Here is a 144,179-nt window from a genome sequence, read left to right as displayed (position 1 = left end):
TCATTTCGAAAACAAATGTTGAACACGTTATGTTTTCTGCGGTTTTTACTACGAATTACCACATCTCGCTTTTTCTCGTGTAATTTGGCTGCCAGAGTTCGGTTCATGCAAAATCTTAAGGTCCTAGGTCAACTACAAGGCAGCAAAAGCAGCCGAAAACTGAATTTTCAAAAACTAAAACTTGAATTTCTCTGCCTCTTTCTTGGTGACTGCAACAACTTAGAAGCTTCTACTTCGTACAGAGTGGTGCGACCGCAAACGTCATCACGCGGCATTAGTTGCCAGACAATAAATGTAAACTTTTCTGAGAGTAATGCGTCCAATGTGAAGATTTTCAGTTTCGTCGATACGAAAACAATGTAGAAACCGTTATGTTTTCTGCGGTTTTTACTACGAATTACCACTTCTCGCTTTTTCTCGTGTAATGTGGCTGCCAGAGTTCGGTTCATGCAAAATCTTAAGGTCCTAGGTCAACTACAAGGCAGCAAAAGCAGCCAAAAACTGAATTATCGAAAACTAAAACTTGAATTTCTGTGCCTCTTTCTTGGTGACTGCAACAACTTAGAAGCTTCTACTTCGTACAGAGTGGTGCGACCGCAAACGTCATCACGCGGCATTAGTTGCCAGACGATAAATGTAAACGTTTCTGAGAGTAATGCGTCCAATGTGAAGATTTTCAGTTACGTCATTTCGAAAACAAATGTTAAAAACGTTATGTTTTCTGCGGTTTTTATTACGAATTACCACTTCTCGCTTTTTCTCGTGTAATGTGGCTGCCAGAGTTCGGTTCATGCAAAATCTTAAGGTCCTAGGTCAACTACAAGGCAGCAAAAGCAGCCAAAAACTGAATTTTCAAAAACAAAAACTTGAATTTCTGTGCCTCTTTCTTGGTGACTGCAACAACTTAGAAGCTTCTACTTCGTACAGAGTGGTGCGACCGCAAACGTCATCACGCGGCATTAGTTGCCAGACGATAAATGTAAACGTTTCTGAGAGTAATGCGTCCAAAGTGAAGATTTTCAGTTACGTCATTTCGAAAACAAGTGATGAAAACGTTATGTTTTCTGCGGTTTTTACTACGAATTACCACTTCTCGCTTTTTCTCGTGTAATGTGGCTGCCAGAGTTCGGTTCATGCAAAATCTTAAGGTCCTAGGTCAACTACAAGGCAGCAAAAGCAGCCAAAAACTGAATTTTCAAAAACTAAAACTTGAATTTCTGTGCCTCTTTCTTGGTGACTGCAACAACTTAGAAGCTTCTACTTCGTACAGAGTGGTGCGACCGCAAACGTCATCACGCGGCATTAGTTGCCAGACGATAAATGTAAACGTTTCTGAGAGTAATGCGTCCAATGTGAAGATTTTCAGTTACGTCGATACGAAAACAATGTAGAAAACGTTATGTTTTCTGCGGTTTTTACTACAAATTACCACTTCTCGCTTTTTCTCGTGTAATGTGGCTGCCAGAGTTTGGTTCATGCAAAATCTTAAGGTCCTAGGTCAACTACAAGGCAGCAAAAGCAGCCAAAAACTGAATTTTCAAAAACTAAAACTTGAATTTCTGTGCCTCTTTCTTGGTGACTGCAACAACTTAGAAGCTTCTACTTCGTACAGAGTGGTGCGACCGCAAACGTCATCACGCGGCATTAGTTGCCAGACGATAAATGTAAACGTTTCTGAGAGTAATGCGTCCAATGTGAAGTTTTTCAGTTACGTCGATACGAAAACAATGTAGAAAACGTTATGTTTTCTGCGGTTTTTACTACGAATTACCACTTCTCGCTTTTTCTCGTGTAATGTGGCTGCCAGAGTTCGGTTCATGCAAAATCTTAAGGTCCTAGGTCAACTACAAGGCAGCAAAAGCAGCCAAAAACTGAATTTTCAAAAACAAAAACTTGAATTTCTGTGCCTCTTTCTTGGTGACTGCAACGACTTAGAAGCTTCTACTTCGTACAGAGTGGTGCGACCGCAAACGTCATCACGCGGCATTAGTTGCCAGACGATAAATGTAAACGTTTCTGAGAGTAATGCGTCCAATGTGAAGATTTTCAGTTACGTCGATACGAAAACAATGTAGAAAACGTTATGTTTTCTGCGGTTTTTACTACTAATTACCACTTCTCGCTTTTTCTCGTGTAATGTGGCTGCCAGAGTTCGGTTCATGCAAAATCTTAAGGTCCTAGGTCAACTACAAGGCAGCAAAAGCAGCCAAAACCTGAATTTTCAAAAACAAAAACTTGGATTTCTGTGCCTCTTTCTTGGTGACTGCAACAACTTAGAAGCTTCTACTTCGTACAGAGTGGTGCGACCGTAAATGTCATCACGCGGCATTAGTTGCCAGACGATACATGTAAACGTTTCTGAGAGTAATGCGTCCAATGTGAATGTTTTCAGTTACGTCGATACGAAAACAATGTAGAGAACGTTATGTTTTCTGCGGTTTTTACTACGAATTACCACTTCTTGCTTTTTCTAGTGTAATGTGGCTGCCAGAGTTCGGTTCATGCAAAATCTTAAGGTCCTAGGTCAACTACAAGGCAGCAAAAGCAGCCGAAAACTGAATTTTCAAAAACTAAAACTTGAATTTCTGTGCCTCTTTCTTGGTGACTGCAACAACTTAGAAGCTTCTACTTCGTACAGAGTGGTGCGACCGCAAACGTCATCACGCGGCATTAGTTGCCAGACGATAAATGTAAACGTTTCTGAGAGTAATGCGTCCAATGTGAAGATTTTCAGTTACGTCGATACGAAAACAATGTAGAAAACGTTATGGTTTCTGCGGTTTTTACTACGAATTACCACTTCTCGCTTTTTCTCGTGTAATGTGGCTGCCAGAGTTCGGTTCATGCAAAATCTTAAGGTCCTAGGTCAACTACAAGGCAGCAAAAGCAGCCAAAAACTGAATTTTCAAAAACAAAAACTTGAATTTCTGTGCCTCTTTCTTGGTGACTGCAACAGCTTAGAAGCTTCTACTTCGTACAGAGTGGTGCGACCGCAAACGTCATCACGCGGCATTAGTTGCCAGACGATAAATGTAAACGTTTCTGAGAGTAATGCGTCCAATGTGAAGATTTTCAGTTACGTCATTTCGAAAACAAATGATGAAAACGTTATGTTTTCTGCGGTTTTTACTACGAATTACCACTTCTCGCTTTTTCTCGTGTAATGTGGCTGCCAGAGTTCGGTTCATGCAAAATCTTAATGTCCTAGGTCAACTACAAGGCAGCAAAAGCAGCCAAAAACTGAATTTTCAAAAACAAAAACTTGAATTTCTGTGCCTCTTTCTTGGTGACTGCAACAACTTAGAAGCTTCTACTTCGTACAGAGTGGTGCGACCGCAAACGTCATCACGCGGCATTAGTTGCCAGACGATAAATGTAAACGTTTCTGAGAGTAATGCGTCCAATGTGAAGATTTTCAGTTACGTCGATACGAAAACAATGTAGAAAACGATATGTTTTCTGCGGTGTTTACTACGAATTACCACTTCTCGCTTTTTCTCGTGTAATGTGGCTGCCAGAGTTCGGTTCATGCAAAATCTTAAGGTCCTAGGTCAACTACAAGGCAGCAAAAGCAGCCAAAAACTGAATTTTCAAAAACAAAAACTTGAATTTCTGTGCCTCTTTCTTGGTGACTGCAACAACTTAGAAGCTTCTACTTCGTACAGAGTGGTGCGACCGCAAACGTCATCACGCGGCATTAGTTGCCAGACGATAAATGTAAACGTTTCTGAGAGTAATGCGTCCAATGTGAAGATTTTCAGTTACGTCATTTCGAAAACAAATGATGAAAACGTTATGTTTTCTGCGGTTTTTACTACGAATTACCACTTCTCGCTTTTTCTCGTGTAATGTGGCTGCCAGAGTTCGGTTCATGCAAAATCTTAAGGTCCTAGGTCAACTACAAGGCAGCAAAAGCAGCCAAAAACTGAATTTTCAAAAACTAAAACTTGAATGTCTGTGCCTCTTTCTTGGTGACTGCAACAACTTAGCAGCTTCTACTTCGTACAGAGTGGTGCGACCGCAAACGTCATCACGCGGCATTAGTTGCCAGACGATAAATGTAAACGTTCCTGAGAGTAATGCGTCCAATGTGAAGATTTTCACTTACGTCATTTCGAAAACAAATGTTGAAAACGTTATGTTTTCTGCGGTTTTTACTACGAATTACCACTTCTCGCTTTTTCTCGTGTAATGTGGCTGCCAGAGTTCGGTTCATGCAAAATCTTAAGGTCCTAGGTAAACTACAAGGCAGCAAAAGCAGCCAAAAACTGAATTTTCAAAAACTAAAACTTGAATTTCTGTGCCTCTTTCTTGGTGACTGCAACAACTTAGAAGCTTCTACTTCGTACAGAGTGGTGCGACCGCAAACGTCATTACGCGGCATTAGTTGAGAAACGATAAATGTAAACTTTTCTGAGAGTAATGCGTCCAATGTGAAGATTTTCAGTTACGTCATTTCGAAAACAAATGTTGAAAACGTTATGTTTTCTGCGGTTTTTACTACGAATTACCACTTCTCGCTTTTTCTCGTGTAATGTGGCTGCCAGAGTTCGGTTCATGCAAAATCTTAAGGTCCTAGGTCAACTACAAGGCAGCAAAATCAGCCAAAAACTGAATTTTCAAAAACAAAAACTTGAATTTCTGTGCCTCTTTCTTGGTGACTGCAACAACTTAGAAGCTTCTACTTCGTACAGAGTGGTGTGACCGCAAACGTCATCACGCGGCATTAGTTGCCAGACGATAAATGTAAGCTTTTCTGAGAGTAATGCGTCCAATGTGAAGATTTTCAGTTACGTCGATACGAAAACAATGTAGAAAACGTTATGTTTTCTGCGGTTTTTACTACGAATTACCACTTCTCGCTTTTTCTCGTGTAATGTGGCTGCCAGAGTTCGGTTCATGCAAAATCTTAAGGTCCTAGGTCAACTACAAGGCAGCAAAAGCAGCCAAAAACTGAATTTTCAAAAACAAAAACTTGAATTTCTGTGCCTCTTTCTTGGTGACTGCAACGACTTAGAAGCTTCTACTTCGTACAGAGTGGTGCGACCGCAAACGTCATCACGCGGCATTAGTTGCCAGACGATAAATGTAAACGTTTCTGAGAGTAATGCGTCCAATGTGAAGATTTTCAGTTACGTCGATACGAAAACAATGTAGAAAACGTTATGTTTTCTGCGGTTTTTACTACTAATTACCACTTCTCGCTTTTTCTCGTGTAATGTGGCTGCCAGAGTTCGGTTCATGCAAAATCTTAAGGTCCTAGGTCAACTACAAGGCAGCAAAAGCAGCCAAAACCTGAATTTTCAAAAACAAAAACTTGGATTTCTGTGCCTCTTTCTTGGTGACTGCAACAACTTAGAAGCTTCTACTTCGTACAGAGTGGTGCGACCGTAAATGTCATCACGCGGCATTAGTTGCCAGACGATACATGTAAACGTTTCTGAGAGTAATGCGTCCAATGTGAATGTTTTCAGTTACGTCGATACGAAAACAATGTAGAGAACGTTATGTTTTCTGCGGTTTTTACTACGAATTACCACTTCTTGCTTTTTCTAGTGTAATGTGGCTGCCAGAGTTCGGTTCATGCAAAATCTTAAGGTCCTAGGTCAACTACAAGGCAGCAAAAGCAGCCAAAAACTGAATTTTCAAAAACTAAAACTTGAATTTCTGTGCCTCTTTCTTGGTGACTGCAACAACTTAGAAGCTTCTACTTCGTACAGAGTGGTGCGACCGCAAACGTCATCACGCGGCATTAGTTGCCAGACGATAAATGTAAACGTTTCTGAGAGTAATGCGTCCAATGTGAAGATTTTCAGTTACGTCGATACGAAAACAATGTAGAAAACGTTATGGTTTCTGCGGTTTTTACTACGAATTACCACTTCTCGCTTTTTCTCGTGTAATGTGGCTGCCAGAGTTCGGTTCATGCAAAATCTTAAGGTCCTAGGTCAACTACAAGGCAGCAAAAGCAGCCAAAAACTGAATTTTCAAAAACAAAAACTTGAATTTCTGTGCCTCTTTCTTGGTGACTGCAACAGCTTAGAAGCTTCTACTTCGTACAGAGTGGTGCGACCGCAAACGTCATCACGCGGCATTAGTTGCCAGACGATAAATGTAAACGTTTCTGAGAGTAATGCGTCCAATGTGAAGATTTTCAGTTACGTCATTTCGAAAACAAATGATGAAAACGTTATGTTTTCTGCGGTTTTTACTACGAATTACCACTTCTCGCTTTTTCTCGTGTAATGTGGCTGCCAGAGTTCGGTTCATGCAAAATCTTAATGTCCTAGGTCAACTACAAGGCAGCAAAAGCAGCCAAAAACTGAATTTTCAAAAACAAAAACTTGAATTTCTGTGCCTCTTTCTTGGTGACTGCAACAACTTAGAAGCTTCTACTTCGTACAGAGTGGTGCGACCGCAAACGTCATCACGCGGCATTAGTTGCCAGACGATAAATGTAAACGTTTCTGAGAGTAATGCGTCCAATGTGAAGATTTTCAGTTACGTCGATACGAAAACAATGTAGAAAACGTTATGTTTTCTGCGGTGTTTACTACGAATTACCACTTCTCGCTTTTTCTCGTGTAATGTGGCTGCCAGAGTTCGGTTCATGCAAAATCTTAAGGTCCTAGGTCAACTACAAGGCAGCAAAAGCAGCCAAAAACTGAATTTTCAAAAACAAAAACTTGAATTTCTGTGCCTCTTTCTTGGTGACTGCAACAACTTAGAAGCTTCTACTTCGTACAGAGTGGTGCGACCGCAAACGTCATCACGCGGCATTAGTTGCCAGACGATAAATGTAAACGTTTCTGAGAGTAATGCGTCCAATGTGAAGATTTTCAGTTACGTCATTTCGAAAACAAATGATGAAAACGTTATGTTTTCTGCGGTTTTTACTACGAATTACCACTTCTCGCTTTTTCTCGTGTAATGTGGCTGCCAGAGTTCGGTTCATGCAAAATCTTAAGGTCCTAGGTCAACTACAAGGCAGCAAAAGCAGCCAAAAACTGAATTTTCAAAAACTAAAACTTGAATGTCTGTGCCTCTTTCTTGGTGACTGCAACAACTTAGCAGCTTCTACTTCGTACAGAGTGGTGCGACCGCAAACGTCATCACGCGGCATTAGTTGCCAGACGATAAATGTAAACGTTCCTGAGAGTAATGCGTCCAATGTGAAGATTTTCACTTACGTCATTTCGAAAACAAATGTTGAAAACGTTATGTTTTCTGCGGTTTTTACTACGAATTACCACTTCTCGCTTTTTCTCGTGTAATGTGGCTGCCAGAGTTCGGTTCATGCAAAATCTTAAGGTCCTAGGTAAACTACAAGGCAGCAAAAGCAGCCAAAAACTGAATTTTCAAAAACTAAAACTTGAATTTCTGTGCCTCTTTCTTGGTGACTGCAACAACTTAGAAGCTTCTACTTCGTACAGAGTGGTGCGACCGCAAACGTCATTACGCGGCATTAGTTGAGAAACGATAAATGTAAACTTTTCTGAGAGTAATGCGTCCAATGTGAAGATTTTCAGTTACGTCATTTCGAAAACAAATGTTGAAAACGTTATGTTTTCTGCGGTTTTTACTACGAATTACCACTTCTCGCTTTTTCTCGTGTAATGTGGCTGCCAGAGTTCGGTTCATGCAAAATCTTAAGGTCCTAGGTCAACTACAAGGCAGCAAAATCAGCCAAAAACTGAATTTTCAAAAACAAAAACTTGAATTTCTGTGCCTCTTTCTTGGTGACTGCAACAACTTAGAAGCTTCTACTTCGTACAGAGTGGTGTGACCGCAAACGTCATCACGCGGCATTAGTTGCCAGACGATAAATGTAAGCTTTTCTGAGAGTAATGCGTCCAATGTGAAGATTTTCAGTTACGTCGATACGAAAACAATGTAGAAAACGTTATGTTTTCTGCGGTTTTTACTACGAATTACCACTTCTCGCTTTTTCTCGTGTAATGTGGCTGCCAGAGTTCGGTTCATGCAAAATCTTAAGGTCCTAGGTCAACTACAAGGCAGCAAAAGCAGCCAAAAACTGAATTTTCAAAAACTAAAACTTGAATTTCTGTGCCTCTTTCTTAGTGACTGCAGCAACTTAGAAGCTTCTACTTCGTACAGAGTGGTGCGACCGCAAACGTCATCACGCGGCGTTAGTTGCCAGACGATAAATGTAAACGTTTCTGAGAGTAATGAGTCCAATGTGAAGATTTTCAGTTACGTCGATACGAAAACAATGTAGAAAACGTTATGTTTTCTGCGGTTTTTACTACGAATTACCACTTCTCGCTTTTTCTCGTGTAATGTGGCTGCCAGAGTTCGGTTCATGCAAAATCTTAAGGTCCTAAGTCAACTACAAGGCAGCAAAAGCAGCCAAAAACTGAATTTTCAAAAACAAAAACTTGAATTTCTGTGCCTCTTTCTTGGTGACTGCAACAACTTAGAAGCTTCTACTTCGTACAGAGTGGTGCGACCGCAAACGTCATTACGCGGCATTAGTTGAGAGACGATAAATGTAAACTTTTCTTAGAGTAATGCGTCCAATGTGAAGATTTGCAGTTACGTCATTTCGAAAACAAATGTTGAAAACGTTATGTTTTCTGCGGTTTTTACTACGAATTACCACTTCTCGCTTTTTCTCGTGTAATGTGGCTGCCAGAGTTCGGCTCATGCAAAATCTTAAGGTCCTAGGTCAACTACAAGGCAGCAAAAGCAGCCAAAAACTGAATTTTCAAAAACAAAAACTTGAATTTCTGTGCCTCTTTCTTGGTGACTGCAACAACTTAGAAGCTTCTACTTCGTACAGAGTGGTGCGACCGCAAACGTCGTCACGCTGCATTAGTTGCCAGACGATAAATGTAAACGTTTCTGAGAGTAATGCGTCCAATGTGAAGATTTTCAGTTACGTCGATACGAAAACAATGTAGAAAACGTTATGTTTTCTGCGGTTTTTACTACGAATTACCACTTCTCGCTTTTTCTCGTGTAATGTGGCTGCCAGAGTTCGGTTCATGCAAAATCTTAGGGTCCTAGGTAAACTACAAGGCAGCAAAAGCAGCCAAAAACTGAATTTTCAAAAACAAAAACTTGAATTTCTGTGCCTCTTTCTTGGTGACTGCAACAACTTATAAGCTTCTACTTCGTACAGAGTGGTGCGACCGTAAATGTCATCATGCGGCATTAGTTGCCAGACGATAAATGTAAACGTTTCTGAGAGTAATGCGTCCAATGTGAAGGTTTTCAGTTACGTCGATACGAAAACAATGTAGAGAACGTTATGTTTTCTGCGGTTTTTACTACGAATTACCACTTCTTGCTTTTTCTCGTGTAATGTGGCTGCCAGAGTTCGGTTCATGCAAAATCTTAAGGTCCTAGGTCAACTACAAGCCAGCAAAAGCAGCCAAAAACTGAATTTTCAAAAACTAAAACTTGAATTTCTGTGCCTCTTTCTTGGTGACTGCAACAACTTAGAAGCTTCTACTTCGTACAGAGTGGTGCGACCGCAAACGTCATCACGCGGCATTAGTTGCCAGACGATAAATGTAAACGTTTCTGAGAGTAATGAGTCCAATGTGAAGATTTTCAGTTACGTCGATACGAAAACAAATGATGAAAACGTTATGTTTTCTGCGGTTTTTACTACGAATTACCACTTCTCGCTTTTTCTCGTGTAATGTGGCTGCCAGAGTTCGGTTCATGCAAAATCTTAAGGTCCTAGGTAAACTACAAGGCAGCAAAAGCAGCCAAAAACTGAATTTTCAAAAACTAAAACTTGAATTTCTGTGCCTCTTTCTTGGTGACTGCAACAACTTAGAAGCTTCTACTTCGTACAGAGTGGTGCGACCGCAAACGTCATTACGCGGCATTAATTGAGAGACGATAAATGTAAACGTTTCTGAGAGTAATGCGTCCAATGTGAAGATTTTCAGTTACGTCATTTCGAAAACAAATGTTGAAAACGATATGTTTTCTGCGGTTTTTACTACGAATTACCACTTCTCGCTTTTTCTCGTGTAATGTGGCTGCCAGAGTTCGGTTCATGCAAAATCTTAAGGTCCTAGGTAAACTACAAGGCAGCAAAAGCAGCCAAAAACTGAATTTTCAAAAACTAAAACTTGAATTTCTGTGCCTCTTTCTTGGTGACTGCAACAACTTAGAAGCTTCTACTTCGTACAGAGTGGTGCGACCGCAAACGTCATCACGCGGCATTAGTTGCCAGACGATAAATGTAAACGTTTCTGAGAGTAATGCGTCCAATGTGAAGATTTTCAGTTACGTCATTTCGAAAACAAATGATGAAAACGTTATGTTTTCTGCGGTTTTTACTACGAATTACCACTTCTTGCTTTTTCTAGTGTAATGTGGCTGCCAGAGTTCGGTTCATGCAAAATCTTAAGGTCCTAGGTCAACTACAAGGCAGCAAAAGCAGCCAAAAACTGAATTTTCAAAAACTAAAACTTGAATTTCTGTGCCTCTTTCTTGGTGACTGCAACAACTTAGAAGCTTCTACTTCGTACAGAGTGGTGCGACCGCAAACGTCATCACGCGGCATTAGTTGCCAGACGATAAATGTAAACGTTTCTGAGAGTAATGCGTCCAATGTGAAGATTTTCAGTTACGTCGATACGAAAACAATGTAGAAAACGTTATGGTTTCTGCGGTTTTTACTACGAATTACCACTTCTCGCTTTTTCTCGTGTAATGTGGCTGCCAGAGTTCGGTTCATGCAAAATCTTAAGGTCCTAGGTCAACTACAAGGCAGCAAAAGCAGCCAAAAACTGAATTTTCAAAAACAAAAACTTGAATTTCTGTGCCTCTTTCTTGGTGACTGCAACAGCTTAGAAGCTTCTACTTCGTACAGAGTGGTGCGACCGCAAACGTCATCGCGCGGCATTAGTTGCCAGACGATAAATGTAAACGTTTCTGAGAGTAATGCGTCCAATGTGAAGATTTTCAGTTACGTCATTTCGAAAACAAATGATGAAAACGTTATGTTTTCTGCGGTTTTTACTACGAATTACCACTTCTCGCTTTTTCTCGTGTAATGTGGCTGCCAGAGTTCGGTTCATGCAAAATCTTAAGGTCCCTAGGTCAACTACAAGGCAGCAAAAGCAGCCAAAAACTGAATTTTCAAAAACAAAAACTTGAATTTCTGTGCCTCTTTCTTGGTGACTGCAACAACTTAGAAGCTTCTACTTCGTACAGAGTGGTGCGCCCGCAAACGTCATCACGCGGCATTAGTTGCCAGACGATAAATGTAAACGTTTCTGAGAGTAATGCGTCCAATGTGAAGATTTTCAGTTACGTCGATACGAAAACAATGTAGAAAACGTTATGTTTTCTGCGGTGTTTACTACGAATTACCACTTCTCGCTTTTTCTCGTGTAATGTGGCTGCCAGAGTTCGGTTCATGCAAAATCTTAAGGTCCTAGGTCAACTACAAGGCAGCAAAAGCAGCCAAAAACTGAATTTTCAAAAACAAAAACTTGAATTTCTGTGCCTCTTTCTTGGTGACTGCAACAACTTAGAAGCTTCTACTTCGTACAGAGTGGTGCGACCGCAAACGTCATCACGCGGCATTAGTTGCCAGACGATAAATGTAAACGTTTCTGAGAGTAATGCGTCCAATGTGAAGATTTTCAGTTACGTCATTTCGAAAACAAATGATGAAAACGTTATGTTTTCTGCGGTTTTTACTACGAATTACCACTTCTCGCTTTTTCTCGTGTAATGTGGCTGCCAGAGTTCGGTTCATGCAAAATCTTAAGGTCCTAGGTCAACTACAAGGCAGCAAAAGCAGCCAAAAACTGAATTTTCAAAAACTAAAACTTGAATGTCTGTGCCTCTTTCTTGGTGACTGCAACAACTTAGCAGCTTCTACTTCGTACAGAGTGGTGCGACCGCAAACGTCATCACGCGGCATTAGTTGCCAGACGATAAATGTAAACGTTCCTGAGAGTAATGCGTCCAATGTGAAGATTTTCACTTACGTCATTTCGAAAACAAATGTTGAAAACGTTATGTTTTCTGCGGTTTTTACTACGAATTACCACTTCTCGCTTTTTCTCGTGTAATGTGGCTGCCAGAGTTCGGTTCATGCAAAATCTTAAGGTCCTAGGTAAACTACAAGGCAGCAAAAGCAGCCAAAAACTGAATTTTCAAAAAATAAAACTTGAATTTCTGTGCCTCTTTCTTGGTGACTGCAACAACTTAGAAGCTTCTACTTCGTACAGAGTGGTGCGACCGCAAACGTCATTACGCGGCATTAGTTGAGAAACGATAAATGTAAACTTTTCTGAGAGTAATGCGTCCAATGTGAAGATTTTCAGTTACGTCATTTCGAAAACAAATGTTGAAAACGTTATGTTTTCTGCGGTTTTTACTACGAATTACCACTTCTCGCTTTTTCTCGTGTAATGTGGCTGCCAGAGTTCGGTTCATGCAAAATCTTAAGGTCCTAGGTCAACTACAAGGCAGCAAAAGCAGCCAAAAACTGAATTTTCAAAAACAAAAACTTGAATTTCTGTGCCTCTTTCTTGGTGACTGCAACAACTTAGAAGCTTCTACTTCGTACAGAGTGGTGTGACCGAAAACGTCATCACGCGGCATTAGTTGCCAGACGATAAATGTAAACGTTTCTGAGAGTAATGCGTCCAATGTGAAGATTTTCAGTTACGTCGATACGAAAACAATGTAGAAAACGTTATGTTTTCTGCGGTTTTTACTACGAATTACCACTTCTCGCTTTTTCTCGTGTAATGTGGCTGCCAGAGTTCGGTTCATGCAAAATCTTAAGGTCCTAGGTCAACTACAAGGCAGCAAAAGCAGCCAAAAACTGAATTTTCAAAAACTAAAACTTGAATTTCTGTGCCTCTTTCTTAGTGACTGCAGCAACTTAGAAGCTTCTACTTCGTACAGAGTGGTGCGACCGCAAACGTCATCACGCGGCGTTAGTTGCCAGACGATAAATGTAAACGTTTCTGAGAGTAATGAGTCCAATGTGAAGATTTTCAGTTACGTCGATACGAAAACAATGTAGAAAACGTTATGTTTTCTGCGGTTTTTACTACGAATTACCACTTCTCGCTTTTTCTCGTGTAATGTGGCTGCCAGAGTTCGGTTCATGCAAAATCTTAAGGTCCTAAGTCAACTACAAGGCAGCAAAAGCAGCCAAAAACTGAATTTTCAAAAACAAAAACTTGAATTTCTGTGCCTCTTTCTTGGTGACTGCAACAACTTAGAAGCTTCTACTTCGTACAGAGTGGTGCGACCGCAAACGTCATTACGCGGCATTAGTTGAGAGACGATAAATGTAAACTTTTCTTAGAGTAATGCGTCCAATGTGAAGATTTGCAGTTACGTCATTTCGAAAACAAATGTTGAAAACGTTATGTTTTCTGCGGTTTTTACTACGAATTACCACTTCTCGCTTTTTCTCGTGTAATGTGGCTGCCAGAGTTCGGCTCATGCAAAATCTTAAGGTCCTAGGTCAACTACAAGGCAGCAAAAGCAGCCAAAAACTGAATTTTCAAAAACAAAAACTTGAATTTCTGTGCCTCTTTCTTGGTGACTGCAACAACTTAGAAGCTTCTACTTCGTACAGAGTGGTGCGACCGCAAACGTCATCACGCTGCATTAGTTGCCAGACGATAAATGTAAACGTTTCTGAGAGTAATGCGTCCAATGTGAAGATTTTCAGTTACGTCGATACGAAAACAATGTAGAAAACGTTATGTTTTCTGCGGTTTTTACTACGAATTACCACTTCTCGCTTTTTCTCGTGTAATGTGGCTGCCAGAGTTCGGTTCATGCAAAATCTTAGGGTCCTAGGTAAACTACAAGGCAGCAAAAGCAGCCAAAAACTGAATTTTCAAAAACAAAAACTTGAATTTCTGTGCCTCTTTCTTGGTGACTGCAACAACTTATAAGCTTCTACTTCGTACAGAGTGGTGCGACCGTAAATGTCATCATGCGGCATTAGTTGCCAGACGATAAATGTAAACGTTTCTGAGAGTAATGCGTCCAATGTGAAGGTTTTCAGTTACGTCGATACGAAAACAATGTAGAGAACGTTATGTTTTCTGCGGTTTTTACTACGAATTACCACTTCTTGCTTTTTCTCGTGTAATGTGGCTGCCAGAGTTCGGTTCATGCAAAATCTTAAGGTCCTAGGTCAACTACAAGCCAGCAAAAGCAGCCAAAAACTGAATTTTCAAAAACTAAAACTTGAATTTCTGTGCCTCTTTCTTGGTGACTGCAACAACTTAGAAGCTTCTACTTCGTACAGAGTGGTGCGACCGCAAACGTCATCACGCGGCATTAGTTGCCAGACGATAAATGTAAACGTTTCTGAGAGTAATGAGTCCAATGTGAAGATTTTCAGTTACGTCGATACGAAAACAAATGATGAAAACGTTATGTTTTCTGCGGTTTTTACTACGAATTACCACTTCTCGCTTTTTCTCGTGTAATGTGGCTGCCAGAGTTCGGTTCATGCAAAATCTTAAGGTCCTAGGTCAACTACAAGGCAGCAAAAGCAGCCAAAAACTGAATTTTCAAAAACTAAAACCTGAATGTCTGTGCCTCTTTCTTGGTGACTGCAACAACTTAGCAGCTTCTACTTCGTACAGAGTGGTGCGACCGCAAACGTCATCACGCGGCATTAGTTGCCAGACGATAAATGTAAACGTTTCTGAGAGTAATGCGTCCAATGTGAAGATTTTCAGTTACGTCATTTCGAAAACAAATGTTGAAAACGTTATGTTTTCTGCGGTTTTTACTACGAATTACCACTTCTCGCTTTTTCACGTGTAATGTGGCTGCCAGAGTTCGGTTCATGCAAAATCTTAAGGTCCTAGGTAAACTACAAGGCAGCAAAAGCAGCCAAAAACTGAATTTTCAAAAACAAAAACTTGAATTTCTGTGCCTCTTTCTTGGTGACTGCAACAACTTAGAGGCTTCTACTTCGTACAGAGTGGTGCGACCGCAAACGTCATTACGCGGCATTAGTTGAGAGACGATAAATGTAAACGTTTCTGAGAGTAATGCGTCCAATGTGAAGATTTTCAGTTACGTCATTTCGAAAACAAATGTTGAAAACGATATGTTTTCTGCGGTTTTTACTACGAATTACCACTTCTCGCTTTTTCTCGTGTAATGTGGCTGCCAGAGTTCGGTTCATGCAAAATCTTAAGGTCCTAGGTAAACTACAAGGCAGCAAAAGCAGCCAAAAACTGAATTTTCAAAAACTAAAACTTGAATTTCTGTGCCTCTTTCTTGGTGACTGCAACAACTTAGAAGCTTCTACTTCGTACAGAGTGGTGCGACCGCAAACGTCATCACGCGGCATTAGTTGCCAGACGATAAATGTAAACGTTTCTGAGAGTAATGCGTCCAATGTGAAGATTTTCAGTTACGTCATTTCGAAAACAAATGATGAAAACGTTATGTTTACTGCGGTTTTTACTACGAATTACCACTTCTCGCTTTTTCTCGTGTAATGTGGCTGCCAGAGTTCGGTTCATGCAAAATCTTACGGTATTAGGTCAACTACAAGGCAGCAAAAGCAGCCAAAAACTGAATTTTCAAAAACAAAAACTTGAATGTCTGTGCCTCTTTCTTGGTGACTGCAACAACTTAGCAGCTTCTACTTCGTACAGAGTGGTGCGACCGCAAACGTCATCACGCGGCATTAGTTGCCAGACGACAAATGTAAACGTTTCTGAGAGTAATGCGTCCAATGTGAAGATTTTCAGTTACGTCATTTCGAAAACAAATGTTGAAAACGTTATGTTTTCTGCGGTTTTTACTACGAATTACCACTTCTCGCTTTTTCACGTGTAATGTGGCTGCCAGAGTTCGGTTCATGCAAAATCTTAAGGTCCTAGGTAAACTACAAGGCAGCAAAAGCAGCCAAAAACTGAATTTTCAAAAACAAAAACTTGAATTTCTGTGCCTCTTTCTTGGTGACTGCAACAACTTAGAAGCTTCTACTTCGTACAGAGTGGTGCGACCGTAAATGTCATCACGCGGCATTAGTTGCCAGACGATAAATGTAAACGTTTCTGAGAGTAATGCGTCCAATGTGAAGGTTTTCAGTTACGTCGATACGAAAACAATGTAGAAAACGTTATGTTTTCTGCGGTTTTTACTACGAATTACCACTTCTTGCTTTTTCTCGTGTAATGTGGCTGCCAGAGTTCGGTTCATGCAAAATCTTAAGGTCCTAGGTCAACTACAAGGCAGCAAAAGCAGCCAAAAACTGAATTTTCAAAAACTAAAACTTGAATTTCTGTGCCTCTTTCTTGGTGACTGCAGCAACTTAGAAGCTTCTACTTCGTACAGAGTGGTGCGACCGCAAACGTCATCACGCGGCATTAGTTGCCAGACGATAAATGTAAACGTTTCTGGGAGTAATGAGTCCAATGTGAAGATTTTCAGTTACGTCGATACGAAAACAATGTAGAAAACGTTATGTTTTCTGCGGTTTTTACTACGAATTACCACTTCTCGCTTTTTCTCGTGTAATGTGGCTGCCAGAGTTCGGTTCATGCAAAATCTTAAGGTCCTAGGTCAACTACAAGGCAGCAAAAGCAGCCAAAAACTGAATTTTCAAAAACAAAAACTTGAATTTCTGTGCCTCTTTCTTGGTGACTGCAACAACTTAGAAGCTTCTACTTCGTACAGAGTGGTGCGACCGCAAACGTCATCACGCGGCATTAGTTGCCAGACGATAAATGTAAACGTTTCTGAGAGTAATGCGTCCAATGTGAAGATTTTCAGTTACGTCATTTCGAAAACAAATGTTGAAAACGTTATGTTTTCTGCGGTTTTTACTACGAATTACCACTTCTCGCTTTTTCACGTGTAATGTGGCTGCCAGAGTTCGGTTCATGCAAAATCTTAAGGTCCTAGGTAAACTACAAGGCAGCAAAAGCAGCCAAAAACTGAATTTTCAAAAACTAAAACTTGAATTTCTGTGCCTCTTTCTTGGTGACTGCAACAACTTAGTAGCTTCTACTTCGTACAGAGTGGTGCGACCGCAAACGTCATTACGCGGCATTAGTTGAGAGACGATAAATGTAAACGTTTCTGAGAGTAATGCGTCCAATGTGAAGATTTTCAGTTACGTCATTTCGAAAACAAATGTTGAAAACGATATGTTTTCTGCGGTTTTTACTACGAATTACCACTTCTCGCTTTTTCTCGTGTAATGTGGCTGCCAGAGTTCGGTTCATGCAAAATCTTAAGGTCCTAGGTCAACTACAAGGCAGCAAAAGCAGCCAAAAACCGAATTTTCAAAAACAAAAACTTGAATTTCTGTGCCTCTTTCTTGGTGACTGCAACAACTTAGAAGCTTCTACTTCGTACAGAGTGGTGCGACCGCAAACGTCATCATGCGGCATTAGTTGCCAGACGATAAATGTAAACGTTTCTGAGAGTAATGCGTCCAATGTGAAGATTTTCAGTTACGTCATTTTGAAAACAAATGATGAAAACGTTATGTTTACTGCGGTTTTTACTACGAATTACCACTTCTCGCTTTTTCTCGTGTAATGTGGCTGCCAGAGTTCGGTTCATGCAAAATCTTAAGGTCCTAGGTCAACTACAAGGCAGCAAAAGCAGCCAAAAACTGAATTTTCAAAAACAAAAACTTGAATGTCTGTGCCTCTTTCTTGGTGACTGCAACAACTTAGCAGCTTCTACTTCGTACAGAGTGGTGCGACCGCAAACGTCATCACGCGGCATTAGTTGCCAGACGATAAATGTAAACGTTTCTGAGAGTAATGCGTCCAATGTGAAGATTTTCAGTTACGTCATTTCGAAAACAAATGTTGAAAACGTTATGTTTTCTTCGGTTTTTACTACGAATTACCACTTCTCGCTTTTTCACGTGTAATGTGGCTGCCAGAGTTCGGTTCATGCAAAATCTTAAGGTCCTAGGTCAACTACAAGGCAGCAAAAGCAGCCAAAAACTGAGTTTTCAAAAACTAAAACTTGAATTTCTGTGCCTCTTTCTTGGTGACTGCAGCAACTTAGAAGCTTCTACTTCGTACAGAGTGGTGCGACCGCAAACGTCATCACGCGGCATTAGTTGCCACACGATAAATGTAAACGTTTCTGGGAGTAATGAGTCCAATGTGAAGATTTTCAGTTACGTCGATACGAAAACAATGTAGAAAACGTTATGTTTTCTGCGGTTTTTACTACGAATTACCACTTCTCGCTTTTTTTCGTGTAATGTGGCTGCCAGAGTTCGGTTCATGCAAAATCTTAAGGTCCTAGGTCAACTACAAGCCAGCAAAAGCAGCCAAAAACTGAATTTTCAAAAACAAAAACTTGAATTTCTGTGCCTCTTTCTTGGTGACTGCAACAACTTAGAAGCTTCTACTTCGTACAGAGTGGTGCGACCGCAAACGTCATCACGCGGCATTAGTTGCCAGACGATAAATGTAAACGTTTCTGAGAGTAATGCGTCCAATGTGAAGATTTTCAGTTACGTCATTTCGAAAACAAATGATGAAAACGTTATGTTTTCTGCGGTTTTTACTACGAATTACCACTTCTCGCTTTTTCTCGTGTAATGTGGCTGCCAGAGTTCGGTTCATGCAAAATCTTAAGGTCCTAGGTCAACTACAAGGCAGCAAAAGCAGCCAAAAACTGAATTTTCAAAAACTAAAACTTGAATGTCTGTGCCTCTTTCTTGGTGACTGCAACAACTTAGCAGCTTCTACTTCGTACAGAGTGGTGCGACCGCAAACGTCATCACGCGGCATTAGTTGCCAGACGATAAATGTAAACGTTTCTGAGAGTAATGCGTCCAATGTGAAGATTTTCAGTTACGTCATTTCGAAAACAAATGTTGAAAACGTTATGTTTTCTGCGGTTTTTACTACGAATTACCACTTCTCGCTTTTTCACGTGTAATGTGGCTGCCAGAGTTCGGTTCATGCAAAATCTTAAGGTCCTAGGTAAACTACAAGGCAGCAAAAGCAGCCAAAAACTGAATTTTCAAAAACTAAAACTTGAATTTCTGTGCCTTTTTCTTGGTGACTGCAACAACTTAGAAGCTTCTACTTCGTACAGAGTGGTGCGACCGCAAACGTCATTACGCGGCATTAGTTGAGAGACGATAAATGTAAACTTTTCTGAGAGTAATGCGTCCAATGCGAAGATTTTCAGTTACGTCATTTCGAAAGCAAATGTTGAAAACGTTATGTTTTCTGCGGTTTTTACTACGAATTACCACTTCTCGCTTTTTCTCGTGTAATGTGGCTGCCAGAGTTCGGTTCATGCAAAATCTTAAGGTCCTAGGTCAACTACAAGGCAGCAAAAGCAGCCAAAAACTGAATTTTCAAAAACAAAAACTTGAATTTCTGTGCCTCTTTCTTGGTGACAGCAACAACTTAGAAGCTTCTACATCGTACAGAGTGGTGCGACCGCAAACGTCATCACGCGGCATTAGTTGCCAGACGATAAATGTAAACGTTTCTGAGAGTAATGCGTCCAATGTGAAGATTTTCAGTTACGTCGATACGAAAACAATGTAGAAAACGTTATGTTTTCTGCGGTTTTTACTACGAATTACCACTTCTCGCTCTTTCTCGTGTAATGTGGCTGCCAGAGTTCGGTTCATGCAAAATCTTAAGGTCCTAGGTCAACTACAAGGCAGCAAAAGCAGCCAAAAACTGAATTTTCAAAAATAAAAACTTGAATTTTTGTGCCTCTTTCTTGGTGACTGCAACAACTTAGAAGCTTCTACTTCGTACAGAGTGGTGCGACCGTAAATGTCATCACGCGGCATTAGTTGCCAGACGATAAATGTAAACGTTTCTGAGAGTAATGCGTCCAATGTGAAGGTTTTCAGTTACGTCGATACGAAAACAATGTAGAGAACGTTATGTTTTCTGCGGTTTTTACTACGAATTACCACTTCTTGCTTTTTCTCGTGTAATGTGGCTGCCAGAGTTCGGTTCATGCAAAATCTTAAGGTCCTAGGTCAACTACAAGGCAGCAAAAGCAGCCAAAAACTGAATTTTCAAAAACTAAAACTTGAATTTCTGTGCCTCTTTCTTGGTGACTGCAACAACTTAGAAGCTTCTACTTCGTACAGAGTGGTGCGACCGCAAACGTCATCACGCTGCATTAGTTGCCAGACGATAAATGTAAACGTTTCTGAGAGTAATGCGTCCAATGTGAAGATTTTCAGTTACGTCGATACGAAAACAATGTAGAAAACGTTATGTTTTCTGCGGTTTTTACTACGAATTACCACTTCTCGCTTTTTCTCGTGTAATGTGGCTGCCAGAGTTCGGTTCATGCAAAATCTAAAGGTCGTAGGTCAACTACAAGGCAGCAAAAGCAGCCAAAAACTGAATTTTCAAAAACAAAAAAATGAATTTCTGTGCCTCTTTCTTGGTGACTGCAACAACTTAGAAGCTTCTACTTCGTACAGAGTGGTGCGACCGCAAACGTCATCACGCGGCATTAGTTGCCAGACGATAAATGTAAACGTTTCTGAGAGTAATGCGTCCAATGTGAAGATTTTCAGTTACGTCATTTCGAAAACAAATGATGAAAACGGTATGTTTTCTGCGGTTTTTACTACGAATTACCACTTCTCGCTTTTTCTCGTGTAATGTGGCTGCCAGAGTTCGGTTCATGCAAAATCTTAAGGTCCTAGGTCAACTAAAAGGCAGCAAAAGCAGCCAAAAACTGAATTTTCAAAAACTAAAACTTGAATGTCTGTGCCTCTTTCTTGGTGACTGCAACAACTTAGCAGCTTCTACTTCGTACAGAGTGGTGCGACCGCAAACGTCATCACGCTGCATTAGTTGCCAGACGATAAATGTAAACGTTTCTGGGAGTAATGCGTCCAATGTGAAGATTTTCAGTTACGTCGATACGAAAACAATGTAGAAAACGTTATGTTTTCTGCGGCTTTTAGTACGAATTACCACTTCTCGCTTTTTCTCGTGTAATGTGGCTGCCAGAGTTCGGTTCATGCAAAATCTTAAGGTCCTAGGTCAACTACAAGGCAGCAAAAGCAGCCAAAAACTGAATTTTCAAAAACTAAAACTTGACTTTCTGTGCCCCTTTCTTGGTGACTGCAACAACTTAGAAGCATCTACTTCGTACAGAGTGGTGCGACCGCAAACGTCATCACGCGGCATTAGTTGTCAGACGATAAATGTAAACGTTTCTGAGAGTAATGCGTCCAATGTGAAGATTTTCAGTTACGTCGATACGAAAACAATGTAGAAAACGTAATGTTTTCTGCGGTTTTTACTACGAATTACCACTTCTCGCTTTTTCTCGTGTAATGTGGCTGCCAGAGTTCGGTTCATGCAAAATCTTAAGGTCCTAGGTCAACTACAAGGCAGCAAAAGCAGCCAAAAACTGAATTTTCAAAAAAAAAAGAACTTGAATTTCTGTGCCTCTTTCTTGGTGAGTGCAACAACTTAGAAGCTTCTACTTCGTACAGAGTGGTGCGACCGCAAACGTCATCACGCGGCATTAGTTGCCAGACGATAAATGTAAACGTTTCTGAGAGTAATGCGCCCAATGTGAAGATTATCAGTTGCGTCATTTCGAAAACAAATGTTGAAAACGTTATGTTTTCTGCGGTTTTTACTACGAATTACCACTTCTCGCTTTTTCTCGTGTAATGTGGCTGCCAGAGTTCGGTTCATGCAAAATCTTAAGGTCCTAGGTCAACTACAAGGCAGCAAAAGCAGCCAAAAACTGAATTTTCAAAAACTAAAACTTGAATTTCTGTGCCTCTTTCTTGGTGACTGCAACAACTTAGAAGCTTCTACTTCGTACAGAGTGGTGCGACCGCAAATGTCATCACGCGGCATTAGTTGCCAGACGATAAATGTAAACGTTTCTGAGAGTAATGCGTCCAATGTGAAGATTTTCAGTTACGTCGATACGAAAACAATGTAGAAAACGTTATGTTTTCTGCGGTTTTTACTACGAATTACCACTTCTCGCTTTTTCTCGTGTAATGTGGCTGCCAGAGTTCGGTTCATGCAAAATCTTAAGGTTCTAGGTCAACTACAAGGCAGCAAAAGCAGCCAAAAACTGAATTTTCAAAAACTAAAACTTGAATTTCTGTGTCTCTTTCTTGGTGACTGCAACAACTTAGAAGCTTCTACTTCGTACAGAGTGGTGCGACCGCAAACGTCATCACGCGGCATTAGTTGCCAGACGATAAATGTAAACGTTTCTGAGAGTAATGCGTCCAATGTGAAGATTTTCAGTTACGTCATTTCGAAAACAAATGTTGAAAACGTTATGTTTTCTGCGGTTTTTACTACGAATTACCACTTCTCGCTTTTTCTCGTGTAATGTGGCTGCCAGAGTTCGGTTCATGCAAAATCTTAAGGTCCTAGGTCAACTACAAGGCAGCAAAAGCAGCCAAAAACTGAATTTTCAAAAACTAAAACTTGAATTTCCGTGCCTCTTTCTTGGTGACTGCAACAACTTAGAAGCTTCTACTTCGTACAGAGTGGTGCGACCGCAAACGTCATCACGCGGCATTAGTTGTCAGACGATAAATGTAAACGTTTCTGAGAGTAATGCGTCCAATGTGAAGATTTTCAGTTACGTCATTTCGAAAACAAATGATAAAAACGTTATGTTTTCTGCGGTTTTTACTACGAATTACCACTTCTCGCTTTTTCTCGTGTAATGTGGCTGCCAGAGTTCGGTTCATGCAAAATCTTAAGGTCCTAGGTCAACCACAAGGCAGCAAAAGCAGCCAAAAACTGAATTTTCAAAAACTAAAACTTGAATTTCTGTGCCCCTTTCTTGGTGACTGCAACAACTTAGAAGCTTCTACTTCGTACAGAGTGGTGCGACCGCAAACGTCATCACGCGGCATTAGTTGTCAGACGATAAATGTAAACGTTTCTGAGAGTAATGCGTCCAATGTAAAGATTTTCAGTTACGTCATTTCGAAAACAAATGATGAAAACGTTATGTTTTCTGCGGTTTTTACTACGAATTACCACGTCTCGCTTTTTCTCGTGTAATGTGGCTGCCAGAGTTCGGTTCATGCAAAATCTTAAGGTCCTAGGTCAACTACAAGGCAGCAAAAGCAGCCAAAAACTGAATTTTCAAAAACTAAAACTTGAATTTCTGTGCCTCTTTCTTGGTGACTGCAACAACTTAGAAGCTTCTACTTCGTACAGAGTGGTGCGACCGCAAACGTCATCACGCGGCATTAGTTGCCAGACGATAAATGTAAACGTTTCTGAGAGTAATGCGTCCAATGTGAAGATTTTCAGTTACGTCGATACGAAAACAATGTAGAAAACGTTATGTTTTCTGCGGTTTTTACTACGAATTACCACTTCTCGCTTTTTCTCGTGTAATGTGGCTGCCAGAGTTCGGTTCATGCAAAATCTTAAGGTCCTAGGTCAACTACAAGGCAGCAAAAGTAGCCAAAAACTGAATTTTCAAAAACTAAAACTTGAATTTCTGTGCCTCTTTCTTGGTGACTGCAACAACTTAGAAGCTTCTACTTCGTACAGAGTGGTGCGACCGCAAACGTCATCACGCGGCATTAGTTGCCAGACGATAAATGTAAACGTTTCTGAGAGTAATGCGTCCAATGTGAAGATTTTCAGTTGCGTCGATACAAAAACAATGTAGAAAACGTTATGTTTTCTGCGGTTTTTACTACGAATTACCACTTCTCGCTTTTTCTCGTGTAATATGGCTGCCAGAGTTCGGTTCATGCAAAATCTTAAGGTCCTAGGTCAACTACAAGGCAGCAAAAGCAGCCAAAAACTGAATTTTCAAAAACTAAAACTTGAATTTCTGTGCCTCTTTCTTGGTGACTGCAACAACTTAGAAGCTTCTACTTCGTACAGAGTGGTGCGACCGCAAACGTCATCACGCGGCATTAGTTGCCAGACGATAAATGTAAACTTTTCTGAGAGTAATGCGTCCAATGTGAAGATTTTCAGTTACGTCGATACGAAAACAATGTAGAAAACGTTATGTTTTCTGCGGTTTTTACTACGAATTACCACTTCTCGCTTTTTCTCGTGTAATGTGGCTGCCAGAGTTCGGTTCATGCAAAATCTTAAGGTCCTAGGTCAACTACAAGGCAGCAAAAGCAGCCAAAAACTGAAATTTCAAAAACTAAAACTTGAATTTCTGTGCCTCTTTCTTGGTGACTGCAACAACATAGAAGCTTCTACTTCGTACAGAGTGGTGCGACCGCAAACGTCATCACGCGGCATTAGTTGCCAGACGATAAATGTAAACGTTTCTGAGAGTAATGCGTCCAATGTGAAGATTTTCAGTTACGTCGATACGAAAACAAATGTTGAAAACGTTATGTTTTCTGCGGTTTTTACTACGAATTACCATTTCTCGCTTTTTCTCGAGTAATGTGGCTGCCAGAGTTCGGTTCATGCAAAATCTTAAGGTCCTAGGTCAACTACAAGGCAGCAAAAGCAGCCAAAAACTGAATTTTCAAAAACTAAAACTAGAATGTCTGTGCCTCTTTCTTGGTGACTGCAACAACTTAGAAGCTTCTACTTCGTACAGAGTGGTGCGACCGCAAACGTCATCACGCGGCATTAGTTGCCAGACGATAAATGTAAACGTTTCTGAGAGTAATGCGTCCAATGTGAAGATTTTCAGTTACGTCGATACGAAAACAATGTAGAAAACGTTATGTTTTCTGCGGTTTTTACTACGAATTACCACTTCTCGCTTTTTCTCGTGTAATGTGGCTGCCAGAGTTCGGTTCATGCAAAATCTTAAGGTCCTAGGTCAACTACAAGGCAGCAAAAGTAGCCAAAAACTGAATTTTCAAAAACTAAAACTTGAATTTCTGTGCCTCTTTCTTGGTGACTGCAACAACTTAGAAGCTTCTACTTCGTACAGAGTGGTGCGACCGCAAACGTCATCACGCGGCATTAGTTGCCAGACGATAAATGTAAACGTTTCTGAGAGTAATGCGTCCAATGTGAAGATTTTCAGTTGCGTCGATACAAAAACAATGTAGAAAACGTTATGTTTTCTGCGGTTTTTACTACGAATTACCACTTCTCGCTTTTTCTCGTGTAATGTGGCTGCCAGAGTTCGGTTCATGCAAAATCTTAAGGTCCTAGGTCAACTACAAGGCAGCAAAAGCAGCCAAAAACTGAATTTTCAAAAACTAAAACATGAATTTCTGTGCCTCTTTCTTGGTGACTGCAACAACTTAGAAGCTTCTACTTCGTACAGAGTGGTGTGACCGCAAACGTCATCACGCGGCATTAGTTGCCAGACGATAAATGTAAACGTTTCTGAGAGTAATGCGTCCAATGTGAAGATTTTCGGTTACGTCGATACGAAAACAATGTAGAAAACGTTATGTTTTCTGCGGTTTTTACTACGAATTACCACTTCTCGCTTTTTCTCGTGTAATGTGGCTGCCAGAGTTCGGTTCATGCAAAATCTTAAGGTCCTAGGTCAACTACAAGGCAGCAAAAGCAGCCAAAAACTGAATTTTCAAAAACTAAAACTTGAATTTCTGTGCCTCTTTCTTGGTGACTGCAACAACATAGAAGCTTCTACTTCGTACAGAGTGGTGCGACCGCAAACGTCATCACGCGGCATTAGTTGCCAGACGATAAATGTAAACGTTTCTGAGAGTAATGCGTCCAATGTGAAGATTTTCAGTTACGTCGATACGAAAACAAATGTTGAAAACGTTATGTTTTCTGCGGTTTTTACTACGAATTACCACTTCTCGCTTTTTCTCGAGTAATGTGGCTGCCAGAGTTCGGTTCATGCAAAATCTTAAGGTCCTAGGTCAACTACAAGGCAGCAAGAGCAGCCAAAAACTGAATTTTCAAAAACTAAAACTAGAATGTCTGTGCCTCTTTCTTGGTGACTGCAACAACTTAGAAGCTTCTACTTCGTACAGAGTGGTGCGACCGCAAACGTCATCACGCGGCATTAGTTGCCAGACGATAAATGTAAACGTTTCTGAGAGTAATGCGTCCAATGTGAAGATTTTCAGTTACGTCGATACGAAAACAATGTAGAAAACGTTATGTTTTCTGCGGTTTCTACTACGAATTACCACTTCTCGCTTTTTCTCGTGTAATGTGGCTGCCAGAGTTCGGTTCATGCAAAATCTTAAGGTCCTAGGTCAACTACAAGGCAGCAAAAGCAGCCAAAAACTGAATTTTCAAAAACTAAAACTTGAATTTCTGTGCCTCTTTCTTGGTGACTGCAACAACTTAGAAGCTTCTACTTCGTACAGAGTGGTGCGACCGCAAACGTCATCACGCGGCATTAGTTGCCAGACGATAAATGTAAACGTTTCTGAGAGTAATGCGTCCAATGTGAAGATTTTCAGTTACGTCATTTCCAAAACAAATGATGAGAACGTTATGTTTTCTGCGGTTTTTACTACGAATTACCACTTCTCGCTTTTTCTCGTGTAATGTGGCTGCCAGAGTTCGGTTCATGCAAAATCTTAAGGTCCTAGGTCAACTACAAGGCAGCAAAAGCAGCCAAAAACTGAATTTTCAAAAACTAAAACTTGAATTTCTGTGCCTCTTTCTTGGTGACTGCAACAACTTAGAAGCTTCTACTTCGTACAGAGTGGTGCGACCGCAAACGTCATCACGCGGCATTAGTTGCCAGACGATAAATGTAAACGTTTCTGAGAGTAATGCGTCCAATCTGAAGATTTTCAGTTACGTCGATACGAAAACAATGTAGAAAACGTTATGTTTTCTGCGGTTTTTACTACGAATTACCACTTCTCGCTTTTTCTCGTGTAATGTGGCTGCCAGAGTTCGGTTCATGCAAAATCTTAAGGTCCTAGGTCAACTACAAGGCAGCAAAAGCAGCCAAAAACTGAATTTTCAAAAACTAAAACTTGAATTTCTGTGCCTCTTTCTTGGTGACTGCAACAACTTAGAAGCTTCTACTTCGTACAGAGTGGTGCGACCGCAAACGTCATCACGCGGCATTAGTTGCCAGACGATAAATGTAAACGTTTCTGAGACTAATGCGTCCAATATGAAGATTTTCAGTTACGTCATTTCGAAAACAATTGTTGAAAACGTTATGTTTTCTGCGGTTTTTACTACGAATTACCACTTCTCGCTTTTTCTCGTGTAATGTGGCTGCCAGAGTTCGGTTCATGCAAAATCTTAAGGTCCTAGGTCAACTACAAGGCAGCAAAAGCAGCCAAAAACTGAATTTTCAAAAACTAAAACTTGAATTTCTGTGCCTCTTTCTTGGTGACTGCAACAACTTAGAAGCTTCTACTTCGTACAGAGTGGTGCGACCGCAAACGTCATCACGCGGCATTACTTGCCAGACGATAAATGTAAACGTTTCTGAGAGTAATGCGTCCAATGTGAAGATTTTCGGTTACGTCGATACGAAAACAATGTAGAAAACGTTATGTTTTCTGCGGTTTTTACTACGAATTACCACTTCTCGCTTTTTCTCGTGTAATGTGGCTGCCAAAGTTCGGTTCATGCAAAATCTTAAGGTCCTAGGTCAACTACAAGGCAGCAAATGCAGCCAAAAGCTGAATTTTCAAAAACTAAAACTTGAATTTCTGTGCCTCTTTCTTGGTGACTGCAACAACTTAGAAGCTTCTACTTCGTACAGAGTGGTGCGACCGCAAACGTCATCACGCGGCATTAGTTGCCAGACGATAAATGTAAACGTTTCTGAGAGTAATGCGTCCAATGTGAAGATTTACAGTTACGTCATTTCGAAAACAAATGTTAAAAACGTTATGTTTTCTGCGGTTTTTACTACGAATTACCACTTCTCGCTTTTTCTCGTGTAATGTGGCTGCCAGAGTTCGGTTCATGCAAAATCTTAAGGTCCTAGGTCAACTAGAAGGAAGCAAAAGCAGCCAAAAACTGAATTTTCAAAAACTAAAACTTGAATTTCTGTGCCTCTTTCTTGGTGACTGCAACAACTTAGAAGCTTCTACTTCGTACAGAGTGGTGCGACCGCAAACGTCATCACGCGGCATTAGTTGCCAGACGATAAATGTAAACGTTTCTGAGAGTAATGCGTCCAATGTGAAGATTTTCAGTTACGTTGATACGAAAACAATGTAGAAAACGTTATGTTTTCTGCGGTTTTTACTACGAATTACCACTTCTCGCTTTTTCTCGTGTAATGTGGCTGCCAGAGTTCGGTTCATGCAAAATATTAAGGTCCTAGGTCAACTACAAGGCAGCAAAAGCAGCCAAAAACTGAATTTTCAAAAACAAAAACTTGAATTTCTGTGCCTCTTTCTTGGTGACTGCAACAACTTAGAAGCTTCTACTTCGTACAGAGTGGTGCGACCGCAAACGTCATCACGCGGCATTAGTTGCCAGACGATAAATGTAAATGTTTCTGAGAGTAATGCGTCCAATGTGAAGATTTTCAGTTACGTCGATACGAAAACAATGTAGAAAACGTAATGTTCTCGGCGGTTTTTACTACGAATTACCACTTCTCGCTTTTTCTCGTGTAATGTGGCTGCCAGAGTTCGGTTCATGCTAAATCTTAAGGTCCTAGGTCAACTACAAGGCAGCAAAAGCAGCCAAAAACTGAATTTTCAAAAACTAAAACTTGAATTTCTGTGCCTCTTTCTTGGTGACTGCAACAACTTAGAAGCTTCTACTTCGTACAGAGTGGTGCGACCGCAAACGTCATCACGCGGCATTAGTTGCCAGACGATAAATGTAAACGTTTCTGAGAGTAATGCGTCCAATGTGAAGATTTTCAGTTACGTCGGTACGAAAACAATGTAGAAAACGTTATGTTTTCTGCGGTTTTTACTACGAATTACCACTTCTCGCTTTTTCTCGTGTAATGTGGCTGCCAGAGTTCGGTTCATGCAAAATCTTAAGGTCCTAGGTCAACTACAAGGCAGCAAAAGCAGCCAAAAACTGAATTTTCAAAAACAAACCTTGAATTTCTGTGCCTCTTTCTTGGTGACTGCAACAACTTAGAAGCTTCTACTTCGTACAGAGTGGTGCGACCGCAAACGTCATCACGCGGCATTAGTTGCCAGACGATAAATGTAAACGTTTCTGAGAGTAATGCGTCCAATGTGAAGATTTTCAGTTACGTCATTTCGAAAACAAATGTTGAAAACGTTATGTTTTCTGCGGTTTTTACTTCGAATTACCACTTCTCGCTTTTTCTCGTGTAATATGGCTGCCAGAGTTCGGTTCATGCAAAATCTTAAGGTTCTAGGTCAACTACAAGGCAGCAAAAGCAGCCAAAAACTGAATTTTCAAAAACTAAAACTTGAATTTCTGTGCCTCTTTCTTGGTGACTGCAACAACTTAGAAGCTTCTACTTCGTACAGAGTGGTGCGACCGCAAACGTCATCACGCGGCATTAGTTGCCAGACGATAAATGTAAACGTTTCTGAGAGTAATGCGTCCAATGTGAAGATTTTCAGTTACGTCGATACGAAAACAATGTAGAAAAGTTATGTTTTCTGCGGTTTTTACTACGAATTACCACTTCTCGCTTTTTCTCGTGTAATGTGGCTGCCAGAGTTCGGTTCATGCAAAATCTTAAGGTCCTAGGTCAACTACAAGGCAGCAAAAGCAGCCAAAAACTGAATTTTCAAAAACTAAAACTTGAATTTCTGTGCCTCTTTCTTGGTGACTGCAACAACTTAGAAGCTTCTACTTCGTACAGAGTGGTGCGACCGCAAACGTCATCACGCGGCATTAGTTGCCAGACGATAAATGTAAACGTTTCTGAGAGTAATGCGTCCAATGTGAAGATTTTCAGTTACGTCGATACGAAAACAATGTAGAAAACGTTATGTTTTCTGCGGTTTTTACTACGAATTACCACTTCTCGCTTTTTCTCGTGTAATGTGGCTGCCAGAGTTCGGTTCATGCAAAATCTTAAGGTCCTAGGTCAACTACAAGGCAGCAAAAGCAGGCAAAAACTGAATTTTCAAAAACTAAAACTTGAATTTTCTGTGCCTCTTTCTTGGTGACTGCAACAACTTAGAAGCTTCTACTTCGTACAGAGTGGTGCGACCGGAAACGTAATCACGCGGCATTAGTTGCCAGACGATAAATGTAAACGTTTCTGAAAGTAATGCGTCCAATGTGAAGATTTTCAGTTACGTCGATACGAAAACAATGTAGAAAACGTTATGTTTTCTGCGGTTTTTACTACGAATTACCACTTCTCGCTTTTTCTCGTGTAATGTGGCTGCCAGAGTTCGGTTCATGCAAAATCTTAAGGTCCTAGGTCAACTACAAGGCAGCAAAAGCACCCAAAAACTGAATTTTCAAAAACTAAACCTTGAATTTCTGTGCCTCTTTCTTGGTGACTGCAACAACTTAGAAGCTTCTACTTCGTACAGAGTGGTGCGACCGCAAACGTCATCACGCAGCATTAGTTGCCAGACGATAAATGTAAACGTTTCTGAGAGTAATGCGTCCAATGTGAAGATTTTCAGTTACGTCATTTCGAAAACAAATGTTGAAAACGTTATGTTTTCTGCGGTTTTTACTACGAATTACCACTTCTCGCTTTTTCTCGTGTAATGTGGCTGCCAGAGTTCGGTTCATGCAAAATCTTAAGGTCTTAGGTCAACTACAAGGCAGCAAAAGCAGCCAAAAACTGAATTTTCAAAAACTAAAACTTGAATTTCTGTGCCTCTTTCTTGGTGACTGCAACAACTTAGAAGCTTCTACTTCGTACAGAGTGGTGCGACCGCAAACGTCATCACGCGGCATTAGTTGCCAGACGATAAATGTAAACGTTTCTGAGAGTAATGCGTCCAATGTGAAGATTTTCAGTTACGTTGATACGAAAACAATGTAGAAAACGTTATGTTTTCTGCGGTTTTTACTACGAATTACCACTTCTCGCTTTTTCTCGTGTAATGTGGCTGCCAGAGTTCGGTTCATGCAAAATATTAAGGTCCTAGGTCAACTACAAGGCAGCAAAAGCAGCCAAAAACTGAATTTTCAAAAACAAAAACTTGAATTTCTGTGCCTCTTTCTTGGTGACTGCAACAACTTAGAAGCTTCTACTTCGTACAGAGTGGTGCGACCGCAAACGTCATCACGCGGCATTAGTTGCCAGACGATAAATGTAAATGTTTCTGAGAGTAATGCGTCCAATGTGAAGATTTTCAGTTACGTCGATACGAAAACAATGTAGAAAACGTAATGTTCTCGGCGGTTTTTACTACGAATTACCACTTCTCGCTTTTTCTCGTGTAATGTGGCTGCCAGAGTTCGGTTCATGCTAAATCTTAAGGTCCTAGGTCAACTACAAGGCAGCAAAAGCAGCCAAAAACTGAATTTTCAAAAACTAAAACTTGAATTTCTGTGCCTCTTTCTTGGTGACTGCAACAACTTAGAAGCTTCTACTTCGTACAGAGTGGTGCGACCGCAAACGTCATCACGCGGCATTAGTTGCCAGACGATAAATGTAAACGTTTCTGAGAGTAATGCGTCCAATGTGAAGATTTTCAGTTACGTCGGTACGAAAACAATGTAGAAAACGTTATGTTTTCTGCGGTTTTTACTACGAATTACCACTTCTCGCTTTTTCTCGTGTAATGTGGCTGCCAGAGTTCGGTTCATGCAAAATCTTAAGGTCCTAGGTCAACTACAAGGCAGCAAAAGCAGCCAAAAACTGAATTTTCAAAAACAAACCTTGAATTTCTGTGCCTCTTTCTTGGTGACTGCAACAACTTAGAAGCTTCTACTTCGTACAGAGTGGTGCGACCGCAAACGTCATCACGCGGCATTAGTTGCCAGACGATAAATGTAAACGTTTCTGAGAGTAATGCGTCCAATGTGAAGATTTTCAGTTACGTCATTTCGAAAACAAATGTTGAAAACGTTATGTTTTCTGCGGTTTTTACTTCGAATTACCACTTCTCGCTTTTTCTCGTGTAATATGGCTGCCAGAGTTCGGTTCATGCAAAATCTTAAGGTTCTAGGTCAACTACAAGGCAGCAAAAGCAGCCAAAAACTGAATTTTCAAAAACTAAAACTTGAATTTCTGTGCCTCTTTCTTGGTGACTGCAACAACTTAGAAGCTTCTACTTCGTACAGAGTGGTGCGACCGCAAACGTCATCACGCGGCATTAGTTGCCAGACGATAAATGTAAACGTTTCTGAGAGTAATGCGTCCAATGTGAAGATTTTCAGTTACGTCGATACGAAAACAATGTAGAAAAGTTATGTTTTCTGCGGTTTTTACTACGAATTACCACTTCTCGCTTTTTCTCGTGTAATGTGGCTGCCAGAGTTCGGTTCATGCAAAATCTTAAGGTCCTAGGTCAACTACAAGGCAGCAAAAGCAGCCAAAAACTGAATTTTCAAAAACTAAAACTTGAATTTCTGTGCCTCTTTCTTGGTGACTGCAACAACTTAGAAGCTTCTACTTCGTACAGAGTGGTGCGACCGCAAACGTCATCACGCGGCATTAGTTGCCAGACGATAAATGTAAACGTTTCTGAGAGTAATGCGTCCAATGTGAAGATTTTCAGTTACGTCGATACGAAAACAATGTAGAAAACGTTATGTTTTCTGCGGTTTTTACTACGAATTACCACTTCTCGCTTTTTCTCGTGTAATGTGGCTGCCAGAGTTCGGTTCATGCAAAATCTTAAGGTCCTAGGTCAACTACAAGGCAGCAAAAGCAGGCAAAAACTGAATTTTCAAAAACTAAAACTTGAATTTTCTGTGCCTCTTTCTTGGTGACTGCAACAACTTAGAAGCTTCTACTTCGTACAGAGTGGTGCGACCGGAAACGTAATCACGCGGCATTAGTTGCCAGACGATAAATGTAAACGTTTCTGAAAGTAATGCGTCCAATGTGAAGATTTTCAGTTACGTCGATACGAAAACAATGTAGAAAACGTTATGTTTTCTGCGGTTTTTACTACGAATTACCACTTCTCGCTTTTTCTCGTGTAATGTGGCTGCCAGAGTTCGGTTCATGCAAAATCTTAAGGTCCTAGGTCAACTACAAGGCAGCAAAAGCACCCAAAAACTGAATTTTCAAAAACTAAACCTTGAATTTCTGTGCCTCTTTCTTGGTGACTGCAACAACTTAGAAGCTTCTACTTCGTACAGAGTGGTGCGACCGCAAACGTCATCACGCAGCATTAGTTGCCAGACGATAAATGTAAACGTTTCTGAGAGTAATGCGTCCAATGTGAAGATTTTCAGTTACGTCATTTCGAAAACAAATGTTGAAAACGTTATGTTTTCTGCGGTTTTTACTACGAATTACCACTTCTCGCTTTTTCTCGTGTAATGTGGCTGCCAGAGTTCGGTTCATGCAAAATCTTAAGGTCCTGGGTCAACTACAAGGCAGCAAAAGCAGCCAAAAACTGAATTTTCAAAAACTAAAACTTGAATTTCTGTGCCTCTTTCTTGGTGACTGCAACAACTTAGAAGCTTCTACTTCGTACAGAGTGGTGCGACCGCAAACGTCATCACGCGGCATTAGTTGCCAGACGATAAATGTAAACGTTTCTGAGAGTAATGCGTCCAATGTGAAGATTTTCAGTTACGTCGATACGAAAACAATGTAGAAAACGTTATGTTTTCTGCGGTTTTTACTACGAATTACCACTTCTCGCTTTTTCTCGTGTAATGTGGCTGCCAGAGTTCGATTCATGCAAAATCTTAAGGTTCTAGGTCAACTACAAGGCAGCAAAAGCAGCCAAAAACTGAATTTTCAAAAACTAAAACTTGAATTTCTGTGCCTCTTTCTTGGTGACTGCAACAACTTAGAAGCTTCTACTTCGTACAGAGTGGTGCGACCGCAAACGTCATCACGCGGCATTAGTTGCCAGACGATAAATGTAAACGTTTCTGAGAGTAATGCGTCCAATGTGAAGATTTTCAGTTACGTCATTTCGAAAACAAATGTTGAAAACGTTATGTTTTCTGCGGTTTTTACTACGAATTACCACTTCTCGCTTTTTCTCGTGTAATGTGGCTGCCAGAGTTCGGTTCATGCAAAATCTTAAGGTCCTAGGTCAACTACAAGGCAGCAAAAGCAGCAAAAAACTGAATTTTCAAAAACTAAAACTTGAATTTCTGTGGCTCTTTCTTGGTGACTGCAACAACTTAGAAGCTTCTACTTCGTACAGAGTGGTGCGACCATAAATGTCATCACGCGGCATTAGTTGCCAGACGATAAATGTAAACGTTTCTGAGAGTAATGCGTCCAATGTGAAGATTTTCAGTTACGTCATTTCGAAAACAAATGTTGAAAACGTTATGTTTTCTGCGGTTTTTACTACGAATTACCACTTCTCGCTGTTTCTCGTGTAATGTGGCTGCCAGAGTTCGGTTCATGCAAAATCTTAAGGTCCTAGGTCAACTACATGGCAGCAAAAGCAGCCAAAAACTGAATTTTCAAAAACAAAAACTTGAATTTCTGTGCCTCTTTCTTGGTGACTGCAACAACTTAGAAGCTTCTACTTCGTACAGAGTGGTGCGACCGCAAACGTCATCACGCGGCATTAGTTGCCAGACGTTAAATGTAAACGTTTCTGAGAGTAATGCGTCCAATGTGAAGATTTTCAGTTACGTCATTTCGAAAACAAATGTTGAAAACGTTATGTTTTCTGCGGTTTTTACTACGAATTACCACTTCTCGCTTTTTCTCGTGTAATGTGGCTGCCAGAGTTCGGTTCATGCAAAATATTAAGGTCCTAGGTCAACTACAAGGCAGCAAAAGCAGCCAAAAACTGAATTTTCAAAAACAAAAACTTGAATTTCTGTGCCTCTTTCTTGGTGACTGCAACAACTTAGAAGCTTCTACTTCGTACAGAGTGGTGCGACCGCAAACGTCATCGCGCGGCATTAGTTGCCAGACGATAAATGTAAACGTTTCTGAGAGTAATGCGTCCAATGTGAAGATTTTCAGTTACGTCATTTCGAAAACGAATGTTGAAAACGTTATGTTTTCTGCGGTTTTTACTACGAATTACCAATTCTCGCTTTTTCTCGTGTAATGTGGCTGCCAGAGTTCGGTTCATGCAAAATCTTAAGGTCCTAGGTCAACTACAAGGCAGCAAAAGCAGCCAAAAACTGAATTTTCAAAAAACTGAATTTCTGTTCTTCTTTCTTGGTGACTGCAACAACTTAGAAGCTTCTACTTCGTACAGAGTGGTGCGACCGCAAACGTCATCACGTGGCATTAGTTGCCAGACGATAAATGTAAACGTTTCTGAGAGTAATGCGTCCAATGTGAAGATTTTCAGTTACGTCGATACGAAAACGATGTAGAAAGCGTTATGTTTTCTGCGGTTTTTACTACGAATTACCACTTCTCGCTTTCTCTCGTGTAATGTGGCTGCCAGAGTTCGGTTCATGCAAAATCTTAAGGTCCTAGGTCAACTACAAGGCAGCAAAAGCAGCCAAAAACTGAATTTTCAAAAACTAAAACTTGAATTTCTGTGCCCTTTTCTTGGTGACTGCAACAACTTAGAAGCTTCTACTTCGTACAGAGTGGTGCGACCGAAAACGTCATCACGCGGCATTAGTTGCCAGACGATAAATGTAAACGTTTCTGAGAGTAATGCGTCCAATGTGAAGATTTTCAGTTACGTCGATACGAAAACAATGTAGAAAACGTTATGTTTTCTGCGGTTTTTACTACGAATTACCACTTCTCGCTTTTTCTCGTGTAATGTGGCTGCCAGAGTTCGGTTCATGCAAAATCTTAAGGTCCTAGGTCAACTACAAGGCAGCAAAAGCAGCCAAAAACTGAATTTTCAAAAACTAAAACTTGAATTTCTGTGCCTCTTTCTTGGTGACTGCAACAACTTAGAAGCTTCTACTTCGTACAGAGCGGTGCGACCGCAAACGTCATCACGCGGCATTAGTTGCCAGACGATAAATGTAAACGTTTCTGAGAGTAATGCGTCCAATGTGAAGATTTTCAGTTACGTCGATACGAAAACAATGTAGAAAAGTTATGTTTTCTGCGGTTTTTACTACGAATTACCACTTCTCGCTTTTTCTCGTGTAATGTGGCTGCCAGAGTTCGGTTCATGCTAAATCTTAAGGTCCTAGGTCAAATACAAGGCAGCAAAAGCAGCCAAAAACTGAATTTTCAAAAACTAAAACTTGAATTTCTGTGCCTCTTTCTTGGTGACTGCAACAACTTAGAAGCTTCTACTTCGTACAGAGTGGTGCGACCGCAAACGTCATCACGCGGCATTAGTTGCCAGACGATAAATGTAAACGTTTCTGAGAGTAATGCGTCCAATGTGAAGATTTTCAGTTACGTCGGTACGAAAACAATGTAGAAAACGTTATGTTTTCTGCGGTTTTTACTACGAATTACCACTTCTCGCTTTTTCTCGTGTAATGTGGCTGCCAGAGTTCGGTTCATGCAAAATCTTAAGGTCCTAGGTCAACTACAAGGCAGCAAAAGCAGCCAAAAACTGAATTTTCAAAAACAAACCTTGAATTTCTGTGCCTCTTTCTTGGTGACTGCAACAACTTAGAAGCTTCTACTTCGTACAGAGTGGTGCGACCGCAAACGTCATCACGCGGCATTAGTTGCCAGACGATAAATGTAAACGTTTCTGAGAGTAATGCGTCCAATGTGAAGATTTTCAGTTACGTCATTTCGAAAACAAATGTTGAAAACGTTATGTTTTCTGCGGTTTTTACTTCGAATTACCACTTCTCGCTTTTTCTCGTGTAATATGGCTGCCAGAGTTCGGTTCATGCAAAATCTTAAGGTTCTAGGTCAACTACAAGGCAGCAAAAGCAGCCAAAAACTGAATTTTCAAAAACTAAAACTTGAATTTCTGTGGCTCTTTCTTGGTGACTGCAACAACTTAGAAGCTTCTACTTCGTACAGAGTGGTGCGACCGCAAACGTCATCACGCGGCATTAGTTGCCAGACGATAAATGTAAACGTTTCTGAGAGTAATGCGTCCAATGTGAAGATTTTCAGTTACGTCGATACGAAAACAATGTAGAAAACGTTATGTTTTCTGCGGTTTTTACTACGAATTACCACTTCTCGCTTTTTCTCGTGTAATGTGGCTGCCAGAGTTCGGTTCATGCAAAATCTTAAGGTCCTAGGTCAACTACAAGGCAGCAAAAGCAGCGAAAAACTGAATTTTCAAAAACTAAAACTTGAATTTCTGTGCCTCTTTCTTGGTGACTGCAACAACTTAGAAGCTTCTACTTCGTACAGAGTGGTGCGACCGCAAACGTCATCACGCGGCATTAGTTGCCAGACGATAAATGTAAACGTTTCTGAGAGTAATGCGTCCAATGTGAAGATTTTCAGTTACGTCGATACGAAAACAATGTAGAAAACGTTATGTTTTCTGCGGTTTTTACTACGAATTACCACTTCTCGCTTTTTCTCGTGTAATGTGGCTGCCAGAGTTCGGTTCATGCAAAATCTTAAGGTCCTAGGTCAACTACAAGGCAGCAAAAGCAGGCAAAAACTGAATTTTCAAAAACTAAAACTTGAATTTTCTGTGCCTCTTTCTTGGTGACTGCAACAACTTAGAAGCTTCTACTTCGTACAGAGTGGTGCGACCGGAAACGTAATCACGCGGCATTAGTTGCCAGACGATAAATGTAAACGTTTCTGAAAGTAATGCGTCCAATGTGAAGATTTTCAGTTACGTCCATACGAAAACAATGTAGAAAACGTTATGTTTTCTGCGGTTTTTACTACGAATTACCACTTCTCGCTTTTTCTCGTGTAATGTGGCTGCCAGAGTTCGGTTCATGCAAAATCTTAAGGTCCTAGGTCAACTACAAGGCAGCAAAAGCACCCAAAAACTGAATTTTCAAAAACTAAACCTTGAATTTCTGTGCCTCTTTCTTGGTGACTGCAACAACTTAGAAGCTTCTACTTCGTACAGAGTGGTGCGACCGCAAACGTCATCACGCAGTATTAGTTGCCAGACGATAAATGTAAACGTTTCTGAGAGTAATGCGTCCAATGTGAAGATTTTCAGTTACGTCATTTCAAAAACAAATGTTGAAAACGTTATGTTTTCTGCGGTTTTTACTACGAATTACCACTTCTCGCTTTTTCTCGTGTAATGTGGCTGCCAGAGTTCGGTTCATGCAAAATCTTAAGGTCCTAGGTCAACTACAAGGCAGCAAAAGCAGCCAAAAACTGAATTTTCAAAAACTAAAACTTGAATTTCTGTGGCTCTTTCTTGGTGACTGCAACAACTTAGAAGCTTCTACTTCGTACAGAGTGGTGCGACCATAAATGTCATCACGCGGCATTAGTTGCCAGACGATAAATGTAAACGTTTCTGAGAGTAATGCGTCCAATGTGAAGATTTTCAGTTACGTCATTTCGAAAACAAATGTTGAAAACGTTATGTTTTCTGCGGTTTTTACTACGAATTACCACTTCTCGCTGTTTCTCGTGTAATGTGGCTGCCAGAGTTCGGTTCATGCAAAATCTTAAGGTCCTAGGTCAACTACATGGCAGCAAAAGCAGCCAAAAACTGAATTTTCAAAAACAAAAACTTGAATTTCTGTGCCTCTTTCTTGGTGACTGCAACAACTTAGAAGCTTCTACTTCGTACAGAGTGGTGCGACCGCAAACGTCATCACGCGGCATTAGTTGCCAGACGTTAAATGTAAACGTTTCTGAGAGTAATGCGTCCAATGTGAAGATTTTCAGTTACGTCATTTCGAAAACAAATGTTGAAAACGTTATGTTTTCTGCGGTTTTTACTACGAATTACCACTTCTCGCTTTTTCTCGTGTAATGTGGCTGCCAGAGTTCGGTTCATGCAAAATATTAAGGTCCTAGGTCAACTACAAGGCAGCAAAAGCAGCCAAAAACTGAATTTTCAAAAACAAAAACTTGAATTTCTGTGCCTCTTTCTTGGTGACTGCAACAACTTAGAAGCTTCTACTTCGTACAGAGTTGTGCGACCGCAAACGTCATCGCGCGGCATTAGTTGCCAGACGATAAATGTAAACGTTTCTGAGAGTAATGCGTCCAATGTGAAGATTTTCAGTTACGTCATTTCGAAAACGAATGTTGAAAACGTTATGTTTTCTGCGGTTTTTACTACGAATTACCAATTCTCGCTTTTTCTCGTGTAATGTGGCTGCCAGAGTTCGGTTCATGCAAAATCTTAAGGTCCTAGGTCAACTACAAGGCAGCAAAAGCAGCCAAAAACTGAATTTTCAAAAAACTGAATTTCTGTTCTTCTTTCTTGGTGACTGCAACAACTTAGAAGCTTCTACTTCGTACAGAGTGGTGCGACCGCAAACGTCATCACGTGGCATTAGTTGCCAGACGATAAATGTAAACGTTTCTGAGAGTAATGCGTCCAATGTGAAGATTTTCAGTTACGTCGATACGAAAACGATGTAGAAAGCGTTATGTTTTCTGCGGTTTTTACTACGAATTACCACTTCTCGCTTTCTCTCGTGTAATGTGGCTGCCAGAGTTCGGTTCATGCAAAATCTTAAGGTCCTAGGTCAACTACAAGGCAGCAAAAGCAGCCAAAAACTGAATTTTCAAAAACTAAAACTTGAATTTCTGTGCCTTTTTCTTGGTGACTGCAACAACTTAGAAGCTTCTACTTCGTACAGAGTGGTGCGACCGAAAACGTCATCACGCGGCATTAGTTGCCAGACGATAAATGTAAACGTTTCTGAGAGTAATGCGTCCAATGTGAAGATTTTCAGTTACGTCGATACGAAAACAATGTAGAAAACGTTATGTTTTCTGCGGTTTTTACTACGAATTACCACTTCTCGCTTTTTCTCGTGTAATGTGGCTGCCAGAGTTCGGTTCATGCAAAATCTTAAGGTCCTAGGTCAACTACAAGGCAGCAAAAGCAGCCAAAAACTGAATTTTCAAAAACTAAAACTTGAATTTCTGTGCCTCTTTCTTGGTGACTGCAACAACTTAGAAGCTTCTACTTCGTACAGAGCGGTGCGACCGCAAACGTCATCACGCGGCATTAGTTGCCAGACGATAAATGTAAACGTTTCTGAGAGTAATGCGTCCAATGTGAAGATTTTCAGTTACGTCATTTCGAAAACAAATGTTGAAAACGCTATGTTTTCTGCGGTTTTTACTACGAATTACCACTTCTCGCTTTTTCTCGTGTAATGTGGCTGCCAGAGTTTGGTTCATGCAAAATCTTAAGGTCCTAGGTCAACTACAAGGCAGCAAAAGCAGCCAAAAACTGAATTTTCAAAAACTAAAACTTGAATTTCTGTGCCTCTTTCTTGGTGACTGCAACAACATAGAAGCTTCTACTTCGTACAGAGTGGTGCGACCGCAAAAGTCATCACGCGGCATTAGTTGCCAGACGATAAATGTAAACGTTTCTGAGAGTAATGCGTCCAATGTGAAGATTTTCAGTTACGTCGATACGAAAATAATGTAGAAAACGTTATGTTTTCTGCGGTTTTTACTACGAATTACCACTTCTCGCTTTTTCTCGTGTAATGTGGCTGCCAGAGTTCGGTTTATGCAAAATCTTAAGGTCCTAGGTCAACTACAAGGCAGCAAAAGCAGCCAAAAACTGAATTTTCAAAAACTAAAACTTGAATTTCTGTGCCTCTTTCTTGGTGACTGCAACAACTTAGAAGCTTCTACTTCGTACAGAGTGGTGCGACCGCAAACGTCATCACGCTGCATTAGTTGCCAGACGATAAATGTAAACGTTTTTGAGAGTAATGCGTCCAATGTGAAGATTTTCAGTTACGTCATTTCGAAAACAAATGTTGAAAACGTTATGTTTTCTGCGGTTTTTACTACGAATTACCACTTCTCGCTTTTCTCGTGTAATGTGGCCGCCAGAGTTCGGTTCATGCAAAATCTTAAGGTCCTAGAGCAACTACAAGGCAGCAAAAGCAACCAAAAACTGAATTTTCAAAAACTAAAACTTGAAATTCTGTGCCTCTTTCTTGGTGACTGCAACAACTTAGAAGCTTCTACTTCGTACAGAGTGGTGCGACCGCAAACGTCATCACGCTGCATTAGTTGCCAGACGATAAATGTAAACGTTTCTGAGAGTAATGCGTCCAATGTGAAGATTTTCAGTTACGTCATTTCGAAAACATATGTTGAAAACGTTATGTTTTCTGCGGTTTTTACTACGAATTACCACTTCTCGCTTTTTCTCGTGTAATGTGGCTGCCAGAGTTCGGTTCATGCAAAATCTTAAGGTCCTAGGTCAACTACAAGGCAGCAAAAGCAGCCACAAACTGAATTTTCAAAAACAAAAACTTGAATTTCTGTGCCTCTTTCTTGGTGACTGCAACAACTTAGAAGCTTCTACTTCGTACAGAGTGGTGCGACCGCAAACGTCATCACGCGGCATTAGTTGCCAGACGATAAATGTAGACGTTTCTGAGAGTAATGCGTATAATGTGAAGATTTTCAGTTACGTCGATACGAAAACAATGTAGAAAACGTTATTTTTCCTGCGGTTTTTACTACGAATTACCACTTCTCGCTTTTTCTCGTGTAATGTGGCTGCCAGAGTTCGGTTCATGCAATATCTTAAGGTCCTAGGTCAACTACAAGGCAGCAAAAGCAGCCAAAAACTGAATTTTCAAAAACTAAAACTTGAATTTCTGTGCCTCTTTCTTGGTGACTGCAACAACTTAGAAGCTTCTACTTCGTACAGAGTGGTGCGACCGCAAACGTCATCACGCGGCATTAGTTGCCAGACGATAAATGTAAACGTTTCTGAGAGTAATGCGTCCAATGTGAAGATTTTCAGTTACGTCATTTCGAAAACAATTGTTGAAAACGTTATGTTTTCTGCGGTTTTTACTACGAATTACCACTTCTCGCTTTTTCTCGTGTAATGTGGCTGCCAGAGTTCGGTTCATGCAAAATCTTAAGGTCCTAGGTCAACTACAAGGCAGCAAAAGCAGCCAAAAACTGAATTTTCAAAAACTAAAACTTGAATTTCTGTGCCTCTTTCTTGGTGACTGCAACAACTTAGAAGCTTCTACTTCGTACAGAGTGGTGCGACCGCTAACGTCATCACGCGGCATTAGTTGCCAGACGATAAATGTAAACGTTTCTGAGAGTAATGCGTCCAATGTGAAGATTTTCGGTTACGTCGATACGAAAACAATGTAGAAAACGTTATGTTTTCTGCGGTTTTTACTACGAATTACCACTTCTTGCTTTTTCTCGTGTAATGTGGCTGCCAAAGTTCGGTTCATGCAAAATCTTAAGGTCCTAGGTCAACTACAAGGCAGCAAATGCAGCCAAAAACTGAATTTTCAAAAACTAAAACTTGAATTTCTGTGCCTCTTTCTTGGTGACTGCAACAACTTAGAAGCTTCTACTTCGTACAGAGTGGTGCGACCGCAAACGTCATCACGCGGCATTAGTTGCCAGACGATAAATGTAATCGTTTCTGAGAGTAATGCGTCCAATGTGAAGATTTTCAGTTACGTCATTTCGAAAACAAATGTTGAAAACGTTATGTTTTCTGCGGTTTTTGCTACGAATTACCACTTCTCGCTTTTTCTCGTGTAATGTGGCTGCCAGAGTTCGGTTCATGCAAAATCTTAAGGTCCTAGGTCAACTACAAGGCAGCAAAAGCAGCCAAAAACTGAATTTTCAAAAACTAAAACTTGAATTTCTGTGCCTCTTTCTTGGTGACTGCAACAACTTAGAAGCTTCTACTTCGTACAGAGTGGTGCGACCGCAAACGTCATCACGCGGCATTAGTTGCCAGACGATAAATGTAAACGTTTCTGAGAGTAATGCGTCCAATGTGAAGATTTTCAGTTACGTCATTTCAAAAACAAATGTTGAAAACGTTATGTTTTCTGCAGTTTTTACTACGAATTACCAATTCTCGCTTTTTCTCGTGTAATGTGGCTGCCAGAGTTCGGTTCATGCAAAATCTTAAGGTCCTAGGTCAACTAGAAGGCAGCAAAAGCAGCCAAAAACTGAATTTTCAAAAACTAAAACTTGAATTTCTTTCCCTTTTTCTGGCTGACTGCAACAACTTAGAAGCTTCTACTTCGTACAGAGTGGTGCGACCGCAAACGTCATCACGCTGCATTAGTTGACAGACGAAAATGTAAACGTTTCTGAGAGTAATGCGTCCAATGTGAAGATTTTCAGTTACGTCATTTCGAAAACAAATGTTGAAAACGTTATGTTTTCTGCGGTTTTTACAACGAATTACCACTTCTCGCTTTTTCTCGTGTAATGTGGCTGCCAGAGTTCGGTTCATGCAAAATCTTAAGGTCCTAGGTCAACTACAAGGCAGCAAAAGCAGCCAAAAACTGAATTTTCAAAAACTAAAACTTGAATTTCTGTGCCTCTTTCTTGGTGACTGCAACAACTTAGAAGCTTCTACTTCATACAGAGTGGTGCGACCGCAAACGTCATCACGCGGCATTAGTTGCCAGACGATAAATGTAAACGTTTCTGAGAGTAATGCGTCCAATGTGAAGATTTTCAGTTACATCGATACGAAAACAATGTAGAAAACGTTATGTTTTCTGCGTTTTTTACTAGGAATTACCACGTTTCGCTTTTTCTCGTGTAATGTGGCTGCCAGAGTTCGGTTCATGCAAAATCTTAAGGTCCTAGGTCAACTACAAGGCAGCAAAAGCAGCCAAAAACTGAATTTACAAAAACTAAAACTTGAATTTCTGTGCCTCTTTCTTGGTGACTGCAACAACTTAGAAGCTTTTACTTCGTACAGAGTGGTGCGACCGCAAAAGTCATCACGCGGCATTAGTTGCCAGACGATAAATGTAAACGTTTCTGAGAGTAATGCGTCCAATGTGAAGATTTTCAGTTACGTCGATACGAAAATAATGTAGAAAACGTTATGTTTTCTGCGGTTTTTACTACGAATTACCACTTCTCGCTTTTTCTCGTGTAATGTGGCTGCCAGAGTTCGGTTTATGCAAAATCTTAAGGTCCTAGGTCAACTACAAGGCAGCAAAAGCAGCCAAAAACTGAATTTTCAAAAACTAAAACTTGAATTTCTGTGCCTCTTTCTTGGTGACTGCAACAACTTAGAAGCTTCTACTTCGTACAGAGTGGTGCGACCGCAAACGTCATCACGCTGCATTAGTTGCCAGACGATAAATGTAAACGTTTTTGAGAGTAATGCGTCCAATGTGAAGATTTTCAGTTACGTCATTTCGAAAACAAATGTTGAAAACGTTATGTTTTCTGCGGTTTTTACTACGAATTACCACTTCTCGCTTTTCTCGTGTAATGTGGCCGCCAGAGTTCGGTTCATGCAAAATCTTAAGGTCCTTGAGCAACTACAAGGCAGCAAAAGCAACCAAAAACTGAATTTTCAAAAACTAAAACTTGAAATTCTGTGCCTCTTTCTTGGTGACTGCAACAACTTAGAAGCTTCTACTTCGTACAGAGTGGTGCGACCGCAAACGTCATCACGCTGCATTAGTTGCCAGACGATAAATGTAAACGTTTCTGAGAGTAATGCGTCCAATGTGAAGATTTTCAGTTACGTCATTTCGAAAACAAATGTTGAAAACGTTATGTTTTCTGCGGTTTTTACTACGAATTACCACTTCTCGCTTTTTCTCGTGTAATGTGGCTGCCAGAGTTCGGTTCATGCAAAATCTTAAGGTCCTAGGTCAACTACAAGGCAGCAAAAGCAGCCACAAACTGAATTTTCAAAAACAAAAACTTGAATTTCTGTGCCTCTTTCTTGGTGACTGCAACAACTTAGAAGCTTCTACTTCGTACAGAGTGGTGCGACCGCAAACGTCATCACGCGGCATTAGTTGCCAGACGATAAATGTAGACGTTTCTGAGAGTAATGCGTATAATGTGAAGATTTTCAGTTACGTCGATACGAAAACAATGTAGAAAACGTTATTTTTCCTGCGGTTTTTACTACGAATTACCACTTCTCGCTTTTTCTCGTGTAATGTGGCTGCCAGAGTTCGGTTCATGCAATATCTTAAGGTCCTGGGTCAACTAGAAGGCAGCAAAAGCAGCCAAAAACTGAATTTTCAAAAACTAAAACTTGAATTTCTGTGCCTCTTTCTTGGTGACTGCAACAACTTAGAAGCTTCTACTTCGTACAGAGTGGTGCGACCGCAAACGTCATCACGCGGCATTAGTTGCCAGACGATAAATGTAAACGTTTCTGAGAGTAATGCGTCCAATGTGAAGATTTTCAGTTACGTCATTTCGAAAACAATTGTTGAAAACGTTATGTTTTCTGCGGTTTTTACTACGAATTACCACTTCTCGCTTTTTCTCGTGTAATGTGGCTGCCAGAGTTCGGTTCATGCAAAATCTTAAGGTCCTAGGTCAACTACAAGGCAGCAAAAGCAGCCAAAAACTGAATTTTCAAAAACTAAAACTTGAATTTCTGTGCCTCTTTCTTGGTGACTGCAACAACTTAGAAGCTTCTACTTCGTACAGAGTGGTGCGACCGCTAACGTCATCACGCGGCATTAGTTGCCAGACGATAAATGTAAACGTTTCTGAGAGTAATGCGTCCAATGTGAAGATTTTCGGTTACGTCGATACGAAAACAATGTAGAAAACGTTATGTTTTCTGCGGTTTTTACTACGAATTACCACTTCTTGCTTTTTCTCGTGTAATGTGGCTGCCAAAGTCCGGTTCATGCAAAATCTTAAGGTCCTAGGTCAACTACAAGGCAGCAAATGCAGCCAAAAACTGAATTTTCAAAAACTAAAACTTGAATTTCTGTGCCTCTTTCTTGGTGACTGCAACAACTTAGAAGCTTCTACTTCGTACAGAGTGGTGCGACCGCAAACGTCATCACGCGGCATTAGTTGCCAGACGATAAATGTAATCGTTTCTGAGAGTAATGCGTCCAATGTGAAGATTTTCAGTTACGTCATTTCGAAAACAAATGTTGAAAACGTTATGTTTTCTGCGGTTTTTGCTACGAATTACCACTTCTCGCTTTTTCTCGTGTAATGTGGCTGCCAGAGTTCGGTTCATGCAAAATCTTAAGGTCCTAGGTCAACTACAAGGCAGCAAAAGCAACCAAAAACTGAATTTTCAAAAACTAAACCTTGAATTTCTGTGCCTCTCTCTTGGTGACTGCAACAACTTAGAAGCTTCTACTTCGTACAGAGTGGTGCGACCGCAAACGTCATCACGCGGCATTAGTTGCCAGACGATAAACGTAAACGTTTCTAAGAGTAATGCGTCCAATGTGAAGATTTTCAGTTCCGTCGATACGAAAACAATGTAGAAAACGTTATGTTTTCTGCGGTTTTTACTACGAATTACCACTTCTCGCTTTTTCTCGTGTAATGTGGCTGCCAGAGTTCGGTTCATGCAAAATCGTAAGGTCCTAGGTCAACTACAAGGCAGCAAAAGCAGCCAAAAACTGAATTTTCAAAAACTAAAACTTGAATTTCTGTGCCTCTTTCTTGGTGACTGCAACAGCTTAGAAGCTTCTACTTCGTACAGAGTGGTGCGACCGCAAACGTCATCACGCGGCATTAGTTGCCAGACGATAAATGTAAACGTTTCTGAGAGTAATGCGTCCAATGTGAAGATTTTCAGTTACGTCATTTCGAAAACAAATGTTGAAAACGTTATGTTTTCTGCGGTTTTTACTACGAATTACCACTTCTCGCTTTTTCTCGTGTAATGTGGCTGCCAGAGTTCGGTTCATGCAAAACCTTAAGGTCCTAGGTCAACTACAAGGCAGCAAGAGCAGCCAAAAACTGAACTGTCAAAAACTAAAACTTGAATTTCTGTGCCTCTTTCTTGGTGACTGCAACAACTTAGAAGCTTCTACTTCGTACAGAGTGGTGCGACCGCAAACGTCATCATGCTGCATTAGTTGCCAGACGATAAATGTAAACGTTTCTGAGAGTAATGCGTCGAATGTGAAGATTTTCAGTTACGTCATTTCGAAAACAAATGTTGAAAACGTTATGTTTTCTGCGGTTTTTACTACGAATTACCACTTCTCGCTTTTTCTCGTGTAATGTGGCTGCCAGAGTTCGGTTCATGCAAAATCTTAAGGTCCTAGGTCAACTACAAGGCAGCAAAAGCAGCCAAAAACTGAATTTTCAAAAACTAAAACATGAATTTCTGTGCCTCTTTCTTGGTGACTGCAACAACTTAGAAGCTTCTACTTCGTTTAGAGTGGTGCGACCGCAAACGTCATCACGCGGCATTAGTTGCCAGACGATAAATGTAAACGTTTCTGAGAGTAATGCGTCTAATGTGAAGATTTTCAGTTACGTCATTTCGAAAACAAATGTTGAAAACGTTATGTTTTCTGCAGTTTTTACTACGAATTACCAATTCTCGCTTTTTCTCGTGTAATGTGGCTGCCAGAGTTCGGTTCATGCAAAATCTTAAGGTCCTAGGTCAACTAGAAGGCAGCAAAAGCAGCCAAAAACTGAATTTTCAAAAACTAAAACTTGAATTTCTTTCCCTTTTTCTGGCTGACTGCTACAACTTAGAAGCTTCTACTTCGTACAGAGTGGTGCTACCGCAAACGTCATCACGCTGCATTAGTTGACAGACGAAAATGTAAACGTTTCTGAGAGTAATGCGTCCAATGTGAAGATTTTCAGTTACGTCATTTCGAAAACAAATGTTGGAAACGTTATGTTTTCTGCGGTTTTTACAACGAATTACCACTTCTCGCTTTTTCTCGTGTAATGTGGCTGCCAGAGTTCGGTTCATGCAAAATCTTAAGGTCCTAGGTCAACTACAAGGCAGCAAAAGCAGCCAAAAACTGAATTTTCAAAAACTAAAACTTGAATTTCTGTGCCTCTTTCTTGGTGACTGCAACAACTTAGAAGCTTCTACTTCATACAGAGTGGTGCGACCGCAAACGTCATCACGCGGCATTAGTTGCCAGACGATAAATGTAAACGTTTCTGAGAGTAATGCGTCCAATGTGAATATTTTCAGTTACATCGATACGAAAACAATGTAGAAAACGTTATGTTTTCTGCGTTTTTTACTAGGAATTACCACGTTTCGCTTTTTCTCGTGTAATGTGGCTGCCAGAGTTCGGTTCATGCAAAATCTTAAGGTCCTAGGTCAACTACAAGGCAGCAAAAGCAGCCAAAAACTGAATTTACAAAAACTAAAACTTGAATTTCTTTGCCTCTTTCTTGGTGACTGCAACAACTTAGAAGCTTCTACTTCGTACAGAGTGGTGCGACCGCAAACGTCAGCACGCGGCATTAGTTGCCAGACGATAAATGTAAACGTTTCTGAGAGTAATGCGTCCAATGTGAAGATTTTCAGTTACGTCGATACGAAAACAATGTAGAAAACGTTATGTTTTCTGCGGTTTTTACTACGAATTACCACTTCTCGCTTTTTCTCGTGTAATGTGGCTGCCAGAGTTCGGTTTATGCAAAATCTTAAGGTCCTAGGTGAACTACAAGGCAGCAAAAGCAGCCAAAAACTGAATTTTCAAAAACTAAAGCTTGAATTTCTGTGCCTCTTTCTTGGTGACTGCAACAACTTAGAAGCTTCTACTTAGTACAGAGTGGTGCGACCGCAAACGTCATCACGCTGCATTAGTTGCCAGACGATAAATGTAAACGTTTCTGAGAGTAATGCGTCCAATGTGAAGATTTTCTCTTACGTCATTTCGAAAACAAATGTTGAAAACGTTATGTTTTCTGCGGTTTTTACTACGAATTACCACTTCTCGCTTTTTCTCGTGTAATGTGGCCGCCAGAGTTCGGTTCATGCAAAATCTTAAGGTCATAGAGCAACTACAAAGCAGCAAAAGCAACCAAAAACTGAATTTTCAAAAACTAAAACTTGAAATTCTGTGCCTCTTTCTTGGTGACTGCAACAACTTAGAAGCTTCTACTTCGTACAGAGTGGTGCGACCGCAAACGTCATCACGCTGCATTAGTTGCCAGACGATAAATGTAAACGTTTCTGAGAGTAATGCGTCCAATGTGAAGATTTTCAGTTACGTCATTTCGAAAACAAATGTTGAAAACGTTATGTTTTCTGCGGTTTTTACTACGAATTACCACTTCTCGCTTTTTCTCGTGTAATGTGGCTGCCAGAGTTCGGTTCATGCAAAATCTTAAGGTCCTAGGTCAACTACAAGGCAGCAAAAGCAGCCAAAAACTGAATTGTCAAAAACTAAAACTTGAAGTCCTGTGCCTCTTTCTTGGTGACTGCAACAACTTAGAAGCTTCTACTTCGTACAGAGTGGTGCGACCGCAAACGTCATCACGCTGCATTAGCTGCCAGACGATAAATGTAAACGTTTCTGAGAGATATGCGTCCAATGTGAAGATTTTCAGTTACGTCATTTCGAAAACAAATGTTGAAAACGTTATGTTTTCTGCGGTTTTTACTACGAATTACCACTTCTCGCTTTTCTCGTGTAATGTGGCTGCGAGAGTTCGGTTCATGCAAAATCTTAAGGTCCTAGGTCAACTACAAGGCAGCAAAAGCAGCCAAAAACTGAATTTTCAAAAACTAAAACTTGAATTTCTGTGCATCTTTCTTGGTGACTGCAACAACTTAGAAGCTTCTACTTCGTACAGAGTGGTGCGACCGCAAACGTCATCACGCGGCATTAGTTGCCAGACGATAAATGTAAACGTTTCTGAGAGTAATGCGTCCAATGTGAAGATTTTCAGTTACGTCATTTCGAAAACAATTGTTGAAAACGTTATGTTTTCTGCGGTTTTTACTACGAATTACCTCTTCTCGCTTTTTCTCGTGTAATGTGGCTGCCAGAGTTCGGTTCATGCAAAATCTTAAGGTCCTAGGTCAACTAGAAGGCAGCAAAAGCAGCCAAAAACTGAATTTTCAAAAACTAAAACTTGAATTTCTGTGCCTCTTTCTTGGTGACTGCAACAACTTAGAAGCTTCTACTTCGTACAGAGTGGTGCGACCGCAAACGTCATCACGCGGCATTAGTTGCCAGACGATAAATGTAAACGTTTCTGAGAGTAATGCGTCCAATGTGAAGATTTTCGGTTACGTCGATACGTAAACAATGTAGAAAACGTTATGTTTTCTGCGGTTTTTACTACGAATTACCACTTCTCGCTTTTTCTCGTGTAATGTGGCTGCCAAAGTTCGGTTCATGCAAAATCTTAAGGTCCTAGGTCAACTACAAGGCAGCAAATGCAGCCATAAACTGAATTTTCAAAAACTAAAACTTGAATTTCTGTGCCTCTTTCTTGGTGACTGCAACAACTTAGAAGCTTCTACTTCGTACATCGTGGTGCGACCGCAAACGTCATCACGCGGCATTAGTTGCCAGACGATAAATGTAAACGTTTCTGAGAGTAATGCGTCCAATGTGAAGATTTTCAGTTACGTCGATACGAAAACAATGTAGAAAACGTTATGTTTTCTGCGGTTTTTACTACGAATTACCACTTCTCGCTTTTTCTCGTGTAATGTGGCTGCCAGAGTTCGGTTCATGCAAAATCTTAAGGTCCTAGGTCAACTACAAGGCAGCAAAAGCAGCCAAAAACTGAATTTTCAAAAACTAAAACTTGAATTTCTGTGCCTCTTTCTTGGTGACTGCAACAACTTAGAAGCTTCTACTTCGTACAGAGTGGTGCGACCGCAAACGTCATCACGCGGCATTAGTTGCCAGACGATAAATGTAAACGTTTCTGAGAGTAATGCGTCCAATGTGAAGATTTTCAGTTACGTCGATACGAAAACAATGTAGAAAACGTTATGTTTTCTGCGGTTTTTACTACGAATTACCACTTCTCGCTTTTTCTCGTGTAATGTGGCTGCCAAAGTTCGGTTCATGCAAAATCTTAAGGTCCTAGGTCAACTACAAGGCAGCAAATGCAGCCAAAAACTGAATTTTTAAAACTAAAACTTGAATTTCTGTGCCTCTTTCTTGGTGACTGCAACAACTTAGAAGCTTCTACTTCGTACATAGTGGTGCGACCGCAAACGTCATCACGCGGCATTAGTTGCCAGACGATAAATGTAAACGTTTCTGAGAGTAATGCGTCCAATGTGAAGATTTTCAGTTACGTCGATACGAAAACAATGTAGAAAACGTTATGTTTTCTGCGGTTTTTACTACGAATTACCACTTCTCGCTTTTTCTCGTGTAATGTGGCTGCCAGAGTTCGGTTCATGCAAAATCTTAAGGTCCTAGGTCAACTACAAGGCAGCAAAAGCAGCCAAAAACTGAATTTTCAAAAACTAAAACTTGAATTTCTGTGCCTCTTTCTTGGTGACTGCAACAACTTAGAAGCTTCTACTTCGTACAGAGTGGTGCGACCGCAAACGTCATCTCGCGGCATTAGTTGCCAGACGATAAATGTAAACGTTTCTGAGAGTAATGCGTCCAATGTGAAGATTTTCAGTTACGTCGATACGAAAACAATGTAGAAAACGTTATGTTTTCTGCGGTTTTTACTACGAATTAGCACTTCTCGCTTTTTCTCGTGTAATGTGGCTGCCAGAGTTCGGTTCATGCAAAATCTTAAGGTCCTAGGTCAACTACAAGGCAGCAAAAGCAGCCAAAAACTGAATTTTCAAAAACTAAAACTTGAATTTCTGTGCCTCTTTCTCGGTGACTGCAACAACTTAGAAGCTTCTACTTCGTGCAGAGTGGTGCGACCGAAAACGTCATCACGCGGCATTAGTTGCCAGACGATAAATGTAAACGTTTCTGAGAGTAATGCGTCCAATGTGAAGATTTTCAGTTACGTCGATACGAAAACGATGTAGAAAACGTTATGTTTTCTGCGGTTTTTACTACGAATTACCACTTCTCGCTTTTTCTCGTGTAATGTGGCTGTCAGAGTTCGGTTCATGCAAAATCTTAAGGTCCTAGGTCAACTACAGGCAGCAAAAGCAGCTAAAAACTGAATTTTCAAAAACAAAAACTTGAATTTCTGTGCCTCTTTCTTGGTGACTGCAACAACTTAGAAGCTTCTACTTCGTACAGAGTGGTGCGACCGCAAACGTCATCACGCGGCATTAGTTGCCAGACGATAAATGTAAACGTTTCTGAGAGTAATGCGTCCAATGTGAAGATTTTCAGTTACGTCATTTCGAAAACAAATGTTGAAAACGCTACGTTTTCTGCGGTTTTTACTACGAATTACCACTTCTCGCTTTTTCTCGTGTAATGTGGCTGCCAGAGGTCGGTTCATGCAAAATCTTAAGGTCCTAGGTAAACTACAAGGCAGCAAAAGCAGCCAAAAGCTAAATTTTCAAAAACTAAAACTTGAATTTCTGTGCCTCTTTCTTGGTGACTGCAACAACTTAGAAGCTTCTACTTCGTACAGAGTGGTGCGACCGCAAACGTCATCACGCGGCATTAGTTGCCAGACGATAAATGTAAACGTTTCTGAGAGTAATGCGTATAATGTGAAGATTTTCAGTTACGTCGATACGAAAACAATGTAGAAAACGTTATGTTTTCTGCGGTTTTTACTACGAATTACCACTTCTCGCTTTTTCTCGTGTAATGTGGCTGCCAGAGTTCGGTTCATGCAAAATCTTAAGGTCCTAGGTCAACTACAAGGCAGCAAAAGCAGCCAAAAACTGAATTTTCAAAAACTAAAACTTGAATTTCTGTGCCTCTTTCTTGGTGACTGCAACAACTTAGAAGCTTCTACTTCGTACAGAGTGGTGCGACCGCAAACGTCATCACGCGGCATTAGTTGCCAGACGATAAATGTAAACGTTTCTGAGAGTAATGCGTCCAATGTGAAGATTTTCAGTTACGTCGATACGAAAACAATGTAGAAAACGTTATGTTTTCTGCGGTTTTTACTACGAATTTCCGCTTCTCCCTTTTTCACGTGTAATGTGGCTGCCAGAGTTCGGTTCATGCAAAATCTTAAGGTCCTAGGTCAACTACAAGGCAGCAAAAGCAGCCAAAAACTGAATTTTCAAAAACTAAAACTTGAATTTCTGTGCCTCTTTCTTGGTGACTGCAACAACTTAGAAGCTTCTACTTCGTACAGAGTGGTGCGACCGCAAACGTCGTCACGCGGCATTAGTTGCCAGACGATAAATGTAAACGTTTCTGAGAGTAATGCGTCCAATGTGAAGATTTTCAGTTACGTCATTTCGAAAACAAATGAAGAAAACGTTATGTTTTCTGCGGTTTTTACTACGAATTACCACTTCTCGCTTTTTCTCGTGTAATGTGGCTGCCAGAGTTCGGTTCATGCAAAATCTTAAGGTCCTAGGTCAACTACAAGGCAGCAAAAGCAGCCAAAAACTGAATTTTCAAAAACTACAACTTGAATTACTGTGCCTCTTTCTTGGTGACTGCAACAACTTAGAAGCTTCTACTTCGTACAGAGTGGTGCGACCGCAAACGTCATCACGCGGCATTAGTTGCCAGACGATAAATGTAAACGTTTCTGAGAGTACTGCGTCCAATGTGAAGATTTTCAGTTACGTCATTTCGAAAACAAATGTTGAAAACGTTATGTTTTCTGCGGTTTTTACTACGAATTACCACTTCTCGCTTTTTCTCGTGTAATGTGGCTGCCAGAGTTCGGTTCATGCTTAATCTTAAGGTCCTAGGTCAACTACAAGGCAGCAAAAGCAGCCAAAAACTGAATTTTCAAAAACTAAAACTTGAATTTCTGTGCCTCTTTCTTGGTGACTGCAACAACTTAGAAGCTTCTACTTCGTACAGAGTGGTGCGACCGCAAACGTCATCACGCTGCATAAGTTGCCAGACGATAAATGTAAACGTTTCTGAGAGTAATGCGTCCAATGTGAAGATTTTCAGTTACGTCATTTCGAAAACAAATGTTGAAAACGTTATGTTTTCTGCGGTTTTTACTACGAAATACCACTTCTCGCTTTTTCTCGTGTAATGTGGCTGCCAGAGTTCGGTTCATGCAAAATCTTAAGGTCCTAGATCAACTACAAGGCAGCAAAAGCAGCCAAAAACTAAATTATCAAAATAAAACTTGAAATTCTGTGCCTCTTTCTTGGTGACTGCAACAACTTAGAAGCTTCTACTTCGTACAGAGTGGTGCGACCGCAAACGTCATCACGCGGCATTAGTTGCCAGACGATAAATGTAATCGTTTCTGAGAGTAATGCGTCCAATGTGAAGATTGTCAGTTACGTCATTTCGAAAACAAATGTAGAAAACGTTATGTCTTCTGCGGTTTTTAGTACGAATTACCACTTCTCGCTTTTGCGCGTGTAATGTGGCTGCCGGAGTTCGGTTCATGCAAAATCTTAAGGTCCTAGGTCAACTACAAGGCAGCAAAAGCAGCCACAAACTGAATTTTCAAAAACAAAAACTTGAATTTCTGTGCCTCTTTCTTGGTGACTGCAACAACTTAGAAGCTTCTACTTCGTACAGAGTGGTGCGACCGCAAACGTCATCACGCGGCATTAGTTGCCAGACGAAAAATGTAGACGTTTCTGAGAGTAATGCGTATAATGTGAAGATTTTCAGTTACGTCGATACGAAAACAATGTAGAAAACGTTATTTTTCCTGCGGTTTTTACTACGAATTACCACTTCTCGCTTTTTCTCGTGTAATGTGGCTGCCAGAGTTCGGTTCATGCAAAATCTTAAGGTCCTAGGTCAACTACAAGGCAGCAAAAGCAGCCAAAAACTGAATTTTCAAAAACTAAAACTTGAATTTCTGTGCCTCTTTCTTGGTGACTGCAACAACTTAGAAGCTTCTACTTCGTACAGAGTGGTGCGACCGCAAACGTCATCACGCGGCATTAGTTGCCAGACGATAAATGTAAACGTTTCTGAGAGTAACGCGTCCAATGTGAAGATTTTCAGTTACGTCGATACGAAAACAATGTAGAGAACGTTATGTTTTCTGCGGTTTTTACTACGAATTACCACTTCTCGCTTTTTCTCGTGTAATGTGGCAGCCAGAGTTCGGTTCATGCAAAATCTTAAGGTCCTAGGTCAACTACAAGGCAGCAAAAGCAGCCAAAAACTGAATTTTTAAAAACAAAAACTTGAATTTCTGTGCCTCTTTCTTGGTGACTGCAACAACTTAGAAGCTTCTACTTCGTACAGAGTGGTGCGACCGCAAACGTCATCACGCGGCATTAGTTGCCAGACGATAAATGTAAACGTTTCTGAGAGTAATGCGTATAATGTGAAGATTTTCAGTTACGTCGATACGAAAACAATGTAGAAAACGTTATTTTTCCTGCGGTTTTTACTACGAATTACCACTTCTCGCTTTTTCTCGTGTAATGTGGCTGCCAGAGTTCGGTTCATGCAAAATCTTAAGGTCCTAGGTCAACTACAAGGCAGCAAAAGCAGCCAAAAACTGAATTTTAAAAAACTAAAACTTGAATTTCTGTGCCTCTTTTTTGGTGACAGCAACAACTTAGAAGCTTCTACTTCGTACAGAGTGGTGCGACCGCAAACGTCATCACGCGGCATTAGTTGCCAGACGATAAATGTAAACGTTTCTGAGAGTAATGCGTCCAATGTGAAGATTTTCAGTTACGTCATTTTGAAAACAAAAGTTGAAAACGTTATGTTTTCTGCGGTTTTTACTACGAATTACCACTTCTCGCTTTTTCTCGTGTTATGTGGCTGCCAGAGTTCGGTTCATGCAAAATCTTAAGGTCCTAGGTCAATTACAAGGCAGCAAAAGCAGCCAAAAACTTAATTTTCAAAAACAAAAACTTGAATTTCTGTGCCTCTTTCTTGGTGACTGCAACAACTTAGAGGAATCTACTTGGTACAGAGTGGTGCGACCGCAAACGTCATCACGCGGCATTAGTTGCCAGACAATAAATGTAAACGTTTCCGAGAGAAATGCATCCATTGTGAAGATTTTCAGTTACGTCGATACGACAACAATGTAGAAAACGTTATGTTTTCTGCGGTTTTACTACGAATTACCACTTCTCGCTTTTTCTCGTGTAATGTGGCTGCCAGAGTTCGGTTCATGCAAAATCTTAAGTTCCTAGGTCAACTACAAGGCAGCAAAAGCAGCCAAAAACTGAATTTTCAAAAATTAAAACTTGAATTTCTGTGCCTCTTTCTTGGTGACTGCAACAACTTAGAAGCTTGTACTTCGTACAGAGTGGTGCGACCGCTAACGTCATCACGCGGCATTAGTTGCCAGACGATAAATGTAAACGTTTCTGAGAGTAATGCGTCCAATGTGAAGATTGTCAGTTACGTCATTTCGAAAACAAATGTAGAAAACGTTATGTTTTCTGCGGTTTTTAGTACGAATTACCACTTCTCGCTTTTGCGCGTGTAATGTGGCTGCCAGAGTTCGGTTCATGCAAAATCTTAAGGTCCTAGGTCAACTACAAGGCAGCAAAAGCAGCCACAAACTGAATTTTCAAAAACAAAAACTTGAATTTCTGTGCCTCTTTCTTGGTGACTGCAACAACTTAGAAGCTTCTACTTCGTACAGAGTGGTGCGACCGCAAACGTCATCACGCGGCATTAGTTGCCAGACGATAAATGTAGACGTTTCTGAGAGTAATGCGTATAATGTGAAGATTTTCAGTTACGTCGATACGAAAACAATGTAGAAAACGTTATTTTTCCTGCGGTTTTTACTACGAATTACCACTTCTCGCTTTTTCTCGTGTAATGTGGCTGCCAGAGTTCGGTTCATGCAAAATCTTAAGGTCCTAGGTCAACTACAAGGCAGCAAAAGCAGCCAAAAACTGAATTTTCAAAAACTAAAACTTGAATTTCTGTGCCTCTTTCTTGGTGACTGCAACAACTTAGAAGCTTCTACTTCGTACAGAGTGGTGCGACCGCAAACGTCATCACGCGGCATTAGTTGCCAGACGATAAATGTAAAAGTTTCTGAGAGTAACGCGTCCAATGTGAAGATTTTCAGTTACGTCGATACGAAAACAATGTAGAAAACGTTATGTTTTCTGCGGTTTTTACTACGAATTACCACTTCTCGCTTTTTCTCGTGTAATGTGGCAGCCAGAGTTCGGTTCATGCAAAATCTTAAGGTCCTAGGTCAACTACAAGGCAGCAAAAGCAGCCAAAAACTGAATTTTTAAAAACAAAAACTTGAATTTCTGTGCCTCTTTCTTGGTGACTGCAACAACTTAGAAGCTTCTACTTCGTACAGAGTGGTGCGACCGCAAACGTCATCACGCGGCATTAGTTGCCAGACGATAAATGTAAACGTTTCTGAGAGTAATGCGTCCAATGTGAAGATTTTCAGTTACGTCATTTCGAAAACAAATGTTGAAAACGTTATGTTTTCTGCGGTTTTTAATACGCATTATCACTTCTCGCTTTTTCTCGTGTAATGTGGCTGCCAGAGTTCGGATCATGCAAAATCTTAAGGTCAGAGGTCAACTACAGCGCTGCAAAAGCAGCCAAAAGCTGAATTTTCAAAAACAAAAACTTGAATTTCTGTGCCTCTTTCTTGGTGACTGCAACAACTTAGAAGCTTCTACTTCGTACAGAGTGGTGCGACCGCAAACGTCATCACGCGGCATTAGTTGCCAGACGATAAATCTAAACGTTTCTGAGAGTAATGCGTCCAATGTGAAGATTTTCAGTTACGTCATTTCGAAAACAATTGTTGAAAACGTTATGTTTTCTGCGGTTTTTACTACGAATTATCACTTCTCGCTTTTTCTCGTGTAATGTGGCTGCCAGAGTTCGGTTCATGCAAAATCTTAAGGTCCTAGGTCAACTGCAAGGCAGCAAAAGCAGCCAAAAACTGAATTTTCAAAAACTAAAACTTGAATTTCTGTACCCCTTTCTTGGTGACTGCAACAACTTAGAAGCTTCTACTTCGTACAGAGTGGTGCGACCGCAAACGTCATCACGCGGCGTTAGTTACCAGACGATAAATGTAAACGTTTCTGAGAGTAATGCGCCCAATGTGAAGATTTTCAGTTACGTCGATACGAAAACAATGTAGAAAACGTTATGTTTTCTGCGGTTTTTACTACGAATTACCACTTCTCGTTTTTTCTCGTGTAACGTGGCTGCCAGAGTTCGGTTCATGCAAAATCTTAAGGTCCTAGGTCAACTACAAGGCAGCAAAAGCAGCCAAAAACTGAATTTTCAAAAACTAAAACTTGAATTTCTGTGCCTCTTTCTTGGTGACTGCAACAACTTAGAAGCTTCTACTTCGTACTGAGTGGTGCGACCGCAAACGTCATCACGCGGCATTAGTTGCCAGACGATAAATGTAAACGTTTCTGAGAGTAATGCGTCCAATGTGAAGTTTTCAGTTACGTCGATACGAAAACAATGTAGAAAACGTTATGTTTTCTGCGGTTTTTACTACGAATTACCACTTCTCGCTTTTTCTCGTGTAATGTGGCTGCCAGAGTTCGGTTCATGCAAAATCTTAAGGTCCTAGGTCAACTACAAGGCAGCAAAAGCAGCCAAAAACTGAATTTTCAAAAACTAAAACTTGAATTTCTGTGCCTCTTTCTTGGTGACTGCAACAACTTAGAAGCTTCTACTTCGTACAGAGTGGTGCGACCGCAAACGTCATCACGCGGCATTAGTTGCCAGACGATAAATGTAAACGTTTCTGAGAGTAATGCGTCCAATGTGAAGATTTTCAGTTACGTCATTTCGAAAACAAATGTTGAAAACGTTATGTTTTCTGCGGTTTTTACTACGAATTACCACTTCTCGCTTTTTCTCGTGTAATGTGGCTGCCAGAGTTCGGTTCATGCAAAATCTTAAGGTCCTAGGACAACTACAAGGCAGCAAAAGCAGCCAAAAACTGAATTTTCAAAAACTAAAACTTGAATTTCTGTGCCTCTTTCTTGGTGACTGCAACAACTTAGAAGCTTCTACTTCGTACAGAGTGGTGCGACCGCAAACGTCATCACGCGGCATTAGTTGCCAGACGATAAATGTAAACGTTTCTGAGAGTAATGCGTATAATGTGAAGATTTTCAGTTACGTCGATACGAAAACAATGTAGAAAACGTTATGTTTTCTGCGGTTTTTACTACGAATTACCACTTCTCGCTTTTTCTCGTGTAATGTGGCTGCAGGAGTTCGGTTCATGCAAAATCTTAAGGTCCTAGGTCAACTACAAGGCAGCAAAAGCAGCCAAAAACTGAATTTTCAAAAACTAAAACTTGAATTTCTGTGCCTCTTTCTTGGTGACTGCAACAACTTAGAAGCTTCTACTTCGTACAGAGTGGTGCGACCGCAAAGGTCATCACGCGGCATTAGTTGCCAGACGATAAATGTAAACGTTTCCGAGAGTAACGCGTCCAATGTGAAGATTTTCAGTTACGTCGATACGAAAACAATGTAGATAACGTTATGTTTTCTGCGGTTTTTACTACGAATTACCACTTCTCGCTTTTTCTCGTGTAATGTGGCTGCCAGAGTTCGGTTCATGCAAAATCTTAAAGCCCTAGGTCAACTACAAGGCAGCAAAAGCAGCCAAAAACTGAATTTTTAAAAACAAAAACTTTAATTTCTGTGCCTCTTTCTTGGTGACTGCAACAACTTAGAAGCTTCTACTTCGTACAGAGTGGTGCGACCGCAAACGTCATCACGCGGCATTAGTTGCCAGACAATAAATGTAAACGTTTCTGAGAGTAATGCGTCCAGTGTGAAGATTTACAGTTACGTCATTTCGAAAACAAATGTTGAAAACGTTATGTTTTCTGCGGTTTTTAATACGAATTACCACTTCTCGCTTATTCTCGTGTAATGTGGCTGCCAGAGTTCGGTTCATGCAAAATCTTAAGGTCCTAGGTCAACTACAAGGCAGCAAAAGCAGCCAAAAACTGAATTTTCAAAGACTAAAACTTGAATTTCTGTGCCTCTTTCTTGGTGACTGCAACAACTTAGAAGCTTCTACTTCGTACAGAGTGGTGCGACCGCAAACGTCATCACGCGGCATTAGTTGCCAGACAGTAAATGTAAACGTTTCCGAGAGAAATGCATCCATTGTGAAGATTTTCATTTACGTCGATACGAAAACGATGTAGAAAACGTTATGTTTTCTGCGTTTTTTACTACGAATTACCACTTTTCGCTTTTTCTCGTGTAATGTGGCTGCCAGAGTTCGGTTCATGCAAAATCTTAAGGTCCTAGGTCAACCACAAGGCAGCAAAAGCAGCCAAAAACTGAATTTTCAAAAACAAAAACTTGAATTTCTGTGCCTCTTTCTTGGTGACTGCAACAGCTTAGAAGCTTCTACTTCGTACAGAGTGGTGCGACCGCAAACGTCATCACGCGGCATTAGTTGCCAGACGATAAATGTAAACGTTTCTGAGAGTAATGCGTCCAATGTGAAGATTTTCAGTTACGTCATTTCGAAAACAAATGATGAAAACGTTATGTTTTCTGCGGTTTTTACTACGAATTACCACTTCTCGCTTTTTCTCGTGTAATGTGGCTGCCAGAGTTCGGTTCATGCAAAATCTTAAGGTCCTAAGTCAACTACAAGGCAGCAAAAGCAGCCAAAAACTGAATTTTCAAAAACTAAAACTTGAATTTCTGTGCCTCTTTCTTGATGACTGCAACAACTTAGAAGCTTCTACTTCGTACAGAGTGGTGCGACCGCAAACGTCATCACGCGGCATTAGTTGCCAGACGATAAATGTAAACGTTTCTGAGAGTAATGCGTATAATGTGAAGATTTTCAGTTACGTCGATACGAAAACAATGTAGAAAACGTTATGTTTTCTGCGGTTTTTACTACGAATTACCACTTCTCGCTTTTTCTCGTGTAATGTGGCTGCCAGAGTTCGGTTCATGCAAAATCTTAAGGTCCTAGGTCAACTACAAGGCAGCAAAAGCAGCCAAAAACTGAATTTTCAAAAACTAAAACTTGAATTTCTGTGCCTCTTTCTTGGTGACTGCAACAACTTAGAAGCTTCTACTTCGTACAGAGTGGTGCGACCGCAAACGTCATCACGCGGCATTAGTTGCCAGACGATAAATGTAAACGTTTCTGAGAGTAACGCGTCCAATGTGAAGATTTTCAGTTACGTCGATACGAAAACAATGTAGATAACGTTATGTTTTCTGCGGTTTTTACTACGAATTACCACTTCTCGCTTTTTCTCGTGTAATGTGGCTGCCAGAGTTCGGTTCATGCAAAATCTTAAGGTCCTAGGTCAACTACAAGGCAGCAAAAGCAGCCAAAAACTGAATTTTCAAAGACTAAAACTTGAATTTCTGTGCCTCTTTCTTGGTGACTGCAACAACTTAGAAGCTTCTACTTCGTACAGAGTGGTGCGACCGCAAACGTCATCACGCGGCATTAGTTGCCAGACGATAAATGTAAACGTTTCTGAGAGTAATGCGTCCAATGTGAAGATTTTCAGTTACGTCATTTCGAAAACAAATGTTGAAAACGTTATGTTTTCTGCGGTTTTTAATACGCATTACCACTTCTCGCTTTTTCTCGTGTAATGTGGCTGCCAGAGTTCGGTTCATGCAAAATCTTAAGGTCAGAGGTCAACTACAGGGCTGCAAAAGCAACCAAAAACTGAATTTTCAAAAACAAAAACTTGAATTTCTGTGGCTCTTTCTTGGTGACTGCAACAACTTAGAAGCTTCTACTTCGTACAGAGTGGTGCGACCGCAAACGTAATCACGCGGCATTAGTTGCCAGACGATAAATGTAAACCTTTCTGAGAGTAATGCGTCCAATGTGAAGATTTTCAGTTACGTCATTTCGAAAACAAATGTTGAAAATGTTATGTTTTCTGCGGTTTTTACTACGAATTACCACTTCTCGCTTTTTCTCGTGTAATGTGGCTGCCAGAGTTCGGTTCATGCAAAATCTTAAGGTCCTAGGTCAACTACAAGGCAGCAAATGCAGCCAAAAACTGAATTTTCAAAAACTAAAACTCGAATTTCTGTGCCCCTTTCTTGGTGACTGCAACAACTTCGTAGCTTCTAGTTCGTACAGAGTGGTGCGACCGCAAACGTCATCACGCGGCATTAGTTGCCAGACGATAAATGTAAACGTTTCTGAGAGTAATGCGTCCAATGTGAAGAACTTCGGTTACGTCGATACGAAAACAATGTAGAAAACGTTATGCTTTCTGCGGTTTTTACTACGAATAACCACTTCTCGCTTTTTCTCGTGTAATGTGGCTGCCAGAGTTCGGTTCATGCAAAATCTTAAGGTCCTAGGTCAACTACAAGGCAGCAAAAGCAGCCAAAAACTGAATTTTCAAAAACTAAAACTTGAATTTCTGTTCCTCTTTCTTGGTGACTGTAACAACTTAGAAGCTTCTACTTCGTACAGAGTGGTGCGACCGCAAACGTCATCACGCGGAATTAGTTGCCAGACGATAAATGTAAACGTTTCAGAGAGTAATGCGTCCAATGTGAAGATTTTCAGTTACGTCATTTCGAAAACAAATGTTGAAAACGTTATGTTTTCTGCGGTTTTTACTACGAATTACCTCTCCTCGCTTTTTCTCGTGTAATGTGGCTGCCAGAGTTCGGTTCATGCAAAATCTTAAGGTCCTAGGTCAACTACGAGGCAGCAAAAGCAGCCAAAAACTGAATTTTCAAAAACTAAAACTTGAATTTCTGTGCCTCTTCCTTGACGACTGCAACAACTTAGAAGCTTCTACTTCGTACAGAGGGGTGCGACCGCAAACGTCATCACGCGGCATTAGTTGCCAGACGATAAATGTAAACGTTTCTGAGTGTAATGCGTCCAATGTGAAGATTTTCAGTTACGTCGATACGAAAACAATGTAGAAAACGTTATGTTTTCTGGGGTTTTTATTACGAATTACCACTTCTCGCTTTTTCTTGTGTAATGTGGCTGCCAGAGTTCGGTTCATGCCCAATCTTAAGGTCCTAGGTCAACTACAAGGCAGCAAAAGCAGCCAAAAACTGAATTTTCAAAAACTAAAACTTGAATTTCTGTGCCTCTTTCTTGGTGACTGCAACAACTTAGAAGCTTCTACTTCGTACAGAGTGGTGCGACCGCAAACGTCATCACGCGGCATTAGTTGCCAGACGATAAATGTAAACGTTTCTGAGAGTAATGCGTCCAATGTGAAGATTTTCAGTTACGTCATTTCGAAAACAAATGAAGAAAACGTTATGTTTTCTGCAGTTTTTACTACGAATTACCACTTCTCGCTTTTTCTCGTGTAATGTGGCTGCCAGAGTTCGGTTCATGCAAAATCTTAAGGTCCTAGGTCAACTACAAGGCAGCAAAAGCAGCCAAAAACTGAATTTTCAAAAACTAAAACTTGAATTTCTGTGCCTCTTTCCTGGTGACTGCAACAACTTAGAAGCTTCTACTTCGTACAGAGTGGTGCGACCGAAAACGTCATCACGCGGCATTAGTTGCCAGACGATAAATGTAAACGTTTCTGAGAGTAATGCGTCCAATGTGAAGATTTTCAGTTACGTCATTTCGAAAACAAATGTTGAAAACTTTATGTTTTCTGCGGTTTTTACTACGAATTACCTCTCCTCGCTTTTTCTCGTGTAATGTGGCTGCCAGAGTTCGGTTCATGCAAAATCTTAAGGTCCTAGGTCAACTACGAGGCAGCAAAAGCAGCCAAAAACTGAATTTTCAAAAACTAAAACTTGAATTTCTGTGCCTCTTCCTTGGTGACTGCAACAACTTAGAAGCTTCTACTTCGTACAGAGGGGTGCGACCGCAAACGTCATCACGCGGCATTAGTTGCCAGACGATAAATGTAAACGTTTCTGAGTGTAATGCGTCCAATGTGAAGATTTTCAGATACGTCGATACGAAAACAATGTAGAAAACGTTATGTTTCCTGGGGTTTTTACTACGAATTACCACTTCTCGCTTTTTCTTGTGTAATGTGGCTGCCAGAGTTCGGTTCATGCCCAATCTTAAGGTCCTAGGTCAACTACAAGGCAGCAAAAGCAGCCAAAAACTGAATTTTCAAAAACTAAAACTTGAATTTCTGTGCCTCTTTCTTGGTGACTGCAACAACTTAGAAGCTTCTACTTCGTACAGAGTGGTGCGACCGCAAACGTCATCACGCGGAATTAGTTGCCAGACGATAAATGTAAACGTTTCTGAGAGTAATGCGTCCAATGTGAAGATTTTCAGTTACGTCATTTCGAAAACAAATGAAGAAAACGTTATGTTTTCTGCGGTTTTTACTACGAATTACCACTTCTCGCTTTTTCTCGTGTAATGTGGCTGCCAGAGTTCGGTTCATGCAAAATCTTAAGGTCCTAGGTCAACTACAAGGCAGCAAAAGCAGCCAAAAACTGAATTTTCAAAAACTAAAACTTGAATTTCTGTGCCTCTTTCTTGGTGACTGCAACAACTTAGAAGCTTCTACTTCGTACAGAGTGCTGCGACCGCAAACGTCATCACGCGGCATTAGTTGCCAGACGATAAATGTAAACGTTTCTGAGAGTAATGCGTCCAATGTGAAGATTTTCAGTTACGTCATTTCGAAAACAAATGTTGAAAACGTTATGTTTTCTGCGGTTTTTAATACGCATTACAACTTCTCGCTTTTTCTCGTGTAATGTGGCTGCCAGAGTTCGGTTCATGCAAAATCTTAAGGTCAGAGGTCAACTACAGGGCTGCAAAAGCAGCCAAAAGCTGAATTTTCAAAAACAAAAACTTGAATTTCTGTGCCTCTTTCTTGGTGAATGCTACAACTTAGAAGCTTCTACTTCGTACAGAGTGGTGCGACCGCAAACGTCATCACGCGGCATTAGTTGCCAGACGATAAATGTAAACGTTTCTGAGAGTAATGCGTCCAATGTGAAGATTTTCAGTTACGTCATTTCGAAAACAAATGTTGAAAACGTTATGTTTTCTGCGGTTTTTACTACGAATTACCACTTCTCGCTTTTTCTCGTGTAATGTGGCTGCCAGAGTTCGGTTCATGCAAAATCTTAAGGTCCTAGGTCAACTACAAGGCAGCAAAAGCAGCCAAAAACTGAATTTTCAAAAACTAAAACTTGAATTTCTGTGCCCCTTTCTTGGTGACCTGAACAACTTCGAAGCTTCTACTTCGTACAGAGTGGTGCGACCGCAAACGTCATCACGCGGCAGTAGTTGCCAGACGATAAATGTAAACGTTTCTGAGAGTCATGCGTCCAATGTGAAGATTTTCAGTTACGTCGATACGAAAACAATGTAGAAAACGTTATCTTTTCTGCGGTTTTTACTACGAATTACCACTTCTCGCTTTTTCTCGTGTAATGTGGCTGCCAGAGTTCGGTTCATGCAAAATCTTAAGGTCCTAGGTCAACTAAAAGGCAGCAAAAGCAGCCAAAAACTGAATTTTCAAAAACTAAAACTTGAATTTCTGTGCCTCTTCCTTGGTGACTGCAACAACTTAGAAGCTTCTACTTCGTACAGAGTGGTGCGACCGCAAACGTCATCACGCTGCATTAGTTGCCAGACGATAAATGTAAACGTTACTGAGAGTAATGCGTCCAATGTGAAGATTTTCAGTTACGTCATTTCGAAAACAAATGTTGAAAACGTTATGTTTTCTTCGGTTTTTACTACGAATTACCACTTCTCGCTTTTTCTCGTGTAATGTGGCTGCCATAGTTCGGTTCATGCAAAATCTTAATGTCCTAGGTCAACAACAAGGCAGCAAAAGCAGCCAAAAACTGAATTTTCAAAAACTAAAACTTGAATTTCTGTGCCTCTTTCTTGGTGACTGCAACAACTTAGAAGCTTCTACTTCGTACAGAGTGGTGCGACCGCACACGTCATCACGCTGCATTAGTTGCCAGACGATAAATATAAACGTTTCTCAGAGTAATGCGTCCAATGTGAAGATTTTCAGTTACGTCGATACGAAAACAATGTAGAAAACGTTATGTTTTCTGCGGTTTTTACTACGAATTACCACTTCTCGCTTTTTCTCGTGTAATGTGGCTGCCAGAGATCGGTTCATGCAAAATCTTAAGGTCCTAGGTCAACTACAAGGCATCAAAAGCAGCCAAAAACTGAATTTTCAAAAACTAAAACTTGAATTTCTGTGCCTCTTTCTTGGTGACTGCAACAACTTAGAAGCTTCTACTTCGTACAAAGTGGTGCGACCGCAAACGTCATCACGCTGCATTAGTTGCCAGACGATAAATGTAAACGTTTATGAGAGTAATGCGACCAATGTGAAGATTTTCAGTTACGTCATTTCGAAAACAAATGTTGAAAACGTTATGTTTTCTGCGGTTTTTACTACGAATTACCACTTCTCGCTTTTTCTCGTGTAATGTGGCTGCCAGAGTTCGGTTCATGCAAAATCTTAAGGTCCTATGTCAACTACAAGGCAGCAAAAGCAGCCAAAAACTGAATTTTCAAAAACTAAAACTTGAATTTCTGTGCCTCTTTCTTGGTGACTGCAACAACTTAGAAACTTCTACTTCGTACAGAGTGGTGCGACCGCAAACGTCATCACGCTGCATTAAATGCCAGACGATAAATGTAAACGTTTCTGAGAGTAATGCGTCCAATGTGAAGATTTTCAGTTACGTCATTTCGAAAACAAATGTTGAAAACGTTATGTTTTCTGCGGTTTTTACTACGAATTACCACTTCTCGCTTTTTCTCGTGTAATGTGGCTGCCAGAGCTCGGTTCATGCAAAATCTTAAGGTCCTAGGTCAACTACAAGGCAGCAAAAGCAGCCAAAAACTGAATTTTCAAAAACAAAAACTTGAATTTCTGTGCCTCTTTCTTGGTGACTGCAACAACTTAGAAGCTTCTACTTCGTACAGAGTGGTGCGACCTCAAACGTCATGACGCTGCATTAGTTGCCAGACGATAAATATAAACGTTTCTGAGAGTAATGCGTCCAATGTGAAGATTTTCAGTTACGTCATTTCGAAAACAAATGTTGAAAACGTTATGTTTTCTGCGGTTTTTACTACGAATTACCACTTCTCGCTTTTGCTCGTGTAATGTGGCATCCAGAGTTCGGTTCATTCAAAATCTTAAGGTCCTAGGTCAACTACAAGGCAGCAAAAGCAGCCAAAAACCGAATTTTCAAAAACTAAAACTTGAATTTCTGTGCCTCTTTCTTGGTGACTGCAACAACTTAGAAGCTTCTACTGCGTACAGAGTGGTGCGACCTCAAACGTCATCACGCTGCATTAGTTGCCAGACGATAAATGTAAACGTTTCTGAGAGTAATGCGTCCAATGTGAAGAATTTCAGTTACGTCATTTCGAAAACAAATGTTGAAAACGTTATGTTTTCTGCGGTTTTTACTACGAATTACCACTTCTCGCTTTTTCTCGTGTAATGTGGCTGCCAGAGTTCGGTTCATGCAAAATCTTAAGGTCCTAGGTCAACTACAAGGCAGCAAAAGCAGCCAAAGACTGAATTTTCAAAAATTAAAACTTGAATTTCTGTGCCTCTTTCTTGGTGACTGCAACAACTTAGAAGCTTCTACTTCGTACAGAGTGGTGCGACCGCAAACGTCATCACGCTGCATTAGTTGCCAGACGATAAATGTAAACGTTTCTGAGAGTAATGCGTCCAATGTGAAGATTTTCAGTTACGTCATTTCGAAAACAAATGTTGAAAACGTTATGTTTTCTGCGGTTTTTACTACGAATTACTACTTCTCGCTTTTTCTCGTGTAATGTGGCTGCCAGAGTTCGGTTCATGCAAAATCTTAAGGTCCTAGGTCAACTACAAGGCAGCAAAAGCAGCCAAAAACTGAATTTTCAAAAACTAAAACTTGAATTTCTGTGCCTCTTTCTTGGTGACTGCAACAACTTAGAAGCTTCTACTTCGTACAGAGTGGTGCGACCTCAAACGTCATCACGCTGCATTAGTTGCCAGACGATAAATATAAACGTTTCTGAGAGTAATGCGTCCAATGTGAAGATTTTCAGTTACGTCATTTCGAAAACAAATGTTGAAAACGTTATGTTTTCTGCGGTTTTTACTACGAATTACCACTTCTCGCTTTTGCTCGTGTAATGTGGCTGCCAGAGTTCGGTTCATTCAAAATCTTAAGGTCCTAGGTCAACTACAAGGCAGCAAAAGCAGCCAAAAGCTGAATTTTCAAAAACTAAAACTTGAATTTCTGTGCCTCTTTCTTGGTGACTGCAACAACTTAGAAGCTTCTACTGCGTACAGAGTGGTGCGACCTCAAACGTCATCACGCTGCATTAGTTGCCAGACGATAAATGTAAACGTTTCTGAGAGTAATGCGTCCAATGTGAAGATTTTCAGTTACGTCATTTCGAAAACAAATGTTGAAAACGTTATGTTTTCTGCGGTTTTTACTACGAATTACCACTTCTCGCTTTTTCTCGTGTAATGTGGCTGCCAGAGTTCGGTTCATGCAAAATCTTAAGGTCCTAGGTCAACTACAAGGCAGCAAAAGCAGCCAAAAACTGAATTTTCAAATACTAAAACTTGAATTTCTGTGCCTCTTTCTTGGTGACTGCAACAACTTAGAAGCTTCTACTTCGTACAGAGTGGTGCGACCGCAAACGTCATCACGCTGCATTAGTTGCCAGACGATAAATGTAAACGTTTCTGAGAGTAATGCGTCCAATGTGAAGATTTTCAGTTACGTCATTTCGAAAACAAATGTTGAAAAAGTTATGTTTTCTGCGGTTTTTACTACGAATTACCACTTCTCGCTTTTTCTCGTGTAATGTGGCTGCCAGAGTTCGGTTCATGCAAAATCTTAAGGTCCTAGGTCAACTACAAGGCAGCAAAAGCAGCCAAAAACTGAATTTTCAAAAACTAAAACTTGAATTTCTGTGCCTCTTTCTTGGTGACTGCAACAACTTAGAAGCTTCTACTTCGTACAGAGTGGTGCGACCGCAAACGTCATCACGCTGCATTAGTTGCCAGACGATAAATGTAAACGTTTCTGAGAGTAATGCGTCCAATGTGAAGATTTTCAGTTACGTCATTTCGAAAACAAATGTTGAAAACGTTATGTTTTCTGCGGTTTTTACTACTAATTACCACTTCTCGCTTTTTCTCGTGTAATGTGGCTGCCAGAGTTCGGTTCATGCAAAATCTTAAGGTCCTAGGTCAACTACAAGGCAGCAAAAGCAGCCAAAAACTGAATTTTCAAAAACTAAAACTTGAATTTCTGTGCCTCTTTCTTGGTGACTGCAACAACTTAGAAGCTTCTACTTCGTACAGAGTGGTGCGACCGCAAACGTCATCACGCTGCATTAGTTGCCAGACGATAAATGTAAACGTTTCTGAGAGTAATGCGTCCAATGTGAAGATTTTCAGTTACGTCATTTCGAAAACAAATGTTGAAAACGTTATGTTTTCTGCGGTTTTTACTACGAATTACCACTTCTCGCTTTTTCTCGTGTAATGTGGCTGCCAGAGTTCGGTTCATGCAAAATCTTAAGGTCCGAGATCAACTACAAGGCAGCAAAAGCAGCCAAAAACTGAATTTTCAAAAACTAAAACTTGAATTTCTGTGCCTCTTTCTTGGTGACTGCAACAACTTAGAAGCTTATACTTCGTACAGAGTGGTGCGACCGCAAACGTCATCACGCTGCATTAGTTGCCAGACGATAAATGTAAACGTTTCTGAGAGTAATGCGTCCAATGTGAAGATTTTCAGTTACGTCATTTCGAAAACAAATGTTGAAAACGTTATGTTTTCTGCGGTTTTTACTACTAATTACCACTTCTCGCTTTTTCTCGTGTAATGTGGCTGCCAGAGTTCGGTTCATGCAAAATCTTAAGGTCCTAGGTCAACTACAAGGCAGCAAAAGCAGCCAAAAACTGAATTTTCAAAAACTAAAACTTGAATTTCTGTGCCTCTTTCTTGGTGACTGCAACAACTTAGAAGCTTCTACTTCGTACAGAGTGGTGCGACCTCAAACGTCATCACGCTGCATTAGTTGCCAGACGATAAATATAAACGTTTCTGAGAGTAATGCGTCCAATGTGAAGATTTTCAGTTACGTCATTTCGAAAACAAATGTTGAAAACGTTATGTTTTCTGCGGTTTTTACTACGAATTACCACTTCTCGCTTTTGCTCATGTAATGTGGCTGCCAGAGTTCGGTTCATTCAAAATCTTAAGGTCCTAGGTCAACTACAAGGCAGCAAAAGCAGCCAAAAGCTGAATTTTCAAAAACTAAAACTTGAATTTCTGTGCCTCTTTCTTGGTGACTGCAACAACTTAGAAGCTTCTACTGCGTACAGAGTGGTGCGACCTCAAACGTCATCACGCTGCATTAGTTGCCAGACGATAAATGTAAACGTTTCTGAGAGTAATGCGTCCAATGTGAAGATTTTCAGTTACGTCATTTCGAAAACAAATGTTGAAAATGTTATGTTTTCTGCGGTTTTTACTACGAATTACCACTTCTCGCTTTTTCTCGTGTAATGTGGCTGCCAGAGTTCGGTTCATGCAAAATCTTAAGGTCCTAGGTCAACTACAAGGCAGCAAAAGCAGCCAAAAACTGAATTTTCAAAAACTAAATCTTGAATTTCTGTGCCTCTTTCTTGGTGACTGCAACAACTTAGAAGCTTCTACTTGGTACAGAGTGGTGCGACCGCAAACGTCATCACGCGGCATTCGTTGCCAGACAATAAATGTAAACGTTTCTGTGAGTAATGCGTCCAATGTGAAGATTTTCAGTTACGTCGATACGAAAACAAATGAAGAAAACGTTATGTTTTCTGCGGTTTTTACTACGAATTACCACTTCTCGCTTTTTCTCGTGTAATGTGGCTGCCAGAGTTCGGTTCATGCAAAATCTTAAGGTCCTGGGTCAACTACAAGGCAGCAAAAGCAGCCAAAAACTGAATTTTCAAAAACTAAAACTTGAATTTCTGTGCCTCTTTCTTGGTGACTGCAACAACTTAGAAGCTTCTACTTCGTACAGAGTGGTGCGACCGCAAACGTCATCACGCGGCATTAGTTGCCAGACGATAAATGTAAAGGTTTCTGAGAGTAACGCGTCCAATGTGAAGATTTTCAGTTACGTCGATACGAAAACAATGTAGAAAACGTTATGTTTTCTGCGGTTTTTACTACGAATTACCACTTCTCGCTTTTTCTCGTGTAATGTGGCTGCCAGAGTTCGGTTCATGCAAAATCTTAAGGTCCTAGGTCAACTACAAGGCAGCAAAAGCAGCCAAAAACTGAATTTTCAAAAACTAAAACTTGAATTTCTGTGCCTCTTTCTTGGTGACTGCAACAACTTAGAAGCTTCTACTTCGTACAGGGTGGTGCGACCGCAAACGTCATCACGCTGCATTAGTTGCCAGACGATAAATGTAAACGTTTCTGAGAGTAATGCGTCCAACGTGAAGATTTTCAGTTACGTCATTTCGAAAACAAATGTTGAAAACGTTATGTTTTCTGCGGTTTTTACTACGAATTACCATTTCTCGCTTTTTCTCGTGTAATGTGGCTGCCAGAGTTCGGTTCATGCAAAATCTTAAGGTCCTAGGTCAACTACAAGGCAGCAAAAGCAACCAAAAACTGAATTTTCAAAAACTAAAACTTGAACTTCTGTGCCTCTTTCTTGGTGACTAGAACAACTTAGAAGCTTCTACTTCGTACAGAGTGGTGCGACCGCAAGCGTCATCACGCTGCATTAGTTGCCAGACGATAAATGAAAACGTTTCTGAGAGTAATGCGTCCAATGTGAAGATTTTCAGTTACGTCGATACGAAAACAATGTAGAAAATGTTATGTTTTCTGCGGTTTTTACTACGAATTACCACTTCTCGCTTTTTCTCGTGTAATGTGGCTGCCAGAGTTCGGTTCATGCAAAATCTTAAGGTCCTAGGTCAACTACAAGGCAGCAAATGCAGCCAAAAACTGAATTTTCAAAAACTAAAACTTGAATTTCTGTGCCTCTTTCTTGGTGACTGCAACAACTTAGAAGCTTCTACTTCGTACAAAGCGGTGCGACCGCAAACGTCATCACGCGGCATTAGTTGCCAGACGATAAATGTAAACGTTTCTGAGAGTAATGCGTCCAATGTGAAGATTTTCAGTTACGTCGATACGAAAACAATGTAGAAAACGTTATGTTTTCTGCGGTTTTTACTACGAATTACCACTTCTCGCTTTTTCTCGTGTAATGTGGCTGCCAGAGTTCGGTTCATGCAAAATCTTAAGGTCCTAGGTCAACTACAAGGGAGCAAAAGCAGCCAAAAACTGAATTTTTCAAAAACAAAAACTTGAATTTCTGTGCCTCTTTCTTGGTGACTGCAACAACTTAGAAGCTTCTACTTCGTACAGAGTGGTGCGACCTCAAACGTCATCACGCTGCATTAGTTGCCAGACGATAAATATAAACGTTTCTGAGAGTAATGCGTCCAATGTGAAGATTATCAGTTACGTCATTTCGAAAACAAATGTTGAAAACGTTATGTTTTCTGCGGTTTTTACTACGAATTACCACTTCTCGCTTTTGCTCGTGTAATGTGGCTGCCAGAGTTCGGTTCATGCAAAATCTTAAGGTCCTAGGTCAACTACAAGGCAGCAAAAGCAGCCAAAAACTGAATTTTCAAAAACTAAAGCTTGAATTTATGTGCCCCTTTCTTGGTGACTGCAACAACTTAGAAGCTTATACTTCGTACAGAGTGGTGCGACCGCAAACGTCATCACGCTGCATTAGTTGCCAGACGATAAATGTAAACGTTTCTGAGAGTAATGCGTCCAATGTGAAGATTTTCAGTTACGTCATTTCGAAAACAAATGTTGAAAACGTTATGTTTTCTGCGGTTTTTACTACTATTTACCACTTCTCGCTTTTTCTCGTGTAATGTGGCTGCCAGAGTTCGGTTCATGCAAAATCTTAAGGTCCTAGGTCAACTACAAGGCAGCAAAAGCAGCCAAAAACTGAATTTTCAAAAACTAAAACTTGAATTTCTGTGCCTCTTTCTTGGTGACTGCAACAACTTAGAAGCTTCTACTTCGTACAGAGTGGTGCGACCTCAAACGTCATCACGCTGCATTAGTTGCCAGACGATAAATATAAACGTTTCTGAGAGTAATGCGTCCTATGTGAAGATTTTCAGTTACGTCATTTCGAAAACAAATGTTGAAAACGTTATGTTTTCTGCGGTTTTTACTACGAATTACCACTTCTCGCTTTTTCTCGTGTAATGTGGCTGCCAGAGTTCGGTTCATTCAAAATCTTAAGGTCCTAGGTCAACTACAAGGCAGCAAAAGCAGCCAAAAGCTGAATTTTCAAAAACTAAAACTTGAATTTCTGTGCCTCTTTCTTGGTGACTGCAACAACTTAGAAGCTTCTACTGCGTACAGAGTGGTGCGACCTCAAACGTCATCACGCTGCATTAGTTGCCAGACGATAAATGTAAACGTTTCTGAGAGTAATGCGTCCAATGTGAAGATTTTCAGTTACGTCATTTCGAAAACAAATGTTGAAAACGTTATGTTTTCTGCGGTTTTTACTACGAATTACCACTTCTCGCTTTTTCTCGTGTAATGTGGCTGCCAGAGTTCGGTTCATGCAAAATCTTAAGGTCCTAGGTCAACTACAAGGCAGCAAAAGCAGCCAAAAACTGAATTTTCAAAAACTAAAACTTGAATTTCTGTGCCTCTTTCTTGGTGACTGCAACAACTTAGAAGCTTCTACTTCGTACAGAGTGGTGCGACCGCAAACGTCATCACGCGGCATTAGTTGCCAGACAATAAATGTAAACGTTTCTGTGAGTAATGCGTCCAATGTGAAGATTTTCAGTTACGTCGATACGAAAACAGATGAAGAAAACGTTATGTTTTCTGCGGTTTTTACTACGAATTACCACTTCTCGCTTTTTCTCGTGTAATGTGGCTGCCAGAGTTCGGTTCATGCAAAATCTTAAGGTCCTGGGTCAACTACAAGGCAGCAAAAGCAGCCAAAAACTGAATTTTCAAAAACTAAAACTTGAATTTCTGTGCCTCTTTCTTGGTGACTGCAACAACTTAGAAGCTTCTACTTCGTACAGAGTGGTGCGACCGCAAACGTCATCACGCGGCATTAGTTGCCAGACGATAAATGTAAACGTTTCTGAGACTAACGCGTCCAATGTGAAGATTTTCAGTTACGTCGATACGAAAACAATGTAGAAAACGTTATGTTTTCTGCGGTTTTTACTACGAATTACCACTTCTCGCTTTTTCTCGTGTAATGTGGCTGCCAGAGTTCGGTTCATGCAAAATCTTAAGGTCCTAGGTCAACTACAAGGCAGCAAAAGCAGCCAAAAACTGAATTTTCAAAAACTAAAACTTGAATTTCTGTGCCTCTTTCTTGGTGACTGCAACAACTTAGAAGCTTCTACTTCGTACAGGGTGGTGCGACCGCAAACGTCATCACGCTGCATTAGTTGTCAGACGATAAATGTAAACGTTTCTGAGAGTAATGCGTCCAATGTGAAGATTTTCAGTTACGTCGATACGAAAACAATGTGGAAAACGTTATGTTTTCTGCGGTTTTTACTACGAATTACCACTTCTCGATTTTTCTCGTGTAATGTGGCTGCCAGAGTTCGGTTCATGCAAAATCTTAAGGTCCTAGGTCAACTACGAGGCAGCAAAAGCAGCCTAAAACTGAATTTTCAAAAACTAAAACTTGAATTTCTGTGCCTCTTTCTTGGTGACAGCAACAACTTAGAAGCTTCTACTTCGTACAGAGTGGTGCGACCGCAAACGTCATCACGCTGCATTAGTTGCCAGACGATAAATGTAAACGTTTCTGAGAGTAATGCGTCCAATGTGAAGATTTTCAGTTACGTCATTTCGAAAACAAATGTTGAAAACGTTATGTTTTCTGCGGTTTTTACTACGAATTACCACTTCTCGCTTTTTCTCGTTTAATGTGGCTGCCAGAGTTCGGTTCATGCAAAATCTTAAGGTCCTAGGTCAACTACAAGGCAGCAAAAGCAGCCAAAAACTGAAGTTTCAAATACTAAAACTTAAATTTCTGTGCCTCTTTCTTGGTGACTGCAACAACTTACAAGTTTCTACTTCGTACAGAGTGGTGCGACCGCAAACGTCATCACGCGGCATTAGTTGCCAGACGATAAATGTAAACGTTTCTGAGAGTAATGCGTCCAATGTGAAGATTTTCAGTTACGTCGATACGAAAACAATGTAGAAAACGTTATGTTTTCTGCGGTTTTTACTACGAATTACCACTTCTCGCTTTTTCTCGTGTAATGTGGCTGCCAGAGTTCGGTTCATGCAAAATCTTAAGGTCCTAGGTCAACTACAAGGCAGCAAAAGCAGCCAAAAACTGAATTTTCAAAAACTAAAACTTGAATTTCTGTGCCTCTTTCTTGGTGACTGCAACAACTTAGAAGCTTCTACTTCGTACAGGGTGGTGCGACCGCAAACGTCATCACGCTGCATTAGTTGTCAGACGATAAATGTAAACGTTTCTGAGAGTAATGCGTCCAATGTGAAGATTTTCAGTTACGTCGATACGAAAACAATGTGGAAAACGTTATGTTTTCTGCGGTTTTTACTACGAATTACCACTTCTCGATTTTTCTCGTGTAATGTGGCTGCCAGAGTTCGGTTCATGCAAAATCTTAAGGTCCTAGGTCAACTACGAGGCAGCAAAAGCAGCCTAAAACTGAATTTTCAAAAACTAAAACTTGAATTTCTGTGCCTCTTTCTTGGTGACAGCAACAACTTAGAAGCTTCTACTTCGTACAGAGTGGTGCGACCGCAAACGTCATCACGCGGCATTAGTTGCCAGACGATAAATGTAAACGTTTCTGAGAGTAATGCGTCCAATGTGAAGATTTTCAGTTACGTCATTTCGAAAACAAATGTTGAAAACGTTATGTTTTCTGCGGTTTTTACTACGAATTACCACTTCTCGCTTTTTCTCGTTTAATGTGGCTGCCAGAGTTCGGTTCATGCAAAATCTTAAGGTCCTAGGTCAACTACAAGGCAGCAAAAGCAGCCAAAAACTGAATTTTCAAATACTAAAACTTAAATTTCTGTGCCTCTTTCTTGGTGACTGCAACAACTTACAAGTTTCTACTTCGTACAGAGTGGTGCGACCGCAAACGTCATCACGCGGCATTAGTTGCCAGACGATAAATGTAAACGTTTCTGAGAGTAATGCGTCCAATGTGAAGATTTTCAGTTACGTCGATACGAAAACAATGTAGAAAACGTTATGTTTTCTGCGGTTTTTACTACGAATTACCACTTCTCGCTTTTTCTCGTGTAATGTGGCTGCCAGAGTACGGTTCATGCAAAATCTTAAGGTCCTAGGTCAACTACAAGGCAGCAAAAGCAGCCAAAAACTGAATTTTCAAAAACTAAAACTTGAATTTCTGTGCCTCTTTCTTGGTGACTGCAACAACTTAGAAGCTTCTACTTCGTACAGAGTGGTGCGACCGGAAACGTCATCACGCTGCATTAGTTGCCAGACGATAAATGTAAACGTTTCTGAGAGTAATGCGTCCAATGTGAAGATTTTCAGTTACGTCATTTCGAAAACAAATGTTGAAAACGTTATGTTTTCTTCGGTTTTTACTACGAATTACCACTTCTCGCTTTTTCTCGTGTAATGTGGCTGCCAGAGTTCGGTTCATGCAAAATCTTAATGTCCTAGGTCAACAACAAGGCAGCAAAAGCAGCCAAAAACTGAATTTTCAAAAACTAAAACTTGAATTTCTGTGCCTCTTTCTTGGTGACTGCAACAACTTAGAAACTTCTACTTCGTACAGAGCGGTGCGACCGCAAACGTCATCACGCTGCATTAGTTGCCAAACGATAAATGTAAACGTTTCTGAAAGTAATGCGTCCAATGTGAAGATTTTCAGTTACGTCATTTCGAAAACAAATGTTGAAAACGTTATGTTTTCTGCGGTTTTTACTACGAATTACCATTTCTCGCTTTTTCTTGTGTAATGTGGCTGCCAGAGTTCGGTTCATGCAAAATCTTAAGGTCCTAGGTCAACTACAAGGCAGCAAAAGCAACCAAAAACTGAATTTTCAAAAACTAAAACTTGAACTTCTGTGCCTCTTTCTTGGTGACTGCAACAACTTAGAAGCTTCTACTTCGTACAGAGTGGTGCGACCGCAAACGTCAATACGCTGCATTAGTTTCCAGACGATAAATGTAAACGTTTCTGAGAGTAATGCGTCCAATGTGAAGATTTTCAGTTACGTCATTTCGAAAACAAATGTTGAAAACGTTATGTTTTCTGCGGTTTTTACTACGAATTACCACTTCTCGCTTTTTCTCGTGTAATGTGGCTGCCAGAGTTCGGTTCATGCAAAATCTTAAGGTCCTAGGTCAACTACAAGGCAGCAAAAGCAGCCAAAAACTGAATTTTCAAAAACTAAAACTTGAATTTCTGTGCCTCTTTCTTGGTGACAGCAACAACTTAGAAGCTTCTACTTCGTACAGAGTGGTGCGACCGCAAACGTCATCATGCGGCATTAGTTTCAAAACGATAAATGTAAACGTTTCTGAGAGTAATGCGTCCAATGTGAAGATTTTCAGTTACGTCATTTCGAAAACAAATGTTGAAAACGTTATGTTTTCTGCGGTTTTTACTACGAATTACCACTTCTCGCTTTTTCTCGTGTAATGTGGCTGCCGGAGTTCGGTTCATGCAAAATCTTAAGGTCCTAGGTCAACTACAAGGCAGCAAAAGCAGCCAAAAACTGAATTTTCAAAAACAAAAACTTGAATTTCTGTGCCTCTTTCTTGGTGACTGCAACAACTTAGAAGCTTCTACTTCGTACAGAGTGGTGCGACCTCAAACGTCATCACGCTGCATTAGTTGCCAGACGATAAATATAAACGTTTCTGAGAGTAATGCGTCCAATGTGAAGATTTTCAGTTACGTCATTTCGAAAACAAATGTTGAAAACGTTATGTTTTCTGCGGTTTTTACTACGAATTACCACTTCTCGCTTTTGCTCGTGTAATGTGGCTACCAGAGTTCGGTTCATTCAAAATCTTAAGGTCCTAGGTCAACTACAAGGCAGCAAAAGCAGCCAAAAACTGAATTTTCAAAAACTAAAACTTGAATTTCTGTGCCTCTTTCTTGGTGACTGCAACAACTTAGAAGCTTCTACTGCGTACAGAGTGGTGCGACCTCAAACGTCATCACGCTGCATTAGTTGCCAGACGATAAATGTAAACGTTTCTGAGAGTAATGCGTCCAATGTGAGGATTTTCAGTTACGTCATTTCGAAAACAAATGTTGAAAACGTTATGTTTTCTGCGGTTTTTACTACGAATTACCACTTCTCGCTTTTTCTCGTGTAATGTGGCTGCCAGAGTTCGGTTCATGCAAAATCTTAAGGTCCTTGGTCAACTACAAGGCAGCAAAAGCAGCCAAAAACTGAATTTTCAAAAACTAAAACTTGAATTTCTGTGCCTCTTTCTTGGTGACTGCAACAACTTAGAAGCTTCTACTTCGTACAGAGTGGTGCGACCGCAAACGTCATCACGCTGCATTAGTTGCCAGACGATAAATGTAAACGTTTCTGAGGGTAATGCGTCCAATGTGAAGATTTTCAGTTACGTCATTTCGAAAACAAATGTTGAAAACGTTATGTTTTCTGCGGTTTTTACTGCGAATTACCACTTCTCGCTTTTTCTCGTGTAATGTGGATGCCAGAGTTCGGTTCATGCAAAATCTTAAGGTCCTAGGTCAACTACAAGGCAGCAAAAGCAGCCAAAAACTGAATTTTCAAAAACTAAAACTTGAATTTCTGTGCCTCTTTCTTGGTGACTGCAACAACTTAGAAGCTTCTACTTCGTACAGAGTGGTGCGACCGCAAACGTCATCACGCTGCATTAGTTGCCAGACGATAAATGTAAACGTTTCTGAGAGTAATGCGTCCAATGTGAAGATTTTCAGTTACGTCATTGCGAAAAGAAATGTTGAAAACGTTATGTTTTCTGCGGTTTTTACTACGAATTACCACTTCTCGCTTTTTCTCGTGTAATGTGGCTGCCAGAGTTCGGTTCATGCAAAATCTTAAGGTCCTAGGTCAACTACAAGGCAGCAAAAGCAGCCAAAAACTGAATTTTCAAAAACTAAAACTTGAATTTCTGTGCCTCTTTCTTGGTGACTGCAACAACTTAGAAGCTTCTACTTCGTACAGAGTGGTGCGACCTCAAACGTCATCACGCTGCATTAGTTGCCAGACGATAAATATAAACGTTTCTGAGAGTAATGCGTCCAATGTGAAGATTTTCAGTTACGTCACTTCGAAAACAAATGTTGAAAACGTTATGTTTTCTGCGGTTTTTACTACGAATTACCACTTCTCGCTTTTGCTCGTGTAATGTGGCTGCCAGAGTTCGGTTCATTCAAAATCTTAAGGTCCTAGGTCAACTACAAGGCAGCAAAAGCAGCCAAAAACTGAATTTTCAAAAACTAAAACTTGAATTTCTGTGCCTCTTTCTTGGTTACTGCAACAACTTAGAAGCTTCTACTGCGTACAGAGTGGTGCGACCTCAAACGTCATCACGCTGCATTAGTTGCCAGACGATAAATGTAAACGTTTCTGAGAGTAATGCGTCCAATGTGAAGATTTTCAGTTACGTCATTTCGAAAACAAATGTTGAAAACGTTATGTTTTCTGCGGTTTTTACTACGAATTACCACTTCTCGCTTTTTCTCGTGTAATGTGGCTGCCAGAGTTCGGTTCATGCAAAATCTTAAGGTCCTAGGTCAACTACAAGGCAGCAAAAGCAGCCAAAAACTGAATTTTCAAAAACTAAAACTTGAATTTCTGTGCCTCTTTCTTGGTGACTGCAACAACTTAGAAGCTTCTACTTCGTACAGAGTGGTGCGACCGCAAACGTCATCACGCTGCATTAGTTGCCAGACGATAAATGTAAACGTTTCTGAGAGTAATGCGTCCAATGTGAAGATTTTCAGTTACGTCATTTCGAAAACAAATGTTGAAAACGTTATGTTTTCTGCGGTTTTTACTACGAATTACCACTTCTCGCTTTTTCTCGTGTAATGTGGCTGCCAGAGTTCGGTTCATGCAAAATCTTAAGGTCCTAGGTCAACTACAAGGCAGCAAAAGCAGCCAAAAACTGAATTTTCAGAAACTAAAACTTGAATTTCTGTGCCTCTTTCTTGGTGACTGAAACAACTTAGAAGCTTCTACTTCGTACAGAGTGGTGCGACCGCAAACGTCATCTCGCTGCATTAGTTGCCAGACGATAAATGTAAACGTTTCTGAGAGTAATGCGTCCAATGTGAAGATTTTCAGTTACGTCATTTCGAAAACAAATGTTGAAAACGTTATGTTTTCTGCGGTTTTTACTACGAATTACCGCTTCTCGCTTTTTCTCGTGTAATGTGGCTGCCAGAGTTCGGTTCATGCAAAATCTTAAGGTCCTAGGTCAACTACAAGGCAGCAAAAGCAGCCAAAAACTGAATTTTCAAAAACTAAAACTTGAATTTCTGTGCCTCTTTCTTGGTGACTGCAACAACTTAGAAGCTTCTACTTCGTACAGAGTGGTGCGACAGCAAACGTCATCACGCTGCATTAGTTGCCAGACGAGAAATGTAAACGTTTCTGAGAAAAATGCGTCCAATACGAAGATTTTCAGTTACGTCATTTCGAAAACAAATGTTGAAAACGTTATGTTTTCTGTGGTTTTTACTACGAATTACCACTTCTCGCTTTTTCTCGTGTAATGTGGCTGCCAGAGTTCGGTTCATGCAAAATCTTAAGGTCCTAGGTCAACTACAAGGCAGCAAAACCAGCCAAAGACTGAATTTCCAAAAACTAAAACTTGAATTTCTGTGCCTCTTTCTTGGTGACTGCAACAACTTAGAAGCTTCTACTTCGTACAGAGTGGTGCGACCGCAAACGTCATCACGCTGCATTGGTTGCCAGACGATAAATGTAAACGTTTCTGAGAGTAATGCGTCCAATGTGAAGATTTTCAGTTACGGCATTTCGAAAACAAATGTTGAAAACGTTATGTTTTCTGCGGTTTTTACTACGAATTACCACTTCTCGCTTTTTCTCGTGTAATGTGGCTGCCAGAGTTCGGTTCATGCAAAATCTTAAGGTCCTAGGTCAACTACAAGGCAGCAAAGGCAGCCAAAAACTGAATTCTCAAAAACTAAAACTTGAATTTCTGTGCCTCTTTCTTGGTGACTGCAACAACTTAGAAGCTTCCACTTCGTGCAGAGTGGTGCGACCGCAAACGTCATCACGCTGCATTAGTTGCCAGACGATAAATGTAAACGTTTCTGAGAGTAATGCGTCCAATGTGAAGATTTTCAGTTACGTCGATACGAAAACAATGTAGAAAACGTTATGTTTTCTGCGGTTTTTACTACGAATTACCACTTCTCGCTTTTTCTCGTGTAATGTGGCTGCCAGAGTTCGGTTCATGCAAAATCTTAAGGTCCTAGGTCAACTACAAGGCAGCAAAAGCAGCCAAAAACTGAATTTTCAAAAACTAAAACTTGAATTTCTGTGCCTCTTTCTTGGTGACTGCAACAACTTAGAAGCTTCTACTTCGTACAAAGTGGTGCGACCGCAAACGTCATCACGCTGCATTAGTTGCCAGTCGATAAATGTAAACGTTTCTGAGAGTAATGCGTCCAATGTGAAGATTATCAGTTACGTCATTTCGAAAACAAATGTTGAGAACGTTATGTTTTCTGCGGTTTTTACTACGAATTACCACTTCTCGCTTTTTCTCGTGAAATGTGGCTGCCAGAGTTCGGTTCATGCAAAATCTTAAGGTCCTAGGTCAACTACAAGGCAGCAAAAGCAGCCAAAAACTGAATTTTCAAAAACTAAAACTTGAATTTCTGTGCCTCTTTCTTGGTGACTGCAACAACTTAGAAGCTTCTACTTCGTACAGAGTGGTGCGACCGCAAACGTCATCACGCTGCATTAGTTGCCAGACGATAAATGTAAACGTTTCTGAGAGTAATGCGTCCAATGTGAAGATTTTCAGTTACGTCATTTCGAAAACAAATGAAGAAAACGTTATGTTTTCTGCGGTTTTTACTACGAATTACCACTTCTCGCTTTTTCTCGTGTAATGTGGCTGCCAGAGTTCGGTTCATGCAAAATCTTAAGGTCCTAGGTCAACTACAAGGCAGCAAAAGCAGCCAAAAACTGAATTTTCAAAAACAAAAACTTGAATTTCTGTGCCTCTTTCTTGGTGACTGCAACAACTTAGAAACTTCTACTTCGTACAGAGTGGTGCGACCTCAAACGTCATCACGCTGCATTAGTTGCCAGACGATAAATATAAACGTTTCTGAGAGTAATGCGTCCAATGTTCAGATTTTCAGTTACGTCATTTCGAAAACAAATGTTGAAAACGTTATGTTTTCTGCGGTTTTTACTACGAATTACCACTTCTCGCTTTTTCTCGTGTAATGTGGCTGCCAGAGTTCGGTTCATGCAAAATCTTAAGGTCCTAGGTCAACTACAAGGCAGCAAAAGTAGCCAAAAACTGAATTTTCAAAAACTAAAACTTGAATTTCTGTGCCTCTTTCTTGGTGACTGCAACAACTTAGAAGCTTCTACTTCGTACAGAGTGGTGCGACCTCAAACGTCATCACGCTGCATTAGTTGCCAGACGATAAATGTAAACGTTTCTGAGAGTAATGCGTCCAATGTGAAGATTTTCAGTTACGTCATTTCGAAAACAAATGTTGAGAACGTTATGTTTTCTGCGGTTTTTACTACGAATTACCACTTCTCGCTTTTTCTCGTGTAATGTGGCTGCCGGAGTTCGGTTCATGCAAAATCTTAAGGTCCTAGGTCAACTACAAGGCAGCAAAAGTAGCCAAAAACTGAATTTTCAAAAACTAAAACTTGAATTTCTGTGCCTCTTTCTTGGTGACTGCAACAACTTAGAAGCTTCTACTTCGTACAGAGTGGTGCGACCGCAAACGTCATCACGCTGCATTAGTTGCCAGACGATAAATGTAAACGTTTCTGAGAGTAATGCGTCCAATGTGAAGATTTTCAGCTACGTCATTTCGAAAACAAATGTTGAAAACGTTATGTTTTCTGCGGCTTTTACTACGAATTACCACTTCTCGCTTTTGCTCGTGTAATGTGGCTGCCAGAGTTCGGTTCATTCCAAATCTTAAGGTCCTAGGTCAACTACAAGGCAGCAAAACCAGCCAAAAACTGAATTTTCAAAAACTAAAACTTGAATTTCTGTGCCTCTTTCTTGGTGACTGCAACAACTTAGAAGCTTCTACTGCGTACGGAGTGGTGCGACCTCAAACGTCATCACGCTGCATTAGTTGCCAGACGATAAATGTAAACGTTTCTGAGAGTAATGCGTCCAATGTGAAGATTTTCAGTTACGTCATTTTGAAAACAAATGTTGAAAACGTTATGTTTTCTGCGGTTTTTAGTACGAATTACCACTTCTCGCTTTTTCTCGTGTAATGTGGCTGCCAGAGTTCGGTTCATGCAAAATCTTAAGGTCCTAGGTCAACTACAAGGCAGCAAAAGCAGCCAAAAACTGAATTTTCAAAAACTAAAACTTGAATTTCTGTGCCTATTTCTTGGTGACTGCAACAACTTAGAAGCTTCTACTTCGTACAGAGTGGTGCGACCGCAAACGTCATCACGCTGCATTAGTTGCCAGACGATAAATGTAAACGTTTCTGAGAGTAATGCGTCCAATGTGAAGATTTTCAGTTACGTCATTTCGAAAACAAATGTTGAAAACGTTATGTTTTCTGCGGTTTTTACTACGAATTACCACTTCTCGCTTTTTCTCGTGTAATGTGGCTGCCAGAGTTCGGTTCATGCAAAATCTTAAGGTCCTAGGTCAACTACAAGGCAGCAAAAGCAGCCAAAAACTGAATTTTCAAAAACTAAAACTTGAATTTCTGTGCCTCTTTCTTGGTGACTGCAACAACTTAGAAGCTTATACTTCGTACAGAGTGGTGCGACCGCAAACGTCATCACGCTGCATTAGTTGCCAGACGATAAATGTAAACGTTTCTGAGAGTAATGCGTCCAATGTGAAGATTTTCAGTTACGTCATTTCGAAAACAAATGTTGAAAACGTTATGTTTTCTGCGGTTTTTACTACGAATTACCGCTTCTCGCTTTTTCTCGTGTAATGTGGCTGCCAGAGTTCGGTTCATGCAAAATCTTAAGGTCCTAGGTCAACTACAAGGCAGCAAAAGCAGCCAAAAACTGAATTTTCAAAAACTAAAACTTGAATATCTGTGCCTCTTTCTTGGTGACTGCAACAACTTAGAAGCTTCTACTTCGTACAGAGTGGTGCGACCGCAAACGTCATCACGCTGCATTAGTTGCCAGACGATAAATGTAAACGTTTCTGAGAAAAATGCGTCCAATACGAAGATTTTCAGTTACGTCATTTCGAAAACAAATGTTGAAAACGTTATGTTTTCTGCGGTTTTTACTACGAATTACCACTTCTCGCTTTTTCTCGTGTAATGTGGCTGCCAGAGTTCGGTTCATGCAAAATCTTAAGGTCCTAGGTCAACTACAAGGCAGCAAAAGCAGCCAAAGACTGAATTTCAAAAAACTAAAACTTGAATTTCTGTGCCTCTTTCTTGGTGACTGCAACAACTTAGAAGCTTCTACTTCGTACAGAGTGGTGCGACCGCAAACGTCATCACGCTGCATTAGTTGCCAGACGATAAATGTAAACGTTTCTGAGAGTAATGCGTCCAATGTGAAGATTTTCAGTTACGTCATTTCGAAAACAAATGTTGAAAACGTTATGTTTTCTGCGGTTTTTACTACGAATTACCACTTCTCGCTTTTTCTCGTGTAATGTGGCTGCCAGAGTTCGGTTCATGCAAAATCTTAAGGTCCTAGGTCAACTACAACGCAGCAAAGGCAGCCAAAAACTGAATTCTCAAAAACTAAAACTTGAATTTCTGTGCCTCTTTCTTGGTGACTGCAACAACTTAGAAGCTTCCACTTCGTGCAGAGTGGTGCGACCGCAAACGTCATCATGCTGCATTAGTTGCCAGACGATAAATGTAAACGTTTCTGAGAGTAATGCGTCCAATGTAAAGATTTTCAGTTACGTCGATACGAAAACAATGTAGAAAACGTTATGTTTTCTGCGGTTTTTACTACGAATTACCACTTCTCGCTTTTTCTCGTGTAATGTGGCTGTTAGAGTTCGGTTCATGCAAAATCTTAAGGTCCTAGGTCAACTACAAGGCAGCAAAAGCAGCCAAAAACTGAATTTTCAAAAACTAAAACTTGAATTTCTGTGCCTCTTTGTTGGTGACTGCAACAACTTAGAAGCTTCTACTTCGTACAGAGAGGTGCGACCGCAAACTTCATCACGCTGCATTAGTTGCCAGACGATAAATGTAAACGTTTCTGAGAGTAATACGTCCAATACGAAGATTTTCAGTTACGTCATTTCGAAAACAAATGTTGAAAACGTTATGTTTTCTGCGGTTTTTACTACGAATTACCACTTCTCGCTTTTTCTCGTGTAATGTGGCTGCCAGAGTTCGGTTCATGCAAAATCTTAAGGTCCTAGGTCAACTACAAGGCAGCAAAAGCAGCCAAAGACTGAATTTTCAAAAACTGAAACTTGAATTTCTGTGCCTCTTTCTTGGTGACTGCAACAACTTAGAAGCTACTACTTCGTACAGAGTGGTGCGACCGCAAACGTCATCACGCTGCATTAGTTGCCAGACGATAAATGTAAACGTTTCTGAGAGTAATGCGTCCAATGTGAAGATTTTCAGTTACGTCATTTCGAAAACAAATGTTGAAAACGTTATGTTTTCTGCGGTTTTTACTACGAATTACCACTTCTCGCTTTTTCTCGTGTAATGTGGCTGCCAGAGTTCGGTTCATTCAAAATCTTAAGGTCCTAGGTCAACTACAAGGCGGCAAAAGCAGCCAAAAACTGAATTTTCAAAAACTAAAACTTGAATTTCTGTGCCTCTTTTTTGGTGACTGCAACAACTTAGAAGCTTCTACTTCGTACAGAGTGGTGCGACCGCAAACGTCATCACGCTGCATTAGTTGCCAGACGATAAATGTAAACGTTTCTGAGAGTAACGCGTCCAATACGAAGAGTTTCAGTTACGTCATTTCGAAAACATATGTTGAAAACGTTATGTTTTCTGCGGTTTTTACTACGAATTACCACTTCTCGCTTTTTCTCGTGTAATGTGGCTGCCAGAGTTCGGTTCGTGCAAAATCTTAAGGTCCTAGGTCAACTACAAGGCAGCAAAAGCAGCCAAAAACTGAATTTTCAAAAACTAAAACTTGAATTATTGTGCCTCTTTCTTGGTGACTGCAACAACTTAGAAGCTTCTACTTTGTACAGAGTGGTGCGACCGCAAACATCATCACGCTGCATTAGTTGCCAGACGATAAATGTAAACGTTTCTGAGAGTAATGCGTCCAATGTGAAGATTTTCAGTTACGTCGATACGAAAACAATGTAGAAAACGTTATGTTTTCTGCGGTTTTTACTACGAATTACCACTTCTCGCTTTTTCTCATGTAATGTGGCTGTCAGAGTTCGGTTCATGCAAAATCTTAAGGTCCTAGGTCAACTACAAGGCAGCAAAAGCAGCCAAAAACTGAATTTTCAAAAACTAAAACTTGAATTTCTGTGCCTCTTTCTTGGTGACTGCAACAACTTAGAAGCTTCTACTTCGTACAGAGTGGTGCGACCGCAAACGTCATCACGCTGCATTAGTTGCCAGACGATAAATGTAAACGTTTCTGAGAGTAATGCGTCCAATGTGAAGAATTTCAGTTACGTCATTTCGAAAACAAATGTTGAAAACGTTATGTTTTCTGCGGTTTTTACTACGAATTACCACTTATCGCTTTTTCTCGTGTAATGTGGCTGCCAGAGTTCGGTTCATGCAAAATCTTAAGGTCCTAGGTCAACTACAAGGCAGCAAAAGCAGCCAAAGACTGAATTTTCAAAAATTAAAACTTGAATTTCTGTGCCTCTTTCTTGGTGACTGCAACAACTTAGAAGCTTCTACTTCGTACAGAGTGGTGCGACCGCAAACGTCATCACGCTGCATTAGTTGCCAGACGATAAATGTAAACGTTTCTGAGAGTAATGCGTCCAATGTGAAGATTTTTAGTTATGTCATTTCGAAAACATATGTTGAAAACGTTATGTTTTCTGCGGTTTTTACTACGAATTACCACTTCTCGCTTTTTCTCGTGTAATGTGGCTGCCAGAGTTCGGTTCATGCAAAATCTTAAGGTCCTAGGTCAACTACAAGGCAGCAAAAGCAGCCAAAGACTGAATTTCCAAAAACTAAAACTTGAATTTCTGTGCCTCTTTCTTGGTGACTGCAACAACTTAGAAGCTTCTACTTCGTACAGAGTGGTGCGACCGCAAACGTCATCACGCTGCATTAGTTGCCAGACGATAAATGTAAACGTTTCTGAGAGTAATGCGTCCAATGTGAAGATTTTCAGTTACGTCATTTCGAAAACAAATGTTGAAAACGTTATGTTTTCTGCGGTTTTTACTACGAATTACCACTTCTCGCTTTTTCTCGTGTAATGTGGCTGCCAGAGTTCGGTTCATGCAAAATCTTAAGGTCCTAGGTCAACTACAAGGCAGCAAAGGCAGCCAAAAACTGAATTCTCAAAAACTAAAACTTGAATTTCTGTGCCTCTTTCTTGGTGACTGCAACAACTTAGAAGCTTCCACTTCGTGCAGAGTGGTGCGACCGCAAACGTCATCACGCTGCATTAGTTGCCAGACGATAAATGTAAACGTTTCTGAGAGTAATGCGTCCAATGTGAAGATTTTCAGTTACGTCGATACGAAAACAATGTAGAAAACGTTATGTTTTCTGCGGTTTTTACTACGAATTACCACTTCTCGCTTTTTCTCGTGTAATGTGGCTGCCAGAGTTCGGTTCATGCAAAATCTTAAGGTCCTTGGTCAACTACAAGGCAGCAAAAGCAGCCAAAAACTGAATTTTCAAAAACTAAAACTTGAATTTCTGTGCCTCTTTCTTGGTGACTGCAACAACTTAGAAGCTTCTACTTCGTACAGAGAGGTGCGACCGCAAACGTCATCACGCTGCATTAGTTGCCAGACGATAAATGTAAACGTTTCTGAGAGTAATGCGTCCAATGTGAAGATTTTCAGTTACGTCATTTCGAAAACAAATGTTGAAAACGTTATGTTTTCTGCGGTTTTTACTACGAATTACCACTTCTCGCTTTTTCTCGTGTAATGTGGCTGTCAGAGTTCGGTTCATGCAAAATCTTAAGGTCCTAGGTCAACTACAAGGCAGCAAAAGCAGCCAAAAACTGAATTTTCAAAAACTAAAACTTGAATTTCTGTGCCTCTTTCTTGGTGACTGCAACAACTTAGAAGCTTCTACTTCGTACAGAGTGGTGCGACCGCAAACGTCATCAAGCTGCATTAGTTGCTAGACGATAAATGTAAACGTTTCTGAGAGTAATGCGTCCAATGTGAAGATTTTCAGTTACGTCATTTCGAAAACAAATGTTGAAAACGTTATGTTTTCTGCGGTTTTTACTACGAATTACCACTTCTCGCTTTTTCTCGTGTAATGTGGCTGCCAGAGTTCGGTTCATGCAAAATCTTAAGGTCCTAGGTCAACTACAAGGCAGCAAAAGCAGCCAAAAACTGAATTTTCAAAAACTAAAACTTGAATTTCTGTGCCTCTTTCTTGGTGACTGCAACAACTTAGAAGCTTCTACTTCGTACAGAGTGGTGCGACCGCAAACGTCATCACGCGGCATTAGTTTCCAGACGATAAATGTAAACGTTTCTGAGAGTAATGCGTCCAATGTGAAGATTTTCAGTTACGTCATTTCGAAAACAAATGTTGAAAACGTTATGTTTTCTGCGGTTTTTACTACGAATTACCACTTCTCGCTTTTTCTCGTGTAATGTGGCTGCCAGAGTTCGGTTCATGCAAAATCTTAAGGTCCTAGGTCAACTACAAGGCAGCAAAAGCAGCCAAAAACTGAATTTTCAAAAACTAAAACTTGAATTTCTGTGCCTCTTTCTTGGTGACTGCAACAACTTAGAAGCTTCTACTTCGTACAGAGTGGTGCGACCGCAAACGTCATCACGCTGCATTAGTTGCCAGACGATAAATGTAAACGTTTCTGAGAGTAATGCGTCCAATGTGAAGAATTTCAGTTACGTCATTTCGAAAACAAATGTTGAAAACGTTATGTTTTCTGCGGTTTTTACTACGAATTACCACTTATCGCTTTTTCTCGTGTAATGTGGCTGCCAGAGTTCGGTTCATGCAAAATCTTAAGGTCCTAGGTCAACTACAAGGCAGCAAAAGCAGCCAAAAACTGAATTTTCAAAAATTAAAACTTGAATTTCTGTGCCTCTTTCTTGGTGACTGCAACAACTTAGAAGCTTCTACTTCGTACAGAGTGTTGCGACCGCAAACGTCATCACGCTGCATTAGTTGCCAGACGATAAATGTAAACGTTTCTGAGAGTAATGCGTCCAATGTGAAGATTTTTAGTTATGTCATTTCGAAAACATATGTTGAAAACGTTATGTTTTCTGCGGTTTTTACTACGAATTACCACTTCTCGCTTTTTCTCGTGTAATGTGGCTGCCAGAGTTCGGTTCATGCAAAATCTTAAGGTCCTAGGTCAACTACAAGGCAGCAAAAGCAGCCAAAGACTGAATTTCCAAAAACTAAAACTTGAATTTCTGTGCCTCTTTCTTGGTGACTGCAACAACTTAGAAGCTTCTACTTCGTACAGAGTGGTGCGACCACAAACGTCATCACGCTGCATTAGTTGCCAGACGATAAATGTAAACGTTTCTGAGAGTAATGCGTCCAATGTGAAGATTTTCAGTTACGTCATTTCGAAAACAAATGTTGAAAACGTTATGTTTTCTGCGGTTTTTACTACGAATTACCACTTCTCGCTTTTTCTCGTGTAATGTGGCTGCCAGAGTTCGGTTCATGCAAAATCTTAAGGTCCTAGGTCAACTACAAGGCAGCAAAGGCAGCCAAAAACTGAATTCTCAAAAACTAAAACTTGAATTTCTGTGCCTCTTTCTTGGTGACTGCAACAACTTAGAAGCTTCCACTTCGTGCAGAGTGGTGCGACCGCAAACGTCATCACGCTGCATTAGTTGCCAGACGATAAATGTAAACGTTTCTGAGAGTAATGCGTCCAATGTGAAGATTTTCAGTTACGTCGATACGAAAACAATGTAGAAAACGTTATGTTTTCTGCGGTTTTTACTACGAATTACCACTTCTCGCTTTTTCTCGTGTAATGTGGCTGCCAGAGTTCGGCTCATGCAAAATCTTAAGGTCCTAGGTCAACTACAAGGCAGCAAAAGCAGCCAAAAACTGAATTTTCAAAAACTAAAACTTGAATTTCTGTGCCTCTTTGTTGGTGACTGCAACAACTTAGAAGCTTCTACTTCGTACAGAGAGGTGCGACCGCAAACTTCATCACGCTGCATTAGTTGCCAGACGATAAATGTAAACGTTTCTGAGAGTAATGCGTCCAATACGAAGATTTTCAGTTACGTCATTTCGAAAACAAATGTTGAAAACGTTATGTTTTCTGCGGTTTTTACTACGAATTACCACTTCTCGCTTTTTCTCGTGTAATGTGGCTGCCAGAGTTCGGTTCATGCAAAATCTTAAGGTCCTAGGTCAACTACAAGGCAGCAAAAGCAGCCAAAGACTGAATTTTCAAAAACTGAAACTTGAATTTCTGTGCCTCTTTCTTGGTGACTGCAACAACTTAGAAGCTACTACTTCGTACAGAGTGGTGCGACCGCAAACGTCATCACGCTGCATTAGTTGCCAGACGATAAATGTAAACGTTTCTGAGAGTAATGCGTCCAATGTGAAGATTTTCAGTTACGTCATTTCGAAAACAAATGTTGAAAACGTTATGTTTTCTGCGGTTTTTACTACGAATTACCACTTCTCGCTTTTTCTCGTGTAATGTGGCTGCCAGAGTTCGGTTCATTCAAAATCTTAAGGTCCTAGGTCAACTACAAGGCGGCAAAAGCAGCCAAAAACTGAATTTTCAAAAACTAAAACTTGAATTTCTGTGCCTCTTTTTTGGTGACTGCAACAACTTAGAAGCTTCTACTTCGTACAGAGTGGTGCGACCGCAAACGTCATCACGCTGCATTAGTTGCCAGACGATAAATGTAAACGTTTCTGAGAGTAACGCGTCCAATACGAAGAGTTTCAGTAACGTCATTTCGAAAACATATGTTGAAAACGTTATGTTTTCTGCGGTTTTTACTACGAATTACCACTTCTCGCTTTTTCTCGTGTAATGTGGCTGCCAGAGTTCGGTTCGTGCAAAATCTTAAGGTCCTAGGTCAACTACAAGGCAGCAAAAGCAGCCAAAAACTGAATTTTCAAAAACTAAAACTTGAATTATTGTGCCTCTTTCTTGGTGACTGCAACAACTTAGAAGCTTCTACTTTGTACAGAGTGGTGCGACCGCAAACATCATCACGCTGCATTAGTTGCCAGACGATAAATGTAAACGTTTCTGAGAGTAATGCGTCCAATGTGAAGATTTTCAGTTACGTCATTTCGAAAACAAATGTTGAAAACGTTATGTTTTCTGCGGTTTTTACTACGAATTACCACTTCTCGCTTTTTCTCATGTAATGTGGCTGTCAGAGTTCGGTTCATGCAAAATCTTAAGGTCCTAGGTCAACTACAAGGCAGCAAAAGCAGCCAAAAACTGAATTTTCAAAAACTAAAACTTGAATTTCTGTGCCTCTTTCTTGGTGACTGCAACAACTTAGAAGCTTCTACTTCGTACAGAGTGGTGCGACCGCAAACGTCATCACGCTGCATTAGTTGCCAGACGATAAATGTAAACGTTTCTGAGAGTAATGCGTCCAATGTGAAGAATTTCAGTTACGTCATTTCGAAAACAAATGTTGAAAACGTTATGTTTTCTGCGGTTTTTACTACGAATTACCACTTATCGCTTTTTCTCGTGTAATGTGGCTGCCAGAGTTCGGTTCATGCAAAATCTTAAGGTCCTAGGTCAACTACAAGGCAGCAAAAGCAGCCAAAGACTGAATTTTCAAAAATTAAAACTTGAATTTCTGTGCCTCTTTCTTGGTGACTGCAACAACTTAGAAGCTTCTACTTCGTACAGAGTGGTGCGACCGCAAACGTCATCACGCTGCATTAGTTGCCAGACGATAAATGTAAACGTTTCTGAGAGTAATGCGTCCAATGTGAAGATTTTTAGTTATGTCATTTCGAAAACATATGTTGAAAACGTTATGTTTTCTGCGGTTTTTACTACGAATTACCACTTCTCGCTTTTTCTCGTGTAATGTGGCTGCCAGAGTTCGGTTCATGCAAAATCTTAAGGTCCTAGGTCAACTACAAGGCAGCAAAAGCAGCCAAAGACTGAATTTCCAAAAACTAAAACTTGAATTTCTGTGCCTCTTTCTTGGTGACTGCAACAACTTAGAAGCTTCTACTTCGTACAGAGTGGTGCGACCGCAAACGTCATCACGCTGCATTAGTTGCCAGACGATAAATGTAAACGTTTCTGAGAGTAATGCGTCCAATGTGAAGATTTTCAGTTACGTCATTTCGAAAACAAATGTTGAAAACGTTATGTTTTCTGCGGTTTTTACTACGAATTACCACTTCTCGCTTTTTCTCGTGTAATGTGGCTGCCAGAGTTCGGTTCATGCAAAATCTTAAGGTCCTAGGTCAACTACAAGGCAGCAAAGGCAGCCAAAAACTGAATTCTCAAAAACTAAAACTTGAATTTCTGTGCCTCTTTCTTGGTGACTGCAACAACTTAGAAGCTTCCACTTCGTGCAGAGTGGTGCGACCGCAAACGTCATCACGCTGCATTAGTTGCCAGACGATAAATGTAAACGTTTCTGAGAGTAATGCGTCCAATGTGAAGATTTTCAGTTACGTCGATACGAAAACAATGTAGAAAACGTTATGTTTTCTGCGGTTTTTACTACGAATTACCACTTCTCGCTTTTTCTCGTGTAATGTGGCTGCCAGAGTTCGGTTCATGCAAAATCTTAAGGTCCTTGGTCAACTACAAGGCAGCAAAAGCAGCCAAAAACTGAATTTTCAAAAACTAAAACTTGAATTTCTGTGCCTCTTTCTTGGTGACTGCAACAACTTAGAAGCTTCTACTTCGTACAGAGAGGTGCGACCGCAAACGTCATCACGCTGCATTAGTTGCCAGACGATAAATGTAAACGTTTCTGAGAGTAATGCGTCCAATGTGAAGATTTTCAGTTACGTCATTTCGAAAACAAATGTTGAAAACGTTATGTTTTCTGCGGTTTTTACTACGAATTACCACTTCTCGCTTTTTCTCGTGTAATGTGGCTGTCAGAGTTCGGTTCATGCAAAATCTTAAGGTCCTAGGTCAACTACAAGGCAGCAAAAGCAGCCAAAAACTGAATTTTCAAAAACTAAAACTTGAATTTCTGTGCCTCTTTCTTGGTGACTGCAACAACTTAGAAGCTTCTACTTCGTATAGAGTGGTGCGACCGCAAACGTCATCAAGCTGCATTAGTTGCTAGACGATAAATGTAAACGTTTCTGAGAGTAATGCGTCCAATGTGAAGATTTTCAGTTACGTCATTTCGAAAACAAATGTTGAAAACGTTATGTTTTCTGCGGTTTTTACTACGAATTACCACTTCTCGCTTTTTCTCGTGTAATGTGGCTGCCAGAGTTCGGTTCATGCAAAATCTTAAGGTCCTAGGTCAACTACAAGGCAGCAAAAGCAGCCAAAAACTGAATTTTCAAAAACTAAAACTTGAATTTCTGTGCCTCTTTCTTGGTGACTGCAACAACTTAGAAGCTTCTACTTCGTACAGAGTGGTGCGACCGCAAACGTCATCACGCGGCATTAGTTTCCAGACGATAAATGTAAACGTTTCTGAGAGTAATGCGTCCAATGTGAAGATTTTCAGTTACGTCATTTCGAAAACAAATGTTGAAAACGTTATGTTTTCTGCGGTTTTTACTACGAATTACCACTTCTCGCTTTTTCTCGTGTAATGTGGCTGCCAGAGTTCGGTTCATGCAAAATCTTAAGGTCCTAGGTCAACTACAAGGCAGCAAAAGCAGCCAAAAACTGAATTTTCAAAAACTAAAACTTGAATTTCTGTGCCTCTTTCTTGGTGACTGCAACAACTTAGAAGCTTCTACTTCGTACAGAGTGGTGCGACCGCAAACGTCATCACGCTGCATTAGTTGCCAGACGATAAATGTAAACGTTTCTGAGAGTAATGCGTCCAATGTGAAGAATTTCAGTTACGTCATTTCGAAAACAAATGTTGAAAACGTTATGTTTTCTGCGGTTTTTACTACGAATTACCACTTATCGCTTTTTCTCGTGTAATGTGGCTGCCAGAGTTCGGTTCATGCAAAATCTTAAGGTCCTCGGTCAACTACAAGGCAGCAAAAGCAGCCAAAGACTGAATTTTCAAAAATTAAAACTTGAATTTCTGTGCCTCTTTCTTGGTGACTGCAACAACTTAGAAGCTTCTACTTCGTACAGAGTGTTGCGACCGCAAACGTCATCACGCTGCATTAGTTGCCAGACGATAAATGTAAACGTTTCTGAGAGTAATGCGTCCAATGTGAAGATTTTTAGTTATGTCATTTCGAAAACATATGTTGAAAACGTTATGTTTTCTGCGGTTTTTACTACGAATTACCACTTCTCGCTTTTTCTCGTGTAATGTGGCTGCCAGAGTTCGGTTCATGCAAAATCTTAAGGTCCTAGGTCAACTACAAGGCAGCAAAAGCAGCCAAAGACTGAATTTCCAAAAACTGAAACTTGAATTTCTGTGCCTCTTTCTTGGTGACTGCAACAACTTAGAAGCTTCTACTTCGTACAGAGTGGTGCGACCACAAACGTCATCACGCTGCATTAGTTGCCAGACGATAAATGTAAACGTTTCTGAGAGTAATGCGTCCAATGTGAAGATTTTCAGTTACGTCATTTCGAAAACAAATGTTGAAAACGTTATGTTTTCTGCGGTTTTTACTACGAATTACCACTTCTCGCTTTTTCTCGTGTAATGTGGCTGCCAGAGTTCGGTTCATGCAAAATCTTAAGGTCCTAGGTCAACTACAAGGCAGCAAAGGCAGCCAAAAACTGAATTCTCAAAAACTAAAACTTGAATTTCTGTGCCTCTTTCTTGGTGACTGCAACAACTTAGAAGCTTCCACTTCGTGCAGAGTGGTGCGACCGCAAACGTCATCACGCTGCATTAGTTGCCAGACGATAAATGTAAACGTTTCTGAGAGTAATGCGTCCAATGTGAAGATTTTCAGTTACGTCGATACGAAAACAATGTAGAAAACGTTATGTTTTCTGCGGTTTTTACTACGAATTACCACTTCTCGCTTTTTCTCGTGTAATGTGGCTGCCAGAGTTCGGTTCATGCAAAATCTTAAGGTCCTTGGTCAACTACAAGGCAGCAAAAGCAGCCAAAAACTGAATTTTCAAAAACTAAAACTTGAATTTCTGTGCCTCTTTGTTGGTGACTGCAGCAACTTAGAAGCTTCTACTTCGTACAGAGAGGTGCGACCGCAAACGTCATCACGCTGCATTAGTTGCCAGACGATAAATGTAAACGTTTCTGAGAGTAATGCGTCCAATACGAAGATTTTCAGTTACGTCATTTCGAAAACAAATGTTGAAAACGTTATGTTTTCTACGGTTTTTACTACGAGTTACCACTTCTCGCTTTTTCTCGTGTAATGTGGCTGCCAGAGTTCGGTTCATGCAAAATCTTAAGGTCCTAGGTCAACTACAAGGCAGCAAAAGCAGCCAAAGACTGAATTTTCAAAAACTAAAACTTGAATTTCTGTGCCTCTTTCTTGGTGACTGCAACAACTTAGATGCTTCTACATCGTACAGAGTGGTGCGACCGCAAACGTCATCACGCTGCATTAGTTGCCAGACGATAAATGTAAACGTTTCTGAGAGTAATGCGTCCAATGTGAAGATTTTCAGTTACGTCATTTCGAAAACAAATGTTGAAAACGTTATGTTTTATGCGGTTTTTACTACGAATTACCACTTCTCGCTTTTTCTCGTGTAATGTGGCTGCCAGAGTTCGGTTCATGCAAAATCTTAAGGTCCTAGGTCAACTACAAGGCAGCAAAAGCAGCCAAAAACTGAATTTTCAAAAACTAAAACTTGAATTTCTGTGCCTCTTTCTTGGTGACTGCAACAACTTAGAAGCTTCTACTTCGTACAGAGTGGTGCGACCGCAAACGTCATCACGCTGCATTAGTTGCCAGACGATAAATGTAAACGTTTCTGAGAGTAACGCGTCCAATACGAAGATTTTCAGTTACGTCATTTCGAAAACATATGTTGAAAACGTTATGTTTTCTGCGGTTTTTACTACGAATTACCACTTCTCGCTTTTTCTCGTGTAATGTGGCTGCCAGAGTTCGGTTCGTGCAAAATCTTAAGGTCCTAGGTCAACTACAAGGCAGCAAAAGCAGCCAAAAACTGAATTTTCAAAAACTAAAATTTGTATTTCTGTGCCTCTTTCTTGGTGACTGCAACAACTTAGAAGCTTCTACTTTGTACAGAGTGGTGCGACCGCAAACATCATCAGGCTGCATTAGCTGCCAGACGATAAATGTAAACGTTTCTGAGAGTAATGCGTCCAATGTGAAGATTTTCAGTTACGTCATTTCGAAAACAAATGTTGAAAACGTTATGTTTTCTGCGGTTTTTACTATGAATTACCACTTCTCGCTTTTTCTCGTGTAATGTGGCTGTCAGAGTTCGGTTCATGCAAAATCTTAAGGTCCTAGGTCAACTACAAGGCAGCAAAAGCAGCCAAAAACTGAATTTTCAAAAACTAAAACTTGAATTTCTGTGCCTCTTTCTTGGTGACTGCAACAACTTAGAAGTTTCTACTTCGTACAGAGTGGTGCGACCGCAAACGTCATCACGCTGCATTAGTTGCCAGACGATAAATGTAAACGTTTCTGAGAGTAATGCGTCCAATGTGAAGATTTTCAGTTACGTCATTTCGAAAACAAATGTTGAAAACGTTATGTTTTCTGCGGTTTTTACTACGAATTACTACCTCTCGCTTTTTCTCGTGTAATGTGGCTGCCAGAGTTCGGTTCATGCAAAATCTTAAGGTCCTAGGTCAACTACAAGGCAGCAAAAGCAGCCAAAAACTGAATTTTCAAAAACTAAAACTTGAATTTCTGTGCCTCTTTCTTGGTGACTGCAACAACTTAGAAGCTTCTACTTCGTACAGAGTGCTGCGACCGCAAACGTCATCACGCGGCATTAGTTGCCAGACGATAAATGTAAACGTTTCTGAGAGTAATGCGTCCAATGTGAAGATTTTCAGTTACGTCATTTCGAAAACAAATGTTGAAAACGTTATGTTTTCTGCGGTTTTTACTACGAATTACCACTTCTCGCTTTTTCTCGTGTAATGTGGCTGCCAGAGTTCGGTTCATGCAAAATCTTAAGGTCCTAGGTCAACTACAAGGCAGCAAAAGCAGCCAAAAGCTGAATTTTCAAAAACTAAAACTTGAATTTCTGTGCCTCTTTCTTGGTGACTGCAACAACTTAGAAGCTTCTACTTCGTACAGAGTGGTGCGACCGCAAACGTCATCACGCTGCATTAGTTGCCAGACGATAAATGTAAACGTTTCTGAGAGTAATGCGTCCAATGTGAAGAATTTCAGTTACGTCATTTCGAAAACAAATGTTGAAAACGTTATGTTTTCTGCGTTTTTTACTACGAATAACCACTTATCGCTTTTTCTCGTGTAATGTGGCTGCCAGAGTTCGGTTCATGCAAAATCATAAGGCCTTGGTCAACTACAAGGCAGCAAAAGCAGCCAAAAACTGAATTTTCAAAAACTAAAACTTGAATTTCTGTGCCTCTATCTCGGTGACTGCAACAACTTAGAAGCTTCTACTTCGTACAGAGTGGTGCGACCGCAAACGTCATCACGCGGCATTAGTTGCCAGACGATAAATGTAAATGTTTCTGAGAGTAATACGTCCAATGTGAAGATTTTCAGTTACGTCATTTCGAAAACAAATGTCGAATACGTTATGTTTTCTGCGGTTTTTACTACGAATTACCACTTCTCGCTTTTTCTCGTGTAATGTGGCTGCCAGAGTTCGGTTCATGCAAAATCTTAAGGTCCTAGGTCAACTACAAGGCAGCAAAAGCAGCCAAAAACTGCATTTTCAAAAACTAAAACTTGAATTTCTGTGCCTCTTTCTTGGTGACTGCAACAACTTAGAAGCTTCTACTTCGTACAGAGTGGTGCGACCGCAAACGTCATCACGCTGCATTAGTTGCCAGACGATAAATGTAAACGTTTCTGGGAGTAATGCGTCCAATGTGAAGATTTTCAGTTACGTCATTTCGAAAACAAATGTTGAAAACGTTATGTTTTCTGCGGTTTTTACTACGAATTACCACTTCTCGCTTTTTCTCGTGTAATGTGGCTGCCAGAGTTCGGTTCATGCAAAATCTTAAGGTCCTAGGTCAACTACAAGGCAGCAAAAGCAGCCAAAAACTGAATTTTCAAAAACTAAAACTTGAATTTCTGTGCTTCTTTCTTGGTGACTGCAACAACTTAGAAGCTTCTACTTCGTACAGAGTGGTGCGACCGCAAACGTCATCACGCGGCATTAGTTGCCAGACGATAAATGTAAACGTTTCTGAGAGTAATGCGTCCAATGTGAAGAATTTCAGTTACGTCATTTCGAAAACAAATGTTGAAAACGTTATGTTTTCTGCGGTTTTTACTACGAATTACCACTTCTCGCTTTTTCTCGTGTGATGTGGCTGCCACAGTTCGGTTCATGCAAAATCTTAAGGTCCTAGGTCAACTACAAGGCAGCAAAAGCAGCCAAAAAATGAATTTTCAAAAACTAAACCTTGAATTTCTGTGCCTCTTTCTTGGTGACTGCAACAACTTAGAAGCTTCTACTTCGTACAGAGTGGTGCGACAGCAAACGTCATCACGCTGCATTAGTTGCCAGACAATAAATGTAAACGTTTCTGAGAGTAATGCGTCCAATGTGAAGATTTTCAGTTACGTCATTTCGAAAACAAATGTTGAAAACGTTATGTTTTCTGCGGTTTTTACTACGAATTACCACTTCTCGCTTTTTCTCGTGTAATGTGGCTGCCAGAGTTCGGTTCATGCAAAATCTTAAGGTCGTAGGTCAAATACAAGGCAGCAAAAGCAACCAAAAACTGAATTTTCAAAAACTGAAACTTGAATTTCTGTGGCTCTTTCTTGGTGACTGCAACAACTTAGAAGCTTCTACTTCGTACAGAGTGGTGCGACCGCAAACGTCATCACGCGGCATTAGTTGCCAGACGATAAATGTAAACATTTCTCAGAGTAATGCGTCCAATGTGAAGATTTTCAGTTACGTCATTTCGAAAACAAATGTTGAAAACGTTATGTTTTCTGCGGTTTTTACTACGAATTACCACTTCAAGCTTTTACTCGTGTAATGTGGCTGCCAGAGTTCTGTTCATGCAAAATCTTAAGGTCCTAGGTCAACTACAAGGCAGCAAAAGCAGCCAAAAACTGAATTTTCAAAAACTAAAACTTGAATTTCTGTGCCTCTTTCTTGGTGACTGCAACAACTTAGAAGCTTCTACTTCGTACAGAGTGGTGCGACCGCAAACGTCATCACGCGGCATTAGTTGCCAGACGATAAATGCAAACGTTTCTGAGAGTAATGCGTCCAATGTGAAGATTTTCAGTTACGTCGATACGAAAACAATGTAGAAAACGTTATGTTTTCTGCGGTTTTTACTACGAATTACCACTTCTCGCTTTTTCTCGTGTAATGTGGCTGCCAGAGTTCGGTTCATGCAAAATCTTAAGGCCCTAGGTCAACTACAAGGCAGCAAAAGCAGCCAAAAACTGCATTTTCAAAAACTAAAACTTGAATTTCTGTGCCTCTTTCTTGGTGACTGCAACAACTTAGAAGCTTCTACTTCGTACAGAGTGGTGCGAACGCAAACGTCATCACGCGGCATTAGTTGCCAGACGATAAATGTAAACGTTTCTGAGAGTAATGCGTCCAATGTGAAAATTTTCAGTTACGTCATTTCGAAAACAAATGTTGAAAACGTATTGTTTTCTGAGGTTTTTACTACGAATTACCACTTCTCGCTTTTCCTCGTGTAATGTGGCCTGCCAGAGTTCGGTTCACGCAAAATCTTAAGGTCCTAGGTCAACTACAAGGCAGCAAAAGCAGCCAAAAACTGAATTTTCAAAAACTAAAACTTGAATTTCTGTGCCTCTTTCTTGGTGACTGCAACAACTTAGAAGCTTCTACTTCGTACAGAGTGGTGCGACCGCAAACGTCATCACGCTGCATTAGTTGCCAGACGATAAATGTAAACGTTTCTGAGAGTAATGCGTCCAATGTGAAGATTTTCAGTTATGTCATTTCGAAAACAAATGTTGAAAACGTTATCTTTTCTGCGGTTTTTACTACGAATTACCACTTCTCGCTTTTTCTCGTGTAATGTGGCTGCCAGAGTTCGGTTCATGCAAAATCTTAAGGTCCTAGGTCAACTACAAGGCAGCAAAAGCAGCCAAAAACTGAATTTTCAAGAACTAAAACTTGAATTTCTGTGCCTCTTTCTTGGTGACTGCAACAACTTAGAAGCTTATACTTCGTACAGAGTGGTGCGACCGCAAACGTCATCACGCGGCATTAGTTGCCAGACGATAAATGTAAACATTTCTGAGAGTAATGCGTCCAATGTGAAAATTTTCAGTTACGTCATTTCGAAAACAAATGTTGAAAACGTTATGTTTTCTGCGGTTTTTACTACGAATTACCACTTCTCGCTTTTTCTCGTGTAATGTGGCTGCCAGAGTTCGGTTCATGCAAAATCTTAAGGTCCTAGTTCAACTACAAGGCAGCAAAAGCAGCCAAAAACTGAATTTTAAAAAACTAAAACTTGAATTTCTGTGCCTCTTTCTTGGTGACTGCAACAACTTAGAAGCTTCTACTTCGTACAGAGTGGTGCGACCGGAAACGTCATCACGCGGCATTAGTTGCCAGAGGATAAATGTAAACGTTTCTGAGAGTAATGCGTCGAATGTGAAGATTTTCAGTTACGTCATTTCGAAAACAAATGTTGAAAACGTTATGTTTTCTGCGGTTTTTACTACGAATTACCACTTCTCGCTTTTTCTCGTGTAATGTGGCTGCCAGAGTTCGGTTCATGCAAAATCTTAAGGTCCTAGTTCAACTACAAGGCAGCAAAAGCAGCCAAAAACTGAATTTTAAAAAACTAAAACTTGAATTTCTGTGCCTCTTTCTTGGTGACTGCAACAACTTAGAAGCTTCTTCTTCGTACAGAGTGGTGCGACCGCAAACGTCATCACGCGGCATTAGTTGCCAGACGATAAATGTAAACGTTTCTGAGAGTAATGCGTCCAATGTGAAGATTTTCAGTTACGTCGATACGAAAACAATGTAGAAAACGTTATGTTTTCTGCGGTTTTTACTACGAATTACCACTTCTCGCTTATTCTCGTGTAATGTGGCTGCCACAGTTCGGTTCATGCAAAATCTTAAGGCCCTAGGTCAACTACAAGGCAGCAAAAGCAGCCAAAAACTGCATTTTCAAAAACTAAAACTTGAATTTCTGTGCCTCTTTCTTGGTGACTGCAACAACTTAGAAGCTTCTACTTCGTACAGAGTGGTGCGAACGCAAACGTCATCACGCGGCATTAGTTGCCAGACGATAAATGTAAACGTTTCTGAGAGTAATGCGTCCAATGTGAAAATTTTCAGTTACGTCATTTCGAAAACAAATGTTGAAAACGTATTGTTTTCTGAGGTTTTTACTACGAATTACCACTTCTCGCTTTTCCTCGTGTAATGTGGCCTGCCAGAGTTAGGTTCATCCAAAATCTTAAGGTCCTAGGTCAACTACAAGGCAGCAAAAGCAGCCAAAAACTGAATTTTCAAAAACTAAAACTTGAATTTCTGTGCCTCTTTCTTGGTGACTGCAACAACTTAGAAGCTTCTACTTCGTACAGAGCGGTGCGACCGCAATCGTCATCACGCTGCATTAGTTGCCAGACGATAAATGTAAACGTTTCTGAGAGTAATGCGTCCAATGTGAAGATTCTGAGTTACGTCGATACGAAAACAATGTAGAAAACGTTATGTTTTCTGCGGTTTTTACTACGAATTACCACTTCTCGCTTTTGCTCGTGTAATGTGGCTGCCAGAGTTCGGTTCATGCAATATCTTAAGGTCCTAGGTCAACTACAAGGCAGCAAAAGCAACCAAAAACTGAATTTTCAAAAACTAAAACTTGAACTTCTGTGCCTCTTTCTTGGTGACTGCAACAACTTAGAAGCTTCTACTTCGTACAGAGTGGTGCGACCGCAAACGTCATCACGCTGCATTAGTTGCCAGACGATAAATGTAAACGTTTCTGAGAGTAATGCGTCCAATGTGAAGATTTTCAGTTATGTCATTTCGAAAACAAATGTTGAAAACGTTATGTTTTCTGCGGTTTTTACTACGAATTACCACTTCTCGCTTTTTCTCGTGTAATGTGGCTGCCAGAGTTCGGTTCATGCAAAATCTTAAGGTCCTAGGTCAACTACAAGGCAGCAAAAGCAGCCAAAAACTGAATTTTCAAGAACTAAAACTTGAATTTCTGTGCCTCTTTCTTGGTGACTGCAACAACTTAGAAGCTTATACTTCGTACAGAGTGGTGCGACCGCAAACGTCATCACGCGGCATTAGTTGCCAGACGATAAATGTAAACGTTTCTGAGAGTAATGCGTCCAATGTGAAAATTTTCAGTTACGTCATTTCGAAAACAAATGTTGAAAACGTTATGTTTTCTGCGGCTTTTACTACGAATTACCACTTCTCGCTTTTTCTCGTGTAATGTGGCTGCCAGAGTTCGGTTCATGCAAAATCTTAAGGTCCTAGGTCAACTACAAGGCAGCAAAAGCACCCAAAAACTGAATTTTCAAAAACTAAAACTTGAATTTCTGTGCCTCTTTCTTGGTGACTGCAACAACTTACAAGCTTCTACTTCGTACAGAGTGGTGCGACCGCAAACGTCATCACGCTGCATTAGTTGCCAGACGATAAATGTAAACGTTTCTGAGAGTAATGCGTCCAATGTGAAGATTTTCAGTTACGTCGATACGAAAGCAATGTAGAAAACGTTATGTTTTCTGCGGTTTTTACTACGAATTACCACTTCTCGCTTTTTCTCGTGTAATGTGGCTGCCAGAGTTCGGTTCATGCAAAATCTTAAGGTCCTAGGTCAACTACAAGGCAGCAAAAGCAGCCAAAAACTGAATTTTAAAAAACTAAAACTTGAATTTCTGTGCCTCTTTCTTGGTGACTGCAACAACTTAGAAGCTTCTACTTCGTACAGAGTGGTGCGACCGCAAACGTCATCACGCGGCATTAGTTGCCAGACGATAAATGTAAACGTTTCTGAGAGTAATGCGTCCAATGTGAAGATTTTCAGTTACGTCGATACGAAAACAATGTAGAAAACGTTATGTTTTCTGCGGTTTTTACTACGAATTACCACTTCTCGCTTTTTCTCGCGTAATGTGGCTGCCAGAGTTCGGTTCATGCAAAATCTTAAGGTCCTAGGTCAACTACAAGGCAGCAAAAGCTGCCAAAAACTGAATTTTCAAAAACTAAAACTTGAATTTCTGTGCCTCTTTCTTGGTGACTGCAACAACTTAGAAGCTTCTACTTCGTACAGAGTGGTGCGACCGCAAACGTCATCACGCGACGTTAGTTGCCAGACGATAAATGTAAACGTTTCTGAGAGTAATGCGTCCAATGTTTAGATTTTCAGTTACGTCGATACGAAAACGATGTAGAAAACGTTATGTTTTCTGCGGTTTTTACTACGAATTACCACTTCTCGCTTTTTCTCGTGTAATGTGGCTGCCAGAGTTCGGTTCATGCAAAATCTTAAGGTCCTAGGTCAACTACAAGGCAGCAAAAGCAGCCAAAAACTGAATTTTCAAAAACTAAAACTTGAATTTCTGTGCCTCTTTCTTGGTGACTGCAACAACTTAGAAGCTTCTACTTCGTACAGAGTGGTGCGACCGCAAACGTCATCACGCTGCATTAGTTGCCAGACGATAAATGTAAACGTTTCTGAGAGTAATGCGTCCAATGTGAAGATTTTCAGTTACGTCGATACGAAAACAATGTAGAAAACGTTATGTTTTCTGCGGTTTTTACTACGAATTACCACTTCTCGCTTTTTCTCGTGTAATGTGGCTGCCAGAGTTCGGTTCATGCAAAATCTTAAGGTCCTAGGTCAACTACAAGGCAGCAAAAGCAGCCAAAAACTGAATTTTCAAAAATTAAAACTTGAATTTCTGTGCCTCTTTCTTGGTGACTGCAACTACTTAGAAGCTTCTACTTCGTACAGAGTGGTGCGACCGCAAACGTCATCACGCTGCATTAGTTGCCAGACGATAAATGTAAACGTTTCTGAGAGTAATGCGTCCAATGTGAAGATTTTCAGTTACGTCATTTCGAAAACATTGTAGAAAACGTTATGTTTTCTGCGGTTTTTACTACGAATTACCACGTCTCGCTTTTTCTCGTGTAATGTGGCTGCCAGAGTTCGATTCATGCAAAATCTTAAGGTCCTAGGTCAACTACAAGGCAGCAAAAGCAGCCAAAAACTGAATTTTCAAAAACAAAAACTTGAATTTCTGTGCCTCTTTCTTGGTGACTGCAACAACTTAGAAGCTTCTACTTCGTACAGAGTGGTGCGACCGCAAACGTCATCACGCTGCATTAGTTGCCAGACGATAAATGTAAACGTTTCTGAGAGTAATGCGTCCAATGTGAAGATTTTCAGTTACGTCGATACGAAAGCAATGTAGAAAACGTTATGTTTTCTGCGGTTTTTACTACGAATTACCACTTCTCGCTTTTTCTCGTGTAATGTGGCTGCCAGAGTTCGGTTCATGCAAAATCTTAAGGTCCTAGGTCAACTACAAGGCAGCAAAAGCAGCCAAAAACTGAATTTTAAAAAACTAAAACTTGAATTTCTGTGCCTCTTTCTTGGTGACTGCAACAACTTAGAAGCTTCTACTTCGTACAGAGTGGTGCGACCGCAAACGTCATCACGCGGCATTAGTTGCCAGACGATAAATGTAAACGTTTCTGAGAGTAATGCGTCCAATGTGAAGATTTTCAGTTACGTCGATACGAAAACAATGTAGAAAACGTTATGTTTTCTGCGGTTTTTACTACGAATTACCACTTCTCGCTTTTTCTCGCGTAATGTGGCTGCCAGAGTTCGGTTCATGCAAAATCTTAAGGTCCTAGGTCAACTACAAGGCAGCAAAAGCTGCCAAAAACTGAATTTTCAAAAACTAAAACTTGAATTTCTGTGCCTCTTTCTTGGTGACTGCAACAACTTAGAAGCTTCTACTTCGTACAGAGTGGTGCGACCGCAAACGTCATCACGCGACGTTAGTTGCCAGACGATAAATGTAAACGTTTCTGAGAGTAATGCGTCCAATGTTTAGATTTTCAGTTACGTCGATACGAAAACGATGTAGAAAACGTTATGTTTTCTGCGGTTTTTACTACGAATTACCACTTCTCGCTTTTTCTCGTGTAATGTGGCTGCCAGAGTTCGGTTCATGCAAAATCTTAAGGTCCTAGGTCAACTACAAGGCAGCAAAAGCAGCCAAAAACTGAATTTTCAAAAACTAAAACTTGAATTTCTGTGCCTCTTTCTTGGTGACTGCAACAACTTAGAAGCTTCTACTTCGTACAGAGTGGTGCGACCGCAAACGTCATCACGCTGCATTAGTTGCCAGACGATAAATGTAAACGTTTCTGAGAGTAATGCGTCCAATGTGAAGATTTTCAGTTACGTCGATACGAAAACAATGTAGAAAACGTTATGTTTTCTGCGGTTTTTACTACGAATTACCACTTCTCGCTTTTTCTCGTGTAATGTGGCTGCCAGAGTTCGTTTCATGCAAAATCTTAAGGTCCTAGGTCAACTACAAGGCAGCAAAAGCAGCCAAAAACTGAATTTTCAAAAATTAAAACTTGAATTTCTGTGCCTCTTTCTTGGTGACTGCAACTACTTAGAAGCTTCTACTTCGTACAGAGTGGTGCGACCGCAAACGTCATCACGCTGCATTAGTTGCCAGACGATAAATGTAAACGTTTCTGAGAGTAATGCGTCCAATGTGAAGATTTTCAGTTACGTCATTTCGAAAACATTGTAGAAAACGTTATGTTTTCTGCGGTTTTTACTACGAATTACCACGTCTCGCTTTTTCTCGTGTAATGTGGCTGCCAGAGTTCGATTCATGCAAAATCTTAAGGTCCTAGGTCAACTACGAGGCAGCAAAAGCAGCCAAAAACTGAATTTTCAAAAACTAAAACTTGAATTTCTGTGCCTCTTTCTTGGTGACTGCAACAACTTTGTAGCTTCTACTTCGTACAGAGTGGTGCGACCGCAAACGTCATCACGCTGCATTAGTTGCCAGACGATAAATGTAAACGTTTCTGAGAGTAATGCGTCCAATGTGAAGATTTTCAGTTACGTCGATACGAAAACAATGTAGAAAACGTTATGTTTTCTGCGGTTTTTACTACGAATTACCACTTCTCGCTTTTTCTCGTGTAATGTGGCTGCCAGAGTTCGGTTCATGCAAAATCTAAAGGTCCTAGGTCAACTACAAGGCAGCAAAAGCAGCCAAAAACTGAATTTTCAAAAACTAAAACTTGAATTTCTGTGCCTCTTTCTTGGTGACTGCAACAACTTAGAAGCTTCTACTTCGTACAGAGTGGTGCGACCGCAAACGTCATCACGCTGCATTAGTTGCCAGACGATAAATGTAAACGTTTCTGAGAGTAATGCGTCCAATGTGAAGATTTTCAGTTACTTCGATACGAAAACAATGTAGAAAACGTTATGTTTTCTGCGGTTTTTACTACGAATTACCACTTCTCGCTTTTTCTCGTGTAATGTGGCTGCCAGAGTTCGGTTCATGCAAAATCTTAAGGTCCTAGGTCAACTACAAGGCAGCAAAAGCAGCCAAAAACTGAATTTTCAAAAACTAAAACTTGAATTTCTGTGCCTCTTTCTTGGTGACTGCAACAACTTAGAAGCTTCTACTTCGTACAGAGTGTTGCGACCGAAAACGTCATCACGCTGCATTAGTTGCCAGACGATAAATGTAAACGTTCCTGTGAGTAATGCGTCCAATGTGAAGATTTTCAGTTACGTCGATACGAAAACAATGTAGAAAACGTTATGTTTTCTGCGGTTTTTACTACGAATTACCACTTCTCGCTTTTTCTCGTGTAATGTGGCTGCCAGAGTTGGTTCATGCAAAATCTTAAGGTCCTAGGTCAACTACAAGGCAGCAAAAGCAGCCAAAAACTGAATTTTCAAAAACTAAAACTTGAATTTCTGTGCCTCTTTCTTGGTGACTGCAACAACTTAGAAGCTTCTACTTCGTACAGAGTGGTGAGACCGCAAACGTCATCACGCTGCATTAGTTGCCAGACGATAAATGTAAACGTTTCTGAGAGTAAGCCGTCCAATGTGAAGATTTTCAGTTACGTCATTTCGAAAACAAATGTTGAAAACGTTATGTTTTCTGCGGTTTTTACTACGAATTACCACTTCTCGCTTTTTCTCGTGTAATGCGGCTGCCAGAGTTCGGTTGATGCAAAATCTTAAGGCCCTAGGTCAACTACAAGGCAGCAAAAGCAGCCAAAAACTGAATATTCAAAAACTAAAACTTGAATTTCTGTGCCTCTTTCTTGGTGAATGCAACAACTTAGAAGCTTCTACTTCGTACAGAGTGGTGCGACCGCAAACGTCATCACGCTGCATTAGTTGCCAGACGATAAATGTAAACGTTTCTGAGAGTAATGCGTCCAATGTGAAGATTTTCAGTTACGTCATTACGAAAACATTGTAGAAAACGTTATGTTTTCTGCGGTTTTTACTACGAATTACCACTTCTCGCTATTTCTCGTGTAATGTGGCTGCCAGAGTTCGGTTCATGCAAAATCTTAAAGTCCTAGGTCAACTACAAGGCAGCAAAAGCAGCCAAAAACTGAATTTTCAAAAACTAAAACTTGAATTTCTGTGCCTCTTTCTTGGTGACTGCAACAACTTAGAAGCTTCTACTTCGTACAGAGTGGTGCGACCGCTAACGTCATCACGCTGCATTAGTTGCCAGACGATAAATGTAAACGTTTCTGAGAGTAATGCGTCCAATGTGAAGATTTTCAGTTACGTCGATACGAAAACAATGTAGAAAACGTTATGTTTTCTGCGGTTTTTACTACGAATTACCACTTCTCGCTTTTTCTCGTGTAATGTGGCTGCCAGAGTTCGGTTCATGCAAAATCTTAAGGTCCTAGGTCCACTACAAGGCAGCAAAAGCAGCCAAAAACTGAATTTTCAAAAACTAAAACTTGAAATTCTATGACTCTTTCTTGGTGACTGCAACAACTTAGAAGCTTCTACTTCGTACAGAGTGGTGGACCACAAACGTGATCACGCGGCATTAGTTGCCAGACGACAAATGTAAACGTTTCTGAGAGTAATGCGTCCAATGTGAAGATTTTCAGTTACGTCGATACGAAAACAATGTAGAAAACGTTATGTTTTCTGCGGTTTTTACTACGAATTACCACTTCTCGCTTTTTTTCGTGTAATGTGGCTGCCAGAGTTCGGTTCATGCAAAATCTTAAGGTCCTAGGTCAACTACAAGGCAGCAAAAGCAGCCAAAAACTGAATTTTCAAAAACTAAAACTTGAATTTCTGTGCCTCTTTCTTGATGACTGCAACAACTTAGAAGCTTCTACTTCGTACAGAGTGGTGCGACCGCAAACGTCATCACGCTGCATTAGTTGCCAGACGATAAATGTAAACGTTTCTGAGAGTAATGCGTCCAATGTGAAGATTTTCAGTTACGTCATTTCGAAAACAAATGTAGAAAACGTTATGTTTTCTGCGGTTTTTACTACGAATTACCACGTCTCGCTTTTTCTCGTGTAATGTGGCTGCCAGAGTTCGGTTCATGCAAAATCTTAAGGTCCTAGGTCAACTGCAAGGCAGCAAAAGCAGCCAAAAACTGAATTTTCAAAAACTAAAACTTGAATTTCTGAGCCTCTTTCTTGGTGACTGCAACAACTTAGAAGCTTCTACTTCGTACAGAGTGGTGCGACCGCTAACGTCATCACGCTGCATTAGTTGCCAGACGATAAATGTAAACGTTTCTGAGAGTAATGCGTCCAATGTGAAGATTTTCAGTTACGTCGATACGAAAACAATGTAGAAAACGTTATGTTTTCTGCGGTTTTTACTACGAATTACCACTTCTCGCTTTTTCTCGTGTAATGTGGCTGCCAGAGTTCGGTTCATGCAAAATCTTAAGGTCCTAGGTCCACTACAAGGCAGCAAAAGCAGCCAAAAACTGAATTTTCAAAAACTAAAACTTGAATTTCTGTGACTCTTTCTTGGTGACTGCAACAACTTAGAAGCTTCTACTTCGTACAGAGTGGCGCGACCGCAAACGTGATCACGCGGCATTAGTTGCCAGACGATAAATGTAAACGTTTCTGAGAGTAATGCGTCCAATGTGAAGATTTTCAGTTACGTCGATACGAAAACAATGTAGAAAACGTTATGTTTTCTGCGGTTTTTACTACGAATTACCACTTCTCGCTTTTTCTCGTGTAATGTGGCTGCCAGAGTTCGGTTCATGCAAAATCTTAAGGTCCTAGGTCAACTACAAGGCAGCAAAAGCAGCGAAAAACTGAATTTTCAAAAACTAAAACTTGAATTTCTGTGCCTCTTTCTTAATGACTGCAACAACTTAGAAGCTTCTACTTCGTACAGAGTGGTGCGACCGCAAACGTCATCACGCTGCATTAGTTGCCAGACGATAAATGTAAACGTTTCTGAGAGTAATGCGTCCAATGTGAAGATTTTCAGTTACGTCATTTCGAAAACATATGTAGAAAACGTAATGTTTTCTGCGGTTTTTACTACGAATTACCACGTCTCGCTTTTTCTCGTGTAATGTGGCTGCCAGAGTTCGGTTCATGCAAAATCTTAAGGTCCTAGGTCAACTACAAGGCAGCAAAAGCAGCCAAAAACTGAATTTTCAAAAACTAAAACTTGAATTTCTGTGCCTCTTTCTTGGTGACTGCAACAACTTAGAAGCTTCTACTTCGTACAGAGTGTTGCGACCGCAAACGTCATCACGCTGCATTAGTTGCCAGACGATAAATGTAAACGTTTCTGAGAGTAATGCGTCCAATGTGAAGATTTTCAGTTACGTCGATACGAAAACAATGTAGAAAACGTTATGTTTTCTGCGGTTTTTACTACGAATTACCACTTCTCGCTTTTTCTCGTGTAATGTGGCTGCCAGAGTTCGGTTGATGCAAAATCTTAAGGCCGTAGGTCAACTACAAGGCAGCAAAAGCAGCCAAAAACTGAATATTCAAAAACTAAAACTTGAATTTCTGTGCCTCTTTCTTGGTGAATGCAACAACTTAGAAGCTTCTACTTCGTACAGAGTGGTGCGACCGCAAACGTCATCACGCTGCATTAGTTGCCAGACGATAAATGTAAACGTTTCTGAGAGTAATGCGTCCAATGTGAAGATTTTCAGTTACGTCGATACGAAAACAATGTAGAAGACGTTATGTTTTCTGCGGTTTTTACTACGAATTACCACTTCTCGCTTTTTCTCGTGTAATGTGGCTGCCAGAGTTCGGTTCATGCAAAATCTTAAGGTCCTAGGTCAACTACAAGGCAGCAAAAGCTGCCAAAAACTGAATTTTCAAAAACTAAAACTTGAATTTCTGTGCCTCTTTCTTGGTGACTGCAACAACTTAGAAGCTTCTACTTCGTACAGAGTGGTGCGACCGCAAACGTCATCACGCTGCATTAGTTGCCAGACGATAAATGTAAACGTTTCTGAGAGTAATGCGTCCAATGTGAAGATTTTCAGTTACGTCGATACGAAAACAATTTAGAAAACGTTATGTTTTCTGCGGTTTTTACTACGAATTACCACTTCTCGCTTTTTCTCGTGTAATGTGGCTACCAGAGTTCGGTTCATGCAAAATCTTAAGGTCCTAGGTTAACTACAGGCAGCAAAAGCAGCCAAAAACTGAATTTTCAAAAACTAAAACTTGAATTTCTGTGCCTTTTTCTTGGCGACTGCAACAACTTAGAAGCTTCTACTTCGTACAGAGTGGTGCGACCGCAAACGTCATCACGCTGCATTAGTTGCCAGACGATAAATGTAAACGTTTCTGAGAGTAATGCGTCCAATGTGAAGATTTTCAGTTACGTCATTACGAAAACATTGTAGAAAACGTTATGTTCTCTGCGGTTTTTACTACGAATTAGCACTTCTCGCTTTTTCTCGTGTAATGTGGCTGCCAGAGTTCGGTTCATGCAAAATCTTAAAGTCCTAGGTCAACTACAAGGCAGCAAAAGCAGCCAAAAACTGAATTTTCAAAAACTAAAACTTGAATTTCTGTGCCTCTTTCTTGGTGACTGCAACAACTTAGAAGCTTCTACTTCGTACAGAGTGGTGCGACCGGTAACGTCATCACGCTGCATTAGTTGCCAGACGATAAATGTAAACGTTTCTGAGAGTAATGCGTCCAATGTGAAGATTTTCAGTTACGTCGATACGAAAACAATGTAGAAAACGTTATGTTTTCTGCGGTTTTTACTACGAATTACCACTTCTCGCTTTTTCTCGTGTAATGTGGCTGCCAGAGTTCGGTTGATGCAAAATCTTAAGGTCCTAGGTCCACTACAAGGCAGCAAAAGCAGCCAAAAACTGAATTTTCAAAAACTAAAACTTGAATTTCTGTGCCTCTTTCTTGGTGACTGCAACAACTTAGAAGCTTCTACATCGTACAGAGTGGTGCGACCGCAAACGTCATCACGCGGCATTAGTTGCCAGACGATAAATGTAAACGTTTCTGAGAGTAATGCGTCCAATGTGAAGATTTTCAGTTACGTCGATACGAAAACAATGTAGAAAACGTTATGTTTTCTGCGGTTTTTACTACGAATTACCACTTCTCGCTTTTTCTCGTGTAATGTGGCTGCCAGAGTTCGGTTCATGCAAAATCTTAAGGTCCTAGGTCAACTACAAGGTAGCAAAAGCAGCCAAAAACTGAATTTTCAAAAACTACAACTTGAATTACTGTGCCTCTTTCTTGGTGACTGCAACAACTTAGAAGCTTCTACTTCGTACAGAGTGGTGCGACCGCAAACGTCATCACGCTGCATTAGTTGCCAGACGATAAATGTAAACGTTTCTGAGAGTAATGCGTCCAATGTGAAGATTTTCAGTTACGTCGATACGAAAACAATGTAGAAAACGTTATGTTTTCTGCGGTTTTTACTACGAATTACCACGCCTCGCTTTTTCTCGTGTAATGTGGCTGCCAGAGTTCGGTTCATGCAAAATCTTAAGGTCCTAGGTCAACTACAAGGCAGCAAAAGCAGCCAAAAACTGAATTTTCAAAAACTAAAACTTGAATTTCTGTGCCTCTTTCTTGGTGACTGCAACAACTTAGAAGCTTCTACTTCGTACAGAGTGGTGCGACCGCAAACGTCATCACGCTGCATTAGTTGCCAGACGATAAATGTAAACGTTTCTGAGAGTAATGCGTCCCATGTGAAGATTTTCAGTTACGTCGATACGGAAACAATGTAGAAAACGTTATGTTTTCTGCGGTTTTTACTACGAATTACCACTTCTCGCTTTTTCTCGTGTAATGTGGCTGCCAGAGTTCGGTTCATGCAAAATCTTAAGGTCCTAGGTCAACTACAGGCAGCAAAAGCAGCCAAAAACTGAATTTTCAAAAACTAAAACTTGAATTTCTGTGCCTCTTTCTTGGTGACTGCAACAACTTAGAAGCTTCTACTTCGTACAGAGTGGTGCGACCGCAAACGTCATCACGCTGCATTAGTTGCCAGACGATAAATGTAAACGTTTCTGAGAGTAATGCGTCCAATGTGAAGATTTTCAGTTACGTCATTTCGAAAACAAATGTAGAAAACGTTATGTTTTCTGCTGTTTTTACTACGAATTACCACTTCTCGCTTTTTCTCGTGTAATGTGGCTGCCAGAGTTCGGTTCATGCAAAATCTTAAGGTCCTAGGTCAACTACAAGGCAGCAAAAGCAGCCAAAAACTGAATTTTCAAAAACTAAAACTTGAATTTCTGTGCCTCTTTCTTGGTGACTGCAACAACTTAGAAGCTTTTACTTCGTACAGAGTGGTGCAACCGCAAACGTCATCACGCTGCATTAGTTGCCAGACGATAAATGTAAACGTTTCTGAGAGTAATGCGTCCAATGTGAAGATTTTCAGTTACGTCGATACGAAAACAATGTAGAAAACGTTATGTTTTCTGCGGTTTTTACTACGAATTACCACTTCTCGCTTTTTCTCGTGTCATGTGGCTGCCAGAGTTCGGTTCATGCAAAATCTTAAGGTCCTAGGTCAACTACAAGGCAGCAAAATCAGCCAAAAACTGAATTTTCAAAAACTAAATCTTGAATTTCTGTGCCTCTTTCTTGGTGACTGCAACTACTTAGAAGCTTCTACTTCGTACAGAGTGGTGCGACCGCAAACGTCATCACGCTGCATTAGTTGCCAGACGATAAATGTAAACGTTTCTGAGAGTAATGCGTCCAATGTGAAGATTTTCAGGTACGTCATTTCGAAAACAAATGTAGAAAACGTTATGTTTTCTGCGGTTTTTACTACGAATTACCACTTCTCGCTTTTTCTCGTGTAATGTGGCTGCCAGAGTTCGGTTCATGCAAAATCTTAAGGTCCTAGGTCAACTACAAGGCAGCAAAAGCAGCCAAAAACTGAATTTTCAAAAACTAAAACTTGAATTTCGTGTGCCTCTTTCTTGGTGACTGCAACAACTTAGAAGCTTCTATTTCGTACAGAGTGGTGCGACCGCAAACGTCATCACGCGGCATTAGTTGCCAGACGACAAATGTAAATGTTTCTGAGAGTAATGCGTCCAATGTGAAGATTTTCAGTTACGTCGATACGAAAACAATGTAGAAAACGTTATGTTTTCCGTGGTTTTTACTACGAACTACCACTTCTCGCTTTTTCTCGTGTAATGTGGCTGCCAGAGTTCGGTTCATGCAAAATCTTAAGGTCCTAGGTCAACTACAAGGCAGCAAAAGCAGCCAAAAACTGAATTTTCAAAAACTAAAACTTGAATTTCTGTGCCTCTTTCTTGGTGACTGCAACAACTTAGAAGCTTCTACTTCGTACAGAGTGGTGCGACCGCAAACGTCATCACGCTGCATTAGTTGCCAGACGATAGATGTAAACGTTTCTGAGAGTAATGCGTCCAATGTGAAGATTTTCAGTTACGTCGATACGAAAACAATGTAGAAAACGTTATGTTTCCTGCGGTTTTTACTACGAATTACCACTTCTCGCTCTTTCTCGTGTAATGTGGCTGCCAGAGTTCGGTTCATGCAAAATCTTAAGGTCCTAGGTCAACTACAAGGCAGCAAAAGGAGCCAAAAACTGAATTTTCAAAAACTAAAACTTGAATTTCTGTGCCTCTTTCTTGGTGACTGCAACAACTTAGAAGCTTCTACTTCGTACAGAGTGGTGCGACCGCAAACGTCATCACGCTGCATTAGTTGCCAGACGATAAATGTAAACGTTTCTGAGAGTAATGCGTCCAATGTGAAGATTTTCAGTTACGTCGATACGAAAACAATTTAGAAAACGTTATGTTTTCTGCGGTTTTTACTTCGAATTACCACTTCTCGCTTTTTCTCGTGTAATGTGGCTGCCAGAGTTCGGTTCATGCAAAATCTTAAGGTCCTAGGTCAACTACAAGGCAGCAAAAGCAGCCAAAAACTGAATTTTCAAAAACTAAAACTTGAATTTCTGTGCCTCTTTCTTGGTGACTGCAACAACTTAGAAGCTTCTACTTCGTACAGAGTGGTGCGACCGCAAACGTCATCACGCTGCATTAGTTGCCAGACGATAGATGTAAACGTTTCTGAGAGTAATGCGTCCAATGTGAAGATTTTCAGTTACGTCGATACGAAAACAATGTAGAAAACGTTATGTTTTCTGCGGTTTTTACTACGAATTACCACTTCTCGCTTTTTCTCGTGTAATGTGGCTGCCAGAGTTCAGTTCATGCAAAATCTTAAGGTCCTAGGTCAACTACAAGGCAGCAAAAGCAGCCAAAAATTGAATTTTCAAAAACTAAATCTTGAATTTCTGTGCCTCAATCTTGGTGACTGCAACAACTTAGAAGCTTCTACTTCGTACAGTGTGGTGCGACCGCAAACGTCATCACGCGGCATTAGTTGCCAGACGATAAATGTAAACGTTTCTGAGAGTAATGCGTCCAATGTGAAGATTTTCAGTTACGTCGATACGAAAACAAATGTTGAAAACGTTATGTTTTCTGCGGTTTTTACTACGAATTACCACTTCTCGCTTTTCCTCGTGTAATGTGGCTGCCAGAGTTCGGTTCATGCAAAATCTTAAGGTCCTAGGTCAACTACAAGGCAGCAAAAGCAGCCAAAAACTGAATTTTCAAAAACTAAAACTTGAATTTCTGTGCCTCTTTCTTGGTGACTGCAACAACTTAGAAGCTTCTACTTCGTACAGAGTGGTGCGACCGCAAACGTCATCACGCTGCATTAGTTGCCAGACGATAAATGTAAACGTTTCTGAGAGTAATGCGTCCAATGTGAAGATTTTCAGTTACGTCGATACGAAAACAATGTAGAAAACGTTATGTTTTCTGCGGTTTTTACTACGAATTACCACTTCTCGCTTTTTCTCGTGTAATGTGGCTGCCAGAGTTCGGTTCATGCAAAATCTTAAGGTCCTAGGTCAACTACAAGGCAGCAAAAGCAGCCAAAAACTGAATTTTCAAAAATTAAAACTTGAATTTCTGTGCCTCTTTCTTGGTGACTGCAACTACTTAGAAGCTTCTACTTCGTACAGAGTGGTGCGACCGCAAACGTCATCACGCTGCATTAGTTGCCAGACGATAAATGTAAACGTTTCTGAGAGTAATGCGTCCAATGTGAAGATTTTCAGTTACGTCACTTCGAAAACATTGTAGAAAACGTTATGTTTTCTGCGGTTTTTACTACGAATTACCACGTCTCGCTTTTTCTCGTGTAATGTGGCTGCCAGAGTTCGATTCATGCAAAATCTTAAGGTCCTAGGTCAACTACGAGGCAGCAAAAGCAGCCAAAAACTGAATTTTCAAAAACTAAAACTTGAATTTCTGTGCCTCTTTCTTGGTGACTGCAACAACTTTGTAGCTTCTACTTCGTACAGAGTGGTGCGACCGCAAACGTCATCACGCTGCATTAGTTGCCAGACGATAAATGTAAACGTTTCTGAGAGTAATGCGTCCAATGTGAAGATTTTCAGTTACGTCGATACGAAAACAATGTAGAAAACGTTATGTTTTCTGCGGTTTTTACTACGAATTACCACTTCTCGCTTTTTCTCGTGTAATGTGGCTGCCAGAGTTCGGTTCATGCAAAATCTAAAGGTCCTAGGTCAACTACAAGGCAGCAAAAGCAGCCAAAAACTGAATTTTCAAAAACTAAAACTTGAATTTCTGTGCCTCTTTCTTGGTGACTGCAACAACTTAGAAGCTTCTACTTCGTACAGAGTGGTGCGACCGCAAACGTCATCACGCTGCATTAGTTGCCAGACGATAAATGTAAACGTTTCTGAGAGTAATGCGTCCAATGTGAAGCTTTTCAGTTACTTCGATACGAAAACAATGTAGAAAACGTTATGTTTTCTGCGGTTTTTACTACGAATTACCACTTCTCGCTTTTTCTCGTGTAATGTGGCTGCCAGAGTTCGGTTCATGCAAAATCTTAAGGTCCTAGGTCAACTACAAGGCAGCAAAAGCAGCCAAAAACTGAATTTTCAAAAACTAAAACTTGAATTTCTGTGCCTCTTTCTTGGTGACTGCAACAACTTAGAAGCTTCTACTTCGTACAGAGTGTTGCGACCGAAAACGTCATCACGCTGCATTAGTTGCCAGACGATAAATGTAAACGTTCCTGTGAGTAATGCGTCCAATGTGAAGATTTTCAGTTACGTCGATACGAAAACAATGTAGAAAACGTTATGTTTTCTGCGGTTTTTACTACGAATTACCACTTCTCGCTTTTTCTCGTGTAATGTGGCTGCCAGAGTTGGTTCATGCAAAATCTTAAGGTCCTAGGTCAACTACAAGGCAGCAAAAGCAGCCAAAAACTGAATTTTCAAAAACTAAAACTTGAATTTCTGTGCCTCTTTCTTGGTGACTGCAACAACTTAGAAGCTTCTACTTCGTACAGAGTGGTGAGACCGCAAACGTCATCACGCTGCATTAGTTGCCAGACGATAAATGTAAACGTTTCTGAGAGTAAGCCGTCCAATGTGAAGATTTTCAGTTACGTCATTTCGAAAACAAATGTTGAAAACGTTATGTTTTCTGCGGTTTTTACTACGAATTACCACTTCTCGCTTTTTCTCGTGTAATGCGGCTGCCAGAGTTCGGTTGATGCAAAATCTTAAGGCCCTAGGTCAACTACAAGGCAGCAAAAGCAGCCAAAAACTGAATATTCAAAAACTAAAACTTGAATTTCTGTGCCTCTTTCTTGGTGAATGCAACAACTTAGAAGCTTCTACTTCGTACAGAGTGGTGCGACCGCAAACGTCATCACGCTGCATTAGTTGCCAGACGATAAATGTAAACGTTTCTGAGAGTAATGCGTCCAATGTGAAGATTTTCAGTTACGTCATTACGAAAACATTGTAGAAAACGTTATGTTTTCTGCGGTTTTTACTACGAATTACCACTTCTCGCTATTTCTCGTGTAATGTGGCTGCCAGAGTTCGGTTCATGCAAAATCTTAAAGTCCTAGGTCAAGTACAAGGCAGCAAAAGCAGCCAAAAACTGAATTTTCAAAAACTAAAACTTGAATTTCTGTGCCTCTTTCTTGGTGACTGCAACAACTTAGAAGCTTCTACTTCGTACAGAGTGGTGCGACCGCTAACGTCATCACGCTGCATTAGTTGCCAGACGATAAATGTAAACGTTTCTGAGAGTAATGCGTCCAATGTGAAGATTTTCAGTTACGTCGATACGAAAACAATGTAGAAAACGTTATGTTTTCTGCGGTTTTTACTACGAATTACCACTTCTCGCTTTTTCTCGTGTAATGTGGCTGCCAGAGTTCGGTTCATGCAAAATCTTAAGGTCCTAGGTCCACTACAAGGCAGCAAAAGCAGCCAAAAACTGAATTTTCAAAAACTAAAACTTGAAATTCTATGACTCTTTCTTGGTGACTGCAACAACTTAGAAGCTTCTACTTCGTACAGAGTGGTGGACCACAAACGTGATCACGCGGCATTAGTTGCCAGACGACAAATGTAAACGTTTCTGAGAGTAATGCGTCCAATGTGAAGATTTTCAGTTACGTCGATACGAAAACAATGTAGAAAACGTTATGTTTTCTGCGGTTTTTACTACGAATTACCACTTCTCGCTTTTTTTCGTGTAATGTGGCTGCCAGAGTTCGGTTCATGCAAAATCTTAAGGTCCTAGGTCAACTACAAGGCAGCAAAAGCAGCCAAAAACTGAATTTTCAAAAACTAAAACTTGAATTTCTGTGCCTCTTTCTTGATGACTGCAACAACTTAGAAGCTTCTACTTCGTACAGAGTGGTGCGACCGCAAACGTCATCACGCTGCATTAGTTGCCAGACGATAAATGTAAACGTTTCTGAGAGTAATGCGTCCAATGTGAAGATTTTCAGTTACGTCATTTCGAAAACAAATGTAGAAAACGTTATGTTTTCTGCGGTTTTTACTACGAATTACCACGTCTCGCTTTTTCTCGTGTAATGTGGCTGCCAGAGTTCGGTTCATGCAAAATCTTAAGGTCCTAGGTCAACTGCAAGGCAGCAAAAGCAGCCAAAAACTGAATTTTCAAAAACTAAAACTTGAATTTCTGAGCCTCTTTCTTGGTGACTGCAACAACTTAGAAGCTTCTACTTCGTACAGAGTGGTGCGACCGCTAACGTCATCACGCTGCATTAGTTGCCAGACGATAAATGTAAACGTTTCTGAGAGTAATGCGTCCAATGTGAAGATTTTCAGTTACGTCGATACGAAAACAATGTAGAAAACGTTATGTTTTCTGCGGTTTTTACTACGAATTACCACTTCTCGCTTTTTCTCGTGTAATGTGGCTGCCAGAGTTCGGTTCATGCAAAATCTTAAGGTCCTAGGTCCACTACAAGGCAGCAAAAGCAGCCAAAAACTGAATTTTCAAAAACTAAAACTTGAATTTCTGTGACTCTTTCTTGGTGACTGCAACAACTTAGAAGCTTCTACTTCGTACAGAGTGGCGCGACCGCAAACGTGATCACGCGGCATTAGTTGCCAGACGATAAATGTAAACGTTTCTGAGAGTAATGCGTCCAATGTGAAGATTTTCAGTTACGTCGATACGAAAACAATGTAGAAAACGTTATGTTTTCTGCGGTTTTTACTACGAATTACCACTTCTCGCTTTTTCTTGTGTAATGTGGCTGCCAGAGTTCGGTTCATGCAAAATCTTAAGGTCCTAGGTCAACTACAAGGCAGCAAAAGCAGCGAAAAACTGAATTTTCAAAAACTAAAACTTGAATTTCTGTGCCTCTTTCTTAATGACTGCAACAACTTAGAAGCTTCTACTTCGTACAGAGTGGTGCGACCGCAAACGTCATCACGCTGCATTAGTTGCCAGACGATAAATGTAAACGTTTCTGAGAGTAATGCGTCCAATGTGAAGATTTTCAGTTACGTCATTTCGAAAACATATGTAGAAAACGTAATGTTTTCTGCGGTTTTTACTACGAATTACCACGTCTCGCTTTTTCTCGTGTAATGTGGCTGCCAGAGTTCGGTTCATGCAAAATCTTAAGGTCCTAGGTCAACTACAAGGCAGCAAAAGCAGCCAAAAACTGAATTTTCAAAAACTAAAACTTGAATTTCTGTGCCTCTTTCTTGGTGACTGCAACAACTTAGAAGCTTCTACTTCGTACAGAGTGTTGCGACCGCAAACGTCATCACGCTGCATTAGTTGCCAGACGATAAATGTAAACGTTTCTGAGAGTAATGCGTCCAATGTGAAGATTTTCAGTTACGTCGATACGAAAACAATGTAGAAAACGTTATGTTTTCTGCGGTTTTTACTACGAATTACCACTTCTCGCTTTTTCTCGTGTAATGTGGCTGCCAGAGTTCGGTTGATGCAAAATCTTAAGGCCGTAGGTCAACTACAAGGCAGCAAAAGCAGCCAAAAACTGAATATTCAAAAACTAAAACTTGAATTTCTGTGCCTCTTTCTTGGTGAATGCAACAACTTAGAAGCTTCTACTTCGTACAGAGTGGTGCGACCGCAAACGTCATCACGCTGCATTAGTTGCCAGACGATAAATGTAAACGTTTCTGAGAGTAATGCGTCCAATGTGAAGATTTTCAGTTACGTCGATACGAAAACAATGTAGAAGACGTTATGTTTTCTGCGGTTTTTACTACGAATTACCACTTCTCGCTTTTTCTCGTGTAATGTGGCTGCCAGAGTTCGGTTCATGCAAAATCTTAAGGTCCTAGGTCAACTACAAGGCAGCAAAAGCTGCCAAAAACTGAATTTTCAAAAACTAAAACTTGAATTTCTGTGCCTCTTTCTTGGTGACTGCAACAACTTAGAAGCTTCTACTTCGTACAGAGTGGTGCGACCGCAAACGTCATCACGCTGCATTAGTTGCCAGACGATAAATGTAAACGTTTCTGAGAGTAATGCGTCCAATGTGAAGATTTTCAGTTACGTCGATACGAAAACAATTTAGAAAACGTTATGTTTTCTGCTTTTTTTACTACGAATTACCACTTCTCGCTTTTTCTCGTGTAATGTGGCTACCAGAGTTCGGTTCATGCAAAATCTTAAGGTCCTAGGTTAACTACAGGCAGCAAAAGCAGCCAAAAACTGAATTTTCAAAAACTAAAACTTGAATTTCTGTGCCTTTTTCTTGGCGACTGCAACAACTTAGAAGCTTCTACTTCGTACAGAGTGGTGCGACCGCAAACGTCATCACGCTGCATTAGTTGCCAGACGATAAATGTAAACGTTTCTGAGAGTAATGCGTCCAATGTGAAGATTTTCAGTTACGTCATTACGAAAACATTGTAGAAAACGTTATGTTTTCTGCGGTTTTTACTACGAATTAGCACTTCTCGCTTTTTCTCGTGTAATGTGGCTGCCAGAGTTCGGTTCATGCAAAATCTTAAAGTCCTAGGTCAACTACAAGGCAGCAAAAGCAGCCAAAAACTGAATTTTCAAAAACTAAAACTTGAATTTCTGTGCCTCTTTCTTGGTGACTGCAACAACTTAGAAGCTTCTACTTCGTACAGAGTGGTGCGACCGGTAACGTCATCACGCTGCATTAGTTGCCAGACGATAAATGTAAACGTTTCTGAGAGTAATGCGTCCAATGTGAAGATTTTCAGTTACGTCGATACGAAAACAATGTAGAAAACGTTATGTTTTCTGCGGTTTTTACAACGAATTACCACTTCTCGCTTTTTCTCGTGTAATGTGGCTGCCAGAGTTCGGTTGATGCAAAATCTTAAGGTCCTAGGTCCACTACAAGGCAGCAAAAGCAGCCAAAAATTGAATTTTCAAAAACTAAAACTTGAATTTCTGTGCCTCTTTCTTGGTGACTGCAACAACTTAGAAGCTTCTACATCGTACAGAGTGGTGCGACCGCAAACGTCATCACGCGGCATTAGTTGCCAGACGATAAATGTAAACGTTTCTGAGAGTAATGCGTCCAATGTGAAGATTTTCAGTTACGTCGATACGAAAACAATGTAGAAAACGTTATGTTTTCTGCGGTTTTTACTACGAATTACCACGTCTCGCTTTTTCTCGTGTAATGTGGCTGCCAGAGTTCGGTTCATGCAAAATCTTAAGGTCCTAGGTCAACTACAAGGTAGCAAAAGCAGCCAAAAACTGAATTTTCAAAAACTACAACTTGAATTACTGTGCCTCTTTCTTGGTGACTGCAACAACTTAGAAGCTTCTACTTCGTACAGAGTGGTGCGACCGCAAACGTCATCACGCTGCATTAGTTGCCAGACGATAAATGTAAACGTTTCTGAGAGTAATGCGTCCAATGTGAAGATTTTCAGTTACGTCGATACGAAAACAATGTAGAAAACGTTATGTTTTCTGCGGTTTTTACTACGAATTACCACGCCTCGCTTTTTCTCGTGTAATGTGGCTGCCAGAGTTCGGTTCATGCAAAATCTTAAGGTCCTAGGTCAACTACAAGGCAGCAAAAGCAGCCAAAAACTGAATTTTCAAAAACTAAAACTTGAATTTCTGTGCCTCTTTCTTGGTGACTGCAACAACTTAGAAGCTTCTACTTCGTACAGAGTGGTGCGACCGCAAACGTCATCACGCTGCATTAGTTGCCAGACGATAAATGTAAACGTTTCTGAGAGTAATGCGTCCAATGTGAAGATTTTCAGTTACGTCGATACGGAAACAATGTAGAAAACGTTATGTTTTCTGCGGTTTTTACTACGAATTACCACTTCTCGCTTTTTCTCGTGTAATGTGGCTGCCAGAGTTCGGTTCATGCAAAATCTTAAGGTCCTAGGTCAACTACAGGCAGCAAAAGCAGCCAAAAACTGAATTTTCAAAAACTAAAACTTGAATTTCTGTGCCTCTTTCTTGGTGACTGCAACAACTTAGAAGCTTCTACTTCGTACAGAGTGGTGCGACCGCAAACGTCATCACGCTGCATTAGTTGCCAGACGATAAATGTAAACGTTTCTGAGAGTAATGCGTCCAATGTGAAGATTTTCAGTTACGTCATTTCGAAAACAAATGTAGAAAACGTTATGTTTTCTGCTGTTTTTACTACGAATTACCACTTCTCGCTTTTTCTCGTGTAATGTGGCTGCCAGAGTTCGGTTCATGCAAAATCTTAAGGTCCTAGGTCAACTACAAGGCAGCAAAAGCAGCCAAAAACTGAATTTTCAAAAACTAAAACTTGAATTTCTGTGCCTCTTTCTTGGTGACTGCAACAACTTAGAAGCTTTTACTTCGTACAGAGTGGTGCAACCGCAAACGTCATCACGCTGCATTAGTTGCCAGACGATAAATGTAAACGTTTCTGAGAGTAATGCGTCCAATGTGAAGATTTTCAGTTACGTCGATACGAAAACAATGTAGAAAACGTTATGTTTTCTGCGGTTTTTACTACGAATTACCACTTCTCGCTTTTTCTCGTGTCATGTGGCTGCCAGAGTTCGGTTCATGCAAAATCTTAAGGTCCTAGGTCAACTACAAGGCAGCAAAATCAGCCAAAAACTGAATTTTCAAAAACTAAATCTTGAATTTCTGTGCCTCTTTCTTGGTGACTGCAACTACTTAGAAGCTTCTACTTCGTACAGAGTGGTGCGACCGCAAACGTCATCACGCTGCATTAGTTGCCAGACGATAAATGTAAACGTTTCTGAGAGTAATGCGTCCAATGTGAAGATTTTCAGGTACGTCATTTCGAAAACAAATGTAGAAAACGTTATGTTTTCTGCGGTTTTTACTACGAATTACCACTTCTCGCTTTTTCTCGTGTAATGTGGCTGCCAGAGTTCGGTTCATGCAAAATCGTAAGGTCTTAGGTCAACTACAAGGCAGCAAAAGCAGCCAAAAACTGAATTTTCAAAAACTAAAACTTGAATTTCGTGTGCCTCTTTCTTGGTGACTGCAACAACTTAGAAGCTTCTATTTCGTACAGAGTGGTGCGACCGCAAACGTCATCACGCGGCATTAGTTGCCAGACGACAAATGTAAATGTTTCTGAGAGTAATGCGTCCAATGTGAAGATTTTCAGTTACGTCGATACGAAAACAATGTAGAAAACGTTATGTTTTCCGTGGTTTTTACTACGAATTACCACTTCTCGCTTTTTCTCGTGTAATGTGGCTGCCAGAGTTCGGTTCATGCAAAATCTTAAGGTCCTAGGTCAACTACAAGGCAGCAAAAGCAGCCAAAAACTGAATTTTCAAAAACTAAAACTTGAATTTCTGTGCCTCTTTCTTGGTGACTGCAACAACTTAGAAGCTTCTACTTCGTACAGAGTGGTGCGACCGCAAACGTCATCACGCTGCATTAGTTGCCAGACGATAGATGTAAACGTTTCTGAGAGTAATGCGTCCAATGTGAAGATTTTCAGTTACGTCGATACGAAAACAATGTAGAAAACGTTATGTTTCCTGCGGTTTTTACTACGAATTACCACTTCTCGCTCTTTCTCGTGTAATGTGGCTGCCAGAGTTCGGTTCATGCAAAATCTTAAGGTCCTAGGTCAACTACAAGGCAGCAAAAGGAGCCAAAAACTGAATTTTCAAAAACTAAAACTTGAATTTCTGTGCCTCTTTCTTGGTGACTGCAACAACTTAGAAGCTTCTACTTCGTACAGAGTGGTGCGACCGCAAACGTCATCACGCTGCATTAGTTGCCAGACGATAAATGTAAACGTTTCTGAGAGTAATGCGTCCAATGTGAAGATTTTCAGTTACGTCGATACGAAAACAATTTAGAAAACGTTATGTTTTCTGCGGTTTTTACTTCGAATTACCACTTCTCGCTTTTTCTCGTGTAATGTGGCTGCCAGAGTTCGGTTCATGCAAAATCTTAAGGTCCTAGGTCAACTACAAGGCAGCAAAAGCAGCCAAAAACTGAATTTTCAAAAACTAAAACTTGAATTTCTGTGCCTCTTTCTTGGTGACTGCAACAACTTAGAAGCTTCTACTTCGTACAGAGTGGTGCGACCGCAAACGTCATCACGCTGCATTAGTTGCCAGACGATAGATGTAAACGTTTCTGAGAGTAATGCGTCCAATGTGAAGATTTTCAGTTACGTCGATACGAAAACAATGTAGAAAACGTTATGTTTTCTGCGGTTTTTACTACGAATTACCACTTCTCGCTTTTTCTCGTGTAATGTGGCTGCCAGAGTTCAGTTCATGCAAAATCTTAAGGTCCTAGGTCAACTACAAGGCAGCAAAAGCAGCCAAAAATTGAATTTTCAAAAACTAAATCTTGAATTTCTGTGCCTCAATCTTGGTGACTGCAACAACTTAGAAGCTTCTACTTCGTACAGTGTGGTGCGACCGCAAACGTCATCACGCGGCATTAGTTGCCAGACGATAAATGTAAACGTTTCTGAGAGTAATGCGTCCAATGTGAAGATTTTCAGTTACGTCGATACGAAAACAAATGTTGAAAACGTTATGTTTTCTGCGGTTTTTACTACGAATTACCACTTCTCGCTTTTCCTCGTGTAATGTGGCTGCCAGAGTTCGGTTCATGCAAAATCTTAAGGTCCTAGGTCAACTACAAGGCAGCAAAAGCAGCCAAAAACTGAATTTTCAAAAACTAAAACTTGAATTTCTGTGCCTCTTTCTTGGTGACTGCAACAACTTAGAAGCTTCTACTTCATACAGAGTGGTGCGACCGCAAACGTCATCACGCTGCATTAGTTGCCAGACTATAAATGTAAACGTTTCTGAGAGTAATGCGTCCAATGTGAAGATTTTCAGTTACGTCGATACGAAAACAATGTAGAAAACGTTATGTTTTCTGCGGTTTTTACTACGAATTACCACTTCTCGCTTTTTCTCGTGTAATGTGGCTGCCAGAGTTCGGTTCATGCAAAATCTTAAGGTCCTAGGTCAACTACAAGGCAGCAAAAGCAGCCAAAAACTGAATTTTCAAAAACTAAAACTTGAATTTCTGTGCCTCTTTCTTGGTGACTGCAACAACTTAGAAGCTTCTACTTCGTACAGAGTGGTGCGACGGCAAACGTCATCACGCTGCATTAGTTGCCAGACGATAAATGTAAACGTTTGTGAGAGTAATGCGTCCAATGTGAAGATTTTCAGTTACGTCATTTCGAAAACAAATGTTGAAAACGTTATGTTTTCTGCGGTTTTTACTACGAATTACCACTTCTCGCTTTTTCTCGTGTAATGTGGCTGCCAGAGTTCGGTTCATGCAAAATCTTAAGGTCCTAGGTCAACTACAAGGCAGCAAAAGCAGCCAAAAACTGAATTTTCAAAAACTAAAACTTGAATTTCTGTGCCTCTTTCTTGGTGACTGCAACAACTTAGAAGCTTCTACTTCGTACAGAGTGGTGCGACCGCAAACGTTATCGCGCTGCATTAGTTGCAAAACGATAAATGTAAACGTTTCTGAGAGTAATGCGTCCAATGTGAAGATTTTCAGTTACGTCGATACGAAAACAAATGTTGAAAACGTTATGTTTTCTGCGGTTTTTACTACGAATTACCACTTCTCGCTTTTTCTCGTGTAATGTGGCTGCCAGAGTTCGGTTCATGCAAAATCTTAAGGTCCTAGGTCAACTACAAGGCAGCAAAAGCAGCCAAAAACTGAATTTTCAAAAACTAAAACTTGAATTTCTGTGCCTCTTTCTTGGTGACTGCAACAACTTAGAAGCTTCTACTTCGTACAGAGTGGTGCGACCGCAAACGTCATCACGCTGCAATAGTTGCCAGACGATAAATGTAAACGTTTCTGAGAGTAATGCGTCCAATGTGAAGATTTTCAGTTACGTCACTTCGAAAACAAATGTTGAAAACGTTATGTTTTCTACGGTTTTTACTACGAATTACCACTTCTCGCTTTTTCTCGTGTAATGTGGCTGCCAGAGTTCGGTTCATGCAAAATCTTAAGGTCCTAGGTCAACTACAAGGCAGCAAAAGCAGCCAAAAACTGAATTTTCAAAAACTAAAACTTGAATTTCTGTGCCTCTTTCTTGGTGACTGCAACAACTTAGAAGCTTCTACTTCATACAGAGTGGTGCGACCGCAAACGTCATCACGCTGCATTAGTTGCCAGACGATAAATGTAAACGTTTCTGAGAGTAATGCGTGCAATGTGAAGATTTTCAGTTACGTCGATACGAAAACAAATGTTGAAAACGTTATGTTTTCTGCGGTTTTTACTACGAATTACCACTTCTCGCTTTTTCTCGTGTAATGTGGCTGCCAGGGTTCGGTTCATGCAAAATCTTAAGGTCCTAGGTCAACTACAAGGCAGCAAAAGCAGCCAAAAACTGAATTTTCAAAAACTAAAACTTGAATTTCTGTGCCTCTTTCTTGGTGACTGCAACAACTTAGAAGCTTCTACTTCGTACAGAGTGGTGCGACCGCAAACGTCATCACGCGGCATTAGTTGCCAGACGATAAATGTAAACGTTTCTGAGAGTAATGCGTCCAATGTGAAGATTTTCAGTTACGTCATTTCGAAAACAAATGTTGAAAACGTTATGTTTTCTGCGTTTTTTACTACGAATTACCACTTCTCGCTTTTTCTCGTGTAATGTGGCTGCCAGAGTTCGGTTAATGCAAAATCTTAAGGTCCTAGGTCAACTACAAGGCAGCAAAAGCAGCAAAAAACTGAATTTTCAAAAACTAAAACTTGAATTTCTGTGCCTCTTTCTTGGTGACTGCAACAACTTAGAAGCTTCTACTTCGTACAGAGTGGTGCGACCGCAAACGTCATCACGCTGCAATAGTTGCCAGACGATAAATGTAAACGTTTCTGAGAGTAATGCGTCCAATGTGAAGATTTTCAGTTACGTCATTTCGAAAACAAATGTTGAAAACGTTATGTTTTCTGCGGTTTTTACTACGAATTACCACTTCTCGCTTTTTCTCGTGTAATGTGGCTGCCAGAGTTCGGTTCATGCAAAATCTTAAGGTCCTAGGTCAACTACAAGGCAGCAAAAGCAGCCAAGAACTGAATTTTCAAAGACTAAAACTTGAATTTCTGCGCCTCTTTCTTGGTGACTGCAACAACTTAGAAGCTTCTACTTCGTACAGAGTGGTGCGACCGCAAACGTCATCACGCTGCAATAGTTGCCAGACGATAAATGTAAACGTTTCTGAGAGTAATGCGTGCAATGTGAAGATTTTCAGTTACGTCGATACGAAAACAAATGTTGAAAACGTTATGTTTTCTGCGGTTTTTACTACGAATTACCACTTCTCGCTTTTTCTCGTGTAATGTGGCTGCCAGAGTTCGGTTCATGCAAAATCTTAAGGTCCTAGGTCAAGTACAAGGCAGCAAAAGCAGCCAAAAACTGAATTTTCAAAATCTAAAACTTGAATTTCTGTGCCTCTTTCTTGGTGACTGCAACAACTTAGAAGCTTCTACTTCGTACAGAGTGGTGCGACGGGAAACGTCATCACGCTGCATTAGTTGCCAGACGATAAATGTAAACGTTTGTGAGAGTAATGCGTCCAATGTGAAGATTTTCAGTTACGTCATTTCGAAAACAAATGTTGAAAACGTTATGTTTTCTGCGGTTTTTACTACGAATTACCACTTCTCGCTTTTTCTCGTGTAATGTGGCTGCCAGGGTTCGGTTCATGCAAAATCTTAAGGTCCTAGGTCAACTACAAGGCAGCAAAAGCAGCCAAAAACTGAATTTTCAAAAACTAAAACTTGAATTTCTGTGCCTCTTTCTTGGTGACTGCAACAACTTAGAAGCTTCTACTTCGTACAGAGTGGTGCGACGGGAAACGTCATCACGCTGCATTAGTTGCCAGACGATAAATGTAAACGTTTGTGAGAGTAATGCGTCCAATGTGAAGATTTTCAGTTACGTCATTTCGAAAACAAATGTTGAAAACGTTATGTTTTCTGCGGTTTTTACTACGAATTACCACTTCTCGCTTTTTCTCGTGTAATGTGGCTGCCAGGGTTCGGTTCATGCAAAATCTTAAGGTCCTAGGTCAACTACAAGGCAGCAAAAGCAGCCAAAAACTGAATTTTCAAAAACTAAAACTTGAATTTCTGTGCCTCTTTCTTGGTGACTGCAACAACTTAGAAGCTTCTACTTCGTACAGAGTGGTGCGACCGCAAACGTCATCACGCGGCATTAGTTGCCAGACGATAAATGTAAACTTTTCTGAGAGTAATGCGTCCAATGTGAAGATTTTCAGTTACGTCATTTCGAAAACAAATGTTGGAAACGTTATGTTTTCTGCGGTTTTTACTACGAATTACCACTTCTCGCTTTTTCTCGTGTAATGTGGCTGCCTGAGTTCGGTTCATGCAAAATCTTAAGGTCCTAGGTCAACTACAAGGCAGCAAAAGCAGCCAAAAACTGAATTTTCAAAAACTAAAACTTGAATTTCTGTGCCTCTTTCTTGGTGACTGCAACAACTTAGAAGCTTCTACTTCGTACAGAGTGGTGCAGCGCAAACGTCATCACGCTGCATTAGTTGCCAGACGATAAATGTAAACGTTTGTGAGAGTAATGCGTCCAATGTGAAGATTTTCAGTTACGTCATTTCGAAAACAAATGTTGAAAACGTTATGTTTTCTGCGGTTTTTACTACGAATTACCACTTCTCGCTTTTTCTCGTGTAATGTGGCTGCCAGAGTTCGGTTCATGCAAAATCTTAAGGTCCTAGGTCAACTACAAGGCAGCAAAAGCAGCCAAAAACTGAATTTTCAAAAACTAAAACTTGACTTTCTGTGCCTCTTTCTTGGTGACTGCAACAACTTAGAAGCTTCTACTTCGTACAGAGTGGTGCGACCGCAAACGTCATCACGCTGCATTATTTGCCAGACGATAAATGTAAACGTTTCTGAGAGTAATGCGTCCAATGTGAAGATTTTCAGTTACGTCATTTCGAAAACAAATGTTGAAAACGTTATGTTTTCTGCGGTTTTTACTACGAATTACCACTTCTCGCTTTTTCTCGTGTAATGTGGCTGCCAGAGTTCGGTTCATGCAAAATCTTAAGGTCCTAGGTCAAGTACAAGGCAGCAAAAGCAGCCAAAAACTGAATTTTCAACAACTAAAACTTGAATTTCTGTGCCTCTTTCTTGGTGACTGCAACAACTTAGAAGCTTCTACTTCATACAGAGTGGTGCGACCGCAAACGTCATCACGCTGCATTAGTTGCCAGACTATAAATGTAAACGTTTCTGAGAGTAATGCGTCCAATGTGAAGATTTTCAGTTACGTCGATACGAAAACAATGTAGAAAACGTTATGTTTTCTGCGGTTTTTACTACGAATTACCACTTCTCGCTTTTTCTCGTGTAATGTGGCTGCCAGAGTTCGGTTCATGCAAAATCTTAAGGTCCTAGGTCAACTACAAGGCAGCAAAAGCAGCCAAAAACTGAATTTTCAAAAACTAAAACTTGAATTTCTGTGCCTCTTTCTTGGTGACTGCAACAACTTAGAAGCTTCTACTTCGTACAGAGTGGTGCGACGGCAAACGTCATCACGCTGCATTAGTTGCCAGACGATAAATGTAAACGTTTGTGAGAGTAATGCGTCCAATGTGAAGATTTTCAGTTACGTCATTTCGAAAACAAATGTTGAAAACGTTATGTTTTCTGCGGTTTTTACTACGAATTACCACTTCTCGCTTTTTCTCGTGTAATGTGGCTGCCAGAGTTCGGTTCATGCAAAATCTTAAGGTCCTAGGTCAACTACAAGGCAGCAAAAGCAGCCAAAAACTGAATTTTCAAAAACTAAAACTTGAATTTCTGTGCCTCTTTCTTGGTGACTGCAACAACTTAGAAGCTTCTACTTCGTACAGAGTGGTGCGACCGCAAACGTTATCACGCTGCATTAGTTGCCAGACGATAAATGTAAACGTTTCTGAGAGTAATGCGTCCAATGTGAAGATTTTCAGTTACGTCGATACGAAAACAAATGTTGAAAACGTTATGTTTTCTGCGGTTTTTACTACGAATTACCACTTCTCGCTTTTTCTCGTGTAATGTGGCTGCCAGAGTTCGGTTCATGCAAAATCTTAAGGTCCTAGGTCAACTACAAGGCAGCAAAAGCAGCCAAAAACTGAATTTTCAAAAACTAAAACTTGAATTTCTGTGCCTCTTTCTTGGTGACTGCAACAACTTAGAAGCTTCTACTTCGTACAGAGTGGTGCGACCGCAAACGTCATCACGCTGCAATAGTTGCCAGACGAAAAATTTAAACGTTTCTGAGAGTAATGCGTCCAATGTGAAGATTTTCAGTTACGTCATTTCGAAAACAAATGTTGAAAACGTTATGTTTTCTACGGTTTTTACTACGAATTACCACTTGTCGCTTTTTCTCGTGTAATGTGGCTGCCAGAGTTCGGTTCATGCAAAATCTTAAGGTCCTAGGTCAACTACAAGGCAGCAAAAGCAGCCAAAAACTGAATTTTCAAAAACTAAAACTTGAATTTCTGTGCCTCTTTCTTGGTGACTGCAACAACTTAGAAGCTTCTACTTCATACAGAGTGGTGCGACCGCAAACGTCATCACGCTGCATTAGTTGCCAGACGATAAATGTAAACGTTTCTGATAGTAATGCGTGCAATGTGAAGATTTTCAGTTACGTCGATACGAAAACAAATGTTGAAAACGTTATGTTTTCTGCGGTTTTTACTACGAATTACCACTTCTCGCTTTTTCTCGTGTAATGTGGCTGCCAGGGTTCGGTTCATGCAAAATCTTAAGGTCCTAGGTCAACTACAAGGCAGCAAAAGCAGCCAAAAACTGAATTTTCAAAAACTAAAACTTGAATTTCTGTGCCTCTTTCTTGGTGACTGCAACAACTTAGAAGCTTCTACTTCGTACAGAGTGGTGCGACCGCAAACGTCATCACGCGGCATTAGTTGCCAGACGATAAATGTAAACGTTTCTGAGAGTAATGCGTCCAATGTGAAGATTTTCAGTTACGTCATTTCGAAAACAAATGTTGGAAACGTTATGTTTTCTGCGTTTTTTACTACGAATTACCACTTCTCGCTTTTTCTCGTGTAATGTGGCTGCCAGAGTTCGGTTCATGCAAAATCTTAAGGTCCTAGGTCAACTACAAGGCAGCAAAAGCAGCCAAAAACTGAATTTTCAAAAACTAAAACTTGAATTTCTGTGCCTCTTTCTTGGTGACTGCAACAACTTAGAAGCTTCTACTTCGTACAGAGTGGTGCACCGCAAACGTCATCACGCTGCATTAGTTGCCAGACGATAAATGTAAACGTTTGTGAGAGTAATGCGTCCAATGTGAAGATTTTCAGTTACGTCATTTCGAAAACAAATGTTGAAAACGTTATGTTTTCTGCGGTTTTTACTACGAGTTACCACTTCTCGCTTTTTCTCGTGTAATGTGGCTGCCAGAGTTCGGTTAATGCAAAATCTTAAGGTCCTAGGTCAACTACAAGGCAGCAAAAGCCGCCAAAAACTGAATTTTCAAAAACTAAAACTTGAATTTTTTGTGCCTCTTTCTTGGTGACTGCAACAACTTAGAAGCTTCTACTTCGTACAGAGGGGTGCGACCGCAAACGTTATCACGCTGCATTAGTTGCCAGACGATAAATGTAAACGTTTCTGAGAGTAATGCGTCCAATGTGAAGATTTTCAGTTACGTCGATACGAAAACAAATGTTGAAAACGTTATGTTTTCTGCGGTTTTTACTACGAATTACCACTTCTCGCTTTTTCTCGTGTAATGTGGCTGCCAGAGTTCGGTTCATGCAAAATCTTAAGGTCCTAGGTCAACTACAAGGCAGCAAAAGCAGCCAAAAACTGAATTTTCAAAAACTAAAACTTGAATTTCTGTGCCTCTTTCTTGGTGACTGCAACAACTTAGAAGCTTCTACTTCGTACAGAGTGGTGCGACCGCAAACGTCATCACGCTGCAATAGTTGCCAGACGAAAAATGTAAACGTTTCTGAGAGTAATGCGTCCAATGTGAATATTTTCAGTTACGTCATTTCGAAAACAAATGTTGAAAACGTTATGTTTTCTACGGTTTTTACTACGAATTACCACTTCTCGCTTTTTCTCGTGTAATGTGGCTGCCAGAGTTCGGTTCATGCAAAATCTTAAGGTCCTAGGTCAACTACAAGGCAGCAAAAGCAGCCAAAAACTGAATTTTCAAAAACTAAAACTTGAATTTCTGTGCCTCTTTCTTGGTGACTGCAACAACTTAGAAGCTTCTACTTCATACAGAGTGGTGCGACCGCAAACGTCATCACGCTGCATTAGTTGCCAGACGATAAATGTAAACGTTTCTGAGAGTAATGCGTCCAATGTGAAGATTTTCAGTTACGTCGATACGAAAACAAATGTTGAAAACGTTATGTTTTCTGCGGTTGTGACTACGAATTACCACTTCTCGCTTTTTCTCGTGTAATGTGGCTGTCGGAGTTCGGTTCATGCAAAATCTTAAGGTCCTAGGTCAACTACAAGGCAGCAAAAGCAGCCAAAAACTGAATTTTCAAAAACTAAAACTTGAATTTCTGTGCCTCTTTCTTGGTGACTGCAACAACTTAGAAGCTTCTACTTCGTACAGAGTGGTGCGACCGCAAACATCATCACGCTGCATTAGTTGCCAGACGATAAATGTAAACGTTTCTGAGAGTAATGCGTCCAATGTGAAGATTTTCAGTTACGTCGATACGAAAACAAATGTTGAAAACGTTATGTTTTCTGCGGTTTTTACTACGAATTACCACTTCTCGCTTTTTCTCGTGCAATGTGGCTGCCAGACTTCGGTTCATGCAAAATCTTAAGGCACTGGGTCAACTACAAGGCAGCAAAAGCAGCCAATAACTGAATTTTCAAAAACTAAAACTTGAATTTCTGTGCCTCTTTCTTGGTGACTGCAACAACTTAGAAGCTTCTACTTCGTACAGAGTGGTGCGACCGCAAACGTCATCACGCGGCATTAGTTGCCAGACGATAAATGTAAACGTTTCTGAGAGTAATGCGTCCAATGTGAAGATTTTCAGTTACGTCATTTCGAAAACAAATGTTGAAAACGTTATGTTTTCTGCGGTTTTTACTACGAATTAATACTTCTCGCTTTTTCTCGTGTAATGTGGCTGCCAGAGTTCGGTTCATGCAAAATCTTAAGGTCCTAGGTCAACTACAAGGCAGCAAAAGCAGCCAAAAACTGAATTTTCAAAAACTAGTACTTGAATTTCTGTGCCTCTTTCTTGGTGACTGCAACAACTTAGAAGCTTCTACTTCGTACAGATTGGTGCGACCGCAAACGTCATCACGCTGCATTAGTTGCCAGACGATAAATGTAAACGTTTCTGAGAGTAATGCGTCCAATGTGAAGATTTTCAGTTATGTCGATACGAAAACAAATGTTGAAAACGTTATGTTTTCTGCGGTTTTTACTACGAATTACCACTTCTCGCTTTTTCTCGTGTAATGTGGCTGCCAGAGTTCGATTCATGCAAAATCTTAAGGTCCTAGGTCAACTACAAGGCAGCAAAAGCAGCCAAAAACTGAATTTTCAAAAACTAAAACTTGAATTTCTGTGCCTCTTTCTTGGTGACTGCAACAACTTAGAAGCTTCTACTTCATACAGAGTGGTGCGACCGCAAACGTCATCACGCTGCATTAGTTGCCAGACGATAAATGTAAACGTTTCTGAGAGTAATGCGTGCAATGTGAAGATTTTCAGTTATGTCGATACGAAAACAAATGTTGAAAACGTTATGTTTTCTGCGGTTTTTACTACGAATTACCACTTCTCGCTTTTTCTCGTGTAATGTGGCTGCCAGAGTTCGGTTCATGCAAAATCTTAAGGTCCTAGGTCAACTACAAGGCAGCAAAAGCAGCCAAAAACTGAATTTTCAAAAACTAAAACTTGAATTTCTGTGCCTCTTTCTTGGTGACTGCAACAACTTAGAAGGTTCTACTTCGTACAGAGTGGTGCGACCGCAAACGTCATCACGCTGCATTAGTTGCCAGACGATAAATGTAAACGTTTCTGAGAGTAATGCGTCCAATGTGAAGATTTTCAGTTACGTCATTTCGAAAACAAATGTTGAAAACGTTACGTTTTCTGCTGTTTTTACTACGAATTACCACTTCTCGCTTTTTCTCGTGTAATGTGGCTGCCAGAGTTCGGTTCATGCAAAATCTTAAGGTCCTAGGTCAACTACAAGGCAGCAAAAGCAGCCAAAAACTGAATTTTCAAAAACTAAAACTTGAATTTCTGTGCCTCTTTCTTGGTGGCTGCAACAACTTAGAAGCTTCTACTTCGTACAGAGTGGTGCGACCGCAAACGTCATCATGCTGCATTAGTTGCCAGACGATAAATGTAAACGTTTCTGAGAGTAATGCGTCCAATGTGAAGATTTTCAGTTACGTCATTTCGAAAACAAATGTTGAAAACGTTATGTTTTCTGCGGTTTTTACTACGAATTACCACTTCTCGCTTTTTCTCGTGTAATGTGGCTGCCAGGGTTCGGTTCATGCAAAATCTTAAGGTCCTAGGTCAACTACAAGGCAGCAAAAGCAGCCAAAAACTGAATTTTCAAAAACTAAAACTTGAATTTCTGTGCCTCTTTCTTGGTGACTGCAACAACTTAGAAGCTTCTACTTCGTACAGAGTGGTGCGACCGCAAACGTCATCACGCGGCATTAGTTGCCAGACGAGAAATGTAAACGTTTCTGAGAAAAATGCGTCCAATGTGAAGATTTTCAGTTACGTCATTTCGAAAACAAATGTTGGAAACGTTATGTTTTCTGCGTTTTTTACTACGAATTACCACTTCTCGCTTTTTCTCGTGTAATGTGGCTGCCAGAGTTCGGTTCATGCAAAATCTTAAGGTCCTAGGTCAACTACAAGGCAGCAAAAGCAGCCAAAAACTGAATTTTCAAAAACTAAAACTTGAATTTCTGTGCCTCTTTCTTGGTGACTGCAACAACTTAGAAGCTTCTACTTCGTACAGAGTGGTGCACCGCAAACGTCATCACGCTGCATTAGTTGCCAGACGATAAATGTAAACGTTTGTGAGAGTAATGCGTCCAATGTGAAGATTTTCAGTTACGTCATTTCGAAAACAAATGTTGAAAACGTTATGTTTTCTGCGGTTTTTACTACGAATTACCACTTCTCGCTTTTTCTCGTGTAATGTGGCTGCCAGAGTTCGGTTAATGCAAAATCTTAAGGTCCTAGGTCAACTACAAGGCAGCAAAAGCAGCCAAAAACTGAATTTTCAAAAACTAAAACTTGAATTTTTTGTGCCTCTTTCTTGGTGACTGCAACAACTTAGAAGCTTCTACTTCGTACAGAGTGGTGCGACCGCAAACGTTATCACGCTGCATTAGTTGCCAGACGATAAATGTAAACGTTTCTGAGAGTAATGCGTCCAATGTGAAGATTTTCAGTTACGTCGATACGAAAACAAATGTTGAAAACGTTATGTTTTCTGCGGTTTTTACTACGAATTACCACTTCTCGCTTTTTTCGTGTAATGTGGCTGCCAGAGTTCGGTTCATGCAAAATCTTAAGGTCCTAGGTCAACTACAAGGCAGCAAAAGCAGCCAAAAACTGAATTTTCAAAAACTAAAACTTGAATTTCTGTGCCTCCTTCTTGGTGACTGCAACAACTTAGAAGCTTCTACTTCGTACAGAGTGGTGCGACCGCAAACGTCATCACGCTGCAATAGTTGCCAGACGAAAAATGTAAACGTTTCTGAGAGGAATGCGTCCAATGTGAATATTTTCAGTTACGTCATTTCGAAAACAAATGTTGAAAACGTTATGTTTTCTACGGTTTTTACTACGAATTACCACTTCTCGCTTTTTCTCGTGTAATGTGGCTGCCAGAGTTCGGTTCATGCAAAATCTTAAGGTGCTAGGTCAACTACAAGGCAGCAAAAGCAGCCAAAAACTGAATTTTCAAAAACTAAAACTTGAATTTCTGTGCCTCTTTCTTGGTGACTGCAACAACTTAGAAGCTTCTACTTCATACAGAGTGGTGCGACCGCAAACGTCATCACGCTGCATTAGTTGCCAGACGATAAATGTAAACGTTTCTGAGAGTAATGCGTCCAATGTGAAGATTTTCAGTTACGTCATTTCGAAAACAAATGTTGAAAACGTTATGTTTTCTGCGGTTTTTACTACGAATTACCACGTCTCGCTTTTTCTCGTGTAATGTGGCTGCCAGAGTTCGGTTCATGCAAAATCTTAAGGTCCTAGGTCAACTACAAGGCAGCAAAAGCAGCCAAAAACTGAATTTTCAAAAACTAAAACTTGAATTTCTGTGCCTCTTTCTTGGTGACTGCAACAACTTAGAAGCTTCTACTTCGTACAGAGTGGTGCGACCGCAAACGTCATCACGCTGCATTAGTTGCCAGACGATAAATGTAAACGTTTCTGAGAGTAATGCGTCCAATGTGAAGATTTTCAGTTACGTCGATACGAAAACAAATGTTGAAAACGTTATGTTTTCTGCGGTTGTGACTACAAATTACCACTTCTCGCTTTTTCTCGTGTAATGTGGCTGTCAGAGTTCGGTTCATGCAAAATCTTAAGGTCCTAGGTCAACTACAAGGCAGCAAAAGCAGCCAAAAACTGAATTTTCAAAAACTAAAACTTGAATTTCTGTGCCTCTTTCTTGGTGACTGCAACAACTTAGAAGCTTCTACTTCGTACAGAGTGGTGCGACCGCAAACATCATCACGCTGCATTAGTTGCCAGACGATAAATGTAAACGTTTCTGAGAGTAATGCGTCCAATGTGAAGATTTTCAGTTACGTCGATACGAAAACAAATGTTGAAAACGTTATGTTTTCTGCTGTTTTTACTACGAATTACCACTTCTCGCTTTTTCTCGTGTAATGTGGCTGCCAGAGTTCGGTTCATGCAAAATCTTAAGGTCCTAGGTCAACTACAAGGCAGCAAAAGCAGCCAAAAACTGAATTTTCAAAAACTAAAACTTGAATTTCTGTGCCTCTTTCTTGGTGACTGCAACAATTTAGAAGCTTCTACTTCGTACAGAGTGGTGCGACCGCAAACGTCATCACGCTGCATTAGTTGCCAGACGATAAATGTAAACGTTTCTGAGAGTAATGCGTCCAATGTGAAGATTTTCAGTTACGTCGATACGAAAACAAATGTTGAAAACGTTATGTTTTCTGCGGTTGTGACTACGAATTACCACTTCTCGCTTTTTCTCGTGTAATGTGGCTGTCGGAGTTCGGTTCATGCAAAATCTTAAGGTCCTAGGTCAACTACAAGGCAGCAAAAGCAGCCAAAAACTGAATTTTCAAAAACTAAAACTTGAATTTCTGTGCCTCTTTCTTGGTGACTGCAACAACTTAGAAGCTTCTACTACGTACAGAGTGGTGCGACCGCAAACGTCATCACGCTGCATTAGTTGCCAGACGATAAATGTAAGCGTTTCTGAGAGTAATGCGTCCAATGTGAAGATTTTCAGTTACGTCGATACGAAAACAAATGTTGAAAACGTTATGTTTTCTGCGGTTTTTACTACGAATTACCACTTCTCGCTTTTTCTCGTGTAATGTGGCTGCCAGACTTCGGTTCATGCAAAATCTTAAGGTACTGGGTCAACTACAAGGCAGCAAAAGCAGCCAAAAACTGAATTTTCAAAAACTAAAACTTGAATTTCTGTGCCTCTTTCTTGGTGACTGCAACAACTTAGAAGCTTCTACTTCGTACAGAGTGGTGCGACCGCAAACGTCATCACGCGGCATTAGTTGCCAGACGATAAATGTAAACGTTTCTGAGAGTAATGCGTCCAATGTGAAGATTTTCAGTTACGTCATTTCGAAAACAAATGTTGAAAACGTTATGTTTTCTGCGGTTTTTACTACGAATTAATACTTCTCGCTTTTTCTCGTGTAATGTGGCTGCCAGAGTTCGGTTCATGCAAAATCTTAAGGTCCTAGGTCAACTACAAGGCAGCAAAAGCAGCCAAAAACTGAATTTTCAAAAACTAAAACTTGAATTTCTGTGCCTCTTTCTTGGTGACTGCAACAACTTAGAAGCTTCTACTTCGTACAGATTGGTGCGACCGCAAACGTCATCGCGCTGCATTAGTTGCCAGACGATAAATGTAAACGTTTCTGAAAGTAATGCGTCCAATGTGAAGATTTTCAGTTACGTCGATACGAAAACAAATGTTGAAAACGTTATGTTTTCTGCGGTTTTTACTACGAATTACCACTTCTCGCTTTTTCTCGTGTAATTTGGCTGCCAGAGTTCGGTTCATGCAAAATCTTAAGGTCCTAGGTCAACTACAAGGCAGCAAAAGCAGCCAAAAACTGAATTTTCAAATCTAAAATTTGAACTTCTGTGCCTCTTTCTTGGTGACTGCAACAACTTAGAAGCTTCTACTTCGTACAGAGTGGTGCGACCACAAACGTCATCACGCTGCATTAGTTGCCAGACGATAAATGTAAACGTTTCTGAGAGTAATGCGTCCAATGTGAAGATTTTCAGTTACGTCGATACGAAAACAAATGTTGAAAACGTTATGTTTTCTGCGGTTTTTACTACGAATTACCACTTCTCGCTTTTTCTCGTGTAATGTGGCTGCCAGAGTTCGGTTCATGCAAAATCTTAAGGTCCTAGGCCAACTACAAGGCAGCAAAAGCAGCCAAAAACTGAATTTTCAAAAACTAAAACTTGAATTTCTGTGCCTCTTTCTTGGTGACTGCAACAACTTAGAAGCTTCTACTTCGTACAGAGTGGTGCGACCGCAAACGTCATCACGCTGCATTAGTTGCCAGACGATAAATGTAAACGTTTCTGAGAGTAATGCGTCCAATGTGAAGATTTTCAGTTACGTCGATACGAAAACAAGTGTTGAAAACGTTATGTTTTCTGCGGCTTTTACTACGAATTACCACTTCTCGCTTTTTCTCGTGTAATGTGGCTGCCAGAGTTCGGTTCATGCAAAATCTTAAGGTCCTAGCTCAACTACAAGGCAGCAAAAGCAGCCAAAAACTGAATTTTCAAAAACTAAAACTTGAATTTCTGTGCCTCTTTGTTGGTGACTGCAACAACTTAGAAGCTTCTACTTCGTACAGAGTGGTGCGACCGCAAACGTCATCACGCGGCATTAGTTGCCAGACGATAAATGTAAGCGTTTCTGAGAGTAATGCGTCCAATGTGAAGATTTTCAGTTACGTCGATACGAAAACAAATGTTGAAAACGTTATGTTTTCTGCGGTTTTTACTACGAATTACCACTTCTCGCTTTTTCTCGTGTAATGTGGCTGCCAGAGTTCGGTTCATGCAAAATCTTAAGGTCCTAGGTCAACTACAAGGCAGCAAAAGCAGCCAAAAACTGAATTTTCAAATCTAAAATTTGAATTTCTGTGCCTCTTTCTTGGTGACTGCAACAACTTAGAAGCTTCTACTTCGTACAGAGTGGTGCGACCACAAACGTCATCACGCTGCATTAGTTGCCAGACGATAAATGTAAACGTTTCTGAGAGTAATGCGTCCAATGTGAAGATTTTCAGTTACGTCGATACGAAAACAAATGTTGAAAACGTTATGTTTTCTGCGGTTTTTACTACGAATTACCACTTCTCGCTTTTTCTCGTGTAATGTGGCTGCCAGAGTTCGGTTCATGCAAAATCTTAAGGTCCTAGGCCAACTACAAGGCAGCAAAAGCAGCCAAAAACTGAATTTTCAAAAACTAAAACTTGAATTTCTGTGCCTCTTTCTTGGTGACTGCAACAACTTAGAAGCTTCTACTTCGTACAGAGTGGTGCGACCGCAAACGTCATCACGCTGCATTAGTTGCCAGACGATAAATGTAAACGTTTCTGAGAGTAATGCGTCCAATGTGAAGATTTTCAGTTACGTCGATACGAAAACAAGTGTTGAAAACGTTATGTTTTCTGCGGTTTTTACTACGAATTACCACTTCTCGCTTTTTCTCGTGTAATGTGGCTGCCAGAGTTCGGTTCATGCAAAATCTTAAGGTCCTAGCTCAACTACAAGGCAGCAAAAGCAGCCAAAAACTGAATTTTCAAAAACTAAAACTTGAATTTCTGTGCCTCTTTGTTGGTGACTGCAACAACTTAGAAGCTTCTACTTCGTACAGAGTGGTGCGACCGCAAACGTCATCACGCGGCATTAGTTGCCAGACGATAAATGTAAACGTTTCTGAGAGTAATGCGTCCAATGTGAAGATTTTCAGTTACGTCGTTTCGAAAACAAATGTTGAAAACGTTATGTTTTCTGCGGTTTTTACTACGAATTACCACGTCTCGCTTTTTCTCGTGTAATGTGGCTGCCAGAGTTCGGTTCATGCAAAATCTTAAGGTCCTAGGTCAACTACAAGGCAGCAAAAGCAGCCGAAAACTGAATTTTCAAAAACTAAAACTTGAATTTCTGTGCCTCTTTCTTGGTGACCGCAACAACTTAGAAGCTTCTACTTCATACAGAGTGGTGCGACCGCAAACGTCATCACGCTGCATTAGTTGACAGACGATAAATGTAAACGTTTCTGAGAGTAATGCGTCCAATGTGAAGATTTTCAGTTACGTCATTTCGAAAACAAATGTTGAAAACGTTATGTTTTCTGCGGTTTTTACTACGAATTACTACTTCTCGCTTTTTCTCGTGTAATGTGGCTGCCAGAGTTCGGTTCATGCAAAATCTTAAGGTCCTAGGTCAACTACAAGGCAGCAAAAGCAGCCAAAAACTGAATTTTCAAAAACTAAAACTGAAATTTCTGTGCCTCTTTCTTGGTGACTGCAACAACTTCGAAGCTTCTACTTCGTACAGAGTGGTGCGATCGCAAACGTCATCACGCTGCATTAGTTGCCAGACGATAAATGTAAACGTTTCTGAGAGTAATGCGTCCAATGTGAAGATTTTCAGTTACGTCATTTCGAAAACAAATGAAAACGTTATGTTTTCTGCGGTTTTTACTACGAATTACCACTTCTCGATTTTTCTCGTGTAATGTGGCTGCCAGAGTTCGGTTCATGCAAAATCTTAAGGTCCTAGGTCAACTACAAGGCAGCAAAAGGAGCCAAAAACTGAATTTTCAAAAACTAAAACTTGAATTTCTGTGCCTCTTTCTTGGTGACTGCCACAACTTAGAAGCTTCTACTTCGTACAGAGTGGTGCGACCGCAAACGTCATCACGCTGCATTAGTTGCCAGACGATAAATGTAAACGTTTCTGAGAGTAATGCGTCCAATGTGAAGATTTTCGGTTACGTCATTTCGTAAACAAATGTTGAAAACGTTATGTTTTCTGCGGTTTTTACTACGAATTACCACTTCTCGCTTTTTCTCGTGTAATGTGGCTGCCAGAATTCGGTTCATGCAAAATCTTAAGGTCCTAGGTCAACTACAAGGCAGCAAAAGCAGACAAAACCTGAATTTTCAAAAACTAAAACTTGAATTTCTGTGCCTCTTTCTTGGTGACTGCAACAACTTAGAAGCTTCTACTTCGTACAGAGTGGTGCGACCGCAAACGTCATCACGCTGCATTAGTTGCCAGACGATAAATGTAAACGTTTCTGAGAGTAATGTGTCCAATGTGAAGATTGTCAGTTACGTCGATACGAAAACAAGTGTTGAAAACGTTATGTTTCCTGCGGTTTTTACTACGAATTACCACTTCTCGCTTTTTCTTGTGTAATGTGGCTGCCAGAGTTCGGTTCATGCAAAATCTTAAGGTCCTAGGTCAACTACAAGGCAGCAAAAGCAGCCAAAAACTGAATTTTCAAAAACTAAAACTTGAATTTCTGTGCCTCTTTCTTGGTGACTGCAACAACTTAGAAGCTTCTACTTCGTACAGAGTGGTGCGACGGCAAACGTCATCAGGCTGCATTAGTTGCCAGACGATAAATGTAAACGTTTGTGAGAGTAATGCGTCCAATGTGAAGATTTTCAGTTCCGTCGATACGAAAACAAATGTTGAAAACGTTATGTTTTCTGCGGTTTTTACTACGAATTACCACTTCTCGCTTTTTCTCGTGTAATGTGGCTGCCAGAGTTCGGTTCATGCAAAATCTTAATTTCCTAGGTCAACTACAAGGCAGCAAAAGCAGCCAAAAACTGAATTTTCAAAAACTAAGACTTGAATTTCTGTGCCTCTTTCTTGGTGACTGCAACAACTTCGAAGCTTCTACTTCGTACAGAGTGGTGCGATCGCAAACGTCATCACGCTGCTTTAGTTGCCAGACGATAAATGTAAACGTTTCTGAGAGTAATGCGTCCAATGTGAAGATTTTCAGTTACGTCATTTCGAAAACAAATGTTGAAAACGTTATGTTTTCTGCGGTTTTTACTACGAATTACCACTTCTCGATTTTTCTCGTGTAATGTGGCTGCCAGAGTTCGGTTCATGCAAAATCTTAAGGTCCTAGGTCAACTACAAGGCAGCAAAAGGAGCCAAAAACTGAATTTTCAAAAACTAAAACTTGAATTTCTGTGCCTCTTTCTTGGTGACTGCAACAACTTAGAAGCTTCTACTTCGTACAGAGTGGTGCGACCGCAAACGTCATCACGCTGCATTAGTTGCCAGACGATAAATGTAAACGTTTCTGAGAGTAATGCGTCCAATGTGAAGATTTTCGGTTACGTCATTTCGTAAACAAATGTTGAAAACGTTATGTTTTCTGCGGTTTTTACTACGAATTACCACTTCTCGCTTTTTCTCGTGTAATGTGGCTGCCAGAGTTCGGTTCATGCAAAATCTTAAGGTCCTAGGTCAACTACAAGGCAGCAAAAGCAGCCAAAACCTGAATTTTCAAAAACTAAAACTTGAATTTCTGTGCCTCTTTCTTGGTGACTGCAACAACTTAGAAGCTTCTACTTCGTACAGAGTGGTGCGATCGCAAACGTCATCACGCTGCATTAGTTGCCAGACGATAAATGTAAACGTTCCTGAGACTAATGCGTCCAATGTGAAGATTTTCAGTTACGTCATTTCGAAAACAAATGTTGAAAACGCTATGTTTTCTGCGGTTTTTACTACGAATTACCACTTCTCGCTTTTTCTCGTGTAATGTGGCTGCCAGAGTTCGGTTCATGCTAAATCTTAAGGTCCTAGGTCAACTACAAGGCAGCAAAAGCAGCCAAAAACTGAATTTTCAAAAACTAGAACTTGAATTTCTGTGCCTCTTTCTTGGTGACTGCAACAACTTAGAAGCTTCTACTTCATACAGAGTAATGCGACCGCAAACGTCATCACGCTGCGTTAGTTGCCAGACGATAAATGTAAACGTTTCTGAGAGTTATGCGTCCAATG

The sequence above is a fragment of the Schistocerca serialis genome, chromosome 12, assembly GCF_023864345.2.
Source record: "Schistocerca serialis cubense isolate TAMUIC-IGC-003099 chromosome 12, iqSchSeri2.2, whole genome shotgun sequence".
Lineage (NCBI taxonomy): Eukaryota > Metazoa > Arthropoda > Insecta > Orthoptera > Acrididae > Schistocerca > Schistocerca serialis.
The sequence above is the reverse complement of the archived record's forward strand: the minus strand, read 5'-3'. Positions refer to the sequence as shown.